The 121,896-nt window shown below is 45.7% G+C and overlaps 2 protein-coding genes across 8 annotated transcripts in view; both read right to left on the minus strand.

Moving 5' to 3' along the window:
* CLCC1 (chloride channel CLIC like 1) overlaps nt 1-36,982 on the minus strand; it is a 95,280-nt gene extending 58,298 nt beyond the window's left edge. For 2 of the 6 annotated variants that reach the window (XR_011315069.1, XM_069737324.1), the window contains exons 1-5: nt 36,873-36,959; nt 31,870-32,007; nt 29,997-30,101; nt 4,889-5,116; nt 3,401-3,541 (exon numbers count right to left, since the gene is read on the minus strand). Coding sequence is in view for 3 of the 6 variants with exons in the window: in XM_069737324.1 (XP_069593425.1) it covers nt 3,401-3,541; nt 4,889-5,116; nt 29,997-30,101; nt 31,870-31,998 (603 nt within the window). In the remaining 3 variants the exon portion in view is untranslated. Of the gene's footprint in view, nt 1-3,400; nt 3,542-4,888; nt 5,117-14,581; nt 14,687-29,996; nt 30,102-31,869; nt 32,008-36,872 lie in introns of all 6 variants that reach the window. The other 4 variants (XR_011315067.1, XR_011315068.1, XM_069737322.1 and 1 more) reach the window with 4 other exon arrangements.
* A 13,976-nt stretch (nt 36,983-50,958) lies between these two features.
* WDR47 (WD repeat domain 47) lies at nt 50,959-119,107 on the minus strand. Of its 2 annotated transcripts, none has more exons than XM_069737325.1 (15): nt 118,932-119,107; nt 93,254-93,420; nt 92,298-92,381; nt 92,046-92,130; nt 88,990-89,792; nt 87,213-87,342; nt 80,599-80,777; nt 72,798-73,052; nt 69,461-69,521; nt 66,366-66,529; nt 66,110-66,279; nt 65,583-65,753; nt 65,245-65,376; nt 62,753-62,971; nt 50,959-56,574 (listed from the first exon to the last, which is right to left on the minus strand). In XM_069737325.1, exons 2-15 carry the CDS (start codon nt 93,409-93,411, stop codon nt 56,432-56,434), a joined length of 2,754 nt encoding a protein of 917 aa, XP_069593426.1. In that variant the 5' UTR covers nt 93,412-93,420; nt 118,932-119,107; the 3' UTR covers nt 50,959-56,431. The 2 variants fall into 2 exon arrangements, with proteins under 2 accessions (XP_069593426.1, XP_069593427.1); XM_069737326.1 differs by having other exon boundaries at nt 87,213-87,339; nt 118,932-119,055.
* Between the last annotated feature and the right edge of the window lie 2,789 nt (nt 119,108-121,896).

Below are 121,896 nucleotides of genomic sequence, written 5' to 3' on the forward strand. Positions count from 1 at the left end.
GCCTCCAGGTCTCCAAAGTTCTCTGTCGGATCCTCTATACAGAGGGATTCTTCCACGTTTCCATACAATTGGGGAGCGTGGCAATACCTTTTCCTGCAGACTTCTACAGATCCATCAGTAATAACCTCAGTGAGTCAGAGGTATACAGCGGTGCAGTGAGGAGCACATATACATCAATAGCGGCCATATTATAGCAAGTGCCCCAGAAGTACAGGCAAAATATTGCAGTCTATTGCACGATTCTTTCGCTAAAATGCGGGATCCAAGAAGTATCGTTTCTCCTTGCAGAGAGTGACATGTTAAGCATGTTGAGATGAGGAGACTTAAAGGCACACAGCTCCTCTGGCTCTGGGAAATATACAAATTGTCTCTTCAGAGAGACGAGGACTAGAACTATAGTGCCACCTATTGTAAGTAGCCATCCTAAAAGTCAATGTTGACCCTTTAACGAGCCTTGCACATTTCGGTAAAATGCAAAACACCACGGTGAAAACCCAAAAGAACCACGGTGGATTTGGTGCTGTTAATTTCATTGTTCTTCTCCTATGACAGAGCAGAGCAATGGAGATAAGGAACCTAGGATTGAGTCTAACCCAAAGGATGCAGGCCATATTTTGTGAGCCTTGCAATGGAGAATATACAGCTTTGCACATTGCATCACTGTAATATGAACGGCACTTTTCTTACCAAGGGGGAAAGGCGGTACCTTAACCCTGCTGTTCTGTTGGTCAAAAATGACCGACTTTGAACTTCAATATTCTTTAAAATATTCAAGATGCGGCTCTGAAACCCGTGGCCGACCGACCCATCCTCATTTAAGTCAATCAACCACAAGTTTCAGAACCGCATCTTGAACACCCCAAAAAATACCAAAGTTCAAAATAGGTCTCCCCAGACCGAACAGAACAGCAGGGTTAAGGCAGAAGGAGACACGTACGTCAATTACAAAGCAGAAGAATTAAAGGGGTACTCTGGGAAGATAAAAAATATGTTTGTACTGTCACTGCCCTCATACATTATAAAGATGAGACGTCCAGTGCAGTTTTATGATCTCTATAACCCTTGTAATTCCGTGTGACAGCAGCTGCTCCTCACTGCTCCCCTCCTGTCTGGGACATTACATCATACAGAAGTGCGCACGTGTTGTTGGTCTGCATCCTTTTGTGATTGTCTTATGTGCTTTACATATGTTTATTTTGATAGTATCTGGCCATTTTAACCCCTTTGTGACCAGGCTTGAATGGGCTTTAAAGAGGTTTTCATACGAACAAAGTGAACAGTTTATTTTTTGTTGAACATGAACAGTAAAACAAAATGGGAAATTCTATCCATTATTCAGTAATGTATGTGTATTCCAAAACTACACAAACAAATATAATAGTTGTTTCTGCTTAAAACAAAACTTCATACAGCCACATCACTGAAAATATAAATAAAAAAATATGGCTGGTGAAAAAAAACTTAAAGGGGTTAATTTTAATCAAAATTTTAATCAATAGATCTTTGAATAACAATAAGTTCGACAATTGGATGTCTTTTAAGAAAAATGTTCCTGTGCCCCCGCTATGTACTGTGCTATGGCCTATGTCTGATTGTGCAGGAACATGGTCTGATCATACCACAGCTCCTGGGCAGTGGGGGACGCAAAAGTGAGCATGCAGACAGGACAGCACGGGATCACAGCTGATTCTTTCTTTGAGGTAAAACATTGTTTAAAAACAGGCAATGTAATGTTTTGCCTCACAGAATCAGCTGTGATCCCGTGCTGTAATGTCTGTATAGTCTCTTCTGCCCAGGAGATGTGGTATGATCAGACCATGTTCCTGTACGGTCAGACACGGCCTTTACCCAGTACACAGCAGGAGAAATGTATAAGATTATCTCAGCACAGGGACATTTGTTTTAAACACATCCAATCGCGGAACTGAAGATTATTACAAGATGTATTGATTCAAATCAACCATTCGTGGGAAAACTCCTTGAAATGTGTGCATATAGTGTAGCGTGGGTGTATTAACATAATCCCCTACCGCCACTTTCTCCAGGATCCAGAGCAGTCTGACTCTGCTTCTCAGCGATGTCACCGCTCTGCAGACGCTCCGGGTCACACTGCGTTCTGCCTGACCTGGAAGTGCCTCTTACAATGTAAAGGCCCCTTCACATTAAGCGACGCTGCAGCGATACCGACAACGATCCGGATCGCTGCAGCGTCGCTGTTTGGTCGCTGGAGAGCTGTCACACAGACAGCTCTCCAGCGACCAACGATCCCGAAGTCCCCGGTAACCAGGGTAAACATCGGGTTACTAAGCGCAGGGCCGCGCTTAGTAACCCGATGTTTACCCTGGTTACCAGCGTAAAAGTAAAAAAAAACAAACACTACATACTTACCTACCGCTGTCTGTCCCCGGCGCTCTGCTTCTCTGCACTCCTCCTGTACTGGCTGTGAGCACAGCGGCCGGAAAGCAGAGCGGTGACGTCACCGCTCTGCTTTCCGGCTGACCGACGCTCACAGCCAGTACAGGAGGAGTGCAGAGCACAGCGCGGGGGACAGACAGCGGTAGGTAAGTATGTAGTGTTTGTTTTTTTTAACTTTTACGCTGGTAACCAGGGTAAACATCGGGTTACTAAGCGCGGCCCTGCGCTTAGTTACCCGATGTTTACCCTGGTTACCAGTGAAGACATCGCTGGATCGGCGTCACACTCGCCGATCCAGCGATGTCCACGGGAGATCCAGCGACGAAATAAAGTTCTGGACTTTGTTCAGCGACCAACGATCTCCCAGCAGGGGCCTGATCGTTGGTCGCTGTCACACATAACGATTTCCTTAACGATATCGTTGCTACATCACAAAAAGCAACGATATCGTTAACAATATCGTTATGTGTGAAGGTACCTTAAGACTACGTAGCGTCAGAACAAGGCACTATAGGCTTACACTGTAAAAGAGGCTTCCAGCTCATATACAGAGCACAGTGACTGGGAGAGTCACTGAGAAGAAGAGCAGAACAGTGCTGGATACCGGAGACGGTGATGGCGGGTGCGTAGATTAATACACTACATATTCACACATTTCATGAAAAAATATATATTTGTGGAAATGTTTCTTTGATCAAAAATATTCTGAAATATTGCAGTAATAGCTGGTGCTTAACTGCCAGAGGTGCATACAGATTACATACACTACAGATATTCTTCTAAGTGGTCCATTTTCCTGCAGCGCCATCGCCGGTAAAACTAAGGATCAGAGTGCAAATTCCAACCAAGAGACTGTATGTGTAACTGCTCAGACAGAGTGTTCTTGTAACCCCTCGAATATTATACCAAGGTCCCAGCCATAAAGTTCTATACGTTGCACAATAAACAGGCTAAATCCCCCTGATTGCTGCACATATGCGCTTACCTTATATAAGTACATCCAGTTCCAAGCCACGCTGACAAAAAAGCTTAGAATACAGAGTCTGCGTAACTGTGTAAACCATCCGATGCGTGACCACAACTCCGTCGCTATGATCGATACCAGGCACGTAATACACAGGAGAATCTGCAGGAAAGTAATATCACAATAGAGAGTCAAGCACTCGATGCTAAACGTCCTGCTAGATTTACTTAATATTGTGCAGTAAAACAAGTAATACCATATCCATCATTGCAGAATAATAACTAGGTGGGTCTGCCATGTTCCTTCCCAGTATATTAGATGAATGGGAGAATGGGTAAGACACGGCCGGATACTACCAGAGATCAGCTTCAGATGAAGGTTCTATCTGTCATGGAATATAGTGGAGGACCTGCCAGCTGCCTGCTCTGTCCTACCCACGGGCAGCACGAATAAGATCCCGGCTGCGCTACTGCAGATGTCTAGGCTTTACTCTGAGATCATGATGCATGAATAGCCGGTCGCGGACTATGTGTCCTGGATTACTAGTCAGAGACCGGTCCTCGGCAGCTCCTCCATGCCGCGAGCCTTGTGGCTGATGGTCTCTTCCTATGCACACACATAAGGACAGACCTGGCAGCCTAGGGGAGAAGTCGCTTGCAACCAGCATTCTTGGACTAGTCATCAGTGGCACACAGTCTCTGGCCGGGATTTCTAAGTACGTTCACTTGAGGATTTCAGTGTAAAACAAACATGGCTGCAGTAGCGCACCCAGTGTCTGATTCAGGCTGCCTGCGCCTCTGTGGCATGAATCACATGACAGGTTCCAATTGGGACTTTCCATTAGGATTTTCCTTGGTTATATCTATTTCTGTAGCAGCCAAATAATGAGCCTATTATTACGGCTATTATTAATGGGTCCCTGTCGGCCAAAATTCTCAGTATAAATCACGCACAAAGTCTCGGAGGTATACAGCCCTTATAAGATTTGCACCTTTATAACCCCTTAGTGTCACAACAAGTTTTCACCTTTATGACCAACACAGAAACATAATAAAATATGCTAATAGGGGTGCTCGGAGCACCCTTGGAGTGACTAAGAGGCTCGGAGCACTGATCAGCCCGCTGGTTTAGTATTCCCTCACTAATGATTGACATTGCTGGCTTTCTAGGGCTGAGAATGTTCAGGCAAGTCTGCACAGTCCATCACCAGAGAGGGTAGCTGGGCACACTAAACCAATGGTGGCACAGTGCACTGCGCCTCTCAGCCACGCCATGGGTGCACCGAGCACCCCAATAAGCAGGTTTCATTCACCTTCAGTTTCTGTAAAATAGAGGCAGTGATCAGAACATCGAAGGTCGGATTTCTAAAACTAGATAATCGCAGAGACAGTGAACTCCACTATAACCTTGCTTTCTATTGCAATTTATACATTTGCCACATTAGGTGTATGACGTTCATGATATATTTTGTATTACACAGTGCTACGTACTTTATCCCACTACTGTTACCTTAAAAGTGGTGCCAAGATCAATTCCAATATAGTCCTCAAATATCACCGCCCACCATTCTTTCACATTGTGGGACCTAAACTGCACTAATGTCTTGATCAAAGCTTCTTCAAAAGCTCCAAGGTTCCAGTCATCATCATCATCAATGAACTTCTGAATCTCAATAAGCATTTGTTTTGAAAGGACCATCTCCGCGTTATAATAGACTTCAGAGCTGGAGTCTTCCGGCTGAGGAATAAAAGTCATTCAGTACAAGAACTGCCCAATGTTTACATCCAGTTTAACATTACATATTTGTTTTGCAATTAAATTAATCTTCAAAACATATTCCTAGGGAAAATTAAAGAGCAGAGAGCATTGCAAGAAATTTTGAGCAGGATATTACGGTATGTTCACGAAAATAATAAAAGTCTCATAATGTTGCAACACAATATAAATGGGGCCCAACTACAAGGACCATATGCTGATCCGGGACTGAAATTTAGGAGGGAGTACAAAGTGCTTTTTTCGTTCATGCCGTCCATCATTCTTTTAAACTGTTAATTCCACAATTGCATAAATGCATACTTATTGTAATATACAGACTATATATAAATAAAATATTTCTGAACATTTCATGTATCTTTGTGTCTTTTCCAGCTCTATTTGCCTCTTGATGCATCCAGCTTCATATCGCTAAATGGGGGGTCCTATTCTTACACTGCTTAAAGGGGTTGTCCGGTTCAAATTTATAAATCTGCAGTCACTCTGTGTGGCTGCAGACTTATGAATCCTCCTAGGGAAAGTTCGCCAATTTCTCAGCCAGAACCGGAGTTATACATACTCCCGGCCAGAAAGTGTGGCCTCGCTCCCATACACTGGACTGGACAACTCCTTTAATTTCCCAGCAGCACTTGCTTCACCTCAGTGCTGCAGACCCCTCTCCTGTGTCCTCCTGACTACCCCCACATTGAGTTATCATCAAGCTAATGTAAGTATTACATTCCCCTTAGGCTTCTGTGCACTCTGTGCTCCTGTACAGCACAATGGCCCATTTTATCTTCAGCCATCTGCATCAGTAAAGCTGCCAGTGTAGTTTTACATCATTGTTCGCTGATTCCTCTCAGAGCTCAACTCTGATGCACTCCTATACACCAGAGCTTGTAATTACTGGGCATGGCAGGGCTGACTAGGTTTCTTGTCCGCTGCTGAGAGATCAGTGATGTGAAACTGCAAATGCTCCTCTGTGTTCTGGATCTTCTGCCATATACATCAACAAAGCAGTATTACATCACTGATATGCCAGCAGAAGACAACAAACACAGCTCAGCTCTGCCCTGCGTAGTAATTACAAGCAGTGCTGTATAGGAAAGCAGAAGAGTTCTGCTAGAAACAGAAAAACTGCACAGCGTATTGTCGACCAGGAGGACTGAAACTACTATAGAACGGATCCAGCAGCAGATATGGCAGACTTAAAAATGAGCTGAGCCCTCAAACTTTAAATCGATGATAGTTTGCCCGGCATCTATCTCGCCCAACTCTCCCATACACATACGCAGCTGACCTCTCCAAGAGGAAAAGGATTCGTTGTCTAAAATTGGACATTATAGCAACAAAAGAAGTGAAAAAACACTGGAATAATCAATAAAATATAATTTTTTATTAACACCAAATGGTAAAAGAGCTGCTTATTAGCAGAGAGATAGAGATATATGAATAAAAATAGCACAGGAAAATCACAGGGAAAAGTCATATAGAAAAATGGGTCCAGTAATAATATAACACAAATGACAACAAGTGGTAGAGAAATAACAGTGTAGTCCTTGTAAACAGGTCTAAAATATTAAATAAAATAAATCCAAGTAAGCAGACAATTTAATTTATATATAAGGGCACCCAGCAAAATCCCCAAACATAAACAAGTAAAAAAATGAGAGTGAATTACCATATATAAGTGCCCAATAGCCCCAACGTACGTTTTGCCAGGTGGCTTTCTTAATGAGACATTGGACATTTCTCAATTGGACATTGCGTATCCTTAACTCCCTAGACAATCATCAGTCGGGAGACCCCATATACCCAACCCATCGATATCAGAGGTTTTGGTCGACGTTAGTCTAATGTGTATGGGGGCCTCTATATAGGCATAGATGAGTACATTATTATAAGATCACTTTGTGATTTTGGAAATACACTTGATACTAGAAGTTTACATACACTGTATAAAAAGACACATATGCATGTTTTTCTCAATATCTGACCAAGTGCTCAAATAATGAAAGAGAATGTTTAAGTCATTTTTATTACTTACCTCAAAGTCCAAAGTTTACATACACTAAGATTACTACTATGCCTTTAAACAATTCTGGACTGCCCATATGATGAGGTCACGTGTTTGGAAGCTTCTGTTTTTTTGGCAATATCTGAGTTAATTAGAGACAAACCTGGGGATGTATTTTAATGCACACTTGAAACACACTGCTTTTTTGTGTAGTATCATGGAAAAGTCTCAAGAAATCAGCCATGATATCAGGAAGAGAATTGTGGACTTGCACAAGTCTGGCTCATCTTTGGGTACAATTTCAAGATACCTGAAGGCCTTGTTCATTTTTACAAACAATTATAGGCAAGTACAAACAAGATGGGAATGTCCAGCCATCATACTGCTCAGGAAGGAGATGGGTTCAGTGTCCCAGAGATGAACGTGCTTTGGTCCGACATGTGCATATCAACCAAGGACAAAAGCAAAAGAGCCTTGTGAGGATGATTGTGGAAGCTGGTAAGAGGGTGTCAATATCCACAGTGAAACAGGTACTGTATCAACATGTGCTGAAAGGCCACACTACCAGGAAGAAGTCATTACTCCAAAAGAAACATAAAAAAGCCAGATTAATGTTTGCAAATGCACACTGGAACGAAGACCTTAATTTTTGGAGACATGTCCTGTGGTCTGATGAAACTAAAATTGAACATTTTGGGCATAATGACCATTATTACGTTTGGAGGAAAAAGGGAGAAGCTTGGAAGCTTAAGAACACCATCCCAACTGTGAAACATAGGGGTGGCAGCATCATGTTATGGGGTTGTTTTTCTGCACGAGTGACTGGTGCACTTCACAAAATAGATGGCATCATGCGAAAACATTATGTGGCAATACTGCAGCAACATCTCAAGACATCTGCCAGGAAGTTAAAGCTTGGGCAGAAATGGGTCTTCCAAATGGACAATGACCTGAAGCATACTGCCAAAATGGTTACAAAGTAGCCCCTTAGTGACCACCATGTATTTTTACTGACCTGTGATTCAAGATACTAGCATCCTCCGACGGGTGACAATCCAGCAGATGTCAACTGTACACTATAGCTGACAACTTGCAGCATCAGCCACAATCAGTGTTGGCACAGTCTATGGTCTTTTAACACCTAAGATGCTGCTGTCAATAGTGATTACGGCTTCTTGATGGTTAACAGAGTGTGGGGGCTTCCTCTTTAACCTCATTGGCACACTAAGATCTTGACTGTGTAGTCCTGATGTTTGCCATGGCAATTCACTGCCAAATAATGAATTTGGAGTCTGCCGACTACAGTTGTCTGTTCAAAAGTTATCAAAATTTAGTTGGTAAAAAGAAACTTTTTCATTCCAGTCATGCCACTTTGCATTAATTCCTGAAAAGCACCTGAAGGGTTAAAAAACGAGCCGAAAGCTATTTTGAATACCTTGATAGATGCGGTTTTTAAAATGGTATCACTTTTGTGGGTTTCCAATATATAGGACCCCCAGAGTCACTTCAAAACTGAACAAGTTCATAAAAATATATGTTTTATAAATTTCCTTAAAAAAAATGAAAAATTACTGGTACAGTTTTTAAACCTTCTAAAATTGGAACAAAATAAAAGAACATTTTACAAATGGTGCTGATGTAAAGCAGACATGAGTAAAATGTTATTTATTAATGTTTTTGTGTGGTATTACCATCTGGATTAAAGGGATAATCATTCAAAGTTTGAAAATTGCTAATTTTTTAAAAAATTTTGCAAAATTTCTGATATTTTTATAAATGAATGCAAAACATATCAACCTAAATTTACCATTATCATAAAGTACAATGTCTCACGAAAAAACAAACAATCCCAAAATCAATGGGATATGTTGAAGCATTCCAGAGTTATTACTACATAAAGTGACACTGTTCAGATTTTTTAAAAATTGGCCCGGTCACTAAGGAGTTAAGGATAACAAAGTCAATGTTTTGGAGTGGCCATCACAACGCCCTGATCTCAATCCTATTGAAAATTTATGGGCAAAGCTGAAAACCTGTTCACAGTGTACCAATCTCTCGATCACTGGGCTACAGCCTTTACGAACTACAGAACCCGAGGAGGAACATACAGCAGACATGAGGATTCACTACGTGACCGTTGATTGGTAAACATTTACTGATTGGTAGTCACTTAACAGGCTATATACACAGGCAGACCGTGGTAAATGATTCACCCTGAGTGATCTACAGTGGATCGGTCAGTGCACATAAGCCACATGGTTCATCAGGGCCAGTCTCGTTGACACAGGACGATGCACCACTGAGAACGATATTTTGCGCTGTACAAAAGATCATTTCACCAGATGACTGATTGTTCAGCTGGTTCATCAGGTGATCGGCGCCTGTATGCACTTGAAAGATTATTGTGAATGAGTGTTCTTCAGAAGAAGGATCATTCATGACAATCTTTCAGTGTAAATGCAGCTTTCCACCGCTTCCTCAATACAGATCACACGAAAGATTGACCGAGCATTCATGTGTCTGAAGGAATTAGAAGAAATATCTTCCGGGATAAAGAGCATACGGATACTACTATAGAACAGCTCCGTTACCTCTGCTCTGAATACCTGTTGCGCGTCGGGGCAGAGAGACACCAAGGAATTTCCACGTGGCTACATGCCAGGTACATATAACCTTCTGATATCTACCACTCTTGAGCAAGATCACTATAAGATACAGCGCATACAGGCACATAGGGATAAACGTAGATTTACCCAAGAATGTAGGAATGTACCAATAGCTGTTTTCTTGTTCACATTCATGCCTTATACGTGTAATCATTGTCATTGATTCCCACACAGTAGGGAACCAATACACACTCCGTTAAAGCTAATTACCAGAGGCTTGTTTTCAACCACAAAGAGACGTTTATATTATTGTGAATGTGGCCAATGTTTTGGAATACGCTATGGTAATGAAGTCCCTCTTCGTAGGATCTAGTACCCTTCTCATAATGTATGTCTTGGTTTTAAATGTTTATTAATAAAGTAGATTTTATTTTAAAATACTACTTTGGAGATCATTCCTTATTGATGCTTGGCCACCGCCATAGTGATGTTATTTAGTATAGTGGTACATTGCCCTTAATGTTGATGGGTTTAATTACTTTGGGCACCTCATTGTGAATAAATATAGACTAATACAAAATCTGAAGAATCACATATTTATACACAACATTAGATGTGGTGTACCTAATTATTTGTACTAAATGTCCAACTGGGGGTTTGCATGTAGGGGAGGCAGGGCAAAAGATTAGAACAAGGATGAATTCTCATCGCCACACAATATGAGAAAAAAGAATGAGGCCAAACATTTTTGTATCCCTGATCACAGCACCATGGACATGAAATTACTTGTATTAAAAGAGTCTGGGAATATAAATTCATGACAACCTTTGGCACAATCAGTGCAGGAATGAATATGTTGCATGAATTTATGCCTTTTTACATCAATTAACCCATTACTTGCCAAATTAGAAATTTTCATTTTACGAATTTTTCAGAAAAGGGCGTCCCAATATTCAATTAAAAATGACAATGACACGATTTCCTATTTTGAAAACATTCCTTTTACAAACACAACACAAAAAATTGGATCTAACTATAAAAATTATAAAGTCTTAGTTGCTAGAAGTAAAAGATTAGGCGTCCCCCAAAAAATACATTGGTAGATAATGGGTTAAGGAATTTGCTCCTCCGACCTTGTGGGGACATCACAACACAGAACCAAACCCCAATCAGAGGACAACAAAACTTTCTCCCTCCTTATCTATGAACTGTTCCAATAGTTATGGCAACAACTGTTTATCCCTGTCTCATAATGATAATTCTGCTTCACGTCACCTGTCTTATCTATTGCATTATTTCTGCGCTGTGTTGTGTATAAATATGTGATTCTTTAGATTTTGTATTAGGCTATGCCTGATAAAGAGACCCGAGTAGTCTCGAAAGCTTGCAATTTGTTACCATCTTTTCAGTTAGCCATTAAAAGGTATCAACCACTGAGAACTCTCAATTCTAAATATTTTTCTTTCTACTGGCTAACACGGTACAAAGATATACGGTATATATTTCTTGTGTTTTATTAGGCTACGTTCACACTAGCGTTGCGCCGCCCTGCGTCGACGACGCAACGCACGAAAAAACGCGCGCAAACACGCGCGCGTTTTGTGACGCGTGCGTCGTTTTTGACCAAAATCGGACGCACAGAAAATGCAACTTGTTGCATTTTCTTGCGTCCGACGCTAGCGTCGGAAACGACGCAAGTGTCGAAAAACGCCACCCTAAAAACGCACGCGTCCCCTATGTTAAACATAGGGGCGCGTCGCCGCTGCGTCGCCGGCGCAACAGCGACGCACATTGGCGGAACGCCAATGTGAACGTAGCCTTAGTGATTTGCTTGCTCATCAGTTCAGCCTCAGGAACCAATGTTTCCATTCAGTGACAGCAAGCAGAGGAAGACTGCTGGTTGAGTTATATATATATATATATATATATATATATATATGTATATATATATATATATATATAATCTATCTATAATATAACGCTGGGAGCGTCACTCTGTCCGAAGCCTTTATAGACTGCGCAAGCTGGCCCCCAGGAGATCGCGGTATGCGTAAACACTGAACGCACACCGCGATCTCCAACAGAGAAGCAGGAACCGCCAGGAGGGTAAGTATCGGCTATATTCACCTGGCCCCGTTCCACCGCTGCGCGCCGCCATCTTCTGGGTCCTCTGCCTGTGACGTTCAGTTCAGAGGGCGCGATGACGCGCTTAATGCGCGCCGCCCTCTGACTGACCAGTCACAGCCAGAGGACCCGGAAGATGGCGGCGCGCAGCGGTGGAACGGGGCCAGGTGAATATAGCAAGTGCTGGGGGGCTTGAACTAGTGGCGATACCGGCACCTGACCCCCACAGCGCGCCGGTGTCCCCGCCTGCTCAGGCCCCCCAGTACTCGGTGCCCAGCGACGATAGGCGAGTATGGTATTTTTTTTTCTTCATATATTGCAGCAGCATACAGGGCATATACCATGGAGCATCTTATGGGGCTATAAACCATAATGGAGCAGTGTACGGGGGCATACACTATGGAGCATCTTCTGGGGGCCATCAACCATAATGGAGCAGTGTACGGGGCATATACTATGGAGCATCTTATGAGGGCCATAAACCTTTATGGAGCAGCATACGGGGCATGTACTATGGAGCATCTTATGGGGGCCATCAACCATAATGGAGCAGTGTACGGGGGCATATACAATGGAGCATCTTATGGGGCCATAAACCATAATGGAGCAGTGTACGGGGGCATATACCATGGAGCATCTTATGGGGCCATAAACCATAATGGAGCAGTGTACGGGGGCATATACAATGGAGCATCTTATGGGGCCATAAACCATAATGGAGCAGTGTACGGGGGCATACACTATGGAGCATCTTATGGGGCCATAAACCATAATGGAGCAGTGTACGGGGGCATATACAATGGAGCATCTTATGGGGCCATAAACCATAATGGAGCAGTGTACGGGGACATATACCATGGAGCATCTTATGGGGGCCATAAACCATAATGGAGCAGTGTACGGGGGCATATACCATGGAGCATCTTATGGGGGCCTTCAACCTTTATGGAGCAGTGTATGGGGCATATACTATGGAGCATCTTATGGGGGCCATAAACCTTTATGGAGCAGCATATGGGGCATATGGATGGGAGCAGCAAATTAAAGAACGGTGGCGCAGGATGGGAGCAGCACATGTCAGAATGGAGGCGCAGGATGGGTGCAGCACATGTCAGGATGGAGGCGCAGGATGGGAGCAGCACATGACAGGATGGGGGCACAGGATGGGTGCAGCACATGACAGGATGGGGGCGCAGGATGGGAGCAGCACATGACAGGATGGGGGCGCAGGATGGGTGCAGCACATGACAGGATGGGGCGCAGGATGGGTGCAGCACATGACAGAATGGGGGCGCAGGATGGGTGCAGCACATGACAGGATGGGGACGCAGGATGGAGCAGCACATACCAGGATGGAGACCATATACCAATATAAATGCTCGCCACCCAGGCGTAGAACGGGTTCAATAGCTAGTATATATATAGTGTGCTTTCAGCAACTATGTCCATTGTGTGGATCGGGATAGTAGACCCAGTGAAGCCATCGCCACAGGGGGTCTCGCATACAACCCAAGATGAGAAGGTGATGGGATGCTGTAATATTTTTCATTCTTTGAGCTAAAAGCAAAAGGTTTACGGGGGAGAGTGTGTACACTTCTGCCATCCACATGGATGGCCTATGGAGTTTGGAGATCGGTTGCCGGCTGGGCTGGACATGTCCTACTGTTGAGGGATCTGTCGTCTGGATTTCAGGAACGTCCTTAACTGGAACTGTTGCTGCTGGATACATGGGCTTTGGTTGTGTTACCTGTCATTTGGTGGAGCGTGGACTGTGACAACAGACTATACTGGCAGGAGATACAAAATCTATGGGGCAACCAAAAGTGGGGAGACAGCGAGTATCGCCTGGTATGGGGGCAGTGGGATTAAAGGCCCCAGGTAGTGGATCTTGTGGACTGGGGACATTGAATTTTCGCCATATAACCAGAGTTATGGTAAAACCATGGCCGTAAGGATTAAAACATAGTTTCACCATTAACCTGCCTAGGTGATTATTACAACCCACAACCTCAGTTCTTCACACCCATGTCAGTCATTTACTGACCACAATGTCAGCAAAAGGAAGGGAAAGAGAGAGAAAAAAAAAATTGTTAGTAGTCTTGCAACCAGTTCCATTGTGCTACCTTACAAGTAGAAAGCGGACAGCTTGGAGCAAGGACCAGAACATGCCAGTAGTGCCTCATGCTGCAAATATGTGAGCCGAGGGGCAACCTATTGTCACCGAGCAGTGTTAGTAAGAGAGTTACAGGTTGTTGTAAATATTAGAAATAAGCAAAAATGTAGGACGTCTAAAACGTATTTTTTACTTTTAGAAAAATAGGCCATGCACATAAACCTATATCCAAAATGACCCTGTATGGGTGGTGTTCCCAGAGCAAAGCTCTGACACTTATTACTACTATGTAAGATTCAATCAGATAAGTGTCTGAGCAGGAATCTGGGAACACCAGCCATATAAGGGTACTTTTAGATATAGCTCTGTATATATGTGCATCACCTTTTTTTCAGAAATAGTAAAAAAATTGTTTCATACTTCCTACATTATTTCTTTGTTCTGAGTCTTAACTGATGCGTCATAAACGTCTGATGTCTCCTATATGGGACATTGATTAATTCTAATGCTTATATAATTTATGTAAAGATGCTTATATAATTTATGTAGAGATCAAAACGCACAAGAAGAACAATTATTTTACTACTTACAAGCCCAAAACGTTTGGCCTCACTTAGCACCTTGCGCAGGTAGCGTCTGAAGACCGGGTTACTGTTGGTCTCTGGTAATTTTACAACTTCTTTGTGTTCCTCGGTCTGAAAGAAAACAAACGAGCTGAGAACATAGAGCTGATGGACTTTGAGTTCACACCATTAGAAGTCAAATAACTCGGGGGTTGTAGCTTAGCATCAAATTGTGCAGATGCACTAAACTTGAACTCCTCAGTCTAATAAAATTGGCTGGCACCCGGCATGAATCGGGGGGTAAAACCCACTGCAGCATAGCTGGGAAGGAAAGGGTTAAATCCCAGCTTTGCAAGATCTTGATTAGACCCACTTGTTGGGTTTTGATAAGAACCAGGAAATAGCCTCATGGAGTGGCAGTCTGCTAAAGGACAGTCAGTCTGCTGGATGTTGAGTGACCAGCCAAAATGTGAGCTGTAGCTGAGAGAGACCGCATCAGCCGGGAAATCTCGAAAAAAAAATGTAAACCTATAGAAACTGAAATGTGACAATCCAGAGAATAGGCTTCACCATACAAATGTCAGAATAATTGAATTACAAGAAAGAGTGAATGGCTCCAACCAGGTGGATTCCATCAAGAAGTGATTCAAGAGAACATTCCTTGATGCAAACTACTCTTCAGCCTTTGTGGTGGAAAGAGCACATCAAGTCCCAACCTGAAAGCGTCCTATATGAGCTGTGCAAAGACCATTACTCGTCCAGAATGCTCAACTGGAAGGACTGGTATCCTTTCCTTCAATTTGCCAGGATATTAGGGTAGATCTGCTATAATGACTTTCCTATTTCTATGCTGATTTGCAAAGGAAACGGGTCATATGCGTGTCAGTCAAAGGGAACCTATCACCCCCAAAATCGAAGATGAGCTAAGCCCACCGGCATCAGGGGCTTATCTACAGCATTCTGTAATGCTGTAGATAAGTCCCCGATTTATACTGAAAGATAAGAAAAAGAGGTTGGATTATACTCGCCTGGGCAGGCGGTCCGATCCAATGAGCGTCGCGGTCCGGGGCCACCCATCTTTTTACGATGACGTCCTCTTCTTGTCTTCACGCTGCGGCTCAGGCGTACTTTGTCTGCCCTGTTGAGGGCAGAGCAAAAGTACTGCAGTGCGCAGAAGCCGGGAAAGGTCAGAAAGGCCTGGTGCCTGCGCACTGAAGTACTTTGGTCTGACATGCTCTGCGCCGCAGTATGAAAACAAGAAGAGGACGTCATCCTATGAAGATGGGAGGCCCCGGACCGGACCGTGATGCCCATCGGACCGGACCGCCCCCCCAGGTGAGTATAATTTAACCTTTTTCTCATCTTTCAGGATACATCGGGGGCTTATCTACAGCATTACAGAATGCGTTGGGAAGAGAAAGAGGACATATCATCCAGGGTGGTTATACTAACTAAAGGGCTTCACTAAGTAGGCTCAAACTTGGGGACTGCCCTTGTTAGGGCGGGAGTCTTATACACGGGGCACGACAGGGAAGATAGCTTCAAACCCTTCCCCCCCACCTATATTTTTGTTCTCCCCCCCCATTGGAAAAGGTTTATTGGTCTCCGTCCCACGCCATGCTCTCAATAAGCACAAGAATCTATAACAAGAAGAGAGACAGCAATTGGGTGAGATCATGCCATTTTTCTTGTCTAGTGCACGGTTAAACATGAGCACCAAATTGTTTTTAAAGTACACATAATTTTAGAGGTATACATATTAAATGTTAAGTTTTAGAGTCTAGTGGCTGGCTATGCTGGGTTGTTTGTGAGGTATTCAGAGCCATACTGTGTGCTCAGATCCAGCCAAATGCAGCCAAACTGATTGGTCGTCGTTTCATACTACAGATGGACAATGACCCAAAACATAAAGCCAAAGCAACCCAGGAGTTTATTAAAGCAAAGAAGTGGAATATTCTTGAATGGCCAAGTCAGTCACCTGATCTCACCCCAATTGAGCATGCATTTCACTTCTTAAAGACTAAACTTCAGACAGAAAGGCCCACAAACAAACATCAACTGAAAACCACCGCAGTGAAGGCCTGGCAGAGCATCAAAAAGGAGGAAACACAGCGTCTGGTGATGTCCATGAGTTCAAGACTTTTCAACCAAGTACTAAAAATGAACATTTTATTTAACATTATTGAATCTGTCCAATTACTTTTGGTCCCTTTAAAAACAGGGTGGCACATGTTAAAGGGAACCTGTCACCCCGTTTTTTGAGATTGAGATATAAATACTGTTAAATAGGGCCTGCGCTGTGTGTTACTATAGTGTATGTAGTGTACCCTGATTCCCCATGTATGCTGAGAAATAACTTACCAAAGTCGCCGTTTTCGCCTGTCAATCAGGCTGGTCAGGTCGGGAGGGCGTGTTCACAGCGCTGGTTCTTCCTCAGCTTTACGTTGGTGGCGTAGTGGTGTCCGCATGTTGAGGTGACTAATCCACTGTGGGCACGTGAACAAGCAGCGCGCGATCTGCGCTGTCATCCCTTTCGTCGGTGGGGGCGGCCATCTTCCTGGGGCCGCGCGTGCGCAGATCGAGTGCTCTGCTGCACGGGGCTTCAGGAAAATGGCCGCGGGATGCCGCGCGTGCGCATTAGAGATCGCGGCGGCCATTTTCCCAAAGCCGAGATGCAAACTCTGCGATCTCTAATGCGCACGCGCGGCATCCCGCGGCCATTTTCCTGAAGCCCCGTGCAGCAGAGCACTCGATCTGCGCACGCGCGGCCCCAGGAAGATGGCCGCCCCCACCGACGAAAGGGATGACAGCGCAGATCGCGCGCTGCTTGTTCAACGTGCCCACAGTGGATTAGTCACCTCAACATGCGGACACCACTACGCCACCAACGTAAAGCTGAGGAAGAACCAGCGCTGTGAACACGCCCTCCCGACCTGACCAGCCTGATTGACAGGCGAAAACGGCGACTTTGGTAAGTTATTTCTCAGCATAGGTGGGGAATCGGGGTACACTACATACACTATAGTAACACACAGCGCAGGCCCTATTTAACAGTATTTATACCTCAATCTCAAAAAACGGGGTGACAGGTTCCCTTTAAGGAGCTGAAACTCCTAGACCCTTCATTCAATTTTAATGTGGATACCCTCAAATGAAAGCTGAAAGTCTGAACTTCAACTGCATCTGAATTGTTTTGTTTAAAATTCATTGTGGTAATGTCTATAACCAAAATTAGAAAAATGTTGTCTCTGTCCAAATATATATGGACCTAACTGTATTTGTGTGTTTCTTCAGAAACTTTGCTACACCAAAGCTTGCCTTGTAACATCATTTATTTTATTTTTGTTAGCCATTAAAAGGTATCATAACTACAAGATTATCTTGCGAAAGGGAGGGAGGTGTCACTTTTGCGCTGATGATGCTGCTGCTGATGAATCCGCAATGGTTTCCAATGGATAAACAGGGTACTCACAGTAAAATCCTTTTCTCCAAGCCACTCATTGGAGGACACAGACCATGGGTGTATACTAAAGCAAAAAAGGGAAGAAGTCAGCGCTGCTTATGGTCAGAACGCAATACATAAAGTGCAAATGCACATATTGATTTCTAACTGTATTTCAAAATGAGACATTTAGCAAACAATTGATCAATTCTTTGAGCCACCCCGCCACGTCACGGGATTCTCATAATGGGGCAGTCCTACTCTACGTTTTTTATATTCGCTATGCCATAAAGGCCTCCTAAATGTATTAAAAGCAAGACCACATTAAATGGGAGTGATTCAGAAATGCTCCAGGTACAGCTTGCATTTAATGTGGTCTTGCTTTTAATGCATTTAGGAGGCCTTTATGGTACTCAGCGTGAGGAAAATCTCTGAGACCTAGGACCTTTAGGTCTCAACTGCTTTGGTCGGGACTATCAATGCTGGTTAGGTCTGAACGAGACCTGAGCTCCTCCATCCTTTCGTGGAGAACGTCCTGAATCGGACGAAGTAGTGGTAGGGCCCAGCCTGGAGTGGAGCGAAATTGAACGGAAATGGAACTGTTGCTGTCTCCGAAAGGGATGCCTAAGTCTCTGTTGGGGAAGGAATTTACTCTTCCCTCCCGTAGCATCGGAAATAAGCTGACCTAGCTTTTCTCCAAATAAGTAATCGCTTTGATAAGGAAAGGAGGTGAGAGACTTTTTTGATGCAGAGTCCGCCTTCCACTCACTGAGCCATAATGTCCTTCTGATAGTGATGGTATTGGATGCTGACTGAGCAGCACAACCGGCCGCATCCAAGGATGCATGTACCAGGTTATCGCCTGCCTGGGAAATTTGGTTGGCAAGGTGCGCCGCTTCAGGAGGAAGGTACTGCTCCGAAGTGAAGTAGCTAAGGTCTCTGACCAGAAAACCATTGCCTTAGCGACCCATGCTGTGGCAAAGGATGGATAGAGAGCCGAACCTGAGGATTCAAAGACAGAGCGAGCCAAACTTTCTATCTGACGGTCCGTGGGATTTTTGATGGATCAGCCATCCGGCACGGACAGGAGAGATTTTGATGCTAGGTGGGATACTGGGGGATCTACCACCGGAGATTCAGCCCAATCTTTTTTCAGATCCGCTGAAAAAGGATACCTTGCTTCAAGAGGCCTTTGTCCTGTGAAGCGATTATCCGGGCGTTCTCTCTGCCTATTAACTATGGCTCTAAATTCAAAATGAATAGTAAATGCCTTATGAAAGCGTTTAGTCCTTTTAAAGGACACGGTTTGATCCGGAGAGGAGCCGAAATCTTCCTCAACCTTTAAAGCCTGGTTGACAGCCTCAATCAGCGAATCCACTGTTTTCTGAAAATCTGGCGAATCCGGATCTAAGGAACCATCAGATTCACACTCAGATTTGCATTCGCTACTGACCTCTGGAGAGGGAGAGCGAGAAACAGAGCTGAGACGACAAGGCACGCATCTGCTCAGGAGATGTGCTACAGATCCGTTTTAGACGGCTTCTAGAGTGCTTTTGGCCCTTGCTATCTGACTGCTCCTGGCTTGGGGAGGATCCGTCTAAATCAGTCCTGCAAACGCTCTGGTCCCCCGAAGGATCACTGAGGGATTCAATCGATTTGGCCAGCGAAGTCATGGATTGAGACAGTAACGAAGCCCATACAGAGGGACTAGGTACACTGAACTCGGTGGCGGAGGAGAGCTCCTAAGCGCAGTTGGGGTCACAGGCATTGCAGAGAGGCGAACTCTAAGCCTTAGGAAACGCATACTGGCAGGAGGAGCATGAAGTAAAAAATATAGCCATAGTCTTGTTAGACTTTTTAGATGCCTTAGGCTGGGACATGATGTACCCTTCAATGTAGCTCTATAATAATACTGCTGAGAAAAGGGGGGGCAGCAGGGAGGAGGATGTATAAGCAGCGCTCCTTTACCCAGGTCTGTGTCCCGCGCATCTCCTGTGTTTCTCCAACTGCGTGGCCCCTGCGCTGAGAACACTTGCTGCCGGGACCTTTCCGTCCTTCTTGATGGCAGTTAGTGTGTCCTGAGGCGGTCTGGGGGAAGAAAGATGGCCCCCGAGATCTCAGAGGTGCTTCTCGTGCTGTGCGAGAAGAACCAGGACCGGTGGACAGAGCCTCCGTATCGCGTCATCACATGGGCGGATAGGAGATGCGGCCTAGTACAGGGCCGAAGCCGGGGACTAAATTTGCAGCGCCGATGCAGGAAGAGGCCGAATACGCACCCCCGCAGTCAAAATGGGTCCCATTTAACCACCGCCGCCTGAAAGGAGCCCTCCAGCCCCAGCATTTACCAGGAGAAGCTGCCTTGTGGCAGATAAGGCAGCTTCCTGCAGGTCCTCCTGAGTTGCTTCTGGTCTGGACGGTGCAGGGATAAGGGGGAAAAGCCTCAATCAACCATCCCTTTAGAAGGGATTCAGAGAGGGACCGTCCACCTCCTTGTACCATCCGCTTTAACAGTGGTGGTGCAGTGGGGGCTACTCGGACGCCAAAAAGGGGGCCACTGTACATCCAAGGGGTTAAATTCCCTAGGATGGGATAGGGCTAAATGTCCAGCATTAGGTCTTGCTGCGGAAGAGGATAAGTGGAGGCGACACTCTATGTGCTCGTCTGTTAGGGGTGTGGAGAGATCGGTGCCCGAGAAGGGAACCGCTGCCCAAAAATTCAACCCAGGCTTGGCATCCCACGTCACAGGAGAGGATACGGAGTGACGACACTCTCCGTGCACGCCTGTTGATGATTTGGGGAGATCGGAACCTTGAAAGAATCCGTCACCCCTTTCCACTTGGAAAAAAGTAAAAATTGGTAAAAATGCAAAATAATTAAGATCTTTCGGTCTGAAGACCAGACCCGTGTGCCTCCAAGGACACTAAGCAAGAACTGGTTCTCTGGGAGCCAGCAAGAGGGTGTATACTGCAGAGGAGGAGCTAACTTTTTTGTGTTAACTTAGTGTCAGCCTCCTAGTGACAAGCAGCATACACCCATGTTCTGTGACCCCCAATGAGGTGAAGGAGAAAAATGTATTACCAAAACAGGTTTACAGGGTCAATGCGTTTCGGGATAGCGCAGGACATCTTCATCAGGACAGAAACCTGGTCTGCCCTGATGAAAAGGTCCTGCGTGACCTCGAAACGCGTTGACCCTGTAAACCTGTTTTATTAATACATTTTTATCTGTTGGAAACCATTGTGAATTCAGCAGCAGCGCATGAGTGACATCTTCCTCCCAATCGTTTCACACTGGCTGGTCCTTCTAATGACTAGTGATAATTCTGCAGCTTTGACGTAAAACAGTCATCAATGCAGAAAATCCTAATACAACAAGATGCTAAAACGATTATATCTAATTCATGCCAGTTACATGTTGCTCTGTAGCAACTATATAAGGTGAGTAGATCCTTTTCCTAGCCACCTTTTTGTTGCCACTTTAGACCCTATTGCGCTTTCTTTCCCAGTTTCGTTGTTTACACGATTATCTTGTTTTTCCCACTGAGAGCATTCATTTGTGTCAGTGACACCTCAAATGAGAGAAGCCAACATTCAGTATTCCATGGCTTCGGCTGCTTTCACACATCAGGTTTTTGCTTTCAGGCACAATCCAGAGAATTTTGAAAAAAAGGATCTGGCAAAACTTGCCGCCAGCTCCGTTTTTTAGCGCCGGATGGCCTCACATTTCAACCGTTTTTGCCGGATCCATCGAAAATTTGTTTTCCACCAGCCGGAGAAAACGGACATAGGAACGTTTTTGGTGTCCGTTGAAAAACGCACAGCAATGGATCCGGCGACAAACGGATGAAACGTGAGGTCTAATGATGGAGTCCGGCGACAGATTCTTTTTTTTTTTTTTTTAAATCATGCATTTTCCATTGTGGTCTCTCTTTCTCTAGAATCGAAAATAGCCGGCACATCCACAAACTCAGATCCAGCGAAAAAACGGATCCGTCGCATCAGTTTTTCACAATTTGCGATGGATCCGTTTTTTAAAAAATTTGCCAGATTGAGCCTGAGAGCGAAAAACTGATGTGTGAAAGTAGCCTTCACCACCTTCGCTGAGAGTGGTTGATAGTGACCGAAATAATTTCTTTGCAAATCCTATGGATGATTGGCTTGCAAAGCGACCAGGTTCAAGTCGTCAATGACGCGGTAATGAACTAAATATTATACAAAATATACTCTGTACATGGTTGGGTTATTAATACATTGACCTACGCTTAGAGGCATGATCTGCCATAATGGTAAAAGTTACATGACAAACTGTTATCCAAGACGATGTGTTATATTCCTCTGTTACAAAATCTTGAATGACACATTCATCTCTGAATCACTTCTAACTCTGACTACTACTGGGCAGAACTGCAGTCAGAATTATACCCATGTTCTACCTTTAATATGTCATGTAACCTCATGCCATAAATGTCTGTTGTGATGAATCATACATACTCACAGAACTGTTCCTTGTTATGTTTTAGCTATAATTCACATGTTCTAGTGTTGCGTTGAGATTGGCTACACCAAAATTAGGAAGTGTTCTTACTGTTACTAGGTTTCCATTTGTTATAATGGTTTTAGTTGTGCATTGTAAATGTATGCATGATGCCCTCAGCTCGGGCTCTCTCTCTGGAATACTAGGTTCACCACCATAATCAGAAACAGGACCCTACAACTCAGCAATATGGCTGCTATGCGTTTATTAACTGGAATGTCAGTGGTATGGGAAATCTTAACAAGAGAATTGCTCTACTTTTGCAAAAAAGGAAACACTCCCCACATATTGTATGTGTTCAAGAGACGCATTTGGTCCCAGGCACTAACATGTAATTAGTGTTCAATATATTTTTAATAAACAGTTCAAAACAATTTTTATTATATCATGGAATATTACACGATTAACATTTGAAGAAAATAAGCAACCAAACAAGTAGCCAAATAAACAAATAAACATGAAGTCTGCCTCTTTTTTTGTCTATACAAATGTTATGTCAGTATCTATATAATGAATCATCCATAGTCATGTTGTAGTACACAACTTTGTTCAAGTATCCCAAGGGAGGAGGGGGGAAAAAGAATAAACTCAATAAAAAAAGCTCTAATTGAGAAGAGAAAAAGAAAAACAAAAGTATTAGAGAAAAAGAAAGAATAGGGTAATGAAAGAAGTAGGATGCCAAGAACCCAACACCCCTACAACTCTTATCTGCTAGGAAACCTGAGAAGGCGTACCTGGTGTTAACCATGACTGAAAATGTTGTGACTCTTTAAATTGAATCCACGGATGCCATACTGCAAACCATTCAACACCCAACCTGTCATCAAACGCTCTGATCTCTTCCATTCGCTGCAGAACATCTATCGCCTCCACCCAGTCTATCCGTTTTGGTAGAACTGAAGATTTCCATAATTTAGGTATAATTTGACGCATTACTGTCATAAAGAATGGCAATAGATCTTTTTTGATTTTGGATATTGAGCCTGGGAAAATCGATAACAACGCCTCCACCTGAACTTTAGTAATATGATTATACGGTGAGAATATTTAATTCCATAAAGATCTAATCCCTTGGCAATTCCACCACATATGTAACATTGTCCCAGTTGTACTATTACATCTCCAGCACATATCTGATACTGTCGGATAGATCCTGTGTAGTTTGCCGGGCGTTCTTCTATGCCATTGTGTCAATATTTTATAATTCAGCTCCTGGACTCTGCAAGACACCGACAACCTATGTGTAAGAGCCCACATTTTAGCTGTGATTTCTCTGGTCAGTTCTCTCTGCCACTGGATTGTACACCTGAGAGGCTTGTCCCCTGCCCCCCCGACACTATTAAACCATATATCAAGGATATAGTGTGTGCTGGTCCTTTTGGCAAAAAACATAGCTGTTCAAAAGAGGTAAACACGTGGAATAGCCCCCCTCCCAGAGCCAGGGATCTAATATAACTCTGGAAATACTGTAGCCAATACCCTGGAGCTCTTACCCTGTCTCCCAGGATGTCCTCTATGGATTTGATACCTGTCTGACTAATCACATCTTTAATACGCTGTATAGATCCCTGCATAGTATGAGATATCAAAGAAACTGCTCCCTGTGCCATAGTAGGGAGCTGGGGATTATCAATCAAGGGGGTCAACGGACCAGGTATGATCGCCAATAAGAAACGCTTTGTAAAACGTCTCCAAGCAAGTGCTATAGTACACAATGTAGGAAAAATAGTCATCTTCCCCAAGCTAATGTTATATGGCAGCTAGAATACCCCTTGGCATAAGTTCTGGGACAATTTGTGTTCAATATCTACCCACAGTTAAGATACCTAATTATGGAAAAGATCTAGAGTGCAATTTCCAATACTTGGCGCATGATATGCTTGTAAGTCAGGGAGACCTGCTCCTCCATTATTTTTATGTCTAATTAATTGGGCATGACTAATGCGTGAGCTGCCATTGTGCCAGACAAATTTTCTCATTAATTTTCTATATCCCACGGAATGGTCTGGAAGAAGTACAATATTTTAGGCAAAATATCCATTTTGAGAGCATTTATTCTTCCAAACCATGAGAGCGGGAGGCTGCGCCAAGCATCAATCTCCTTTTCCAAGGAGCGTATGAGAGGGGGGAAATTAAGGTCAAATATTTTTGGAGGATGTGCAGGTATGTTGATACCTAGATATTTAATGGAATGTTGTCTCCAACGAAAAGAAAAAACGGATTTAAGATGATCTACCTCATGATTAGATGAGGCCATATTAAGTAATACTATTTCTGGAGGTTCACCTTAAATTTGCTCAACTTACTGAACCTATCAAACTCTTAATATACCGTAGATGGGAGACTAATTCTAGGAGAGGAAACATATAATAAGAGATTATCCACTAACATGTAATTAAATAAGCCGCTGGGTCCAGTGGGGAAAGCACTCGACGCATGCCTCGTACTCCAGGGATGTATCAATACTGCCACACAAAGTCATAAGATGGGAGGCAGCTCAGACAGCAGTAGGGATTAAGTGTTCTCCACCAAATGCTGGATGGGAAAGCTGATGCGGCAACTATCCAGCGTTCAGCGAGTATCATGCTTGTCTTGTTGAGCCTTTCACATTCTGGGCAGGAGAGTTGATACAGCAGCTGCCACCATTGGGCAAGTATGGTGCACACCTACTACTGTAATTTATAGGACTCATGCAAAATAACTGCCAGGAGTCGGGAGGCAGCACAGGCAAAAATAAAAGGTGCTGCACATCACCTTTAACCCCTTCATGACCCAGCCTATTTTGACCTTAAAGACCTTGCCGTTTTTTGCAATTCTGACCAGTGTCCCTTTATGAGGTAATAACTCAGGAACGCTTCAACGGATCCTAGCGGTTCTGAGACTGTTTTTTCGTGACATATTTGGCTTCATGTTAGTGGTAAATTTAGGTCAATAAATTCTGCGTTTATTTGTGATAAAAACGGAAATTTGGCGAAAATTTTGAAAATTTCGCAATTTTCACATTTTGAATTTTTATTCTGTTAAACCAGAGAGATATGTGACACAAAATAGTTAATAAATAACATTTCCCACATGTTTACTTTACATCAGCACAATTTTGGAAACAAAATTTTTTTTTGTTAGGAAGTTATAAGGGTTAAAATTTGACCAGCGATTTCTCATTTTTACAACGAAATTTACAAAACCATTTTTTTTAGGGACCACCTCACATTTGAAGTCAGTTTGAGGGGTCTATATGGCTGAAAATACCCAAAAGTGACACCATTCTAAAAACTGCACCCCTCAAGGTACTCAAAACCACATTCAAGAAGTTTATTAACCCTTCAGGTGCTTCACAGCAGCAGAAGCAACATGGAAGGAAAAAATGAACATTTAACTTTTTAGTCACAAAAATTATCTTTTAGCAACAATTTTTTTATTTTCCCAATGGTAAACGGAGAAACTGAACCACGAAAATTGTTGTCCAATTTGTCCCGAGTACGCTGATACCTCATATGTGGGGGTAAACCACTGTTTGGGCGCACGGCAGGGCTTGGAAGGGAAGGAGCGCCATTTGACTTTTTGAATCAAAAATTGGCTCCACTCTTTAGCGGACACCATGTCACGTTTGGGGAGCCCCCGTGTGCCTAAAAATTGGAGCTCCCCCACAAGTGACCCCATTTTGGAAACACGACGCCCCAAGGAACTTATCTAGATGCATAGTGAGCACTTTGAACCCCCAGGTGCTTCACAAATTGATCCGTAAAAATGAAAAAGTACTTTTTTTTCACAAAAAAATTCTTTTAGCCTCAATTTTTTCATTTTCACATGGGCAACAGGATAAAATGGATCCTAAAATGTGTTGGGCAATTTCTCCTGAATACACCAATACCTCATATGTGGGGGTAAACCACTGTTTGGGCACATGGTAAGGCTCGGAAGGGAAGGAGCGCCATTTGACTTTTTGAATGAAAAATTATTTCCATCGTTAGCGGACACCATGTCGCGTTTGGAGAGCTCCTGTGTGCCTAAACATTGGCGCTCCCCCACAAGTGACCCCATTTTGGAAACTAGACCCCCCAAGGAACTTATTTAGATGCCTAGTGAGCACTTTAAACCCTCAGGTGCTTCACAGAAGTTTATAACGCAGAGCCATGAAAATAAAAAATAATTTTTCTTTCCTCAAAAATGATTTTTTAGCCTTGAATTTCCTATTTTGCCAAGGATAATAGGAGAAATTGGACCCCAAATATTGTTGTCCAGTTTGTCCTGAGTACGCTGATACCCCATATGTGGGGGTAAACCACTGTTTGGGCGCACGGCAGGGCTCGGAAGGGATGGCACGCCATTTGGCTTTTTAAATGGAAAATTAGCTCCAATCATTAGCGGACACCATGTCACGTTTGGAGAGCCCCTGTGTGCCTAAACATTGGAGATCCCCCAGAAATGACACCATTTTGGAAACTAGACCCCCAAAGGAACTAATCTAGATGTGTGGTGAGGACTTTGAACCCCCAAGTGCTTCACAGAAGTTTATAACGCAGAGCCATGAAAATAAAAAAAAAAATTATTTTCTCAAAAATAATTATTTAGCCCAGAATTTTTTAATTTTCCCAAGGGTAACAGGAGAAATTTGACCCCAATATTTGTTTTCCAGTTTCTCCTGAGTACGGTGATACCCCATATGTGGGGGTAAACTACTGTTTGGGCACATGCCGGGGCTTGGAATTGAAGTAGTGACGTTTTGAAATGCAGACTTTGATGGAATGCTCTGCGGGCGTCACGTTGCGTTTGCAGAGCCCCTGATGTGGCTAAACAGTAGAAACCCCCCACAAGTGACCCCATTTTGGAAACTAGACCCCGAAAGGAACTTATCTAGATGTGTGGTGAGCACTTTGAACCCCCAAGTGCTTCATAGAAGTTTATAATGCAGAGCCATGAAAATAATAAATACGTTTTCTTTCCTCAAAAATAATTATTTAGCCCAGAATTTTTTATTTTCCCAAGGGTTACAGGAGAAATTGGACCCCAAAAGTTGTTGTCCAGTTTCTCCTGAGTACGCTGATACCCCATGAGTGGGGGTAACCCACTGTTTGGGCACACGTCGGGGCTCAGAAGGGAAGTAGTGACTTTTGAAATGCAGACTTTGATGGAATGGTCTGCGGGTGTCACGTTGCGTTTGCAGAGCCCCTGGTGTGCCTAAACAGTAGAAACCCCCCACAAGTGACCCCATTTTAGAAACTAGACCCCCAAGGAACTTATCTAGATATGTGGTGAGCACTTTGAACCCCCAAGTGCTTCACAGACGTTTACAACGCAGAGCCGTGAAAATAAAAAATCATTTTTCTTTCCTCAAAAATTATGTTTTAGCAAGCATTTTTTTAGATTCACAAGGGTAACAGGAGAAATTGGACCCCAGTAATTGTTGCGCAGTTTGTCCTGAGTATGCTGGTACCCCATATGTGGGGGTAAACCACTGTTTGGGCACACGTCAGGGCTCGGAAGTGAGGGAGCACCATTTAACTTTTTGAATACGAGATTGGCTGGAATCAATGGTGGCGCCATGTTGCGTTTGGAGACCCCTGATGTGCCTAAACAGTGGTAACCCCTCAATTCTAACTCCAACACTAACCCCAACACACCCCTAACCCTAATCCCAACTGTAGCCATAACCCTAATCACAACCCTAACCACAACCCTAATTCCAACCCTAACCCTAAGGCTATGTGCCCACGTTGCGGATTCGTGTGAGATATTTCCGCACCATTTTTGAAAAATCCGCGGGTAAAAGGCACTGCGTTTTACCTGCGGATTTTCCGCGGATTTCCAGTGTTTTTTGTGCGGATTTCACCTGCGGATTCCTATTGAGGAACAGGTGTAAAACGCTGCGGAATTCGCACAAAGAATTGACATGCTGCGGAAAATACAACGCAGCGTTTCCGCGCGGTATTTTCCGCACCATGGGCACAGCGGATTTGGTTTTTCATATGTTTACATGGTACTGTAAACCTGATGGAACACTGCTGCGAATCCGCAGCGGCCAATCCGCAGCCAAATCCGCACAGTGTGCACATATTCTAATTCTAAAGGTATGTGCACACGCTGCGGAAAACGCTGCGGATCCGCAGCAGTTTCCCATGAGTTTACAGTTCAATGTAAACCTACGGGAAACAAAAATCGCTGTACACATGCTGCGGAAAAACTGCACGGAAACGCAGCGGTTTACATTCCGCAGCATGTCACTTCTTTGTGCGGATTCCGCAGCGGTTTTACAACTGCTCCAATAGAAAATCGCAGTTGTAAAACCGCAGTGAAATGCGCAGAAAAAAACGCGGTAAATCCGTCATAAATCCGCAGCGGTTTAGCACTGCGGATTTATCAAATCCGCAGCGGAAAAATCCGCAGAGGACCAGAATACGTGTGCACATACCGAAACCCTAACCCTAACCCTAGCCCTAACCCTAGCCCTAGCCCTAACCCTAGCCCTACCCCTAACCCTACCCCTACCCCTAACCCTAACCCTACCCCTAACCCAACATTAGTGGAAAAAAAAATGTCTTTATTTTTTTATTGTCCCTACCTATGGGGGTGACAAAGGGGGGGGTCATTTATTATTTTTTTTATTTTGATCACTGAGATATAATCTATCTCAGTGATCAAAATGCACTTTGGAACGAATCTGGAATCATTTTGGAAGATGGCGGCGCCCAGGGAGAAGACGGACGGGACCCCGGCTGGATCGGTAAGTATGATGGGGTGGGGGGGGACCACGGGGGGGGTAATCGGAGCACGGGGGGGGGGGGGAATCGGAGCGCGGGAGGGGTGGAACGGAGCACGGGGGGCGTGGAACGGAGCACGGGGGGGGGGCTGGAATGGAGCACGGGGGGAGCGGACAAGAGCACGGGGGGGAGCGGAGCACTGGACGGAGGGGAGCCTGAGCAGTGTACCGGCCAGATCGGGGGGCTGGGGGGGCGATCGGTGGGGTGGGGGCACATTAGTATTTCCAGCCATGGCCGATGATATTTCAGCATCGGCCATGGCTGGATTGTAATATTTCACCAGTTATAATAGGTGAAATATTACAAATCGCTCTGATTGGCAGTTTCACTTTCAACAGCCAATCAGAGCGATCGTAGCCACGAGGGGGTGAAGCCACCCCCCCTGGGCTAAACTACCACTCCCCCTGTCCCTGCAGATCGGGTGAAATGGGAGTTAACCCTTTCACCGGATCTGCAGGGACGCGATCTTTCCATGACGCCACATAGGCGTCATGGGTCGGATTGGCACCGACTTTCATGACGCCTACGTGGCGTCATGGGTCGGGAAGGGGTTAAACAAGAAACTGCTTGGATTCATAAAATGTTTAAGTATTTTCTATCTTCGCTAATATATGGCTATGGTAGAACAATCGGAATTATTAGTGATCATGCACTTTACATACCTGAAACATGTACATGGCTTTTTTTCAAATATTGGGACAATTCTTACCACTGGTTTTGCGCTTTTTGTGTCTGTCACCTCTGCATTATTGTTACCCAGGCACGAGTCCTCTCCTTTCTCACAAACTGCTTTTGTTTTTACCTCCGTGCTGGGCTAAGAAAAGGAATAAATACAATTTTAGCGTTACTTATAGTTGAAAATGAGAGTTATCACCTATCCCACTCATCAGAGTTGTGTCAGTGGTGTAAAATCATGACAGCCACAAGTGGAAGTAGGCAGAACGTACGTCCTGATAATACGGCGAGTAACAGGACTGACCGGCTCAGAATGGTGTAAGAAGAGATATCCGGGATTAGAAGAACATGAACATGTTTCTTACAAAAACAAAACAAATGTTAAGGTAAATGCAGGCACAACCCAGGGACAAATGTGGCAGCTTTATGAGAAAGCAGACATGTCTGTGATCTGCTGCAAGAGAAAACGTGTAAAGCTTCATCCAGCAACATGCGTTGGCCAGGTTTCAGCAGCTGGGCCAATGGTGATCAGCGCTCAGCACAGCCCTGCTTAGGCCGGTTTCACACGTCAGTGGCTCCGGTACGTGAGGTGACAGTTTCCTCACGTACCGGAGACACTGACTCACGTAGACACATTAAAATCAATGTGTCTCTGCACATGTCAGCGTGTTTTCACGGACCGTGTGTCCGTTTGAAAAACACGGAGACAAGTCAGTGTTCGTGGGAGCGCACGTATTACACGGACCCATTAAAGTCAATGGGTCCGTGTAAAACACGTACCGCACACGGATGCTGTCCGTGTGCAGTCCGTGTGCCGTGCAAGAGACAGCGCTACGGTAAGCGTTGTCCCCCCAGCGTGGTGCTGAAGCCGCCCTTCATTTCTTCTCTCCTCCAGCGTACGCTGGAGAGAAGATATGAAAAATCTTTTTTTTTTTTTTGGTGTTTAAAAAAAAGATCCCTGTCCTCAACCCCCTCCCACCCCCTGTGCGCCCCCCGCTGTTAATAAAATACTTACCCGGCTCCCTCGCTGCTTCTTCTCCTCGCCGCGGCTTCTCCTGTATGAGCGGTCATGTGGTGCCGCCCATTAAAGTGATGAATATTCATCACTGTAATGGGCGGCACCACGTGAACGCTGCTGGAGAGAATGAAGGGCGGCTTCAGCACCAGATGCAGGGGACAGCGCTTAACTGTAGCGCTGTCTCCTGCACGGTGCGTGTGGTACCCAGTCGGCACACAAATGCCGCACGTGTGCCACACTGATGTGCCACGTGAACACACGGACACGGATAATTCCGGTACCGGAATTATCTGGACGTGTGAGACTGGCCTTAAAGAGTTAACACATTTAAAGAAAACTTTTGAAAATGAATAGGTGATAAGACTTTTCATTGTCCACATTACAGAATACATTTTTCGTTTAATTAAAGGTGTTGTCCACTAACTAGATTGCCCCTTTTATATAATGAAATACCAAAAAGATATACGCACTCCCCATATAGGTGCCGTTCCAGCGATGTCGGCAGCGGGTCATTCTTATGCCATGTGAGCCCTGCAGCCAATCACTATCTACTTCTGTTTGTCCAAGGTTCAGATAAAAGGAAGTCAGTTCCCAGAAGCCTTATAGTAGCCAAAGGCTGGCTGCAGGGCTCACATGGCATAAGAATGGCCCGGGAGACTTATATATTATAAGGAGGGCTACTTTATTGAAACAGAGGTCACCCTGGTAGTGGGCAATCCCTTTAATTACACAATTGACTGACAGACAGCAGCCATGTGCTTTCTTAGAGAAGACCATTTACTATGGAAACACGGGGACAATGACCTGAGGTCAACCAAAACTCTGTTTCCACTTCCTTCTATCTCCAACATTTCACAAGCACATTATTAAGAATGTATGAATTGTGCACCTTGGGGTTAATCATTTTGCCAGTAGCTGCATCATAATTAAACATGTCAGTGGGATCGGTCCAGTCTTCATTGTCATAGTGGCCACTGCAAAGTGCCACACACAGCGACACAAGCAAGAATCGATACATTTTACAGACCTGCAAATAAAAAAATATATGTTAAATGAAAGAGTAGAAAAAACAAATCCGTTCTCACTGTAGAAACATAACATACTGCTGCTCCCTATAATGTCTGAAGGGGGCGCTCTCCCATACCCCCAGCACAGGCAGGGGAGGGGAGCAGCGGCACTAGCTTCAGAGCGGCGCTTGCTAGTGCGGGTTTTCTATCTAGATAACCAGCAGCTCGGAGGTGGCCGATAACCTAGGCAACAGTTAACTTCAAAATTAAAAAATCCCTCCAATCTTGAAAACCAAGAGGATTTTTAATAAAAATAAAATAAAATTACAAAGTTGCCTGCTTTTACAGACTAATGGAAATTTTAAACATTAACCCCTTCCTGACCTTCAAGGTATCCCATATGACATGAAAGGGAAGGTCTTCCTGACCTTGGACGTACCACCATTTTAATTTAACCCATTTTTTTCCCTCCCCAAAATTTGGGGTGCATCTTATGGTCCAGTAAGTCTTTTAGTCCGTAAAAGATGGGCATAAAACTTAAAAGTTTGAAAATTGCTAAATTTCTGCCACATTTCAAATATTTTTAGAAATAAACACAAGTCATATTGAACACATTTTACCACTATGATGAGAAAACCGTCTCAGAATCAGTGGGATCCATTGAAGCGTTCCAGAGTTATAACCTCAAAGGGACAGTGGTCAGAATTGTAAAAATTGTCCCGGTCATGAATGTGAAAACAGGCTTGGGGGTGAAGGGGTTAATGAACATAAGAAAACCCCTTTAATCTGTCTGTATCCACCCAACCTGGCTGATGAATCATCGGCACACATTTAACACACACCAATTTTTCCCCAACTCTAACAAAATGGGCGGACACCACAGCTCGTCTACCTCATTACCAGGCACTGTATACTTGGGCGCTATCTGGGCCCTTCTGCTATCAACTTTTATTACACTCCTCAACACTGAAAGTACACCACTGAGGCTACGTTCACACTAGCGTTATGCTAGTTTGCGTTGGGCGACGCAGCGGCGACGCATGCGTCATGCGCCCCTATATTTAACATGGGGAACGCATGCGTTTTTGTTGTTGCGTTGTGCGACGCATGCGTCTTTTTTGCCGCAAGCGTCGGACCAAGAAAACGCAACAAGTTGCATTTTTCTTGCGTCCAAATTTTGGCAAAAAACGCATGCGTCGCAAAACGCAGCGTTTTTGCGTGCGTTTTTGCGTGCGTTGCGTCGCCGACGCAGCAGCGCACAACGCTAATGTTGAACGTAGCCTAAGAAGGTGGACATCTAGGATTTATAGACATGCTCATGATATGCAAATTGTCAAAAATAATAGAATCCAAATTTTCCAAACATCTCGATTTGTTCAGCGTGTAAAATGGTAAGTCTGCAATCAGTCTGTGTGATGCCCCCTGCGAACTGTGTGATGTAGGGATCTGCTGGTTTCTGAGCCAGGAACGCCGGTGATGTATGTGTTAGGCCAGAGTCACACTTGCTTGCCTCAGGATCGGAGTGTGCGACTGCATGTAATTCTATGCAGCTGAACGCTTCTGCCCGAACCGCCGGCGGCAGTGCCGGGTATTGATGCGCGAGTTTCTAGCATTGCACACGCAAGTGTGACCCCGGCCTTATACATACTCCAAGATAAAAGCCGTATAGTGGGCGCTGCCTCACAACATACAAGACTATTGAGCCTAGGCCATACCCACTGGACGGCCGTGTCCTCACTCCATAAAAGACTATTGAGCCTAGGCCATACCCACTGGACAGCCGTGCCCTCACTCCATACAAGACTATTGAGCCTAGGCCATACCCACTAGAGGGCCGTGCCCTCACTCCATACAAGACTATTGAGCCAAGGCCATACCCACTGGAGAGCCGTGCCCTCACTCCATACAAGACTATTGAGCCTGGGCCATACCCACGGCCATGCCCTCACTCCATACAAGACTATTGAGCCAAGGCCATACCCACTGGATGGCCATGCCCTCACTCTATATAAGACTACTGAGCCAAGGTCATACCCACTGGAGGGCCGTGCCCTCACTCCATACAAGACTATTGAGCCTAGGCCATACCCACTGGACGGCCGTGCCCTCACTCAATACAAGACTATTGAGCCAAGGCCATACCCACTGGACGGCCGTGCCCTAACTCCATACAAGACTATTGAGCCAAGGCCATACTCACTGGACGGCCGTGCCCTCACTCCATACAAGTGTACTGAGCCGAGGACATACCCACTGGACAGCCGTACCCTCGCTCCATCCAAGAGTATTGAGCCTAGGCCATACCCACTGGACGGCTGTGCTCTCGCTCCATATACTTGTATGAAGCAAGGCTGCACCCACTTGTCGGGTTCTGGCCAAGAGTATGCATATTGCATACCTCACCGCCAATCCCTGCTCAGAAACCAGCAAATCACACAGAGTGATTGCAGACTTATCATTTTAGACCGGAAAACCCCTTTAAAGAAGTTGTGCACCACTTGGACAACTCCTTGTCATAACCCTCGCTTGGCCCCAATAAAGTAATAAAGCTTATACTCACCTCCCGTGCCGCTGCCATTCCCATGGTGTCGGTAATTGCCCCCCAGGGCTTCCGTGCGGTTGTTGGGACACGTGATGCCTGGCACCCAATCAGCGCTGGTGTCACTGTCACCGCCTCCTGTCGAATTGAATATGAAGAGGAAGTGAGAGAACAGCTACAACCCAGACTTCCTCTTCATGTTCAATTTGTCCAAAGGCGGGGACTGTTATGTCAGTGCTGATTGGGCGCTGGGGTCACATGTCACAACACTGCACAAGAGCCCCAGGACCGCGAGTGCTGACAGTGCTGGAACGGTGACAATACGGCAGGGGAGTATAGGTAGGATTTTTTTTTTTAGCAGGGCCAAGCTTTTAGATCAAGAAGGGGTTGTCCAAGTAGTAGAGGACCCCTTAAGCCTGCCTCATTCAGGCATACATGTTCTGTGGTCTTCATGGATAGAACACAAGCCCATTATATATTCATATGCCAGCCTTTATTTGCGGACTGATTGAGGAGGAAAAAATGGAGCTGTTTTAGGTCTGATTTGCAGGTGAAATGCACCCGTTCCAAGTATAAGGATCTGTGCAAAAAAAAAAAAAATAGCTCTGGGATGACATATGTGTCGTTTTCCCCAAATGAGAAAAACATATGATACATTATAAAAAGTGAACACGTGCCAAAAATGGATCCAGCATATTGGAAAAAGAAAAAAGTCCATTATTCCAGAATGAGAAAAATAAAAGGAGTGTGAATGATGCTTTAGACTGTCAAAACAAAGAAAAACTGAAAGCATGAGGAGGTTCACTACACAACACCTATTGGGGAATTCATAGTTACAGCAAATAAGGCTTAGTCATTGTACAGTGGCGTCATTGCTTCATAAGGAGAACACTGTGCACACACCGCCCCCACCAGTGCCGTCTATGCAATAAACAAAAGCTACAGGAGAATTGCTGTTTCTCGAATTGTTAAATTACTGCCTAAAAATAATAAAATAAGACGGTAGAAGGAACCTACATCTGGCCTAGAGATTAGTGACCCCCTCGTGCAATACAGTGGTCGGGCATGAGGTGGTAGATTAGTAGTGTGTGTGTGCGTGCGTGCGTTGTAAAATGCACAATTAACAGATGGGACCCTGCGGCAGACAATGTGTCCACTTAAAGGGTTAATTCCATCTTTGTAGATTAGTATTGGGAAATTATTCACCTCACTGATCATTAAGATTTTCAACCGTTCTTCAGTTATGAACACATCTTTTGTCTAAAGCTTGTTGTCTTGGAGACCGACCACCATACCCACTGTTTTGCTTAGATGCTTTTTCCTCTAGTAAGGCTGGTTTCACATTTGCGGTTGTGTCCGCAGCATTTGTGCCGCAATTTTCCGCATGCGTCGTGGATTCCTATCTTTAACATAAGGGACGCATGTGTCTGCGATTGGTTGCGTTTTGCCGCGTTTGACGACGCATGCGTTGTTTTGTTGTCTGCGGTTTGGCGCGGTAAACGCTACATGTAGTAATTTTAGAGGCATCAATTTGCCGCCTAAAAACGTATGCGGTTGTTAGTGGAAGGAATGCGGCAAAAAAACGCATTACTGTCTATGGGAACACATGCGTACACGTCTTTGCGTACGCATGCGTTTGATGCGCTTGCGTACTTCGGACTGCGCATGTCCAGGAACTGATTTAGACATGCCCATTAATGACACACCCTCCTGGAAATATCAATTGCATGCGCATAAAAAGCGCAAACACGTAAAAACACATGCAAGCGCTGCGTTTTTTTTACCATCATGTGTAAGCTGATGCGGATAAAAAATGCTGCGTTACCAGACGTTTGCATGCGTTTGTGGACGATACGCTGCGGACTTAACCGCAAATGTGAAACTAGCCTAAGCGCGGATTTGATGCTGGCCACAGTGACTGGAGGGCGCTCTTATCTCCTAATCCAGGCCAGATCAGCAGAGTCCTTACAGTTTATTATTATTATTTATTGTTATAGCGCCATTTGTTCCATGGCGCTTTACATGTGAGTTTACAGCAGATGTGGTCGGTCTCCTTGGCAACAGGATAGAAACAAAAGAAAAATGGTAACTAATGAAGGGTTGCGACTCTTAACAGGCAGCAAATGCAAAAGTGACAGTGTGGCCAGGCTCTGCTCATCTGTGAGCGGGGAACGGCCTGTAACGTGGGTACAATGATCCGGTGCAGCCTGTGCTCGGAGCTGACAGGACGGCGTACTGCGCACGCTCCGCACTGTGTGAGGAGACACCGCTGTGTACAGGCTCCTGCCCACAGCACCGTGTGCTGGAGAACAACCGGCTGTAAGTGAATAGTGCGGTACCGCTCACCACCTGCCGCTCCGCACTCCAGCGCCGTCTGTACTAGCACCCCGCTCACTGTACAGCCCATCCGGGATCACGTGTCATTACCACGTGTCCAAGCGGCCCGCCTACCGGGGGGAGGGGGAAGGAGCCGAAAGTGAGAGGTGGGTGTAGGTACATTCTACATTGCACCGTACCGCACGGTCCACCCCTCTCCATGGCCCCCGAGATTACGGTCCGCACCTTCTCCATAGCCCCCGAGATTACGGTCTGCCCCTCTCCATAGGCCCCGAAACTATGGTCCACCCCTCTCCATAGCCCCTGAGATTAAAGTCCGCACCTTCTCCATAACCCCGAGATTACGGTCCACCCCTCTCCATAGCCCCCGAGATTACGGTCCGCACCTTCTCCATAGTCCCTGAGATTACGGTCCACCCCTCTCCATAACCCCCGAGATTACGGTCCACCCCTCTCCATGACCCCCGAGATTACGATCCGCACCTTCTCCATAGCCCCCGAGATTACGATCCGCACCTTCTCCATATCCCCCGAGATTACGATCCGCACCTTCTCCATAGTCCCTGAGATTACGGTCCACCCCTCTCCATAACCCCTGAGATTACGGTCCACCCCTCTCCATGATCCGCACCTTCTCCATAGCCCCCGAGATTACGATCCGCACCTTCTCCATAGCCCCCGAGATTACGATCCGCACCTTCTCCATAGCCCCCGAGATTACGGTCTGCCCCTCTCCATAGTCCCCGAGATTATGGTCCACCCCTCTCCATAGCCCCTGAGATTAAAGTCCGCACCTTCTCCATAACCCCGAGATTACGGTCCACCCCTCTCCATAGCCCCCGAGATTACGGTCCGCACCTTCTCCATAGTCCCTGAGATTACGGTCCACCCCTCTCCATAACCCCCGAGATTACGGTCCACCCCTCTCCATGACCCCCGAGATTACGATCCGCACCTTCTCCATAGCCCCCGAGATTACGATCCGCACCTTCTCCATATCCCCCGAGATTACGATCCGCACCTTCTCCATATCCCCCGAGATTACGATCCGCACCTTCTCCATAGTCCCTGAGATTACGGTCCACCCCTCTCCATAACCCCTGAGATTACGGTCCACCCCTCTCCATGACCCCCAAGATTACGATCCGCACCTTCTCCATAGCCCCCGAGATTACGATCCGCACCTTCTCCATAGCCCCCGAGATTACGATCCGCACCTTCTCCATAGCCCCCGAGATTACGGTCTGCCCCTCTCCATAGTCCCCGAGATTATGGTCCACCCCTCTCCATAGCCCCTGAGATTAAAGTCCGCACCTTCTCCATAACCCCGAGATTACGGTCCACCCCTCTCCATAGCCCCCGAGATTACGGTCCACACCTTCTCCATAGTCCCTGAGATTACGGTCCACCCCTCTCCATAGCCCCCGAGATTACGATCCGCACCTTCTCCATAGCCCCCGAGATTACGATCCGCACCTTCTACATAGCCCGAGATTACGGTCCGCGCCTTCTCAATAGCCCCCGAGATTACGGTCCACCCCTCTCCATGACCCCCGAGGTTACGGTCCACCCCTCTCCATAGCCCCCGAGATTACGGTCCGCACCTTCTCCATAACCCCCGAGATTACGGTCCGCACCTTCTCCATAACCCCCGAGATTACGGTCCACACCTTCTCCATAGTCCCTGAGATTACGGTCCACCCCTCTCCATAGCCCCCGAGATTACGATCCGCACCTTCTCCATAGCCCCCGAGATTACGATCCGCACCTTCTACATAGCCCGAGATTACGGTCCGCGCCTTCTCAATAGCCCCCAATATTACGGTCCACCCCTCTCCATAGCCCCTGAGATTACAGTCCACCCCTCTCCATAGCCCCTGAGATTACAGTCCGCACCTTCTCCATAACCCCCGAGATTACGGTCCGCACCTTCTCCATAACCCGAGATTATTTTCCACCCCTCTCCATAGCACGAGATTACCTTCCACCCCTCTCCATAGCCCCTGAGATTACAGTCCACCCCTCGCCATAGCCCCCAAGATTACAGTCCGCACCTTCTCCATAGCCCCCGAGATTACGATCCGCACCTTCTACATAGCCCGAGATTACGGTCCGCGCCTTCTCAATAGCCCCCAATATTACGGTCCACCCCTCTCCATAGCCCCTGAGATTACAGTCCACCCCTCTCCATAGCCCCTGAGATTACAGTCCGCACCTTCTCCATAACCCCCGAGATTACGGTCCGCACCTTCTCCATAACCCGAGATTATTTTCCACCCCTCTCCATAGCACGAGATTACCTTCCACCCCTCTCCATGGCCCCTGAGATTACAGTCCACCCCTCGCCATAGCCCCCAAGATTACAGTCCGCACCTTCTCCATAGCCCCCGAGATTACGGTCCGCACCTTCTCCATAGGCCCCGAGATTACGGTCCGCTCCTTCTCCATAGCCCCCGAGATTACGGTCCGCACCTTCTCCATAGCCCCCGAGATTACGGTCTGCACCTTCTCCATAGCCCCCGAGATTACGGTCCGCACCTTCTCCATAGTCCCAGAGATTACGGTCCACCCCTCTCCATAGCCCCCGAGATTACAGTCCACCCCTCTCCATAGCCCCTGAGATTACGGTCCGCACCTTCTCCATAACCCCCGAAATTCCAGTCCACACCTTCTCCATAGCTCGAGATTACTGTCCACCCCTCTCCATAGCCCCTGAGATTACGGTCCACCCCTCTCCATAGCCTGAAATTACGGTCCACCCCTCTCCATAGCCTGAAATTACGGTCCACCGCTCTCCATAGCCCTCGAGATTACAGTCCGCACCTTCTCCATAACCCCCGAGATTACAGTCCGCACCTCTCCATAGCCCGAGATTACTTTCCACCCCTCTCCATAGCCCCTGAGATTATGGTCCACCCCTCTCCATAGCCCCCAAGATTACGATCTGCACCTTCTCCATAGCCCCTGAGATTACGGTCCACCCCTCTCCATAGCCCCCCGAGATTACGGTCCACCCCTCTCCATAGCCCCTGAGATTACGGTCCGCACCTTCTACATAGCCCGAGATTACAGTCCGCACCTTCTCCATAACCCCCGAGATTCCAGTCCACACCTTCTCCATAGCCCGAGATTACTGTCCACCCCTCTCCATAGCCCGAGATTACGGTCCACCCCTCTCCATAGCCTGAAATTACGGTCCACCCCTCTCCATAGCCCGAGATTACGGTCCACACCTCCATAGCCCCTGAGATTACGGTCCACCGCTCTCCATAGCCCTCGAGATTACAGTCCGCACCTTCTCCATAACCCCCGAGATTACAGTCCGCACCTTCTCCATAGCCCGAGATTACGGTCTGCACTTTCTCCATAGCCCCCGAGATTACGATCCACACCTTCTCCATAGCCCGAGATTACGGTCCACCCTTCTCCATGGCCCCTGAGATTACAGTCCACCCCTCTCCATAGCCCCTGAGATTACGGTCCGCACCTTCTCCATAGCCCCTGAGATTACGGTCCACCCCTCTCCATAGCCCCTGAGATTACTGTCCACACCTCCATAGCCCCTGAGATTACAGTCCACACCTTCTCCATAGCCCCTGAGATTATGGTCCAGGCCCTCTCCATAACCCCCGAGATTACAGTCCGCACCTTCTCCATAGCCCCTGAGATTACGGTCCGCACCTTCTCCATAGCCCCTGAGATTACGGTCCACCCCTCTCCATAGCCCCTGAGATCACAGTCCACCCCTCTCTATATCCCCTGAGATTACAGTCCACACCTCCATAGCCCCTGAGATTACGGTTCACCCCTCTCCATAACCCCTGAGATTACTGTCCACACCTCCATAGCCCCTGAGATTACGGTTCACCCCTCTCCATAACCCCTGAGATTACGGTCCACCCCTCTCAGCCCGAGATTACGGTCCGCACCTTCTCCATAGCCCCTGAGATCACACAATGTGTTTCACATAAGGACACATGTGGACCGTGGAACTACCGCACTGACCGATACTTCACAAGAGCCATCTGGAATGGTCTCAATTAAACGGAGTTTCAGCAGTGCAGTGTAGGGGGACGGGGCTGGAGGTGCCGCCTTATTCCGAGGGTTTTTAGTTGCAACATATTATGTATTTTGCACATTTAATAAGCAGCAGAAATTAGCACTGGTGCCAAGGTTGATGCCCAGAACCCGCTTGGACCAGGGAGGAGGGACCTGCATTGTATCCTGGCCATTCCTTTCTGTGTAACACTGGTGGAGGATCAGGAGCCCAAAGTCATTTCACCGTCTAAAAACCACTTCAAATTTGGGAAAATTGGCCAACTGCCCAGTCTGCTGCCCACAGCCCATTTATGCCAGGGTGCAGTGCCCTGTACAGAACAGCGAGGGTTACTGACCACAGGTTCTTTGCATTGAACCCCCCTGCTCCCATCCTAGGGTGACATGGGCTGATATACAGATTAGCCGGATTGTGTCATGTGCCCTCACCACCACCGCCAGCCAACCCCCCGGGAAGCTACCCTTAAAACAGACTATAAGAAAACCACCCGTTGATTTAAAAAAATTATTTTCCAAACTTTTTTGGTTCTCAGAATATGTTCCAAACATTTTTTGTGAAAGAGATTTATTTAATATATGCAAAAAAAAAAATAGGAAAACCTAACCACTTAAGAACCAAGCTTCTTTATAGGTTAATGACCGGGCCTCATTTTTTAAATCTGTTCAGTGTCACTGTATGTGGTAATAAATCTGAAACGCTTCAATGGATTCCATTGATTATGAGATTGTTTTTTTTCATGACATATTGAACTTCATAACAGTGGTAAAATTTGTTTGATATGACTGACATTAGTGAAAATGTAAATTTCCCAATTTTAAAACTTTGAATTCTTATGCCCTTAAATCAGAGAGATACAGGTGCTTCTCACAAAATTAGAATGTCATCACAAAGATAAAATATTTCAGTTCTTAAATACAAAAAGTGAAACTCATATAGAGTCATTACACACAGAGTGATCTATTTCATGTGTTTATTTCTGTTAATGTTGATGATTATGGCTTACAGTCAACGAAAACCCAAAAGCCATTATTTCAGTAAATTAGAATACTTTATAACACCAGCTTGAAAAATGATTTTAACCCCTTTACCCCCAAGGGTGGTTTGCACGTTATGGACCGGGCCAATTTTTACAATTCTGACCACTGTCCCTTTATGAGGTTATAACTCTGGAACGCTTCAACGGATCCCGGTGATTCTGACATTGTTTTCTCGTGACATATTGTACTTCATGATAGTGGTAAAATTTCTTTGATATTACTTGCGATTATTTGTGAAAAAAACGGAAATATGGCGAAAATTTTGAAAATTTTGCAATTTTCCAACTTTGAATTTTTATGCAATTAAATCACAGAGATATGTCACACAAAATACTTAATAAGTAACATTTCCCACATGTCTACTTTACATCAGCACAATTTTGGAACCAAAATTTTTTTTTGTTAGGGAGTTATAAGGGTTAAAAGTTGACCAGCAATTTCTCATTTTTACAACACCATTTTATTTTAGGGGCCACATCTCATTTGAAGTCATTTTGAGGGGTCTATATGATAGAAAATACCCAAGTGTGACACCATTCTAAAAACTGCACCCCTCATGGTGCTCAAAACCATATTCAAGAAGTTTATTAACCCTTCAGGTGTTTCACAGGAATTTTTGGAATGTTTAAATAAAAATTAACATTTTACTTTTTTTCACAAAAAATTTACTTCAGCTCCAATTTGTTTTATTTTGCCAAGAGTTACAGGAGAAAATGGACCCCAAACCTTGTTGTACAATTTGTCCTGAGTACGCTGATACCACATAAGTGGAGGTAAACCACTGTTTGGGCGCATGACAGAGCTTGGAAGCGAAGGAGCGCCATTTGACTTTTTAATGCAAAATTGACTGGAATTGAGATGGGACGCCATGTTGCGTTTGGAGAGCCACTGATGTGCCTAAACATTGAAACCCCCCACAAGTGACACTATTTTGAAAAGTAGATCCCCTAAGAAACTTATCTAGAGGTGTGGTGAGCACTTTGACCCACCAAGTGCTTCACAGAAGTTTATAATGCAGAACCGTAAAAATAAAAAATCATTTTTGTGAAAAAAAAAATGATCTTTTCGCCCCCAATTTTTTATTTTCCCAATGGTAAGAGAAGAAATTGGAACGAAAAAGTTGTTGTACAATTTGTCCTCAGTACGCTGATACCCCATATGTGGGGGTAAACCACTGTTTGGGCGCATGGGAGAGCTCGGAAGGGAAGGAGCGCCGTTTGACTTTTCAATGCAAAATTCACAGGAATTGAGATGAGACGCCATGTTGCGTTTGGAGAGCCACTGATGTGCCTAAACATTGAAACCCCCCACAAGTGACACCATTTTGGAAAGTAGACCCCCTAAGGAACTTATCTAGATGTGTTGTGAGCACTTTGACCCACCAAGAGCTTCACAGAAGTTTATAATGCAGAGCCGTAAAAATAAAACACATTTTTTTTCCCACAAATATTATTTTTTAGCCCCCAGTTTTGTATTTTCCCGAGGGGAACAGGAGAAATTGGACCCCAAAATTTGTTGTGCAATTTGTCCTGAGTGCGCTGATACCCCATATGTGGGGGGGAACCACCATTTGGGCGCATGGGAGGGCTCGGAAGGGAAGGAGCGCCATTTGGAATGCAGACTTAGATGGAATGGTCTGCAGGCGTCACATTGCGTTTGCAGGGCCCCTACTGTACCTAAACAATAGAAACCCCCCACAAGTGACCCCATATTGGAAACTAGACCCCCCAAGGAACTTATCTAGATGTGTTGTGAGAACTTTGAGCCCCCAAGTGTTTCACTACAGTTTCTAACGCAGAGCCATGAAAATAAAAATTCCCCCCAAAATTATTTTTTAGCCCCCAGTTTTGTATTTTCCCGAGGGTAACAGGAGAAATTGGACCCCAAAATTTGTTGTCCAATTTGTCCTGAGTGCGCTGATGCCCCATATGTGGAGGGGAACCACCGTTTGGGCGCATGGGAGGGCTCGGAAGGGAAGGAGCGCCATTTGGAATGCAGACTTAGATGGAATGGTCTGCAGGCGTCACATTGCGTTTGCAGAGCCCCTGATGTACCTAAACAGTAGAAACCCCCAACAAGTGACCCCATATTGGAAACTAGACCCCCCCATGAACTTATCTAGATGTGTTGTGAGAACTTTGAGCCCACACGTATTTCACTACAGTTTATAACGCAGAGCCGTGAAAATTAAAAAAATCTTTTTTTTCCCACAAAACTTATCTTTTAGCCCCCAATTTTGTATTTTCCCAAGGGTAAAAGGAGAACGTGGACCCTAAAAGTTGTTGTCCTATTTGTCCTGAGTACGCTGATACCCCATATATTGGGGTAAACTCCTGTTTGGGCACACGGGAGAGCTCGGAAGGGAAGGAGCACTGTTTTACTTTTTCAACGCAGAATTGGCTGGAATTGAGATCGGACGCCATGTTGCGTTTGGAGAGCCCCTGATGTGTCTAAACAGTGGAAACCCCCCAATTATAACTGAAACCCTAATCCAAACACACCCCTAACTCTAATTCCAACGGTAACCCTAACCACACCTCTAACCCTGACACACCCCTAACCCTAATCCCAACCCTATTCCCAACCGCAAATGTAATCCAAACCCTAACCCTAACTGTAGCCTTAACCCTAACTGTAGCCTTAACCCTAACTGTAGCCTTAACCCTAGCCCTAACCATAACCCTAGCCCTAACCCTAGCCCTAACCTCAGCCCTAACCCTAGCGGGAAAATGGAAATAAATACATTTTTTAAATTTTTTTTACTTTTCCCCAACTAAGGGGGTAATGAAGGGGGGTTTGATTTACTTTTATAGCAGGTTTTTTAGCGGATTTTTATGATTGGCAGCCGTCACTCACTGAAAGACGCTTTCTATTGCAAAAAATATTTTTTGCGTTACCACATTTTGAGAGCTATAATTTTTCCATATTTGAGTCCACAGAGTCATGTGAGGTCTTGTTTTTTGCGGGACGAGTTGACGTTTTTATTGGTAAAACTTTCGGGCACGTGACATTTTTTGATCGCCTTTTATTCCGATTTTTGTGAGGCAGAATTACCAAAAACCAGCTATTCATGAATTTCTTTTGGGGGAGGCGTTTATACCGTTCCGCGTTTGGTAAAATTGATAAAGCCGTTTTATTCTTTGGGTCAGTACGATTACAGCGATACCTCATTTATATTTTTTTTATGTTTTGGCGCTTTTATACGATAAAAACTATTTTATAGAAAAAATAATTATTTTTGCATCGCTTTATTCTGAGGACTATAACTTTTTTATTTTTTCGCTGATGATGCTGTATGGCGGCTCATTTTTTGCGGGACAAGATGACGCTTTCAGCGGTACCCTGGTTATTTATATCTGTCTTTTTGATCGCATGTTATTCCACTTTTTGTTCGGCGGTATGATAATAAAGCGTTGTTTTTTGCCTCGTTTTTTTTTTTTTTTTCTTACGGTGTTTACTGAAGGGGTTAACTAGTGGGCCAGTTTTATAGGTCGGGTCGTTACGGACGCGGCGATACTAAATATGTGTACTTTTATTGTTTTTTTTTTTTTATTTAGATAAAGAAATGTATTTATGGGAATAATATTTTTTTTTTTTTTCATTATTTAGGATTTTTTTTTTTTACACACTTGTAAAAAATTTTTTTTTTTACTTTGTCCCAGGGGGGGGACAATACAGATCGGTGATCTGCCAGTTTGCACAGCACTCTGACAGATCACCGATCTGTCTGAGAGCAGTGCAGCGTTACCAAGTGCCTGCTCTGAGCAGGCACTTGGTAAGCCACCTCCCTCCTGCACCGCCGGCACATCGCGATCATGTTTGATCGCGGTGTGCCGGGGGTTAATGTGTCGGGGGCGGTCCGTGACCGCTCCTGGCACATAGTGCCAGATGTCAGCTGCGATAAGCAGCTGACACCCGGCCGCGATCGGCCGCACTCCCCCCGTGAGCGCGGCCGATCGGCTATGACGTACTATTCCGTCCTTGGGAAGTAAAGCCCACCCCACATGGACGGAATAGTACGTCTAATGGCAGAAAGGGGTTAAAATCGGGGCAGCACGGTGGCGCAGTGGTTAGCACAGCAGCCATGCAGTGCTGGAGTCCTGGGTTCCAATCCCACTGCAAAGAGTTTGTATGTTCTCCCCGTGTTTGCGTGGGTTTCCTCCGGGTTCTCCGGTTTCCTCCCACATTCCAAAGACATACTGATAGGGAAGTTAGATTGTGAGCCCCATTGGGGACAGCGATGATAATGTGTGCAAACTGTAAAGCGCTGCAGAATATGTTAGCGCTATATAAAAATAAAGATTATGTATGTTCATTAAATGCACTCAATACTTGGTCGGGGCTCCTATTGCATCAATTACTGCATCAATACGGCAGCATGGCATGGAGGTGATCAGCCTGTGGCACTGCTGAGGTGTTATGGAAGCCCAGGTTGCTTTGATAGCAGCCTTCAGCCCGTCTGCATTGTTGGGTCTGGTGTCTCTTATCTTCCTATTGACAATATCCCATAGATTCGCTATGGGGTTAACCCATTATCTACCAATGTCCTTTTTTGGGACGCCTAATCTTTAGCTTCTAGCAACTGAGATTTCATAATTTGTATAATTAGGTCCAATTTTTTGTGTTGGGTTTGTAAAATGAATATTTTCAAAATAGGAAAGCATGTCATTGTCATTTTTAATTGAATATTAGGACGCCCTTTTCTGAAAAATCTGTACTTGTAAAAATTTTAATTTGGCAAGAAATGGGTTAAGGTCAGGCGAGTTTGCTTACCAATCCAACACAGTGATACTGTTGTTTTTAAACCAGGTATTGGTACTTTTGACAGTGTAGACAGGTGCCAAGTCCTGCTGGAGAATGAAATTTCTATCTCCAAAAAGCTTGTTTGCAGAGGGAAGCATGAAGTGCTCTAAAATGTCCTGGTAGATGATTGCACTGCCTTTGGTATTGATAAAACACAGTGGACCTATACCAGCAGATGGCATGGCTCCCCAAACCATCATTGAGTGTGGAAACTACACACTAGACCTCAAGAAGCTTGGATTGTGGCCTCTCAGCTCTTCCTCTAGAGTCTAGACTCTGGGACCTTGATTTCCAAATGAAATGTAAAATTTTCATCTGAAATCAACACCTTGGACAACGGAGCAACAGTCCAGTTCTTTATCTCCTTGGCCCAGGTAAGACGCTTCTGGCGTTGTCTATTGGTCATGAGTGGCTTGACACAATGAATGTGACACCTGTGGCCCATGTCTTGGATACGTCTGTGTGTGGTGGCTTTTGAAGCATGAAGCAATGACTCCAGCAGCAGACAACGCCTTGTGAATCTCTCCCAAATTTTTGAATGGCCTTTTTTTTTACAATCCTTTCAAGGCTGCGGTTATCCCGGTTGCTTGTGCACATTTTTCTACCACACTTTTTCCTTCCACTCAACTTTCCATTAATATGCTTGGATGAGCAGCCAGCTTCTTTAGCAATGACTTTTTGTGGCTTACCCTCCTTGTGGAGTGTGTCAATGACTGCCTTCTGGACATCTGTCAAGTCAACAGTCTTCCCCATGATTGTGGAACCTACTGAAACTTTTTTTTTAAACTAAAAGTAATAAAACAAATTTAGTACCGCCTTAATCAGTGTGACACACAGAATAAAGTTAACACTTTATTTGTGCAGAACATTAATGGCATAAAGTTTTAAAAACACACACAAAAAAATATAGAGATGGCATAATTGCGGTTTCTACTTTGTTTTACATTTATCTTCATAAAAACGTAATAAAAGTTATGTAACAAGTGATATGGACCCAAAAATAGTGCCAATGACCAATACAACTAACCCCATGGGGGAAAAAAAGCCCTTTACAGCTATGTGGGCAAAAAAATCTATAATATAACGCTGGGAGCGTCACTCTGTCCGAAGCCTTTATAGACTGCGCAAGCGCCGGCACAGTCTGGACCCCACACAGTGACGCAGCCCAGGAGATCGCGGTATGCGTAAGCACTGAACACACACCGCGATCTCCAACGGAGAAGCAGGGACGTGCCAGGAGGGTAAGTATAAGCTATATTCACCTGTCCCGTTCCAGCGCTGCCCGCCACTCCATCTTTCGGGTCCTCTGCCTGTGACGTTCAGTTCAGAGGGCGTGATGACGCGCTTAATGCGCGCTGCCCTCTGACTGAACAGTCACAGCCAGAGGACCCAGAAGAAGGAGCAGCACGCAGCGCTGGAACGGGACAGGTGACTATAGCAAGTGTAGGGGGCCTGAGCTAGCGGCGACTCCGGCACCTGACCCCTACAGCGCGCCGGTGTCCCCGCCTGCTCAGGCCCCCCAGCACTCGGCGCCCAGCGACGATAGGTGAGTATGTTATTTTTTTTTTATATAGCAGAAGCATACGGGGCATATACTATGGAGCATCTTATGGGGGCCATCAACCATAATGGAGCACCATATGAGGCATGTACTATAGAGCATCTTATGGGGGCCATCAATCATAATGGTGCAGCATACGGGGCATATACTATGGAGCATCTTAGGCTACGTTCACATTAGCGTTGCGCGCAGCTGCGTCGGCGACGCAACGCACGACGCACAAAAAACGCGCGCAAACGCACGCAAAAACGCTGCGTTTTGCGACGCGTGCGTCGTTTTTTGACGAAAATCGGACGCACAAAAAATGCAACTTGTTGCATTTTCTTGCGTCCGACGCTAGCGTCGGAAACGACGCACGTGTCGGAAAACGCAACAAAAAAAAGCACGCGTCCCCCATGTTAAACATAGGGGCGCGTCGCCGACGCAACAGCGACGCACATTAGCGGAACGCTAATGTGAACGTAGCCTTATGGGGGCCATCAACATTTATGGAGCAGTATACGGGGCATATACTATGGAGCATCTTATGGGGGCCATCAACATTTATGGAGCAGTATATGGGGCATATACTATGGAGCATCTTATGGGGGCCATCAACCATAATGGAGCAGCATACGGAGCATATACTATGGAGCATCTTATGGGGGCCATCAACCATAATGGTGCAGCATACAGGGCATATACTATGGAGCATCTTATGGGGGCCATCAACCTTTATGGAGCAGCGTATGGGGCATATGGGTGGGAGCAGCAAATTACAGAACGGTGGCGCAGGATGGGAGCAGCACATGACAGGATGGGGGCGCAGGATGAGAGCAGCACATGTGGGAGCAGCACATGACAGGATGGGGGTGCAAGATGGTAGCAGCACATGGCAAGATTAGGGCGCAGGATGGAAGCAACACATACCATGGAGACCATATACCAATATAAATGCTCGCCACCAGGGCATAGAACGGGTTCAATAGCTAGTAAATAAATATGGCTCCTGGAATGCGACAATAAAACATATTTGTCTTTAAAGGCTCAAATGAGAAAGTCTTTAGAGATTAAACACCACAGAAAACCTGTCTAGCATGTTTGTCAATGCACTCCTAACTACCAAGACCTACCTTAGTATGTTCACACAGTGTGTCAGGTCGTATATTTGCACTGTTAAAATGGAAGTGTACTGTCACCAATCTTTGCACAAATCAATAGCGCAGATGATTATAAGAAACTTTAATGTATCTTAGCAGATAAACCAGCTTAAGTCCCAATATATCTGACATTTCTGCCTGCTGGACCAGGAGTAAGCAGCAGAGCAGGGAACAGACAGAAAACCATTGTGCAGATCTCTATAAGGCCTCAGGACCGTGGGTCACTGTGACAGAGCTTGAACTGCCGTGACCTCAACACTTGCATTCTCCCACGGTCCTGAAGTCACAGGAGTTCATGCAGACAGCGAGCAGACTCTGTAATGTCACCACTAGTTACTGAGCCTATGCCCGCAGCATTTGATTAATTCCCCTGTAGTTTACAGCCGGGACGGTCACATTCGCACCGCTCCCAGTTGTAAACTGTACATTCCTCAGACATGGATTACGGCATGGGACTGACTGAACGCCGGACGGTATGGTATATTGTTGTTTTTTTTTTTGTTTTTTACAGGAGATCGAGGGTGTCGCTTGGATTAGCAGACTAATAAAGATGGGAAACTTTGTGGTGTATGATTGCATTAAAAGACTTTATTCTTACTGTGTGGTGTGTTTAATTAACCCTTTTCAACTATAGGATTAGTAATGGATAGGTGTCTAATTGACACCTCTCCATTACTAAGCTGGCTTAATGTCACCTTTCAATAGTAAGTTGACATTAACCCCTCATTACCCCATATGCCACTGCTACAGGGCAAGTGGGAAGAACCAGGCAAAGCTCCAGAATTGGCACATCTAATAGATGCACCTTCTCTGGGCAGCTGCGGGCTGCTGGTTTTAGGCTGGGGGGCCCATATCCATGGCCCCTTAGCAGCCCGCACCTGAGAGTTTTGCCGGGTTGGTTTAATAACATAAGGGGCCCCCACGGGTTGTACATTCATTCATGCTCGCCGGCAGAGCAGGGGAGAATGGATGAAAGCCGCGTTCAGCACCAGCCACCGGGGAACAGCGCTTACAGTTGTGCTGCTTCCCCGGCGGCCGTCCATGTGGTACTGATGTGGCACACGGTTTCTACATGTGTGCCACACGTAGTACACACACACAGACACTGATTTCTCCAGTACCGAAACTATCAGGATGTGTGAAACCAGTCTAACAAGTATTTTACTTGCATCAGAGCTTGATTCAGATGAACACAGCTCAGCTCTGCTTGTGTAACGTCCTCTATGTACAGTAGCTGCAGCTCGTCTCTGGGAGCTATATAATGAGTGAAGAGCAGGAACCCCTTTACTCTGCTGAGCGGTGGATGGGAGGAATCGCTGCAGCTGGTCTTTTCTCCCAGCAAACAGTGGATTGCAAGGTAGAGAGAGCGCACAGAGGGGAAATCTGGTGAGAAAACAGGATACCAGACACATAATGGCCAGTAATGATGGTAATCACAGGACACCTTATTCTGAAAGGTTGCTTGATATACCGTTTAAAGCAGATGTGTGCGCTGAAATGACTCTTGGATCTCTTTATTCATATTGCAGCACAGTTACACTTCCATAGTAAACATCTCCACATTAAACAATAGGTAAAAAATAGATGCATACAGTGCACAGAAAATGTAGTATGTTAAAAGAACAAAATAAGAAATCCACTTCATATCAAATAAATAAAAGCATTCCTAAATCTCATTTAGGCTTTTTTGTTTAATTTAACAAAACATAAAAATATACAGTGTGAACAGAATAGTCCAGAAGTATTAGCATTTACATTAGTGAATACAACATTGAAGCTAGGTTTCTACCAGTATGATAGAAAATTTGTGAACACGACACGCGAGAGCAAGACGTAATATCCAGGTTAGCTGTTGCTGTGAGAAACTGATTTCATGCTCTTGTGCCATGCAGTCGTGTAGACACTACTCCCTTTCTGGCACCTAATGGTTACCAGTGAGATCACAAGCTCCGTCGCTGCCTGTGAGACGTCTTACTGGCCACTGAAGCAGAGGGTGTGCGGGGAAATCCGGCTTATGTTGGATAGATTTACTGTATGTGTAGAAAAACTGGAAAACATCGAGATCAACACTGGATAATTCTAGCAGCATTTCACCCACAATGAACGTCAGCTTACAGCACGATATAGTAGTGTGGAGCGCCTTCATTTGCCTTGTATGAGGTCGGTGCATTTGTTCACACGCGGACACCTCGACAAAAATACAGTCTAGTGACTTCTAAAGGCCGGACTAGAAGGAAAGGGGCTAGTGTGCCACTAGACAGCCATCCCATCAGTCACCCTATGCTCATGGGAATGTATCAACTGCTACTTTTGGATTTTATGGAAATGTATTTGTCCCATTAATGACATTTACTTTATTTTCAAAAGTCCATGTATGGTATGTTCATGTGTGCCACAACTCAGGATATTCCAGCCTAAACAAGGCCATGCGATAGCTGCTAGACCAGTGAGGTCCCAATGATTGCGAGAATGGGGACTGGTTTCCTCCTATACTCCCCTGGCCACAAGATAGCAGCCAGGAGAAGGTGAATGGAGAGGCCGGTCACACAGGAGCCTTCCTGGCCACAAAATAGCAGCCAGGAGGAGCTGAATGGAGAGGCCGGTCACACAGGAGCCTTCCTGGCCACAAGATAGCAGCTAGGAGGAGCTGAAAGGAGAGGCCGGTCACACAGGAGCCTTCCTGGCCACAAGATAGCAGCTAGGAGGAGCTGAATGGAGAGGACGGTCACACAGGAGCCTTCCTGGCCACAAGATAGCAGCTAGGAGGAGCTGAATGGAGAGGCCGGTCACACAGGAGCCTTCCTGGCCACAAGATAGCAGCTAGGAGGAGCTGAATGGAGAGGCCGGTCACACAGGAGCCTTCCTGGCCACAAGATAGCAGCTAGGAGGAGCTGAATGGAGAGGCCGGTCACACAGGAGCCTTCCTGGCCACAAGATAGCAGCTAGGAGGAGCTGAAAGGAGAGGCCGGTCACACAGGAGCCTTCCTGGCCACAAGATAGCAGCTAGGAGGAGCTGAATGGAGAGGACGGTCACACAGGAGCCTTCCTGGCCACAAGATAGCAGCTAGGAGGAGCTGAATGGAGAGGCCGGTCACACAGGAGCCTTCCTGGCCACAAGATAGCAGCTAGGAGGAGCTGAAAGGAGAGGCCAGTCACACAGGAGCCTTCCTGGCCACAAGATAGCAGCTAGGAGGAGCTGAATGGAGAGGCCAGTCACACAGGAGCCTTCCTGGCCACAAGATAGCCAGAAGAAGCTGAATGGAGAGGCCAGTCACAAAGGAGCCTTCCTGGCCACAAGATAGCCAGAAGAAGCTGAATGGAGAGGCCGGTCACACAGGAGCCTTCCTGGCCACAAGATAGCAGCCAGGAGAAGCAGAATGTAGAGGCCGGTCACACAGGAGCCTTCCTGGCCACAAGATAGCAGCTAGGAGAAGCTGAGAGGAGAGGCCGGTCACACAGGAGCCTTCCTGGTCACAAGATAGCAGCCAGGAGAAGCTGAAAGGAGAGGCCGGTCACACAGGAGCCTTCCTGGCCACAAGATAGCAGCCAGGAGAAGCAGAATGTAGAGGCCGGTCACACAGGAGCCTTCCTGGCCACAAGATAGCAGCCAGGAGAAGCTGAATGGAGAGGCCGGTCACACAGGAGCCTTCCTGGTCACAAGATAGCAGCCAGGAGAAGCTGAAAGGAGAGGCCGGTCACACAGGAGCCTTCCTGGCCACAAGATAGCAGCCAGGAGAAGCTGAATGGAGAGGCCGGTCACACAGGAGCCTTCCTGGTCACAAGATAGCAGCTAGGAGGAGCTGAATGGAGAGGACGGTCACACAGGAGCCTTCCTGGCCACAAGATAGCCAGAAGAAGCTGAATGGAGAGGCCGGTCACACAGGAGCCTTCCTGGCCACAAGATAGCCAGAAGAAGCTGAATGGAGAGGCCGGTCACACAGGAGCCTTCCTGGTCACAAGATAGCAGCTAGGAGGAGCTGAATGGAGAGGACGGCCACACAGGAGCCTTCCTGGCCACAAGATAGCAGCTAGGAGGAGCTGAATGGAGAGGCCAGTCACACAGGAGCCTTCCTGGCCACAAGATAGCAGCTAGGAGAAGCTGAATGGAGAGGCCGGCCACACAGGAGCCTTCCTGGCCACAAGATAGCAGCTAGGAGAAGCTGAATGGAGAGGACGGCCGCTCAGGAGCTTTTTTGCCCCATTCGGATACCTGAAAGCCCAGCTACTTGCATTAGTGTCCCTGATTAAGTGATGCAGCGGGGGGGCTTGTTCTGCCACTTGGTGATCTAAGGTCAAGTTCACACGATCAATATTTTCCATCAGTATTTGTAAGCCAAAACCAGGAAACCAGGAGTGGGTGAGAAATATAGTAGTGGTGACGTGTTTCTATTATACTTTTCCTCTGACTGTTCCTCTCCCGATTTTGGCTTACATATACGGATATAAAATACTGAACGTGTGAACGAGGCCTAATAGTGATCATCCAGTGGATACGTGATAACCCGTTTAGGCTGGAATATGCCTCTAAAATTTTTTTTTTTTTCTTAACCCAACCATACCAGAAAATGTTCTTATAAATGCAAATTTGGAAAACATCATTATAATACATCATGGAAAAACCAGTTGAAAATCCCAAACCAAAGTGAAACACATAGGGCACGATGCTTGAAAACTGGTGCAGACAAGAACAGAAGGTGTTCCCATGGTAACCTTAGGGTTGGAAATCAAAAAGTTGAAATCCCATTGGTTACTACGGCAACATCTCCTAATCTTAAGTTCTGCTATAAAAAAAAAAAGTAAGGCCTCATTCTCAGCTAATGGCAATACATTTTTATGTGAAAGTGGTTTTGTTTTTCTTGAATGAAGAAAGTATAAGCAGCTGCTTCAGGAAGAAAGTGTAGTTATGTCGATACTGCTGGTTGTACGGAAAAAAATGTAACAAATACAAATTAGTTCTGTAACAGATCAATTTTCTATAAGGCATTTGAATAATTAGGACGAGATGAAAAAAAAATCATGATGTGATGAAGGCGGCTTTCACCAAATTAGTCATGAGATCTTATGACGCCTTGAATGAAGGGATCCCGGTCTCTGATTTCAGAGAGGACGGACAAAGTGTAATGGAAAGTTACAGAATGCCGTGATGTTCACAAAAACATGGATCATCCTAGGAGTAAATTCACAAAATGAGTATTTGGTGCATTTTTGATGCTATGTATCTTAAAAAAACAACAACCGCAGCGTCTTACGGCTCCAGCAATGTGGATGGGATTTATAGAGATCTCGGACCTGCGGTGCACATTTCCCATCCACGACATGTCAATTTTCCTTGGTGCTACGTGGAAAATCCGAAAGTAAAACCATTTAAGCATTTTTACAGAGTCTCCACTGCAGAAATGCGCTAAAAACACATGTAACCCACACACAACTGTATCAATAAAGTTTTGTCAAAGCTCAATACCAGAAAGTATTAAAAACAAAAGCAGCTTTATTTAAAATTTAAATACCAAAAAGAGACAATAACCCCAATGTCAAAAATGCGATAAGAACGCAGTAACAAAATGTACTCAAAAACAATGAAAAAAACCACAAAGTAACCGAATAAGTGCAGAACAGCTGCAACATCAAAAACTCCCAAATACTCATCGTGAGAACGCAGTATTAATCTTATTACTGCCGATATTTGGTACATCAGGAGGTGTACCCATCACTAGTCCTGTCTAGGCCTCTGGTATTAGGAAAGTCACCATGTAACTCAGAACAGCAATGGGGGCAGCAGATCTTTTTGATGATCTTTCCTGATATTTTCATATAGGGACAATGTGCTGTCTAAGACCACAGCCCATGTTATATAGTATATGCTTATTTTTTACTTAAAAAAAAAGATGGAGGGTGGAAAACCTCTTTAAACAGATTGGTGATTACAGTATGCAGCCTTATAAGAAGGCAGCGCCTTTCCTCATACTGAAAGGATTGTGCCAGGAGACCAATAGAAGCGATCAGTGAATAGACCTTACATGCAGTTTATACCTCCGGTGTATGAATGAGGCGAGCACTCCTGCTTCCCCAGGCCTCCAGGGCAGTGACTGGTGGCCACAATATGTCTCCACACCCAGCCTGTCAATCACTGTACAGAGGATGAGTGGAGAGGAGGATCGTGCCCATTTCATTAACACGCTGATCTCAAACTATGTGAACCCGTGTATTCTCCGACTGCTGCTACCAACCAAGTGGCATAGTATTTGTGGGCTGTTCTGGCTAATAGTAGGGCCTAACTGCCCTCATCCAACTGTGCTGCCCTATGTGAGGTCAGTACAGTGTACGCTCTAATGGCACATACCTTCACTTGGAGAGAAATCGCTAGATCTGCAGTGTAAACCATGGAAGTCTTTGGTACCTTGTTGCAATCATTACATTGAAGGAGTTCCGTGTGATCTCGGCACATTTGGCTATCAGTTACGCCAATCACTTGGCTAATAGTAGGGAGCAAAGTAAATATTAAAGTGCAAAACAAACAGTAAAGTGTCCACAGACTTGTGAGAAGGGACGTAGGCACTGGTCTTGATGGTACGTCATCTGAAGGTGCTACTCACTGCTTGTCTTAGCATAAGCTAACAATACGATGGTGTTCTGCTGATATGCGTGCTCTTCAAAGCAGGAAGTCCCACTCACATACTGACGACGCAGGAGAAGACACAAATATATACACGGATATATATTAATGACCTTTACCTTTGACTAACCTGAGGCTAGCCTCAGCCGGCTTTACCTTCTTTCTGCCCCCGTTCCTCTGCACTACTACAGTATGATGTATCTATGATTTAATTGTAGATTGATTTCTGGTTGCAGGCAAATACTAACCAAACGCTCTGAGAGCTTAGAGGGTTAACAGTACAACCACGATAATGGAGGCCAAATAGGAGAAGCCAAATTGGTCTAGTGAAAGTCAACCTAAATTTTGAAGTCTCTTATTAAGCATTGTAAGCCCACAACGATACAGTTCTGTCTGCAGAAGACGACAAAAAAGACAGATCTTGTGTATGCCACCGGCACTGGATCACCTTGTCCTTGTGCTCCCCGACTTCAATGATTGGAAGAGGTTTTGTAAGATCACCTGAGAAGAAATAAAAGTTATAGAATTGAAACAAGTCCCAAACAAACTTCAAATATTCAAGGCATAAAATCCAGAAGGAATTGTCCCTTTTCCCCAAATACCAAGAACACAGATGGGTGTAAGGATACCAGCAGGCAACTCAGAAATCCGTTTTGCTTCCAACAACTTCAGTTTAGGAACAGCCCAGAGGCCTTAGTATAACTGTGTGGGAGGCCATTAGAGCCAATGAGGCTGTTGTACTTACACTAAAAATCCTTTTAAGAGTGACAGTATAATACATGCCCTTTTTTAAGAGTTTTCCTGCCGTATATTAAAATGAGAAGATACATAGAAGAACAAGTAGAGGGTCATGAGCCTTTATAGTGTTAGACAGAATGAAGAATAAAATACATTTACAACCTACAATACATTATTCCGGGTATTCCAGGGGTAATCCCCGGGACACCCCTTTAAAAGAGAAAAGACCACCCTCTGACCTATTCCCCCTCTGATCCAGACATATCATCCAGTTCATCCTTAGGGCAGATCAAAGTTTGTGGCCTAGCTAGGAGAAAAACCAGGGCCTCGATTAGTGAAGGGTTTTGTAAAACACCGAACTCCCCCTGGAATGGTCAAATGTGTCAATGACCTGTAAAAAAAATGCAGAGAAACTGCAGTACAAAATACAGAAAACAGGGCCTGTAAAATATAGGGGCTGAGGAGGGGGAGAAGGATGGCCCAACGAAGAAACAGGAGGGAGACCCCCAGGGAAAAGACCCTAGCAAGCTCAAGTAACATGGAGAGAAAATGGGCCGTGCAGGGAGTTGAGGATTTTGAAGGCACTATACTCATGTATCCGACATGTTCCAGCGGCAGGGAGGCCCACGCGCGCCGTCCAGCGGCAGGGAGGCCCACGCGCGCCGTCCAGCGGCAGGGAGGCCCACCTACAGTCCTGTTTCTACCAATGCTATTAATGAGAAAATAGGTTTAATATCAAAACTATACAGCCATCCTGACATCCCTTTCCTATGTAAGTACACCATCAAAATGGTTTAAAAAGGACTCTTCAGAACCATTTAAAGGGTAGTGGTCTCATCCAGAAATGTAAACTGTAATGGAGTGATTACAGTGCGGTTGCTCTATAGTGAGCGGTGATGTAGCAGCTCCCTGCACCGGCATGATGAAAGCGAGTGGCTACAGGGAAACTAGAACTTCACAACCTCGCTGTGGCCACACTTCCAGTAAAGGTACCGTCACACTAAAACGACGCTGCAGCGATACGACAACGATGTCGATCGCTGCAGCGTCGCTGTTTGGTCGCTGGAGAGCTGTCACACAGACAGCTCTCCAGCGACCAACGATCCCGAAGTCCCCTGGTAACCAGGGTAAACAGGTTACTAAGCGCAGGGCCGCTGTGCTTCTCTGCACTGACAGTGAGCGCCGGACAGCCGGAAAGCACAGCGGTGACGTCACCACTGTACTTTACGGCTGGCCGGAGCTCACTAGTCAGTGAGGGAAGCTGAAGGAGAGGGACATGACCAGACACCGGGAAGGTAAGTATGTAGTGTTTTTTTTTTACATTTACACTGGTAACCAGGGTAAATATCGGGTTACTAAGCGCGGCGCTGCGCTTAGTAACCCGATGTTTACCCTGGTTACCAGTGAAGACATCGCTGAATCGGCGTCACACACGCCGATTCAGCGATGTCAGCGGGAGATCCAGCGACGAAATAAAGTTTCAAACGATCTGCTACAACGTACGATTCTCAGCGGGGTCCCTGATCACAGGAGCGTGTCAGACACAGCGAGATCATAGTAACATAGTAAGGCCGAAAAAAGACATTTGTCCATCCAGTTCAGCCTATATTCCATCATAATAAATCCCCAGATCTACGTCCTTCTACAGAACCTAATAATTGTATGATACAATATTGTTCTGCTCCAGGAAGACATCCAGGCCTCTCTTGAACCCCTCGACTGAGTTCGCCATCACCACCTCCTCAGGCAAGCAATTCCAGATTCTCACTGCCCTAACAGTAAAGAATCCTCTTCTATGTTGGTGGAAAAACCTTCTCTCCTCCAGACGCAAAGAATGCCCCCTTGTGCCCGTCACCTTCCTTGGTATAAACAGATCCTCAGCGAGATATTTGTATTGTCCCCTTATATACTTATACATGGTTATTAGATCGCCCCTCAGTCGTCTTTTTTCTAGACTAAATAATCCTAATTTCGCTAATCTATCTGGGTATTGTAGTTCTCCCATCCCCTTTATTAATTTTGTTGCCCTCCTTTGTACTCTCTCTAGTTCCATTATATCCTTCATGAGCACCGGTGCCCAAAACTGGACACAGTACTCCATGTGCGGTCTAACTAGGGATTTGTACAGAGGCAGTATAATGCTCTCATCATGTGTATCCAGACCTCTTTTAATGCACCCCATGATCCTGTTTGCCTTGGCAGCTGCTGCCTGGCACTGGCTGCTCCAGGTAAGTTTATCATTAACTAGGATCCCCAAGTCCTTCTCCCTGTCAGATTTACCCAGTGGTTTCCCATTCAGTGTGTAATGGTGATATTAATTCCTTCTTCCCATGTGTATAACCTTACATTTATCATTGTTAAACCTCATCTGCCACCTTTCAGCCCAAGTTTCCAACTTATCCAGATCCATCTGTAGCAGAATACTATCTTCTCTTGTATTAACTGCTTTACATAGTTTTGTATCATCTGCAAATATCGATTTGCAGATCGTAAGGATATCACTGGAACGTCACGGATCATGCCGTCCTAGCGATCAAAGTGCCACTGTGTGACGGTACCCTAAGCCATTAAACAGCATTTCAATGCTATTTACTTGCAGATTAACACTATATCCATAGGTAAGCAGCAATTCTAGATGTGACAGGTTCCTATTAACAATGCACACACTTTGTTTTGGTAACTGGTGACCGAGTCTGATAAGCCAGTGCTAAAGGACTCCATGGATACTCAGAATGCTTTTGTTGCCTCGATTTCCTGCCTTGATGTTGACAGCCTCATATAGGTCTACTAGCTATTGAACCCGTTCTACGCCCGGGTGGCGAGCATTTATATTGGTATATGGTCCCCATCCTGTCATGTGCTGCTCCCATCCTGCGCCCCCGTTCTGTCATGTGCTACTGCCATCCTGCGCCCCCGTTCTGTCATGTGCTGCTCCCATCCTGCACCCCCGTTCTGTCATGTGCTGCTGCCATCCTGCACCCCCGTTCTGTCGTGTGCTGCTCCCATCCTGCACCCCCGTTCTGTCATGTGCTGCTCCCATCCTGCGGCACCGTTCTTTAATTTGCTGCTCCCATTCATATGCCCCATAAGATGCTCCATAGTATATGCCCCATATCAGGTGGCGTAAGTAACAAATAGCTGTGGCATGAAGTGCCACAGCCTCATGCCACAGCAATTTGTTACTTGCGCCACCTGATTCCTTTCCGCCGCCATTTTCTTGGTCCTCCTGCTTGCGGAATCGGCGCCTGCGCAGTCCGCGCTTTCCGGCGCCATTTTCTTGAAGACACACTGCAGTGTGTCTTCAAGAAAATGGCGCCGGAAAGCGCGGACTGCGCAGGCGCCGATTCCGGCAGCAGGACCAAGAAAATGGCGGCGGAAAGGAATCAGGTGGCGTAAATAACAAATTGCTGTGGCATGAAGTGCCACAGCTTCATGCCACAGCAATTTGTTACTTACTTGTTACTTACCATTTTCTTTGTCCTCCTGCTGCCAGAATCGGCGCCTGCGCAGTCCGCGCTTTCCGGCGCCATTTTCTTGCAGACACACCTGCAGTGCGCAGGTGCCGCCATTTTCTTTGTCCTGTGTCTTCAAGAAAATGGCGCCGGAAAGCACGGACTGCGCAGGCGCCGATTCCGGCAGCAGGAATCGGCGCCTGTGCAGTCCGCGCTTTCCGGCGCCATTTTCTTGAAGACACACTGCAGTGCGCAGGTGCCATTATCTTTGTCCTGCTGCCGGAATCGGCACCTGCGCACTGCAGTGTCTTCAAGAAAATGGCGCCGGAAAGCGCGGACTGCGCAGGCGCCGATTCCGGCAGCAGGACCAAGAAAATGGTCGGCGGAAAGGAATCAGGTGGCGTAAATAACAAATTGCTGTGGCATGAAGTGCCACAGCTTCATGCCACAGCAATTTGTTACTTACTTGTTACTTACCATTTTCTTCGTCCTCCTTCTACCGGAATCGGTGCCTGCGCAGTCTGCGCTTTCCGGCACCATTTTCTTGAAGACACACTGCAGCGCGCAGGTGCCGCCATTATCTTTGTCCTGCTGCCGGAATCGGCACCTGCGCACTGCAGTGTCTTCAAGAAAATGGCGCCGGAAAGTGCGGACTACGCAGGCGCCGATTCCTGCTGCCGGGATCGGCGCCTGCGCAGTCCGCACTTTCCGGCGCCATTTTCTTGAAGACACACTCCGGCTCCTCTGCCTGCGACTGGTCAGTCAGACGGTGGCGCGCATTAAGCGCATCATCGCGCCCTCTGAACTGTGAACGTCACAGCAGAGGACCCGGGAGACGGAGCCGCACGCAGCGCTGGAACGGGGGACAGGTGAATACACTTACCCTCCTGGCGGTCCCTGACTCTCCGGTGGAGATCGCGGTGTGCGTTCAGTGTTTACGCATACCGCGATCTCCTGGGAGCGTCACTCTGTGGGGGCCAGCTTGCGCAGTCTATAAAGGCTTCGGACAGAGTGATGCTCCCAGCGTTATATTATAGATATAGACCTGGTATAAGGCTGTCAGGTCAGGACACCCACAACTGCTCTGTCAATCAGTGTGAGCCCAGAAAGCGACCACCAAGGTGTGAATACGTCATTACCCATATAAGCCTATAGTCTGTGAAAATCATTAACACCGCAATGAATACGAGAAGGTTTCGAACTCATTTATATATTTTTTCAGAAGTGAAATTCACTGATGAAACAACAATGAGAAAAACCGACCCATAATTCTAGAACAGGAGATGGAAATCTTGTACGAGAGTTGTAGGCACTTCATCGGACCTCTCTTTGTGGTCAGTATCATTCACATACTGATTGGTTACAGGGGCCACATGTACCTCTTCTAGGCAGCCGGACAGTTTCTAACACAACAAGCCACATTAACTATTACAATAGTTATTTAGGCTGGGATCTAGTGATGGCTCCTGTGTCCAGTTTTCATTGCAGGTGAAGATGGTTTTCTCTCTGGTACGAGTGCCCCGCAGTGCATCTATTGTGGAGCCAGATGTTGGGGGCCTGAAGGACACATTTGTCTCCAGAGACACTGATTGTGGAATACTTTACATTTAGGTCTGCTCAATCCTGTGAATGTATCATTAGATTAGAAGCTCTGGCTATGGATAATACGGAAATGATTTGTTCACAAGAACGCTCACTCCTAAGTATCAACCTGTGTAGACAGAATGTCCTGACGAGCACACGATTCCTTTTTCATGGACCTGTGTGACCAGCCCAGCAAACCACCATCGCTCGACTTGTACGACATTTTTGGAGGGCGCAGATTTGTCACAAAACCTGAAGGATTTTCTAGTACCACCAAAGTGAATGTGATTCCGTTAGTCCCATGGTTGTAGGAGACAGACCAGACGTGCGTTTCGCATGTGCTTTTTCAAGGGAATGTAACCTGGTAGTCCTGTCCTATTATATATACCCCCAGATACATGAGCAGCTTAATTTGGCGAATGAGCATCGCAGGCAGCAACCTACTCTGACAACCCTTTCTGAATCAATACATTTGCTTCCAGTAAAATAACAACACTTAAACTCACCTTCAGTGTCTTTCAAGTGGTGTCGGCACTGGCTCTCCCAGGGCTTGTGTGACATTGTTATGTCATGCGATCTCTGCACCCAAATCAGTGCTGTGTTTGCACTCCTCTACTATGAATGTAACTGACATCCAGAGCAAGTAATAGCGCGGCCGCAGCTCTCACTTCCTTCGGATGTCTTGATTTGTCTGAAGAAGGGGAGAGTAAAGCCAGGGCTGACTGGCCACTGGGATTGTGTGATATAAGTGTCATGCAATCCCTGGGAGTGGAACAGCACCAGAGGGGAGTATAAGTGTCATATTATTGTTTTACAGGTGGGCAAACAAAGGAACTCAGAAGGGGATGTCAGAGTAGTGGACAACCCCATTAATCTCATTTATACATTAGTAATAAAGAACATACCTTGTAGATCTGTAACTTTAATCTTCATGTCATAGGAACCAGTGAGCAGGTAGTGTGCTCCTGGGGAGAAACGGACAGAGCGCACGTCACTGGAGTGTGGCTGATAACTCTGCACCATTCGGCCTCCTCTGATGTCATACAGCATACAACTGGAGTCCTCCTGTCCTGTGGCAAGTAGCCGCCCACTAGGATCTACTGCCACCGAGGCCACGGCACTGCCTGCAAGGCAATATCAAAAGAAAAGTCACAATTCACTTAAGGAACACAAAAGGCGTGAAAAGCGCAATAAATCACTAAGCATTTCACAGATTAAGAATAATTGGAATTAATTGGGATTTTTTACACCAGTTGACACTCTTATCAGTATGATTTTGGCTACGAACCTTCACTGCTCTCTGAGAGCATATCTCCACTGACAGATATACATGTCTGCATATAACCAGAAGTTATTAGTGGAAAATACCAATGCTCTGATAGAAGTGCACAACCTACTTAGGTTCGAACAAAGAGGGTTACAGGGTGGACAGATGTAAAAAAGGGTTAGAAATCTTCATTGTAAAATACTATATAAAGGGTTAGTGGTATCAATCTGAAATATTGAAACAGGAACACATGGGCTACCTGCACAGAGAACAAGTCTGTAAGAACATGTTCACACACCACCAAGAAACCTGAAGACACAAAAGAGAATGGTAAAACCAAAAACACTCAGTTTGAAAAAATGTTTGCAGTAATCCGCAAGTGCTAGTAAAAGATGTAAATAACAGGGTATTTGGTTGATACGTTTTTTGCAAAAAATGTATACTAAGCTGCTCTACCAATCTTCACGGTATACCCATATCAGAGCAGTCCTAACTAATGTATGCACCCTGTTCACACAGGTAATGTACAGATGATCAGGTTTTTAAATACATCAGATAGGGATTGCATACATTAGTTAGGACTGCTCTGATATGGGTATCCCGTGAAGATTGGTAGAGCAGCTTAGTATACATTTTTTGCAAAAAACGTATCAACCAAATACCCTGTTATTTACATCTTTTACTAGCACTTGCGGATTACTGCAAACATTTTTTCAAACTGAGTGTTTTTGGTTTTACCATTCTCTTTTGTGTCTTCAATCTGAAATATTGGTCAGTCCCATTGCCAGCCTGCCCTGCCAGAACTTCAGAATTTTTTTCCCCACTTTATGGAGAATTTTGTCTGTGCCATTCAACAAAATACCAATGAAAAACTGCACAGTGTGCATGAGGCCTAAGGCTGACAACTTCCCAATTTCCAACATGGATGAACTCATGTTTGGGCTGAAATCATATCTTACGGCAGTGTTTTTATTTTTTGTTATACTCATTGTGAAATCATTTTTGGGGGGGAAGTTGGAAGCAAAATTAGTGTTTCTGCTACAAATGCAGAAATAAAACGAAAAGTAGCCAGAATTTGTGAATGCAGCACACAATGTAAGATATCCGCAATGCTCAGAAGGATTTACCATGTAGAAAAGCTTTCTTTACAAATTCTTGTTCTTAATAAGGAAAAATATAGAACGAGCTCCAAACCTCCGTAACCAATGAAAAACGTTTAATGATCATCATGTGTAACAACCCAGTGGTTAGCTTTTATCCAGCGCATCACATTTATACTTTAGTTCCATGCGTTGTCAGAATACCAGATGTTTCTTGTAGATGTGGTTTAGTATTAGATTTCCAGATCGCTGTATTTCCTTCTACCTAGTCCGAACCATCCGGCTATAAAACACTGTATGAAGATGTCCCCCATATAATATTTAGAATTGAGAGTCCTCAGTGGTTGATACCTTTTAATGGCTAACTGAAAAGATGGTAACAAATTGCAAGCTTTCGAGACTACACAGGTCTCTTCATCAGGCAAAGACTAAAACAAATTATGAAGAATCACATATTTATGCACAACATAGTATAGAAAAAAAAAAAAGAGGGGAAAAAACCATGGATAAGCCAGGTGACATGAAGCAGAATTACCATGGGTGATAAACAGTTACGTCCATAAATATTGGGCCAATTCTAAGTTTTTTCCTATACTATGTTGTGTATAAATATGTGATTCTTCAGAATTTGTTTTAGTCTTTGCCTGATGAAGAGACCTGTGTAGTCTCGAAAGCTTGCAATTTGTTACCATCTTTTCAGTTAGCCATTAAAAGGTATCAACCACTGAGGACTATCAATTCTAAATATTTTTCTATACACTGGCTAATACGGTACCAAGATATATTTCTTCCCCATATAACAGACACCCACATAAGATGAGGGGTATGAACCCCAAATTTACCATCTTTCATTATATATGGCCCTAATCGCTACACTGAGAGATCACATTTTTTTAAGGTTCAGTTTCTTCTCACTTTCACCATTGCCAGATAATTTTGTACTCTGCTGGGGCAGGGAACGACAAATTTAGACAATACTGCCATGTAAGTTCGACAGTATATAACCTACAATTACAAGTTACTAGTTTACCTGTTCCATGAAACGTGGTGCCAATCACTCGAACGCAGCTGGGAACGCGGAGATCCCAAAATCGGACAGTCTTATCTTGGGATCCTGATGCAATCATCCAACCGCTCCATGTGTACAGAGCCAAGATGTGCCCTACGGCAGTCAGAAAATATTCTTCATTACTAGGTTTAATGTAAGGACCTTTATTAATGTCAGTTCACGGTTCGGTGGTCTATCAAGCAGGACGAATCGGTATAACAGACCAATCCTCCGCTGTACGGTTTACATTCCGTGCTTACAGGGAGCTCAGGAGGAGTGAAATGATTGGCGCATCTGATGGTCACTGAAGGGCTGCTCACCTGTGTGCCCACTTAACGCATGAAGCCCCTGGCCACGCTGGCAGTCTGTAGTGTAGATATTACAGTCTCCGGCCCCTGCACTGATCAGTATTGCCCCACCGCTCTCTGGCCCTTCCATAAAAGCCAGGTCTCGGATCGTTCCATCGTGCATGCTGAACTCCAAGTCTGGTCCTGAAAAGGCAAGATTCTCAATCACTGGCCCAGCCTCAGACAAGGATTCATCGATGTCAGCTGCCATGAAACATATCCGTCTACTGCACGGTCTTTACAGGGGAAAAGCGCATACCTCTAATATGGCCGCACAGGTGGGACCTAAAGAGAAAAAGGGGCCCACACTACCCCACATTATACTCTGGGTCAGCACCTTTGTGTCCCAGCACCAGATCCCATTCCCCATTAGGAGATAATAAATGCTGGGAAATGCCTTTCTGGATGCAGCGCAGACTATTCCATATTACTAATGCCCGGCAAGGCTCTGGGAATATGGCGGGTGCGGTATGTGACCCCAATGTTACACGTAGTCTCACCTGTGGCATTGCAGGTTTCAGCGTTAAAAGGCAGCACCTTCACATACTTGTCATTGGATCCTGTGGCGAGCAGCTGCCCGCAGGGGCTCCAGGCCACACAGTATATGGAGCCCTTGTGGTGTTTGTTCCTCTTAAACCGGATTAGTGGCTGGGTGGGAGTGCTCGGGGCACTGCAACAAAGGAACGTAACAATGGAGAGCTGCACACTGCTGTCATCGTAGGTAGTTCTCCAATAAAGGACTGTACAGTCTGTTACCTGGTGGGATCTATGGCATCAGGGTACGCACAAACTCGAAGCGTTTTAGAATTGGATCCAATAGCATAAAGTGATCCGCTGGGGTGAAACGCTACCGCACGGACCGCCTGTGTGTCCTCCATTGTTGTCAGGCAGAGAAATTGCTGTTTTGATTTTCCATCTGCCTGTTAAAGCCCAAAAATGTACATCATTGGAAAAATGAAAATGAATGGCAAGAATCCATGTGCAATCCTTGGAGGGATTCTCTGTCTCCTCTCACTACCACATCAGAAGGTAAGATGTGAATGAGGAGGCGCCAGCCAGGACGAGTGCACAGCCAGCAGGTATCATGTACATGTCCTATGCTAATAAAAAGCAGAGGCACAAATATCTTCTCAGCCTCGGGCTCCACGTCCGCCTTTTGGGACATAGCCAAGTGCCGTAGTCAGCAGTCCCATAGACAAGGAAGGAACTGGAAACTGAGCATGCCCACCTCTGCTCGCTCCAGAACACAGCACGAAAGCCTCATTTCTGGGATTCCAGAGCCCTGATATTGGGATCATTGAAGATCCCAGTTTTAGGACCCCCATCAACCATCCATTTATACCCAACCTATGGCTAGGGATAACTTGCTTTTTTGGGAATATCCTCTTTACCCCATAATGACCTATGCCAAACATTTTCATCATAGGTCGCTAAAATAAGTATGAAGCAGGCTAAGGACCAGAGCCCGCTTCATACCAGCCAGCTCCTGCCAGAAACTGCAGCGACCGGGGCTACTCCCATCACTGCAGATCAGTCATATATGTCTCTATCAATCTCGGACTGAGGCACTTAAACAACGTCACTGCCATTGCATTCGGGCCCCGGCTCCCATCAGGCCCCATGTGACAAGATCGTGATGATCATGATGGGTCACCATAACAACTGGGGACCTGCTGAAGGACCTCATAAATGCCATGTTAGGCACAGCATGGGCTTCACCGGAGAACCGCTATTTCAATATATACTGCAATGCTGTACCAAATTGTGCAAGCGAGCAAATGAAAACATAATATTAGGTTGGGAGTAATAGTACGCCGATATCGGACTCCCTCCCTTTGATGTGGGTTCTGGCAGAGAGCGCATATCTTTCCTGGCACATGTCAGCTGCTTTGAACAGCCACGGGTGGAATCGTGATCCTCCCGCCGCTATTAAAATGCTAAATGCTGCTGTCAACCTCTGATAGCGGCATTTAACACGCGCTTCTGGCAATCGCAACGGAAATCCCACCCATCAGTGACCCCCATCACATGACCACGGGTCGCCGATGGGTTGGCATGACAGCCAGAGGTCTCCTCTATGGATGTCCCTGCCGGATTCCTATGAGCGCCTCCTGGCAAAACACCAGAATTACATTTTTAGGATTGCCGCAAAATTAAATTAAAATGCAATACCGGGCGATCAAAAGACCTTATCTGCACCAATATGGTACCATTAAAAACATCAGCTCAGTGCTCAAAAAATAAACCCTCACCCAACCAGAGATCACAAAAAATAGAGACGCTACTGGTATCGGAAAATGGCGCATTTATTTATTTTTAACAAACTTTGGATTATTTTTTTTTTCACCACTTAGATAAAAAAGAACCTAGACATGTTTGGTGTCTGTGAACTCGTAATGACCTGGAGGATCATAACGGCAGGTCAGTTTTAGTATTTAAGGAACCTAGCAAAAAAGAAAAACAAAAAACAACTGTGGAATTACACTTTTTTGCTATTTCACCACACTTGGAATTTTTTCCCGTTTTCCAAGACATGATATGTTAAAACCAATGATGTCATTCAAACGTACAACTGGTCCTGCAAAAACAAAACAAGCCCTCACATGGCCATATTGAACAAAAAAAAAAACAAAAAACTTATGGCTCTGGGAAGAAGGGGAGTAAAAACGAAAACGCAAAAACGAAAATACCGCCGGTCATGAAGGGATTAATAATAATCATAATAAATGGTTTTATCTGCCGGTTTCACAGCAACTGTATTAGACCCAAGCTGCACGATTTAAGCCATATATGTTTAACTGTGAAACACCGGAGCCTTTCAGAGAGGAGCATAGTTTAGTGGCCGCCAGCAATCGACTAGTCAGACAGATGAGTCTCCGCCATCTTCTCCCACCCGCTGCCCTGGAGTAGCAGGTCCTGTCCGGTGTGCGATTATAGGGCGACACCTGTCACTCACTATGCTTATCGCAGAGACACCGCAGCATTTCAGAGTTACATCATACAGCCACGGTCTGTTACATGCTGGCTGGGGATCGGGCGGCATGGATCAGCTGTCAATTTTGAATTTTCAGGGGCATATAATGTTGCCTGATCATTTTATTTTATTTTTTTTACTGCACAATGAACAACGTAAAAATGAACCCCCAAAACAATGGTGGGAATGTGTTTTTTTTCCCCACACAATTTAACTTATTTTTTTCCCCCTTTCCCCAGTACATTGTAAGATAAAATGAATGGCCTCATTCAAAACTAAAACGTATTAATAAAACAAGCTGTCACGTGGATAGGCTGACAAGATCAATGAAAAATAGTTATGGCCCTTGGAATAAGGGGAGGAAAAAACGACAGTGCAAAAATGAAAAATCCCTGGGTGCTTAAGGGGTTAAGCCAGATTAACATGCTGGATGTCAGCTGTGTGCAACTTATTGTTTTATGTCTGAGATACAACTAATAGCAATTCTGTGCATCGGTTTTTATATTCAGTGGAGGGAGACAGGTAACAGATGCCCTATTCCCTAAGAAAGGCCAGGAATCAGCATTTTCCTCCAGTGTCTCTGGAGCACAGCGGAGAGAAACAAAGCCAGATACAAACACACATGTACAGGAGGGTCAAAACATAAAAAGACCAAAAACAAACACAACTTGTAAACCAAGGTCACAATTCAAATCTCAACAAAATATTTTGAGCAATATTGAAAATATTTCCCTCTAAGCATCTTGTGCGCGTCATTAATTGTTCTAAATGGGTTAAAATACATTCACCACAAAGGAATGGGATACAATGGGACCCTGGGTCTGGTAAGTAACCCTTTAAATAAGTACCCTAGTATTTACTGTTTGTAACCTCTCACCTCTGAACTTTTTCTTGCTCCAGCACTTACAGGTTCTTCAAGGCCTGGTTCAACTTTCCCACTGCAAAGAAAAATTATGCAAGAGGTTACAGAGATGGGTTAAGAGTATTTATACTGGTAACGGGTTTTAGCCATTAAGTATAAAATAAAATTTAAAAAAAGCAGCTTAAAAGATCATTTCTGCCCTTCCCCACTGTTTATACTCAAGGCCGTGGGGAAGGGCAATTATTGCACAGAAGCGGAAGATAGTGTAGACAGCGACCTGGGCATAAGTAATGAAAGTGGGGTGGCACGGGGGAGCGGTTAGGAAGTCACTACACTGAGCAGGGGTAGAGAAATACATAAAGAGCATGTACATCAATGCCAGAAGCGGAACTTGTGGGCCCCGATGCAAAACCTCCAACAAGATCCTGAACATTCACAGGTCTTTAATAGTAATACTCTTTTCCTATGGACCAGATAGACCTTTTAGACCCCCGGGCTACAAGGCCTGGGCACAATTGCAACCACTGCACCCATTATAGTTACGTATCTGCCAGAAGCCTCACTAACAAGATGGAGGAATTAAATTAAAATCAGGGAAAAGTCATTACTATGGGGAACTTCAGCCACCCAGATATAAATTGGGGAGCAGAAACCTGCGGATCCAGCAAAGGAGACAGGTCTTTGACAACAATGAAATGCAATTAATTTTCACAACTGGTTCAGGACCCAACAAGAGGGGGCACTGCTAGACCGAATATTAAAGGGAACCTGTCACCCCCAAAATCGATGGTGAGGTAAGCTCACCGTCATCAGGGGCTTATCTATAATATTCTGTAATGCTGTAGATAAGCCGCCGATGTTATCTGAAAGAGGAGAAAAAGAGGTTAGATTATACTCACCCAGGGGCGGTCCTGCGCACTGCAGTACTTTGCTCTGCCCTCAACAGGGCAGACAAAGTACGCCTGCGCCGGAGCCGCGGCGTGAATACCAGAAGAGGACGTCATGAAATGAAGATAGGCGCCGGAGCGGACCTGAGACACGCATTTGACCAGACCACAGCGGGACCACCCCTGGGTGAGTATAATCCAACATCTTTTTCTCATCTTTCAGGTTACATCGGTGGCTTATCTACAGCATTACAGAATGCTGTAGATAAGCCCCTGATGACGGAGAGCTTACCTCACCATCGATTTTGGGGGTGACAGGTTCCCTTTAACCAACTGACAGGACAGAATATCAAATATACACGGAGTGGTGGATACTTGGGTAACAGTGACCACAAAATAATAAGCTTTCATGTATCCTTTAATAAGATGTGTAGTAGAGGGGCTAGGAGGACATTAAACTTCAGGAAGGCAAATTTCCAATGGCTGAGAGGTGGTCTTAGGATGTTGTCCCACCTTATCACACTGAGAAATAAAATTACACAAAGTAAATGGGACACGTTTATAAGCATCCTGAATATGACCTGTGCAGAATATATACCCTATGGGAATAACCAAGGGAGAAACAGGAGGAAACAACTATGGCAAAATAGAGCTGTAAGGGGCACAATGAATGAAAAAAAAGAAAGGGTTTAGAGAATTAAAGAAAGAATAGTGACGAGGCAATAAATAATTATAGAGAAAAAAATGGCTATTTTGACAGAAAAAAAAAGATGACTCTTGACATAAGTGGGATCACAGGGATAACGCAACAGAGAGGGACCAGAAGATCGTGGCGTCTGGTTACACAAACCCCCTGCACTTACTAGATCTGCTTCATCCTTATTTTAGCAGTGCCAGTGTTCCTTGCTCTGTTATTGCAAGGGCTAATCAGTTCGGTTTATCTCTTGGAGTCAATTGTCTCAGCTGTTCTGTGTTGGCCACTCCTCTCAGGTACATATGCTCAGCACTCATACTAGGGAATTGCTGGTGATAGTTTGCAACTTCCTGGTTTAGTGGTGAAGGAGTAGTCTGAATTAGTAGCAGTCAGTTGGTGTTGTTTTCATGAGATATCTGAGTGGATTTGGTATTGTGTGTTTATCCTAATCCTATTCCCATTTAATTTGTCCCTCCTACTGTTCCCTTGATTTACGCTCGCTTATTTTGTGAGTGTATTTGTATGATTGCAGTTTTTGCTTATCCCTGTCTATTTCCCCTTTCTAGAAAGTTTTTTGTGTTTTCCTATACACTTCCGTCACATACCTATACAGAAGCATAGCAAGATACGAGTCTCCAACATTAAGTGTAAACTAGGGAACAGGGATAGCTTAGGACCCTCTGAGCTTGAGGGACAGGGATGGAGCCCATCACCTGAGGTTGATTTCTCATGATTTATTACACAATGGGGAATGGAGGCGATTACTGTATGATAATATGTGATTGTAACCTGCAGGACCGATTCATATAAGCTTCATCAGGCTTTTATAACATGAGTAGTGGGGGCTAATATGACTAGAGAATATATGATTCCTATAGAGGGCCGATTAGACCATACTGAAATCATATACACCCCGACAGACATTACATGGGTCTACATATTTTATAGTCTGCATATACAAAAGTTATATCAGCCTCTCATGTCAGCCGCTGATCTGAGGTTCATATAGGTTCATTTAAAGGAGTTAATCAATGAAGGTGTTGGAGAAAATAGCACAAACAGGGTCTTATCTGATAGACAGTGTTTTTATCAGATTATACTAACCTGATATATCCGTTGTTAAGGCATAAAGTATGTGTATCAGCTGTAGCAGTTCCACGGCTTAGCCCGTGACCGTTTAGCATAAAGTTGAGAGAATATCTGTGGACAATTTCCGCACATGTGGTCATCTCCTGATGAAGAAGTAATTTGCAACTTCGAAACGCGTCGAGAATAAAACCACTACTTTTCTATCACATGCTATCTGGATTTACATCTCAATCTATTCAGCAGCACGGAAATTGTCCACAGATATCTTCTCAACTTTTATTTAAAGGGGTTGTCATGTCAAAATATTGTCCTAGGATTTACCAAAAAGAACAAAAATCTATGAAACATACCTGCTTTTGCTGCTTAGCTTCAGGCTGCACCAGATGTGATGCCATTCACCAGCCACAAAAACCTCTGATGATGCGCAAGTCAATTTAACCGGCTGCTGGAGGTTGATGGGAGAAGGTGAACGCCATTTCAACTTTCACCTCAAGCAGAAGAAAAGCTAAAACTGGCCCTGAAGCTATTTTTCTTTTCAGAAGTCTGATTAATAAGAGTAAGATTATTTCCTTATTCTTCCCCTCCATATGTAAGTGTTAAACAGTCCATAAGCTGTTACATGCAGTCCTCCCTCCAATCTGCAGCACTACCACATGTACAAACACTGAGGGACATTACTAACCCTGCAGATCCAAAGACGGGCGACTCCTCTGGAAATGGTATGAGGGCATCAACGCCTCGTTTCCTAGGGGTGCTTGTATGTATGGTCTGTCCATCAGGCTGCAGGTTTCTTGCTACAGAAGAGGATAAAGGCGACGGCCCGTTGGTGGCAGATGAGCTGCTGTCTCTGGGTCCATTGTGTTGATGACTCTTCACCTGTGTCTCTTCACTAACAGGCTCCATTCCAACATTCAGCTCACCCAATTTTTTGATAGACCTAAATTAGAAGAAAAGGACATAGCCATATGCTAAAAATACAAAGCAATGCAGTTATGAGACTGCTGCAAACCACTATAAAAAAAACCCCACACAATTCTAAAGTTTAACCAAGATTTAACTGAACATATACATATGTAGGGGAACGAGCGAGTTCTGAGCAGATTCATAAACAAATCTATACAGATGAGCAATAAAGAACAGTGTTCAATGTGTAGTGACCGCCGCAGAGTACTGCAGATCAGTCTAATATATTTGTTAAAGGGCTTTTCCCCACTAAAAAAAAAAAAAGAAAAAAAAGTAGCCCCAAATCATAGTACATACATGTGCGTCTCACAAAATTAGAATATAATCAAAAAGTAAAATTTATTTCAGTTCTTCAATTCAAAAAGTGAAACTCATATTATATAGAGTCATGGCACACAGAGTGATTTATTTCAAGTGTTTGTTTCTATTAATGTTGATGATTATGGCTTCCAGCCAATGAAAACCCAAAAGTCATTATCTCAGTAAATTAGAATACTTTAAAACACCAGCTTGAAAAAAGATTTTAAAATCTGAAATGTTGGCCTACTGAAATGTATGTTCAGTAAATGCACTCAATACTTGGTCGGGCTCCTTTTGTATCAGTTACTGCATCAATGCGGCGTGGCATGGAGGTGATCAGCCTGTGGCACTGCTGAGGTGCTATGCAAGCCCAGGTTGCATTGATAGCAGCCTTCAGCTTGTCTGCATTGTTGGGTCTGGTGTCTCTCATCTTCCTCCTGACAATACACCATAGATTCTCTATGGGGTTAAGGTCAGGTGAGTTTGCTGCCAATCAAGCACAGTGATACTATTGTTTGTAAACCAGGTATTGGTACTTTCAGCAGTGTGGACAGGTGACAAGTCCTGCTGGAGAAAGAAATTTCCATCTCCAAAAAGCTTGTCGGCAGAGGGAAGCATGAAGTGCTCTAAAAATCCCTGTGCTGCATTTATGTCTTGATAAAACCCAGTGGACCTACACCAGCAGATGGCATGGCTCCCCAAACCATCTTTGATTGTGGAAGCTTCACACTAGACCTCAAGCAGCTTGGATTGTGGCCTCTCCACTCTAAGGGTACCGTCACACAGTGGCATTTTGATCGCTACGACGGCACGATTTGTGACGTTCCAGCGATCTCGCTGTGTCTGACACGCTCCTGCGATCAGGGACCCCGCTGAGAATCGTACGTCGTAGCAGATCGTTTGAAACTTTCTTTCGTCGTCTAGTGTCCCGCTGTGGCGGCATGATCGCATGGTGTAACAAAGGTGTGAACGATATTGTATACGATGTGCGCATAGTAACCAACGGCTTCTACATCGCACATACGTCATGAAATTATCGCTCCAGCGTCGTACATTGCAAAGTGTGACAGCAGTCTACGACGCTGGAGCGATATTGTTACGATGCTGGAGCGTCACGGATCGTGCCATCGTAGCGATCAAAATGCCACTGTGTGACGGTACCCTAACTCCAGACTCTGGGACCTCGATTTCCAAATGAAATGCACAATTTACTTTGATCTGAAAACAACACCTTGGACCACTGAGAAATAGTCCAGTTCTTTTTCTCCTTGGCCCAGGTAAGATGCGTCTGGCGTTGTCTATTGGTCATGAGTGGCTTGACACAAGAAATGTGACACTTATAGTCAATATCCTGGATTTGTCTGTATGTGGCGGCTCTTGAAGCAATGACTCCAACAACCAACGTATTACATCATGGACTAATTTAAAACTTCAATAAAACCAAGGCGGGGAATATGAAACATATATGGCTTTATTATTAGGGTGCCTATGATTACATATCAATAAAAAGAATTTTATATATCAATCCATTTATATACACAAAAAATTACATAAAAAATTAATATATAAAAAGTAATTAAAACGATGCTCACACTGACAAATTATATATGAGGAACAAAATTATATCTCATTCTAGTATTAGAACCACCAACAGGATAAAATATATGTCTCCAGCAAAAATTATTTTATAGCTGCACCAGAAGTTTAAATGCAAAAAGAAGGATATATATAAAAAAGAAAAAGAGGGAGAAAAATGGGCTCAGTATTTCATGTGATAGTATAGGGAGACAAAAAAAGGAATATATGATTGTATACACAGCTGTGTTGCATATAGTAAATAAAGTGACAAGTGCGACCACTTGGCGCGTTTCGGAACGTATGTTCTTTCCTTCGTCAGGGGTTCCTGACGAAGGAAAGAACATACGTTCCGAAACGCGCGTCGGGTAACGCGCACACTGGCAGAACCACCTCAGGTACAGAGCGACTATCAGCGTGGCACTATCTAGTCTCAGATTTTAGCACCATGACAGCCTAATTAGTATATTGCACAAGCACACTTTACTTCTATCACCAGTACAACTCTGGTTGAAATTTTCTTCACTTGGTTCTTGAGGCTCCCAGGAACAGATATTGATTGAGCATAGTAGAAGGAATGTGGATTTAGATTGATTGGTTCTTTCTCCCCCCCTTTTTGTATTGCACTGGGTCACTTTTATTGGCGGATTTTGCACATCACTTTGTGTGACATATATACAATATTTGTTTTTTTATAGTTTTTTTTTATATAGTTCTTTAAGCATTGTAGGATTTTCCTTTTTACACATAGGTTGTGAGATACTGTAGTGGTATTGTAACCAGCCAAGTGGTCGCACTTGTCACTTTATTTACTATATGCAACACAGCTGTGTATACAATCATATATTCCTTTTTTTGTCTCCCTATACTATCACATGAAATACTGAGCCCATTTTTCTCCCTCTTTTTCTTTTTTATATATATCCTTCTTTTTGCATTTAAACTTCTGGTGCAGCTATAAAATAATTTTTGCTGGAGACATATATTTTATCCTGTTGGTGGTTCTAATACTATAATGAGATATAATTTTGTTCCTCATATATAATTTGTCAGTGTGAGCATCGTTTTAATTACTTTTTATATATTATTTTTTTATGTAATTTTTTGTGTATATAAATGGATTGATATATAAAATTCTTTTTATTGATATGTAATCATAGGCACCCTAATAATAAAGCCATATATGTTTCATATTCCCCGCCTTGGTTTTATTGAAGTTTTAAATTAGTCCATGATGTAATACGTTGGTTGTTGGTTCTCCTTTCGCAGTGGTTTTTCCATTGCACTTTCTCACAGTGCACCTTGATGGTTTTGGCTATCGTGTTATTTTCTATAATAAGTTATTACTAGTATCCTTATGATTATTGGGTGTACTGTGTATTCTATAATTTAAGCAATGACTCCAGCAGCAGGCCACTCCTTGTGAATCTCCCCCAAAATTTTTGAATGGCCTTTTCTTAACAATCCTTTCAAGGCTGCGGTTATCCCAGTTGCTTGTGAACCTTTTTCTACCACAATTCTTCCTTCCACTCAACTTTGCATTAATATGCCTGGATACAGTACTCTGTGAACATTCAGCTTCTTTAATAATAATAATAATAATAATAATAATAATAATAATAATAAATTCATTTATATAGCGCCAACACAGCACTTTACATTTTTGTACAGACAATAGACATTACAGCATAACAATAAACACATAGATCAACACAGATACCAAGAGGAATGAGGGTCCTGCTCGCAAGCTTACAATCTATTAGGAAAAGGGGAGACACGAGTGGTGAATGGTACAATTACTTTCGTTGTTCGGACCAGCCATAGTGTAAGAAATCAGGTGTTTATGTAAAGCTGCATGAAGCGGTTATCAGCCTAATTATGTAACAGTGCAGACAGACACAGAGGGCTATTAACTGCATAAAGTGTGTGAGAACATGATACAAAGAACCCGGCTATGGTAAAAAAATTGAATGGGCAACACAGGGATCATCAGGGCCGTATTTGCCACGAGGCACGTGCCTAGGAGGCTGGCCTGCAGGGGCCGCCACCAAGACGGAGAAGAACTTTTTTTTTTTCTTTTTTTTTTTCCAACCACCTTTCCCTTCCGTTAGACAATCCAGGAAATCTGTTGTCTTTTCGGAGGGGGAGGGGGGGGGGGGGGGGAGGGTCGGAGTCATGAGGGGGCTCCTCCATATTAACTTACATGCAGGGAGCTGACAGACCGAGGAAGTAGTGGCGCCGCAACTTCCGGGGTCAGAGAGGTCCCTGTATCCGAGGTGCTGAAGCGTCTGCATGTGAGGAAGATGAGATCATCTCTCACTGCAGACGTCACAGCAGAGGAGGAAGACTGCATGGGAGGACACAGGAGCAGGTGAGCGCTCACAGAGCTGAAGATGGGGGGAGGCTGCTGCTGTATACTGGTGAGAGGAGGGTGGTGACGGGAGGCTGTGCTGTATACTGGTGAGAGGAGGCTGGTGACGGGAGGCTGTGCTGTATACTGGTGAGGAGGCTGGTGACGGGAGGCTGTGCTGTATACTGGTGAGAGGAGGCTGTTGACGGAAGGCTGCTGGTGTATACTGGTGAGAGGAGGCTGGTGATGGGAGGCTGCTGGTGTATACTGGTGAGAGGAGGCTGGTGACGGGAGGCTGTGCTGTATACTGGTGAGAGGAGGCTGGTGACGGGAGGCTGTGCTGTATACTGGTGAGAGGAGGCTGTTGACGGAAGGCTGCTGGTGTATACTGGTGAGAGGAGGCTGTGCTGTATACTGGTGAGAGGAGGCTGGTGATGGGAGGCTGCTGGTGTATACTGATGAGAGGAGGCTGCTGCTGTATACTGGTGAGAGGAGGCTGTGCTGAATACTGGTGAGAGGAGGCTGGTGACGGGAGGCTGTGCTGTATACTGGTGAGAGGAGGCTGGTGATGGGAGGCTGCTGGTGTATACTGGTGAGAGGAGGCTGGTGATGGGAGGCTGTGCTGTATACTGGTGAGAGGAGGCTGGTGACGGGAGGCTGCTGCTTTATACTGGTGACAGGGGAGGCTAGTGCTGCTGTATACTGGTGAACATGGGAGGCTGGTGCTGCTATATACTGGGGAACAGGGGAGTCTGGTGCTGCTATATACTGGGGAACAGGGGAGTCTGGTGCTGCTATATACTGGGGAACAGGGGAGTCTGGTGCTGCTATACACTGGTGAACAGGGGGGGCTGGTGCTGCTATATACTGGGGAACAGGGGAGGCTGGTGCTGCTATATACTGGGGAACAGGGGAGTCTGGTGCTGCTATATACTGGGGAACAGGGGAGTCTGGTGCTGCTATATACTGGGGAACAGGGGAGGCTGGTGCTGCTATATACTGGGGAACAGGGGAGGCTGGTGCTGCTATATACTGGGGAACAGGGGAGGCTGGTGCTGCTATATACTGGGGAACAGGGGAGGCTGGTGCTGCTATATACTGGGGAACAGGGGAGGCTGGTGCTGCTATATACTGGGGAACAGGGGAGGCTGGTGCTATGCAGTCTGGGGATTTGGGGAGGCTGATGCTTTAGAATGGGGATTAGGGGGCATATGCCTACAGAATAGTTTTTATTGGTGCTATAAAGTTAAATCTACCTTATTTAATATGCAAATGAGGGTGTTTTGCAGCACTCTTGTATTTGTATACTAAAGCTTGTCTTTATTGTCAGCGCTCCGTTAGTAAAAGTGAGTGTTGTCTAAAATCAGCTTGCATGTCTGCACTTACTCACTGAGGCTGGTTCCACACTTGTGTTTTTTTTCCAAGTCAGGTAAAATCAGGTTTTTCAGCCAAATCCTGATCCTTCCAGCACCCTTTTTTTGTCCATTCACTTTAATGGTGTCAGGGAGCAACCTGAAGTAACTGGATTCTACCTGATTTGAAAAAAACGTAAGTGTGAAACCAGCGACACTGGATGAGTGCAGCAGCGCGCTCCAGGTGTCAGTGTGGGTGCACACAATGGGCTGCAGGCTCGCTCTGACTCCTGCTACCCGTCTGCTCTTGGCTTCCCTTTGAACGCCTTCAGTAAAGAGGAGGGTGAATGAGCAGACAGCATGTCTCTATATCACTAGGCCTCTCCTCACTGAAGCAATGGTTAGGTCACCTATTTTAATCTCTTGGTGACTTTGAAAAGCTGAAGGTGTTAAAAAAATGCTCAAAAGACTGAATGTGTGCGCAGCAGGTGCAGACATTCATTCTTTTAGTGTTTAATTAGCGCTTTTTAAAGCATTTTACAGAGTAGATCTGCCTTATATAGATATCGTGTGCACAGACTCAGTATGTGACGTCAGTAAGGGGCGACCACGAAAAGTGCCTAGGGCAGCATAAAGGCCAAATACGCCCCTGGGGATAGTTAATGTGTTGAGGCGGTTAGCAATGAACTTTTGTGGCTTCCCCTCCTTGTGGAGTGTGTCAGTGACTGCCTTCTGGACATCTGTCAGTCTTCCCCATGATTGTGGAGCCTACAGAAACAGACTAAGGGACCTTTTTAAACTCTTAGAAAGCCTTTGCAGGTGTTTTTTGTTAATCATTCTAATTTACTGAGATAATGACTTTTGGGTTTTCATTGGCTGTAAGCCATAATCATCAACATTAACAGAAATAATCACTTGAAATAGATCACTCTGTTTGTAGTGACTCTATATAAGAGTTTCACTTTTTATATTGCAGAAGTGAAATAAATTAACTTTTTGATGATATTCTAATTTTGTGAGAAGCACCCGTATATTAACCCTTGACTCCATGAAACAAAAATTTTCATCACAGGTCACTGATGGCTGTATAGAGAGGGCTAAGGAGTTCAGCCTGCTCCATATACAGAAAATGCCAGCCGTGTTACATAGCCTGCATCCGCCTGTAACAGCAGGAGTCAGAGAGGGCGCTGATTGCTGCTATTAACCATTTAGATGCTTCTGTCTATCACTGACATTGGCATTCAAAATGGCTTTCATTGACCCTATGATTGTGAGTAGTCCATGGGTTACCATGGAAGCCAGGGGCCTTCTGAAGGCCCGGTGATTGCCATCTTAGTCCACAAAAAAAAAAAAAAAAAATAGAATTGCCGCTTTTTGATCACCACTCTTCCCTAAAAGAAAATACAATAAAAATGATAAAAATGTCATATATAAACCGAAACAGCATTGATAAAAACAACAGCTCAGAGTGCAAAAATTAAGCCCCCAGCTTCATGGACATCAAAATAAATAAACAATGTTATGGGTCTCGGAAATGGGAAACTCAAATTCATTTTTTGTTTTTAAAAGATTCTGAAATTTTCTTAACATTGAAGCTTAGTACAGCCGTAATCCTACTGGCCTGGGGAATTATATTGCTGGGTCATTTTGACCACACAAGGAATGCTGTAAAAACAAGACCCAAAAAACAAACTGCACTTTTTTGGTGCAATGTCCCCTCACTTGGAAGTGTTTTCCAGTACATTGAATGATTGGTAAAATGAGCAGTGTTATTCAAAACTACAACTTGCCCTGCAAAACACAAGCCCTCATACCACTACGACAATGGAAAATAAAAAAGTTACGACTCTTAGAGAGGGGAGGAAAACATGAAAGCACAAACATGAAAAATCAGGTCCTCAAAAAGTTTGATATATCCAAATGTCCTGATTAGTAATTCCTACCTATTAAGGAACTGTTCAGTGAGATTTTGGGGGTGATCAGCTTCCTCGGTTTGGTTGACTCCCCCCTCGACCAGCATCTGCTGATAGAGCTGCCTCTGCTGCTCCTTCTGCTCCAGGTGCTGCTGGTAACGCAACTTCTGGCGGTAATATTCCTCAAACTGCTCCGTGGAGTCCCGCAGCTGAAAAACATCACACCAACAGAAGTTCAGAAGAAGCCGCTAATGTCATTCTATGGAAAATAAATATCTGGAGTAAGTCCCCCAAAAATATTAAGCAGCCAGAAAAATAATAGAATGACATAATATACAATTATTAAAAGCAGTCATCTTGGAAAGCCATCTTCTCATATTCTTCTAGGGTACTCTGAGGACATAAAGGGGGTCTTTCACGTAAGAACTGATCCAGTTAGTGGCTATAAAAACGTGTCTCTGGAGTCTGTCCTTCCTTCACAATGACACTAAGCCACGTACTACCAAGACTGTGCTGCACTTCCCTGTGGTGGCCCACATCATGACAGATGGCCACTGGGTAAGGATTCCTCATCTTCAGGAGACCGCTCTAACATAAAAGTAGGCTTCATCTTTAATATAGAAAATGGAAGATGTGGAAAAAAAAACCATACAGATGTCCGGGTACATTTATGGAATGAATGCACCAGAAAAATGGTGTGTTATGTAAGCAAAAGAGAAACACGCATTCAGAAGGCACGCAGAAGAACGGAAAGTCTAAGGAGCGCTCCCGTAATTTTTTTTTGTTTCTACCATAGGTAGCAATGATGTGTGCATGTGTAACGAATGCAGTAACATACTCACCGTCGCTGTCTTCTGCCATTCTCAGTGGTGCTCCACTCCGGCGTCTCATGGCTGCATCTGTAGCCTGACGGATCACGCAGTGTGTGCGGTGTGGAGCGCAGGTTACTTTCTCAGTACCAGACCATGAGACTCAGGCGTAGGCTCTGTAGCCTAGTTCTCATAGGCTTACATGGAGAAAATGTAAAAAATGACCTGGGCTCCATTCAGCGTGCAATTCACAGCTCACTGATGCAGTCACGTAATGCAGGAGAAGAGCGGCGCTGAAAACGGAGGAAGACAGCGACCAGGGGGTATGTTACTGCACTCATCACACATCATTGCTACCAAAGGGAGAAACAAAAACAAAAATCACTGAAATGCTCTTTTCAGTGAGTGTGGATGAAAGTTTAAAAAGGTATCCTTACATTTATACTGTATCAAATGTATTAGTGCCTTGAAAAAAGTATTCATACCCCCGGAACTTTTCCACATTATACCCACAAATTTACATGTATTTTATTGAGAATGTATGTGATATACCAACACAAAGTAGAAAGTACTTGTGAAGTGTAAAGGAAATGATACATGGTTTTCTAAATATTTTACAAATATAAACCTGAAATGTGTGACATAAACTTTGTATTCAGCCTCCAGAAGTCACAGAATTAGTAAATTGAGTCCACTTGTGTGTAATTTATTCTCAGTATAACCACAGCTGTTCTGTGAAAGCCTCAGGGGGTTGTTTGCGAACAATAGGGATCAAACAGCATCATGAAAACTAAAGGTACCTTCACACATAACAATTTCGTTAACGATATCGTTGCAACGTCACGCTTTTTGTGACGTAGCAATGATATCGTTAACGAAATTGTTATGCGTGACAGCGAAAAACGATCAGGCCCCTGCTGGGAGATCGTTGGTCGCTGGGAATGATCAGGACCTTTTTTTGGTCGCTGATCACCCGCTGTCATCGCTGGATCGGCGTGTGTGACGCCAATCCAGAGATGTGTTCACTGGTAACCAGGGTAAATATCGGGTTACTAAGCGCAGGGCCGCGCTTAGTAACCAGATATTTACCCTGGTTACCATTGTAAAAGTAAAAAAAAAAAAAAAAAAAAACAGTACATACTCACATTCCGATGTCTGTCACATCCCCCGGCATCAGCTTCCCGCACTGACTGTGTCAGCGCCGGCCGGCCGTAAAGCAGTTACCGCTGTGCTCTGCTTTGCGGCCGGCGCTGACACAGTGGGTGCGGGAAGCTGACGCCGGGGGACGTGACAGACATCGGAATGTGAGTATGTACTGGTTTTTTTTTTTTTTTTACTTTTACAATGGTAACCAGGGTAAATATCGGGTTACTAAGCGCGGCCCTGCACTTAGTAACCCGATATTTACCCTGGTTACCCGGGGACATCGGCATCATTGAAGACAGTTTCAACGATGCCGAAGTCTTTCCCCTGATCGTTGGTCGCTGGAGAGAGCTGTCTGTGTGACAGCTCCCCAGCGACCACACAACGACTTACCAACGATCACGACCAGGTCGTATCGCTGGTCGTGATCGTTGGTAAGTCGTTTAGTGTAACGGTACCTTAAGGAACACACCAGACTGGTCAAGGATAAAGTTGTGAAGAGTAAAGCAGGGTCAGGTATAAAAAAAAAATATAGCCCAAGCTCTGAACATCTCATGGAGCACTGTTCAATCTATCACCTACAAATAGAAGAAGGAGTATAGCACAAACCTGCCAAGACATGGCCGTCCACCTAAACTGACATCCCAAGCAGGGAGAGCAGTACTTAGTGAAGAAGCCAACAGACCCATGGTCACTCTGGAGGAGCTGCAGAGATCCACAGCTCAGAATCTGTGCACAGGACAACTATTAGTCATATACTTGACAATTCTAATATTTATGGAAGAATGATAAGAATAAACCCATTTTTGAAAGCAAGCCATTACAAGTTCCGTGTGCAATTTGAATAAAGCCATGTAGGGGACACAGCTAGCATGTGGAAGAAGTGTGACCAAAGTACAACTTTTTTTTACCTACCATAAATACTCGAGTATAAGCCGACCCGAGTAGAAGCCGACCCCCCTAATTTTGCCACAAAAAACTGGGAAAACTTAATGACTCAAGTATAAGTCGAGGGTGGAAAATGCAGCAGCTACTGGTAAATTTCAAAAATAAAAATAGATACCAAGAAAAGTAAAATTAATTGAGACATCAGTAGTTTAAGTGTTTTTGAATATCCATATTGAATCAGGAGCCACATATAATGCTCCATAAGGTTTACAATGGGCTCCATATTAAAATATGCCCCATATAATGCTGCACAAATGTTGATTATGACCCCATAAGATGCTCCACAGACACATTTGCCCCGTATAATGCTGCACATGGCCCCATACAGATATTTGCCCCATATAATGCTGCACATGGCCCCATAAGATGCTCCATACAGATATTTGTCCCACCTAATGCTGCACATGGCCCCATAAGATGCTCCATACAGATATTTGCCCATATAATGCTGCACATAGCCCCATAAGATGCTCCATACAGATATTTGCCCATATAATGCTGCAAATGGCTCCATAAGATGCTCCATACAGATATTTGCCCCATATAATGCTGCACATGGCCCCATAAGATGCTCCATACAGATATTTGCCCATATAATGCTGCAAATGGCCCCATAAGATGCTCCATACAGATATTTGCCCCATATAATGCTGCAAATGGCCCCATAAGATGTTCCATACAGACATTTGCCCCATATAATGCTGCACATGGCCCCATAAGATGTTCCATACAGACATTTGCCCCATATAATGCTGCACATGGCCCCATAAGATACTCCATACAGACATTTGCCCATATGCTGTTGTTGCGATTAAAAAAATAAAAAATGACATGCTCACCTCTCAGGCCCCCCGGCACTTGCTATGCAGTGAAAAGCATATAGCCTAATTTAAATATGCAATAACAAAGGATAAAAACCCTGAATAATACAGTATGATGCAAACAAAAATGCACCCCAAACAAACACAGTAAGATACCCCACAGTGAATTCCTCCACATGCTTGGTAGGATGACCCTACTGTATTGTCCGCTCTCAATCCGCCGGCAAAGTATAGTTACCCCGTGACAGTATGATACCCCACTGTAATCCTCACACAATCCTTCACACAGTATAATGGCCAGAAAAAGTGCTCCATACAGTATAATGACTCCACATAATCCTGCATACAGTATAATGACCACAAACAGTACTCCATATCGTATAATAACCCCCCCCCCCCCCCAATAGTGCGCCATACAGTATAATGGGCCCAACATTAAAAAATACTCACCTCTTCTTGTTCCTCCACTGCTCTGGTCTCTTCTGATTCTCTACACAACTCAGCATAGCAGGAGTGTTGTAATGAGGTCATGGTGCCCACTCTGATGAGACGTAAGATGAAGAGGGAGTGATGGGAGGGAGCATTCAGCTGACGCTCCTTCCTCTATCATTGCTTTCAACTGTGTTGGTATCAACAATGCCGATACAGCTGAAAGTGTGATGCCGGATAAAATATACTTGCCATGTGGGCCAGAGTTTGACATTTGTGGTTTATACCAAAGCATATTCATGTGTTTAACCCTTTTCCGACATCGGGAGTAATAGTACACCGATGTCAGACTCCCTCCATTTGATGTGAGATATGGCACTGAGCACACACCTTTTCCAGCTTGTGTCAGCTGTTTCGAACAGCCATGGGTGGAATCGTGATCCACCCATGGCTGTTAACTAGGTAAATGCTGCTGTCAGTCTCTGACAGTGGCATTTAATGCACGCTTCCGGAAAGCGTGCCGGAAATCCCGCCCATCAGTGATCATGGGTCACCGATGGTTTGTGGCATGACAACCAGAGGTCTCCATCAGACCTCTATGGATGTCACTGCCAGATTGCTGTGAGCACCGCCAGATGGTCATAGCAAGTGAGCAATTCTGCTACATACAGGTGATCTGATCATTGCCTGTGTGTAGCAGAGCCGATTGGATTATGACAGCTTCTAGTGTCCCATGGAGACTATTGAAGCACGCCAAAAGTAAAAAAAAAAAAAAAAGTTTTGAAAAATATTTAAAAAAAATGTAAAAAAAAAAAAAAAAAAAAAAAAAAATTTATATATATATATATATATAATTTTACTATATAAAAAGTTCAAATCACCCCCCTTTTGCCCCATTCAAACTAAAACAATAAAAAAAAAACAAATATACACATATATGGTATTGCAGCGTTCAGAATCGCCCGATCAATATAAAAAAAAATTAACCTGATTGGTAAACGGCATAACAAGAAAAAAAGTAAAAACATCAGAATTACATTTTTTTGGGGTCGCTGCAATATTGCATTAAAATGCAATAACGGGCGATCGAAAGATCGTATCTGCACCAAAATGGTATCATTAAAAATGATAGCTAGGCACGCAAGAAATAAGCCCTCACCCAACCCGACATCACGAAAAATGGAAACGCTACGAGTATCGGAAAATGGTGTAATTTTTTTTTAATTATTTTTTTTACAAATTTTGGAATTTTTTTTTCACCACTTAAATAAAAAAAGAACCTAGACATGTTTGTTGTCTGCGTACTTGTAATGACCTGGAGAATCAGAATGGCAGATCAGTTTTAGCATTTAATGAATATGGTAACGAAAAAAAAAAAAAAACAACAACTGTGGGATTGCACTTTTTAAGCAATTTCACTGCACTTGGAATATTTTTTCCTGTTTTCTAGTACGTGACATGGTAAAAGCACTGATGTCATTCAAAAGTACAACTCGTCCCGCAAAAAACAAGCCCTCACATGGCCATATTGACCAAAAAATAAAGTTATGGCTCTGGGAAAGAGAGCAAAAAATGATATGGCAAAACAACAAATACCTCTGGTCATAAAGGGGTTAAAATGCCCCGTCAAAGTCCAGACTTAAATTCCATTGAGAATCTGTGGTAAAACTTAAAAATTGCTGTTCACAGATGTCTCCATCCAATGTCACCAAGCTAGAGCTGGTTTACAAAAAAGGAGAAAAAGCCAAAAATGCCAGCCTCTAGATGTGCAAAGCTGGTACAGACCTACTGCTGTAGGTCTTTTGGGGGTCTTTTGCAGTGCGCAATGCATCCCTGGGAATGGAAGCCACCGCATGCACCGCTGACAGCCGGGAGAACTCCGGGGCCGTCGGAAGGCAAGTATATCCATCATTTTTATTATTTTTTTTGTTGTTTACACGAATATGGATCTCAGGGCCTAAAGGTTTCCTCTCCTCCATACCCTGGGAACCATCCGGGACCGCTCCCTGCACACGCCGTATAAGACGACACCCAGTGTATAAGATGACCCCCGACAAGTTGGGGGTCGTCTTATACGCTGAAAAATACACATATCATTTCATTTACACTCCACAAATACTTGCTACTTTGTGCTGGAATATCACAGAAATCCAAATAAAATAAATTTAAGTTTGTTGTAGTAACTTGAAAAAACTTTATGTGGCGGTGACCATTTTGATAAATATGAAGAAATGCCATCTATTTTGTACATTTGTAATTAACGCTCATGTTTTAATCCAGTGATCCCAGACCCACGAGTGGCAGAAGAGGCCAGGAATCGCATGTCCCCCTCTCTACCCTAAAGGGCCCACATGATGCCCCCAGCCCATCCCAGTGCGCACATGTACGTTCTCCAGCTGCACATGTGCACTGACAGAATTTCCTACACCAACTCACAGAAGAAGCCTTCAGGCCATGGAAAAAGCAATGCAATCACTCTGCAGGGAAACATTACCTCATTCCTCTCTGGTTTTCCTGGCCCCTCGTCCGATGCCACCGCCTGGAGATCGTTCTCGGGGCTGATGTTTTGGCACAAGGTCTCGCTACTGCCTGGGATGTCTTTCTCCTGAGGAGTTTCACTTCTGCTGGAACAATAAGATGAATCACAGTATCCATTACACGTCCTGATGGATATCGCAAATGTGAAGTCTGACTGAACGCACCACAGTGCAGAATGATTGAAGGGATTCTTTTTATGGACGATATCCTGCAAATCAAACTGCTGGAAACATTCTCAAGAGGCCACTAAATGCGGTTGTAAAACGACTTAGCACTGCCAGGCCCTAATACAACTTTCCATCTTGTTTGTTTTTCTTTGTGCTTCACTCAGCAGCGCAGATAATGACTGCACTAGTGTGTGTGTGCGGAAAGGCAGCGGCCGGTCGGCCATTTCTGTGCTGTCTGCCTACAACCCAATACCCTTTGCATGCAGTCTAGTGTCCGATCACCACCAAGTTAGTGGTCTTTGCCCTCTGGTAGCTGTAGACATAGTTTCCAAAAGCCTCCACACAAACCATCCATTCCTAGGTGTTTTCACTTAGTGATGAGTGAACGTTCTCCGATAAGGTGTTATCCGAGTATGCTCGGGCGCTAACCGGGTGACTTCTGCGTCCTCCAAGCTCGAAAAATATGTTTGAGTCGCGCAGCTGCATGTCTCGCAGCTATGGGACCTGTTTGTTAGGCAATCCCTGCATGTGTTGCTGCTGTCGAACAGCCACGAGATGTGCAGCTTAAGTCACTCTGCTGGCACACGAGCAAGCTCGGATAACACCATATCGGAGAACGTTCGCTCACCACATTGTTTACCGCTAAATCCTCAGAAAAACCTTCATTGAGCAGCAGGCGGGGAGAAGCCTCCTGGACCAGTCTGTCCAACTAGTCTATGTTTTTGTCTGAAAAAAATGTTTCAAGCATACTGTGTTCATATACCCAGTGCCCAATACATGCAGCTCACGTATGAGGTTCGCTTTAAAGGGGTTTTCTCATGATATAAAAGTGTTTTAGATAGTTGCTTTTTCAGTATGCTTTCATTCACCTACTGTGAGCGTTTTTATCGAACATGGCATACAGCTAGTTTCCAAGGAGCTTGCAGTAGTTACATTCCAGGAGGGGAGTTAACTCCTAACATACCAGTCAGCTCAGTCCAGCCAAATGATTTCTATACAGCAGTTAGCTACTCACCTGCTCTCCCCTCCTTTTCAGCTCCTGATAATGCTCTTATGATTCCTGTAGAATCGCAATCATCACACCACTCATGCAACTCGCATAGTAAATGCACCTTTAGGCTATGTGCAGACATAAAACATTTTTTTTGAGCAGATGCACACCAGAAAACGCCCGAAAAATTGTCTAAAAAAAAGAGCTTGGATAAAGATCATTACCGATCGAAACGCGTCGCTCTTTCCCCGTGCTGGCAACATTTGGGAGCATGCAGCCATCTTTCTGTTTTTAATATGGATTAATAAAGACAAGAAATGAATTTTTGTGGAGCTGGATCAACCCCCTCTTTTTTCCTTAAAAAAAACCAACAAAAAAAACACCTTTGAAAGGACTCTTCCTATTAACCTTAACGCTAATTCACTTTGCTGTTCACATGTAGAGTTTTGTAACTGTTTCTTTCCACTTCAATGTAATTGGATGAGAATATGACTGTATGTGATTTACTGGTGGTATACATGCTGCCTGCGAATGGCGACTGATCCACCAAACTCTCAGCACTTTCATAAAAATACCTCTCAGAAGACTCTTCGTAGATACTGTGACAGTCCGAGCTCTCCAGCATTAGGCTACGGCTGAGGTTCTGCACCCCGGGGTAATGGAAGTTAGCAAATGAGTGAGACATCGGTGAGCTTTTATTTCCAGGCTCAACTGTTCTTTTTTCGTGGCCACTCAGCCCACACGTGAGACCATCCAAGGCTGGGTTCAGTGAGCGCGACATGTATGCGTCAGCAGACTGCGGCCGTCTCATGGGAGAGGACGGGTATGGGGACAGTTTGCTGATGAGAGGTGTGAGAAGGTCGGCATAGCCAGCTTTACTGGGCTTCATCAGCTTGTCCACATGAATGCTCAGTGTCTTCTGTTCAAAGGCACAAGAAAACACACTGGGAGGCAGATTCTGAAGCCAAGACAGGAGACTTAAGTCAAGATCGTCACATCCATTACCACAAAGAAGGTCTATGCCAAGTAAGACCTCGCTTTCTGTAATCTCCTCTCCCGTGGCCTTACTCTGGCAGAACTCTACACAGCACTCATACAGCAGGCCCTTCATGATGAGCTGGAATAAGCGGTTATTGCTGGCCTTGAAGCCCGCCTCGCTTAGCTTCCGATCAGCAGGAATAAATTCGGCTACCATGGCACAGGACTCCTCGAAGCAGTGCACCCGAGCTGTGCTGGGATTCCAGTCCTTAAACTCTGCGTGGTTGGTGAGCCTCGGCAGAGTGAGCAGAAGGCACAGCTTGCTGTAGTCCTCCTTAGAGGAGCAGTACTCTTCTAGGGCATGGAGACACTTCACCGCTTCTTGCATTGTAAACTCCAGCTGCAGCAACACAGGACAAGAAAAAACAACAATATTAGGATTCGCTCCCACTCTTTCAAATTAACATTTTAACTAACAAGTCATCATTAATTATTAACCCTGCAGCGTTTGCAATATTCTTTTGTCCACTGAAAACCCCCTTATATTTAAGTAATGAGTCCGGAGAGTAAAATATGAGTAATGCAGCAGACGGGTAACCGGAGGAGGAAACCTGATCACTGGGGCGATCCGTCTGTCTGGAAACATCTGTCCCCTGCACACGTCATTACTATATTGTATGTCGGAGATCTGACTGGTTTTCAGTACTGGGACATTGGTAGCCAAATGGGCATCCAGGCAATAAACAGGCACCATCTTCCATTTGTAAATCATTCTCAATGCTGCCTATATGGTTCTTGTGCTGCACTTGTATAGTTCATGTCAGACAGCAGGTCACAGTCTTGGGCTCCGCGGTCACTTCTGGTAGTCACAGTGACTGCAGCTTATTGCAAACCCAATGTTTCACTATGGGGGAGATGTGGGTGACGTGCCATTATTGCAAAAAACACAACTAGAGTTCTTGAGATTCTTGCATGACTTTCTCCAACCATGTAAAAACACAGATGTGGCAATAAACTAAACTTTTACTACAGCCCTATCCCAAAACGTGCACGTGTAATGCTGGCCAGACATGATGCTCGTTCCATCAGCACTACACTTATACGGTTTAGGCTAGGGCACTAGAATGGCAATAAAATCACACTTCATCGCAACATCTGTCTGTTAGCACAGTTGGAAAAAGCCAAGAAAGAATCTCAATAATATGACATTGTGAATATAAAACACACCTATATATACACAGGTATGTGTGCACATGTATGCATTATACACACACAGCCGATAACGCAAAATCCACCATTTCCAATAAGTGGCGTCACAGCTCGCCTCCACCCCCTCCCTGCACAATGACCTCTGCACAGATGACAGAACTTTCTCCTGGTAGATCAAAATGGTGGGTTTTAATAATCTGTGTGGCTGCCACAAACCACGTCTCAAAATGCTGTTATCTTCAGCTCAGGCAAGATGGCTGCCTCGCCTTCAGATTCATGTGCAGAAAGTAAAATAGAAAAGAATATATATATATGTGTGTGTAATATATATATATATATATATATATATATATATATATATATATATATATATATATATATATATATATATTACACACACAATTATAAAATAAAGAGATTAGAAAGAAGCTACCTTCTGTATCCTATTAAAAAGATTAGGGCAGGGGTGTGACATCTGCCGACATCCTCCATACTAGACGTGGTAGACGCCCTTTAAAGACCTCTATATGAATATAGTGCAAACCTGGGTAAAGTGCGGCCCTCGGACAAGGACAGACCAACAGCTTTATGCAGGGGTATCCCACACCATGTGGCTGCCCTCTGCCTGTCATATCATTTTCACTGATATTTGCATTCTCGGGATGCAGATACCGGTGAATACAATGATGGAGCACAAAACCATCAGCTCCCTCTTCCATTATTGAGCCTATTATTGTGCATCTGTTGATCAAAATACAAGGGCCAAAAACGTGAGCATTATGTTTCACTGCTGTGTATAAACTTTACAAGTAGCAATAAATTATATGGTTTATATTTGCAGCTACAATTAATAATACGGATTATAACAAACCATATTATAACACGCATTAGCAGTAATAACTAGTCAACAGACTTAATTCTGCTCAATATAAAGTCATAAAAATTCAAATAAAACAATAATACTGAGCAGAATTAAGTGAGATGGGTTGGTACAGCTCTCCACAACAGTCACAGTATCTCACGTGACGTAGGGGGTCTTTCTCTCCCCTTGGTACACCCCACATCTGACATGCTCATGTCTCTGGCCTCACCCCCAAGGTTCCCATTCCTGATCTTTCCTGGTGGCGGTGAATGCATCCACATCACACAGGACGGTCATTATACAGGAGGATGGCTGGATCCATGCAGAATGCTGCCATCAGATGACAGTATACACAAGGCAGCACGTGTAATGTCAACTTAAAACAAGTCCACATATATCCTGGCTGAATTAGCACAAATATTTTATTCATCGGCTTCTGAACAAGTTTCCAATTTTTTTTTTTTTTGCATAATGAATTACTTGGCACACAGTAGGATGACGGCAGAAGATGAAGAGGGAAGAACACGTTTCCCAAGGGCGGCTCGAGGAGAAACCTACATTGTGAGCTCATTTATAGCTTACATGCTGCGGCTCCTCTTCTGCTGACATGGCATTGTTCACACACAGCGCTTCCAAAAACTTCTGCTTCAGAATGATGTACCGAAACCTGAGGAGATGAAAATATCCATGTGTGTATATACCCTCACCCCAGAGACTACAGAACGTCCACAAGGCACGTAGAACAGTCACTACATGCTGGGGTGCGCCCATCAGACGTGGACAGGACATGCTGAACACTGACAATTACGCCTTCATTTTACCAACTCAAATTACCTTTTTCTGTCAAATTTGTCCATGCACTCAAGTGGTTGGATAAACTGAAGGACCTCGTCCCACTGACCATCCAGTATCAATTGTCTGTGGGTTATCAAAGAAAAGAAGATCAGACAGCGGAGACCCCCCCCCCCCAATACATTACCATCATTAAGGAAGGCTGCGCTACACAGGCCAAAGATCGCTCAACGCCACTGCGACATCACAGAACGCCGCCGGTGACTGGGGGATAATGCGTCCCCCAAGGTACAGTGAAGGGGACAACCAGAGTACACATTGTTGCTTGTTGCGGCGCCCTACAAGTCATCTGCACTAGGCCGACATTGAGTGGTCTTTGGCAGGTCTTAAGCAGAAGCACAATATATAGCCCCAGCCGTAACTGGTGTCTATGAGCCCAAACTGATAATACAAACCAAGCACCTAACATATAAGAAATATAACAAAAACAGGCCCTATAAAACCTGCATCACGGTGCTCCCTGGGAGTGAGAGAGGGTCAGTGCGTCTCAAGGGTTTCCCATTCCCACGCCTCCCTCATGAGTGATAGACAGCAATGCCTTGCCGGAAGTGAGCAAAGTCTTCAGAGAAAAGTCAGGCAAGCACTGTCCGTCATTATTGAGGAGGCAGGGGAACAGGACAGTGCGCGGAGCCTCTTGGCCACACCCAGGGTGCACCAACTACCCTAATTAGAATATTAGGCTAGACTTTAGTTTATGAAGAGCGGAGACTGTGGTTAGACACTAAAGGTGCAATTTGTATAGGGGCTACACCCACACAAGGCTATGTGCTTAGGTTGGGCTGACGGAATCCATTAAAGGCACAAGATACTAATAATATATGGGACGCTTTTCATCTGATGTGTTGAAAATAGAAAATCCAATGTAAAATAAAGCTGTAAGTGACACCGGCATAATGCTGATAAGCCCCCCGTTATGTGCTGTAGACTTTGTGACATACCTGAGAAAAAGCATGTCATCAGAATAGAGCCCATTTATCACCCCACTCTCCTTCTCCAGGGCCAACATGCTGATGTGCAGCTTCTTGGCATTGAGGAAGTCTAAAATCAGCTTTGTGATCTCTACTTCTTTAACATTCACAGTTTCTTCAGCCGTCATGGTGATGGTCTGGAGAAGAGAAAAACAAAAATCAATAATGGAAGGGAATTTAGTAGCATGCATAACACAAAATAAAAGGCGATTTCTCCATCAAAGCTGCATTCACAGGGTGCCATGGAAATCCCCCACATGGAGGAACTGGCTCCCTTTAAGTTCTCCATCTTCTCCACTGGGATACGATTCTCACATGCAAGAGAATTGGATCTCACTCAGAGGACACTCGCCTCAGACTATGACAGAGACAGAATCATCCGGATTCTCTCACACGAGATAATATACACCAGTGTGAGCGAGCAAACATGGAAGTTCTTTAGGTTGGACATCCACACGGAAACTGCTCCCATCTGGCAGAAGCACAACCCCATGGTTTACAAGTAATACCCCGATTTTCCACAGAATGGTGCCGCCACGTGTGTGAGGGCCACGTGTGTGTGTGAGGGCCTCGTGTGTATGGTCCTCGGGTGTGTGTGAGGGCCTCGGGTGTGTGTGAGGGCCTCGGGTGTGTGTGAGGGCCTCGGGTGTGTGTGAGGGCCTCGGGTGTGTGTGAGGGCCTCGGGTGTGTGTGAGGGCCTCGGGTGTGTGTGAGGGCCTCGGGTGTGAGGGCCCGGCCTACTATTGTACTGATCACACCACCGCTGGCACCGCTGCATTCACCGTCATGTCTGATAATGATCTAGTACTAGCAGTAGCAAAACTACATGCATTTCCTTGTGCATGGATTTCTGCAGACCCCATTTGGATAGCTAGAGAAATGTCTGCAATAAATCTGTGAGTTTACCCTTCCAGGACAAGGAGCTCTTTCTTTAGAGATGTAGTCTAGACGTCTTAGGCCCCTTTCACACATTAGGTTTTTGCTGTCAGTCACAAACTGGCGGAAAAAAAACGGATCCGGCAAAAGTGGCCGCCGGGTCCATTTTTTTCTCATAGACTTGTATTAGCGACGGATTGTGACAGATGGCCTCACGTTTCATCTGATTTTCGCCAGATCCGTCGAAAATTGGTTTTCCGGCGGCCAGAGAAAACGGATATAGTAACATTTTTTCTGTCCGTCGAAAAAACGGGACAGTGACGGATTTATCTATTTATTTTTTATAAATGAGCATGCTCCGATTTTTTTTTAGGATCCAATTAGCTGGATCAGCTAGTCGGATCCCTCGAAAAAAATGGATCCGTTGCATCAGTTTTTCACAATCTGCGAGGGATCTGTTTTTTGTTTTTTTCAACATTTGACAGATTGTGACTGATGGCAAAAAACAGATGTGTGAAAGCAGCCTTAGGCTAGTTTCACATTTGTGGTTGAGTCCACAACGTCATGTCCGCAAACACATGCAAAAACGCATGCCAACGCATGTTTACGCAGCGTATTTTTTCCACATCAGCTGACACATGACGGCAAAAAAAAACACAGCGTTTGCATGCGGTTTTTGCCTGCGTTTGTGCTTTTTATGCACATGCGGTCGATATTTCCAGGAGGGCATGTCTCAATGGGCGTGTAAATCAGTTCCTGGACATGCGCAGTCCGAAGTACACAAGTGTAGCGAATGCATGCGTATGCATGCGTTCCCATAGGCAGTAATGCATTTTTTAATGCACTCATCCGCATGCGCACGCCTGTGCATATTTGACAGAAATATGCCGCCTCAAAAATTGCATCATGCTGCGTTAGCAGTGCCCCGCAAAAATACGCATGCGTAAGCAAACGCATGAACCTGCGTCCACAATGTAAAAGTGACATGAAATCAAGACACATGCGGATGTATGCGTTAGAAACGCTGCGGACACAACCGCAAATGTGAACCCGGCCTTAGCGTTGGACAGGGGATGCCACCACTAGAGGGAGCACATCTACTTATGGCTATGTATGGGGTTCAATATTACCATGGTAATCAGGAAGCTCCCTCTAATGGCGGGGGCAGGCACAGTGATGCCGAGTAAATCTATGCAGCATGAATCTGGGCTACAAAGTGATGGGCTGCAGCAGTTATAGTCTGATAAGTCCGGACAGTGTCACTTTTGGAGGAAACACAGACTAGTGTGGAGCAGTAGGATCGCAGTGAGAGGGGAGCACTGGTAAGATGATTATTGCTTCTTTTTAGTTTTAACTCATTCTGGCCCTTTTGTAAAAATAAATAAATCACCTGTAGAACAACCCCAAAACATAGGCGCAATTTATATTTTTAGATAACACCCTGAACTTGGTTATAGTAAAGAAAATACACTGACTTAAAAAAAAAAATCAAGGAGGACAAATAGAAACTGAGCAATGTTCTTCTTTTCAAGGGGTTGATTTGAAAAAAAAAAAATGTAACCTTCTATGAACAGTTCTTGTCTAAGGCATTGGCAGTGTTCAAGTGAATTCAATGTTAACATTCACTTTTACAAAGCTTAATAAATCTCCACATGTTGTGATCGCAGGGGTTTAGGATGAAAGAGTTCTGTCCTGATCCATATCCTTACAGCTATACAGCAGCGGAAGCTTTGTTCTCCTGATACACGGCCCCAAACATGCCTTGTACCTGCCGCTGCCACTAGAGGGAGGACATGAGTACTGTGCTAGTAAATGCTTAGCTCCTATGCTCCCTTTAGTGACAGATGTAAAATATGTGACATCCTCTTATTAAAGGGGCTATTGGGTCCAAATCGATAAGTCTGCAGTCACTGCAGAATTATGAATCCCCCCAGTGCACGCACTGTATACACAAGTGTATGTGAGCGAGGCTGCGCCCACTGGCTGGGAGTATGTATAACTCAAATACTGGCTCTTTTAGTGTTATATTAAAGGAACTCTGCCAGCACAGGATGACTGTTCAAAACAGCAGGCACTCGGTGCTTCATGGCGGGGTCAATCATTTAGGCTATGTGCACGCGTTGCAGATCCGCAGCATTTTTTGGACGTACGTAATTGCACAACCAATGTTAATCTATGTGAATCCAGAATTGGTGTGCACATGCTGTGGAAAAATCCACACGGATTCGCAGCGTTTTATTTTCCCCAGCATGTCAATTCTTTTTGTGGATCTGCAGCGTTTCTGCACCCATCGACTTCCATTGAGTCAGTCAAATCCGCAGCAAAACCACAGTTGTAAAAAGATTTGCAGTTTTGCATGCAAAAAATGCTGCAGATAGGAAGGAGGAAGAGTGTGTGTGTGTGTGTGTGTGTGTGTGTGCGCGGAGAAGATGTGTGTGTGTGTGTGTGTGCGCGCGGAGAAGATGTGTGTGTGTGTGTGTGTGTGTGTGTGTGGAGAAGATGTGTGTGTGTGTGTGTGTGTGTGGAGGAGAAGGTGTGTGTGTGTGTGTGTGTGTGTGGAGAAGGTGTGTGTGTGTGTGTGTGTGTGTGTGTGTGGAGGAGAAGATGTGTGTGTGTGTGTGTGTGTGCGCGCGGAGAAGATGTGTGTGTGTGTGTGTGTGCGCGCGGAGAAGATGTGTGTGTGTGTGTGTGTGTGTGTGTGTGTGTGTGTGGAGAAGATGTGTGTGTGTGTGTGTGTGTGTGTGGAGGAGAAGGTGTGTGTGTGTGTGTGTGTGTGTGGAGAAGGTGTGTGTGTGTGTGTGTGTGTGGAGGAGAAGATGTGTGTGTGTGTGTGTGCGCGCGGAGAAGATGTGTGTGTGTGTGTGTGTGCGCGCGGAGAAGATGTGTGTGTGTGTGTGTGTGTGTGTGGAGAAGATGTGTGTGTGTGTGTGTGTGTGTGGAGGAGAAGGTGTGTGTGTGTGTGTGTGTGTGTGTGGAGAAGGTGTGTGTGTGTGTGTGTGTGTGGAGGAGAAGATGTGTGTGTGTGTGTGTGCGCGCGGAGAAGATGTGTGTGTGTGTGTGTGTGGAGAAGGTGTGTGTGTGTGTGTGTGTGGAGAAGGTGTGTGTGTGTGTGTGTGTGGAGAAGGTGTGTGTGTGTGTGTGTGAAGGTGTGTGTGTGTGTGTGTGTGTGTGTGTGTGTGTGTGTGTGTGTGTGTGTGTGTGTGTGTGTAATATAATTATATATATATATATATATATATATATATATATATATATATATATATATATATATATATATATATATACATATACATATACACACACACACACACACATCGTCCGATCTGTCTACCATCTGGCTACGTCTGCTGTCACATAGAACAGTGACAGCATTAGCCGATGGTGGGACGGTAGTCCCTTCATCCGGCTACTGTGTTCAATAGTAAAAAGTTAAAAACACTCGTACTCAGAAAACAGCTAAACCCCAATGGCCCCGATCTCCTGCAAAAAAATAAATAATAATAAACCAACACAAATACTCCCTGTTCCAATGTAATCCTCTTAATAACGAGTGTCCCACGACTATCTTCCTTGTAGAACAGTCACATCAGGAGATGTGACCGCTCTACGCGGCTCCGGTGATACAGTGACAGGAGATAATCCTCCCACCGTGTATCACTCTGCCGCCTAGAGGTCACCGGAGTTCATGATGTCACTTGCAGCACCACTACATGAGAAAATTCTCACGCAGCGGCAGTGCCCTAAAGTGAGAGCACAAACTCAGATGAACTCTGATACACTGCAGGAGCGATTATCTTCTGTCAGTGTATCGTAAGCTGGGAAGGGCAGTCACATCTCCCGATGTGACTGCTCTACACGGGAGAACGTTGTCGGACAGACGTTATTAAATGGATTACATCAGAACAGGGAGTATTTGTGTTGGTCTATTTTTATTTTATTTTGCAGGAGATCAATGGCTTCGCATGGATTAGGAGTAATAATAAAAATGGCAAACTGTGTTGTGTTTTATTTAATTAAAATACTTTATTCTGGCTGTGTCTTTATTTAACAACTATAGGATTAGTAATGGATAGGTGTCTTATTGACACCTCAACATTACTAAGCAGTGGGGTTGGTGCCACTAAACAACACAAAGGTGACATCAACAACCCCCCCCCCCCCCGTCACTACCCCACTTGCCACCGCTACAGGACAAGTGGGAAGAGCCGGAATTGGCGCATCTTAGAGATACGCCTTTTATGGGGCGACTGAGAGCTGATGTTTCTAGCCAGGGGGGGGCCAATATCCATGGCCCCTTCCTAAGCTATTAATTTCAGCCCGCAGCTGTCTGCATACCCTTAGCTGGTTATTGATTATAGGGGGACCCCACATCATTTTGGGGGGGCTCCCATATTTTAATAGCCAGTAAAGGCTAAGTATACAGCTGTGAGCTGATATTAATGGCCTGGGTAGATCCATGGGTATTACCCCCTTTCCAGGCTATAAACATCTGCCCCCAGTCGCTGGCTTTCCCTCTGCTGGTTAAAAAAATTAAATGGGAGCTCGCGCAATTTTTTATTTCCTTTTTTTTTTTTAAATTAAACAGATATTGTGTTTCACGCAGATTGTGTGTGCGCCTTTATGTAACTCTTTATGTATCATTTTATTATGTTCATTACTAAACAACGGGCTTGGTATATATATATATATATATATATATATATATATATATATATATATATATATATATATATATATCTCTATCTATATATCTATATCTATATCTATATATATCTATCTATATATATATATTCACTTATATTTGTTTTTTGTGTGTAAACATTATGTGTGGACATGGTATGTAATGATATTATGGTCTTCGATGGAGTATGTAAAAGAAGAAGAGGTTGGACATGGAAATGACATCACAATTTTTTTTGTTAAATAATATATTTATTTAGCTTACAAAAACCCATAAAAATCCACATTAAAATACGCATCAACAATGTAGCAAATCCGAGCGGATTTTCAACTGCGTTTTCTGCCAAAAGAGGAAGAATCCACACAGAAAATTCCCCAGGCAAATCTGCAACGTGTGCACATAGCCCTACACTACTCATGAAAAGTTAGGGATCTTTGGCTTTTGACTGAAATTTATGAAAAACTTAAAAAGTTGACACTATAGAAAGTCGGGAATTTAAGTAGAAGCAGAAATGGGGATTTCCTCATCTCAAACAATTCATTGCAACAAAAGCAAACAACAGTGCTGGGCACACCCCAAATGTCCCAATAACTTGTCCTGTGGCCATGAGCATCAATTACAGCCGACAAGGACGTCTCGTGCTGTCCACAAGTGGAGTTATGGGGTGCTGAGGCATGGCATCTCAATCTTCTTGATGAGTGGCCCCCAGGTAATTAAGGTTGTGGGGTACAGATTTACAAGCCTCTACACGACCACTCAGCTGGTCTCATAGGTTTTCTATGGGAATTAGTTCTGGAGAAAGTGCAGGCCACTCCATTTGAGTTACCCCAGTTTCCAGCAGCCAATCCATAGCGACCTCGATGAGCTGGACATTGTCGTCCATGAAGATGAAATTCGGCCTGTGCCGTTTGTGTAGAGGCACAATGACTGGATTACTGATGGTACTCAAGTAGTAGGGACTTGTCACAAATTGTAGGTGCTCTGTATTGACTAGTCACCCTGCCCACACTGCAACAACACCAAAGGCTCATCTTGTGACGACAGAGGCTGATGAATAGCGCTCTCCTTGACATCTCCAACATCATTGGCGGCCATCATTTCTGCTCGGCGTGAATCGACTTCCATCAGTGAACAGCACTGAAGACCACTTGTCCCTTGTCCAGTGTAGATAATCCCTGGCCCATGGAAGATGATGATGCCTGTGCTTGGTGCAGTGGTCAGGTACCCTTGCAGGTCATCTAACACGCAGCCCATAATACGGTAAACAGTTTCTAATAGTCTGCCATGACACTTGGGCGTCTCTCACATCCTTTAAATGTGCCTGGAGTTGTGTGGAATTCACCATCTGGTTCTGAAGGACATTGTCCACAATGAAGTGATCATCAGTGTGGGATGTGGCCAAAGAACATCCACTTCTCTGCTTTTCTGTGCCTCCTCCAGTCTCCCTATTGCAACCTGATGACGATTCTGTGACACTCTGGGCTCAGTGGCCACTTCTGTCTGAGAACAACCTCACTATGGTGAGGTCCTGGTGATGAGCTGTTAGGTGTCGCCTTGGTCTCATGATGTCAGAATGTGAGCAGCATGAGGACTGTTTAATACCAATTATTATTAAACCCTGAAATGTATTGGGCGATTCATGGATCAAACACCTACTGTGAATTTTACCATTAGGCTCCTTGTTAGAGAACATCAAGTTGTGCAAAAAGTGAAAACATGAAACCATGAAATAGCTGGACATGTGCATCTAAAAGTCTAGAGACGGCCACATTAAGTTCTCCTTAAAAGGTTAGAGGGAATTGTAGGTTCACCCGGAAATTTGCCTGAAAGTCAGATATCCCTAACTTTTTGTGAGTAACTTTTTTCCCCACCTGCTTGGTTTCTATATATTGCCGCCCTTCTCTGGATCTATGAAGGCACGACTGTCAAAGAAGAGGAGGTGGAGATAGATGGAACACAGGCAGGAGGGAAGGTGCATATAAATGACTAGATTGTGGCCCGATTCTAACGCATCGGGTATTCTAGAATATGCATGTCCCCGTAGTATATGGACAATGATGATTCCAGAATTCGCGGCAGACTGTGCCCGTCGCTGATTGGTCGAGGCAACCTTTATGACGTCATCGTCGCCATGGCAACCATTATGACATCTACGTCGATACTGTGCCTGTCGCTGAATCAGAAACGTGAGATGTCGATACTGTGCCCGTCGCTGAATCAGAAACGTGAGATGCCTACGTCCTTTATGACATCATCGTCACTGTGCCCGTTGCTGATTGGTCGAGGCCGCCAGGTCTCGACCAATCAGAGACGCGGGATTTCTACGTCGATGCTGTGCCGGTCTCTGATTGGTCGAGGCCTGGCGACCAATCAGAGACGCGGGATTTCCAGGACAGACAGACAGACAGACAGACAGACGGAAAAACCCTTAGACAATTATACATATATAATATAATATATATATATATATATAGATTGGCCTCGCCATCCATGAACAGTCTGTGCTGACGGCGTCCCTGTATGTGCTGTGTACTGAGTGTTATGTCCACACGTGTTGCTATGTGACACATTGTGGGAAGTGACACTGCCGTACTCAGCTTAGTGCCATGATGGATAGATATCCCAACAACAGCAGAACAATGGTGGCTGGAAACCAAGGAAGCCGCGGCTCCACTGATCATGGAAACATAGAAGACCTACGACACAACGATCCCAGCGAGATAATCGATGGCAGGAGCCATGAAACTCCAGGCACCACTGACCGCTCCGCAGACTCTGCAGCCACCATTATTGCCACGTTTGGCCCCACAGTGATGCCTGCATCTAATGGAGAGAAGCAGCTTCTGTGCCTGACCAACCTCTCATAGGAGAGGGAACGCTACGGGGCAACCGGTGGCCTTTCAGGACAAGATCGGCTAAATAATGAACATGTACTGGATTGTAAAATCCATGCCCAAGTGCAGAGGAAATCCACAGTGCAGCTCACACGGACATTTATCTAATTGCCCGCATGTAAATTAGTAGGCATGCATAGTAAGCTGCATTTACATGTGACTAATTAGATGTGGTTTTACCGCATCTAATGATAGTCTATGGTAAATTTATGGTGCGGCGACGGAGCGTCGCCGCATTGTAAACAGACATACTGCGTTCTGAAAAGACGCACCGCATTTCCATGGGTCTGCCGCAGGCGTCTTAATGCATTGTGGAGACGGGATTTCATGAAATCCCCTCCACTATGCTTTAACATCTGGACGCTGCGTTTTTGACGCTGCGACTCAAAGCTGCGTCAAACATGCAGCGTTTCCTGACCGTGGAAACACAGCCTTACAGATAAATTCCACAAAAAAAAAAAAATATGAATGGCACCAAGGTCATGCAAATTTAACACCGGTCGCTCTGGATGGCCGGCACTTTAAGAATAGGGGTATATAAGCTCTGGGCATAGGTGCACAGCATGAAGGAAAAACATCCGTCTAAAAAATGTGCAAGAGCAGAAAAGATGCAGAACTCAAACATGAGCTGTTTCAACGAAGTCCTTTATTAAACCATTGTGGATCTGTGGACAAAGTTCATGGGACAGGCAGGTGCAGGAGGAATGCAGGGAAGGATGACGGCCGCTTCGCATCAAAGATGCTTCTACGGGTCCCGCGTCGGGTCGTTACTGATGCGCCGATACCAAATATGTGTACTTTTATGGTTTTTTTTTTCTTTATTTAGATAAAGAAATGTATTTATTGGAACAATATTTTTTTTCTTTATTTAGGAATTTATTTTTCTATTTATTTATTTATTTTTTACACATGTAAAATCTATATATATAATTGTCTAAGGGTTTTTCCGTCTGTCTGTCTGTCTGTCCTGGAAATCCCGGCTCTCTGATTGGTCGAGGCCGCCAGGCCTCGACCAATCAGAGACCGGCACAGCATCGACGTAGAAATCCCGCGTCTCTGATTGGTCGAGGCCACCAGGCTTCGACCAATCAGCAACGGGCACAGCGACGATGATGTCATAAAGGACGTAGACATCCTGCGTCTCTGATTGGCCTCGACCAATCAGCGACGATGATGTCATAATGGTTGCCATGGCGACGATGTCATAAAGGTTGCCTCGATCAATCAGCGACGGACACAGTCTGCCGCGAATTCTGGAATCATCATTGTCCATATATTACGGGGACATGCATATTCTAGAATACCCGATGCGTTAGAATCGGGCCACAGTCTAGTATATATATATATATATATATATATATATATATATATATATATATATATATATATATATATATATATATATATATATATATATATATATATATATATACAGTGGGGCAAAAAAGTATTTAGTCAGTCAGCAATAGTGTAAGTTCCACCACTTAAAAAGATGAGAGGCGTCTGTAATTTACATCATAGGTAGACCTCAACTATGGGAGACAAACTGAGAAAAAAAAATCCAGAAAATCACATTGTCTGTTTTTTTAACATTTTATTTGCATATTATGGTGGAAAATAAGTATTTGGTCAGAAACAAAATTTCATCTCAATACTTTGTAATATATCCTTTGTTGGCAATGACAGAGGTCAAACGTTTTCTGTAAGTCTTCACAAGGTTGCCACACACTGTTGTTGGTATGTTGGCCCATTCCTCCATGCAGATCTCCTCTAGAGCAGTGATGTTTTTGGCTTTTCGCTTGGCAACATAGACTTTCAACTCCCTCCAAAGGTTTTCTATAGGGTTGAGATCTGGAGACTGGCTAGGCCACTCCAGGACCTTGAAATGCTTCTTACGAAGCCACTCCTTCGTTGCCCTGGCGGTGTGCTTTGGATCATTGTCATGTTGAAAGACCCAGCCACGTTTCATCTTCAATGCCCTTGCTGAGGAAAGGAGGTTTGCACTCAAAATCTCACGATACATGGCCCCATTCATTCTTTCATGTACCCGGATCAGTCGTCCTGGCCCCTTTGCAGAGAAACAGCCCCAAAGCATGATGTTTCCACCACCATGCTTTACAGTAGGTATGGTGTTTGATGGATGCAACTCAGTATTCTTTTTCCTCCAAACACGACAAGTTGTGTTTCTACCAAACAGTTCCAGTTTGGTTTCATCAGACCATAGGACATTCTCCCAAAACTCCTCTGGATCATCCAAATGCTCTCTAGCAAACTTCAGACGGGCCCGGACATGTACTGGCTTAAGCAGTGGGACACGTCTGGCACTGCAGGATCTGAATCCATGGTGGCGTAGTGTGTTACTTATGGTAGGCCTTGTTACATTGGTCCCAGCTCTCTGCAGTTCATTCACTAGGTCCCCCCGCGTGGTTCTGGGATTTTTGCTCACCGTTCTTGTGATCATTCTGACCCCACGGGGTGGGATTTTGCGTGGAGCCCCAGATCGAGGGAGATTATCAGTGGTCTTGTATGTCTTCCATTTTCTAATTATTGCTCCCACTGTTGATTTCTTCACTCCAAGCTGGTTGGCTATTGCAGATTCAGTCTTCCCAGCCTGGTGCAGGGCTACAATTTTGTTTCTGGTGTCCTTTGACAGCTCTTTGGTCTTCACCATAGTGGAGTTTGGAGTCAGACTGTTTGAGGGTGTGCACAGGTGTCTTTTTATACTGATAACAAGTTTAAACAGGTGCCATTACTACAGGTAATGAGTGGAGGAAAGAGGAGACTCTTAAAGAAGTTACAGGTCTGTGAGAGCCAGAAATCTTGATTGTTTGTTTCTGACCAAATACTTATTTTCCACCATAATATGCAAATAAAATGTTAAAAAAACAGACAATGTGATTTTCTGGATTTTTTTTTCTCAGTTTGTCTCCCATAGTTGAGGTCTACCTATGATGTAAATTACAGACGCCTCTCATCTTTTTAAGTGGTGGAACTTGCACTATTGCTGACTGACTAAATACTTTTTTGCCCCAATATATATATATAGATATATATATATATATATATATATATATATATATATATATATATATATATATATATATATATATATCTATCTATCTATATAACTGTCTAAGGGTTTTTCCGTCTGTCTGTCTGTCCTGGAAATCCCACGGCCTCGACCAATCAGCGACGGGCACAGCGACGATGATGTCATAAAGGACGTAGACATCCCGCGTCCTCGGCCTCGACCAATCAGCAACGGGCACAGTATCGACGTAGATGTCATAATAGTTGCCATGGCGATGATGATGTCATAAAGGTTGCCTCGACCAATCAGCGACGGGCACAGTCTGCCGCGAATTCTGGAATCATCATTGTCCATATACTACGGGGACATGCATATTCTAGAATACCCGATGCGTTAGAATCGGGCCACAATCTAGTATAGTGACGTCACTGCTGTGCTCTGCTTTCCGGCCGGCGCTGACACAGTCAGTGCGGGAAGCTGACGGCGGGGGACGTGACAGACATCGGAATGTGAGTATGTACTGTTTTTTTTTTTTTACTTTTACAATGGTAACCAGGATAAATATCGGGTTACCAAGTGCGGCCCTGCGCTTAGTAACCCGATATTTACCCTGGTTACAAGTGAACACATCGCTGGATCGGCGTCACACACGCCGATCCAGCGATGACAGCGGGTGATCAGCGACCGAAAAAAAAAGGTCCTGATCATTCCCCACGACCAACGATCTCCCAGCAGGGGCCTGATCGTTGGTCACTGTCACACAAAACGAGATAGTTAGCGGGATCGTTGCTACGTCACAAAAAGCGATATCGTTATGTGTGAAGGTACCTTAAGCCTAGAGCTAGGTGTCAATGACAGCTGCTGACACCAAGCCCTAGTCCCATTACCCTGATGCTATTGCATCAGCATGAAAAAGGTGGTGTTGAACCAAGAAATTACATCACAAAACTTTTTTTAAATATCTTTATTTAACTCAAAAAAAGCCTTCATTGCTGTACAAAAAAACACGTCAGTGGCTCCAGTACGTGAGGTGACAGTTTCCTCACGTAACGGAGACACTGACTCATGTAGACACATTGAAATCTGCACATGTCAGCGTGTTTTCACGGACCGTGTGTCCGTGTGCAAAACACGGAGACATGTCAGTGTTCGTGGGAGCGCACGGATTACACGGACCCATTAAAGTCAATGGGTCTGTGTAAAACACGTACCGCACACGGACGTTGTCCGTGTGCAGTCCATGTGCAGTGCAGGAGACAGCGCTACAGTAAGCGCTGTCCCCCCCACGTGGTGCTGAAGCCGCCATTCATATCTTCTCTGCAGCAGCGTTTGCTGTAGAGAAGATATGATAAATCCTTTTTTTTTTTTTTTGTTTTGTTTCTCGTGTTTAAAATAAAGATCCCTGTCCCCGATCCCCCTCCCACCCCCGGTGCGCCCGCCCGCTGTTATTAAAATACTCACCCGGCTCCCTCGCAGCGTCCTGTCCTGGCCGCAGCTTCTCCTGTATGCGGTCACGTGGGGCCGCCGATTACACTCATGAATATGCGGCTTATCTCTAGCGCTGTCTCCTGCACGCTCCGTGTGGTACCCAGTCGGCACACGGGCGGCACACGTGTGCCACACTGATGTGCCACAGAAACGCACAGGCACACGGATAATTCCGGTACCGATTTTTCCGGTACCGGAATTATCTGGACGTGTGAGACTGGCCTAAAAATGCGGCAAAAATGCACATTTTTTCCACAGCGTTTTTTCAGCCAAGAGATGCAGAAACTTTGAGTAGTTGCTTGCAGAAATTTCTGCAATGTGCACACATAGCCTTATACTGCCAAGAAATCAGGTTTTTGCTGCAGCAAAAAAAAAAAAAAGTGAACAAAGCCTTAGGCTTCTGCATGTTAAAAACATGGCCGGGACAACCTCTAATGTATGACTGGTGGGGATCCAACATCTGGGACCCTGCCAACCAGCATCATGGTCTATACAAGTCCGGAGGCATCCAAGCATCTGATAATCCATAGTCCTTGCTGATAATACTTGATGATGATGCCACAGGACGGCTTTACCAGGTGAATCTTATTTCCGTATTCATGTTCCACATTTCTTGCCATCAGCTATTTAATTTAATCCCCGAGAACCCCTCTGATCTTTGGTAATGGACAGTATCAAGCAATCGGCTACCTTCCTCACTAATAAGAAGGACTCATTCCTTTCCATCCCTACTGATATGAATGGGCCCCCATCAGCTGCCTGTAGTCTCTCACACGGGTGGTCTCTTGCTCTCTGCTTTTCGAGCATGTGCCCTGTAGGCAGCCAGTATACTCTTATGCCCCTTCCCATAACCTGTAATAGCTGCTGCCACCAGAGAGGAGCTGGGCTCTGCGTTCATGCCCAGGGCACAGATCTGTGAGGCTGCCCGCTCGCTGGCACAGGGGGGCTCATTTGCACATCGCACCATGAATAATTGAACAGTCTGGCTCTCCCATCTGGATAGGATGCCCCTTCCCAATACTCTGGGTGTGAAATAATTAAAAGTCAATACGAGAGCAGCTCTGAAATGAGCCACAAGCAACAAAGGAAATGACATTCTGTCTGTATGGTTTCCAAGCCAGAGAAGACACAAGGGGCGGGTGGGATAGCTCTCCCAGCTGCCGCTCCCCACTACTCCCACTGTGTGATCACTATCTGGCAGGCAGACCTCCCACCCCATCGAATATATTAACAGCGGCAGCTCACTATTTGGCAGCGGGGGTCACTCCCTGATGGGCAACAGGGAAATGGAGCAGCAAAAAGGGGCAAAGATAAAGATGTGAGATTACAGGAGAAGCCACGACCTGACTACACGGCACAGGAGAAGAGATCAGGTGGTGAAGAGGCATCGGCACAGAGGAGGTCATCTCATCACACCAGCATCCCCACTAATGGGCACAGAGGGGGTCATCTCATCACAGCAGCATCACCAGTAATGGGCACAGAGGAGGTCATCTCATCACACCAGCGTCACCACTAATGGGCACAGAGGAGGTCATCTCATCACAGCAGCATCACCAGTAATGGGCACAGAGGGGGTCATCTCATCACACCAGCATCACCACTAATGGGCACAGAGGGGGTCATCTCATCACACCAGAGTCACCACTAATGGGCACAGAGGGGGTCATCTCATCACACCAGCATCACCACTAATGGGCACAGAGGAGGTCATCTCATCACACCAGCATCACCACTAATGGGCACAGAGGAGGTCATCTCATCACACCAGCATCACCACTAATGGGCACAGAGGGGGGGGGGGGGGGTATCTCATCACACCAGCATCACCACTAATGGGCACAGAGGGGGGGGGGTATCTCATCAAACAAGCATCACCACTAATGGGCACAGAGGGGGTCATCTCATCACACCAGCACCACCACTAATGGGCACAGAGGGGGTCATCTCATCACACCAGCACCACCACTAATGGGCACAGAGGGGGTCATCTCATCTCACCAGCACCACCACTAATGGGCACAGAGGGGGTCATCTCATCACACCAGCATCACCACTAATGGGCACAGAGGGGGGGGTATCTCATCAAACAAGCATCACCACTAATGGGCACAGAGGGGGTCATCTCATCACACCAGCACCACCACTAATGGGCACAGAGGGGGTCATCTCATCTCACCAGCACCACCACTAATGGGCACAGAGGGGGTCATCTCATCACACCAGCATCACCACTAATGGGCACAGAGGGGGGGGGGGTTTCTCATCAAACGAGCATCACCACTAATGGGCACAGATGGGGTCATCTCATCACACCAGCATCACCACTAATGGGCACAGAGGGGGGGGGGGGGTATCTCATCAAACCAGCATCACCACCAATGGGCACAGAGGGGGTCATCTCATCACACCAGTATCACCACTAATGGCCACAGAGGAGGTCATCTCATCACACCAGCATCACCACTAGTGGGCACAGAGGGGGTCATCTCATCACACCGCCATCACCACTAATGGGCACAGGTGGGGGGGGGTGGGGGGTTAATCTCACCACACAGGCATCACCACTAATAGGCACAGAGGAGGTCATCTTATCACACCGGCATCACCACTAATGGGCACAGGTGAGGGGGTCATCTCACCACACAGGCATCACCACAGAAGGGCGGTCATCTCATCACACCAGCATCACCACAGAGGGGGGGGGGTCATCTCATCACACCGGCATCACCACTAATCGGCACAGAGGAGGTCATCTCATCCCACCACCATCACCACTAATGGGCCCAGTGGAGGTCATCTCATCACACCAGCATCACCACTAATGGCCACAGAGGGGGGTCATCTCATCACACCGCCATCACCACTAATGGGCACAGAGGAGGGGTCATCTCATCACACCAGCATCACATCACCACTAATGGCCACAGAGGGGGTCATCTCATCACAGGAGCATCACATCACCACTAATTGGTACAGAGGGGGGTCATCTCATCACACCGGCATCACCACTAATGGGCACAGCCAAAAGTGACAGAAATGTCATGGGTTAATAAAGAGTAGCAGGTTATGTGTGGGCAGCCACTGATTGGCACATTAATGCCCAGCGCCCCATATTCTAAGCAGTCGGGTGTACACAACGGAGCTTCATGTGTGAACAGTAACAAAAGGTTGTGAGAGACCCGACAATCTATAGAAGGAATTGCATTACTATGACTGGACTAGGCCGGGGTCACACTCAACGTATGAAAACTTGGTCCGAGTCTCCCTGCCGAGAGTCGCACAAGTGTTCTCCGTATGGTCATCTGTGTGTAATGAGTTTGCAATGCAATTATGCGATCTTCTCACACCTATATATCCGTATGACATGCGTATGGCTTTACATTTCTCAATGCTTTTTCCCCATTTAATTTAATGGCTCAATGGGCTGAAATGAGGAAAATGGCTGCATATTTGTTGCAAGCTGGACGGATGGTCCATGTGGTGTCCAATTTATTTTCGCACCTATCGGCTTGCATTGGCGAGTCTTGCACGATATACACGTACAATCACAGCATGCTGCAATTTTACACGCTCGTCGAATACGCCTGAGAAAAAAAACAGTGATGGGAGCTGCCCCATAGATTAACACCGGTCCGAGTGCTACGGTATGTGAGGTTTTCTCGCCTAGCACTCGTCTGTATTCTACAGTAGTGTGAAGCCGGCCTTAAAGTAGCTTTCCCATAAACAAACTTAATTTAAAATCAATAGATATTGGAATAATTTCCACATTTGGATGTTTTTTTTTTGTTGTTTTTTTTTTAAATGTCCCTGTGCTGAGATAATCTTATAAATATCCCCTGCTGTGTACTGTGTAGTGTTTGACCGTACAGGGACATGGTCCGATCATACCATATCTCCTGGGTGGGGAGGAAGTAAAAAAAAGTATAAAAGACAGGACAGCACGGGATCACAGCGGATTCTGTGAGGCAAAACATCTGCCTGTGTTTTAAAAATGTTTTACCTCAAAGAAAGAATCAGCTGTGATCCCCTGTTGTCCGGTCTGTATAGTCTTTTCCTTCCTCCCTGCCCAGGAGCTCAAGTATTATCAGGCCATATTCCTGTATGGTCAGACACAGCCATTACACAGAGGGGACATTTATAAGATTACCTCACCACAGGGACATTTTATTTAAACACATCCAATAGTGCAAGTTATTATTATTCCAAGATGTATTCATTAAAATTAACTTTCTTCATGGGAAAACTCCTTTAAGAAAGACTGTATACTGTAATGGTACCAATAACTACAGGGCACCAGGCTCCATACCTGTATACAGTGCAGTGTACCGGCCTCCGTGCCTGTATACTGTATATAGTGCAGGATATTGGCCTCCGTACCTGTATACTGTGCAGGGTATCGGCCTCCGTACCTGTATACTGTATACAGTGCAGTGTAAAGGCCTCCGTGCCTGTATACTGCATATAGTGTAGTGTCCCAGCCTCCGTACCTGTATATAGTGTAGTGTCCCAGCCTCCGTACCTGTATATAGTGCAGTGTACCAGTCTCCGTGCCTGTATACTGTATATAGTGCAGGGTATCGGCCTCCGTACCTGTATACTGTATACAGTGCAGTGTACCGGTCTCCGTACCTGTATACAGTGCAGGATATTGGCCTCCGTACCTGTATACTGTATACAGTGCAGTGTAAAGGCCTCCGTGCCTGTATACTGTGCAGTGTACCAGCTTCCGTACCTGTATACAGGGCAGTGTATCAGTCTCAGTACCTGTATACTGTATACAGTGCAGTGTACCAGCCTCCGTACCTGTATACTGTATACAGTGCAGTGTACCAGCCTCCGTACCTGTATACTGTATATAGTGCAGGGTATCGGCCTCTGTACCTGTATACTGTATATAGTGCAGTGTCCCGGCCTCCGTACTGTATATAGTGCAGGGTATCGGCCTCCGTACCCGTGTACTGTATATAGTGCAGGGTATCGGCCTCCGTACCTGTATACTGTATACAGTGCAGTGTACCAGCCTCTGCACCTGTATACTGTATATAGTGCAGTGTCCCGGCCTCCGTACTGTATATAGTGCAGGGTATCGGCCTCCGAACCTGTATACTGTATATAGTGCAGAGTATCGGCCTCCATACCTGTATACAGTGCAGTGTACCAGCCTCCGTACCTGAATACTGTATATAGTGCAGGGTATCGGCCTCCGTACCTGTATACTGTATACAGTGCAGGGTATCGGCCTCCGTACCTGTATACTGTATATAGTGCAGTGTCCCAGCCTCCGTACTGTATAAAGTGCAGGGTATCGGCCTCCGCACCTGTATACTGTATATAGTGCAGAGTATCAGCCTCCGTACCTGTATACTGTATATAGTGCAGTGTCCCGACCTCCGTACTGTATATAGTGCAGGGTATCGGCCTCCGCACCTGTATACTGTATATAGTGCAGTGTCCCGGCCTCCGTACCTGTATACTGTATATAGGGCAGGGTATCGGCCTCCATACTTGTATACAGTGCAGTGTACCAGCCTCTGTACCTGTGTACTGTATATAGTGCAGAGTATCGGCCTCCGTAACTGTATACTGTATACAGTGCAGTGTCCCGGCCTCCGCACGTGTATATAGTGCAGTGTCCCGGCCTCCGTACCTGTATACTGTATATAGTGCAGGGTATCGGCCTCCATACCTGTATACTGTATACAGTGCAGTGTACCAGCCTCCATACCTGCATACAGTACAGTGTACCAGCCTCCGTACTTGTATACTGTATATAGTGCAGTGTCCCGGCCTCCGTACCTGTATACTGTATATAGAGCAGGGTATCAGCCGCCGTACCTGTATACTGTATATAGTGCAGTGTCCCGGCCACCGTACCTGTATACTGTATATAGTGCAGGGTATCAGCCTCCGTACCTGTATACAGTGCAGTGTCCCGGCCTCCGTACCTGTATACTGCATATAGTGCAGTGTACCGGCCTCCGTACTGTATATAGTGCAGAGTATCTGCACTATATACAGTATACAGGTGCGGAGGCCGATACCCTGCACTGTATACAGTACGGAGGCCGGTACCCTGCACTGTATACAGGTACGGAGGCTGGTACACTGCACTATATACAGTACGGAGGCCGGTACCCTGCACTATATACAGTACGGAGGCCGGTACCCTGCACTGTATACAGGTACGGAGGCTGGTACACTGCACTGTATACAGGTACGGAGGCCGGTACCCTGCACTGTATACAGGTACGGAGGCAGGTACACTGCACTATATACAGTACGGAGGCCGGGACACTGCACTATATACAGTACGGAGGCCGGGACACTGCACTATATACAGTACGGAGGCCGGTACACTGCACTATATACAGTACGGAGGCCGGTACACTGCACTATATGCAGTATACAGGTACGGAGGCCGGGACACTGCACTGTATACAGGTACGGAGGCTGATACCCTGCACTATATACAGTATACAGGTACGGTGGCCGGGACACTGCACTAAATACAGTATACAGGTACGGAGGCTGATACCCTGCTCTATATACAGTATACAGGTACGGAGGCCGGGACACTGCACTATATACAGTATACAAGTACGGAGGCTGGTACACTGTACTGTATACAGGTATGGAGGCTGGTACACTGCACTGTATACAGTATATCGGTACGGAGGCCGATACCCTGCACTATATACAGTACACAGGTACGGAGGCCGATACCCTGCACTATATACAGTATACAGGTACGGAGGCCGATACCCTGCACTATATACAGTATACAAGTACAGAGGATGATACCCTGCACTGTATACCGGTACGGAGGCCGATACCCTGCACTGTATACAGTATACAGGTACGGAGGCCGATACCCTGCACTATATACAGTATACAGGTACGGAGGCCGATACACTGCACTATATACAGTACACAGGTACGGAGGCCGATACCCTGCACTGTATACAGGTATGAAGGCCGGTACACTGCACTGTATACAGTATGGAGGCCGGTACACTGCACTGTATACAGTATGGAGGCCGATACCCTGCACTGTATACAGTATGGAGGCCGATACCCTGCACTGTATACAGTATATAGGTACGGAGGCCGGTACACTGCACTGTATACAGTATGGAGGCCGATACCCTGCACTATATACAGTATACAGGTACGGAGGCTGTGTCCCGACCTCCGTACTGTATATAGTGCAGGGTATCGGCCTCCGCACCTGTATACTGTATATAGTGCAGTGTCCCGGCCTCCGTACCTGTATACTGTATATAGGGCAGGGTATCGGCCTCCATACTTGTATACAGTGCAGTGTACCAGCCTCTGTACCTGTGTACTGTATATAGTGCAGAGTATCGGCCTCCGTAACTGTATCCTGTATATAGTGCAGTGTCCCGGCCTCCGTACTGTATATAGTGCAGTGTACCAGCCTCCGTACCTGTATACAGTGCAGGGTACCGGCCTCCGTACCTGTATACAGTGCAGTGTACCAGCCTCCGTACCTGTATACAGTGCAGGGTACCGGCCTCCGTACTGTATATAGTGCAGTGTACCAGCCCCCGTACCTGTATACAGTGCAGGGTACCGGCCTCCGTACTGTATACAGTGCAGTGTACCAGCCTCCGTACCTGTATACAGTGCAGGGTATTGGCCTCCATACCTGTATACTGTATATAGTGCAGTGTACCGGCCTCCGTACCTGTATACTGTATATAGTGCAGGGTATCGGCCTCCATACTGTATACAGTGCAGTGTACCGGCCTCCATACCTGTATACTGTATATAGTGCAGGGTATCGGCCTCCATACTGTATACAGTGCAGTGTACCGGCCTCCATACCTGTACACTGTATATAGTGCAAGGTATCGGCCTCCATACTGTATACAGTGCAGTGTACCGGCCTCCATACCTGTATACTGTATATAGTGCAGTGTACCGGCCTCCGTACCTGTATACTGTATATAGTGCAGGGTATCGGCCTCCATACTGTATACAGTGCAGTGTACCGGCCTCCGTACCTATATACTGTATACAGTGCAGGGTATCGGCCTCCATACTGTATACAGTGCAGGGTATCGGCCTCCATACTGTATACAGTGCAGTGTACCGGCCTCCATACTGTATACAGTGCAGTGTACCGGCCTTCATACCTGTATACAGTGCAGGGTATCGGCCTCCGTACCTGTGTACTGTATATAGTGCAGTGTATCGGCCTCCGTACCTGTATACTGTATATAGTGCAGGGTATCGGCCTCCGTACCTGTATACTGTATACAGTGCAGGGTATCGGCCTCCGTACCGGTATACTGTATACAGTGCAGGGTATCATCCTCTGTACTTGTATACTGTATATAGTGCAGGGTATCGGCCTCCGTACCTGTATACTGTATATAGTGCAGGGTATCGGCCTCCGTACCTGTGTACTGTATATAGTGCAGGGTATCGGCCTCCATACCTGTATACTGTATACAGTGCAGTGTACCAGCCTCCGTACCTGTGTACTGTATATAGTGCAGGGTATCGGCCTCCGTACCGATATACTGTATACAGTGCAGTGTACCAGCCTCCATACCTGTATACAGTACAGTGTACCAGCCTCTGTACCTGTATACTGTATATAGTGCAGTGTCCCGGCCTCCGTACCTGTATACTGTATATAGAGCAGGGTATCAGCCTCCGTACCTGTATACTGTATATAGTGCAGTGTCCCGGCCACCGTACCTGTATATAGTGCAGGGTATCAGCCTCCGTACCTGTATACTGTATACAGTGCAGTGTCCCGGCCTCCGTACCTGTATACTGCATATAGTGCAGGGTATCAGCCTCCATACTGTATATAGTGCAGTGTACCGGCCTCCGTACTGTATATAGTGCAGTGTCCCGGCCTCCGTACTGTATATAGTGCAGTGTCCCGGCCTCCGTACTGTATATAGTGCAGTGTACCAGCCTCCGTACCTGTATACAGTGCAGGGTACCGGCCTCCGTACTGTATATAGTGCAGTGTACCAGCCTCCGTACCTGTATACTGTATACAGTGCAGTGTATCGGCCTCCGTACCTGTATACTGTATATAGTGCAGGGTATCGGTCTCCGTACCGGTATACTGTATACAGGGCAGTGTATCGGCCTCCGTACCTGTATACTGTATATAGTGCAGGGTATCGGCCTCCATACCTGTATACTGTATATAGTGCAGGGTATCGGCCTCCGTACCTGTATACTGTATATAGTGCAGGGTATCGGCCTCCATACCTGTATACTGTATACAGTGCAGGGTATCGGCCTCCGTACCTGTGTACTGTATATAGTGCAGGGTATCGGCCTCCGTACCGGTATACTGTATACAGGGCAGTGTATCGGCCTCCGTACCTGTGTACTGTATATAGTGCAGGGTATCATCCTCCGTACCTGTATATAGTGCAGTGTACCAGTCTCCGTGCCTGTATACTGTATATAGTGCAGGGTATCGGCCTCCGTACCTGTGTACTGTATACAGTGCAGTGTATTGCCCTCCGTACCTGTGTACTGTATATAGTGCAGGGTATCATCCTCCGTACCTGTATACTGTATATAGTGCAGGGTATCGGCCTCCGTACCTGTATACTGTATATAGTGCAGGGTATCGGCCTCCGTACCTGTATACTGTATATAGTGCAGGGTATCGGCCTCCGTACTGTATATAGTGCAGTGTATCGGCCTCCGTACCTGTATACTGTATATAGTGCAGGGTATCGGCCTCCGTACCTGTATACTGTATATAGTGCAGGGTATCGGCCTCCGTACCTGTATACTGTATATAGTGCAGGGTATCGGCCTCCATACCTGTATACTGTATATAGTGCAGGGTATCGGCCTCCGTACCTGTATACTGTATATAGTGCAGGGTATCGGCCTCCGTACCTGTGTACTGTATATAGTGCAGGGTATCGGCCTCCGTACCTGTATACTGTATATAGTGCAGGGTATCGGCCTCCATACCTGTATACTGTATATAGTGCAGGGTATCGGCCTCCGTACCGGTATACTGTGCAGTGTATCGGCCTCCGTACCTGTATACTGTATATAGTGCAGGGTATCATCCTCCGTACCTGTATACTGTATACAGTGCAGTGTATCGGCCTCCGTACCTGTATACTGTATATAGTGCAGGGTATCAGCCTCCGTACCTGTGTACGGTATATAGTGCAGGGTACCGGCCTCCATACCTGTATACTGTATATAGTGCAGGGTATCGGCCTCCGTACCTGTGTACTGTATACAGTGCAGTGTATTGGCCTCCGTACCTGTGTACTGTATATAGTGCAGGGTATCGGCCTCCGTACCTGTATACTGTATATAGTGCAGGGTATCAGCCTCCATACCTGTATATAGTGCAGGGTATCATCCTCCGTACCTGTATACTGTATATAGTGCAGGGTATCAGCCTCCGTACCTGTATATAGTGCAGGGTATCATCCTCCGTACCTGTATACTGTATATAGTGCAGGGTATCAGCCTCCGTACCTGTGTACGGTATATAGTGCAGGGTACCGGCCTCCATACCTGTATACTGTATATAGTGCAGTGTATTGGCCTCCGTACCTGTATACTGTATACAGTGCAGTGTATCGGCCTCCGTACCTGTATACTGTATACAGTGCAGTGTATCGGCCTCCGTACCTGTATACTGTATACAGTGCAGTGTATCGGCCTCCGTACCTGTATACTGTATACAGTGCAGTGTATCGGCCTCCATACTGTATATAGTGCAGGGTATCGGCCTCCGTACCTGTATATAGTGCAGGGTATCTGCCTCCGTACCTGTATACTGTATATAGTGCAGGGTATCGGCCTCCGTACCTGTATACTGTATATAGTGCAGGGTATCGGCCTCCGTACCTGTATATAGTGCAGGGTATCGGCCTCCGTACCTGTATACTGTATATAGTGCAGTGGATGACAGCGTATTTCCCACAAGCTCCAGCACAGCCCGGCCCATACACATGGTGCAGATGAAGCAGAGCTCAGTGAGAGTCGCCGTCCTCGGTGATATTTTTTGTACGGCTTTTGATCAAATGAGAATTATCCTCCGATCTGACAGATCAGAAGAGATAATAACTAATACAAATGCTCATTTTTCTTGGAATTGTAAAAATCCCTTTTATTCTGTACCCAGAAAAGGCCGGAGATCACACAGATCAGCGGATAATCCAAAATGTGATCTCACACAGATCTATAGCACAGCAACAGATCCCGCTCTACCAATGTGATCTCACACAGATCTATAGCACAGCAGCAGATCCCGCTCTACCAATGTGATCTGACACAGATCTATAGCACAGCAGCAGATCCCGCTCTACCAATGTGATCTCACACAGTTCTATAGCACAGCAGCAGATCCCCCTCTACCAATGTGATCTCACACAGATCTATAGCACAGCAGCAGATCCCGTTCTACCAATGTGATCTCACACGGATCTATAGCACAGCAGCAGATCCCGCTCTACCAATGTGATCTGACAGATCAGCAGACACAGACCTCACACATATCGGTGGACAATACACTTCACCAATGTGAGCTCCTCATACAGATCTATTGCACAGCAGCAGATCCCGCTCTACCAATGTGATCTCACACAGATCTATAGCACAGCAGCAGATCCCGTTCTACCAATGTGATCTCACATGGATCTATAGCACAGCAGCAGATCCCGTTCTACCAATGTGATCTCACATGGATCTATAGCACAGCAGCAGATCCCGTTCTACCAATGTGATCTCACATGGATCTATAGCACAGCAGCAGATCCCACTCTACCAATGTGATCTGACAGATCAGCAGACACAGACCTCACACATATCGGTGGACAATACACTTCACCAATGTGAGCTCCTCATACAGATCTATTGCAGAGCAGCAGACCACAGAGCGCAGCAGTGATCTCACGTAGATCTATAGCACAGCAGCAGATCCCGCTCTACCAATGTGATCTGACAGATCAGCAGACACAGACCTCAGTGGACAATACACTTCACCAATGTGAGCTCCTCATACAGATCTATAGCACAGCAGCAGACCACAGAGCGCAGCAGTGATCTCACATAGATCTATTGCACAGCAGCAGACCACAGAGCTCAGCAGTGATCTCACATAGATCTATTGCACAGCAGCAGATCCCGCTCTACCAATGTGATCTGACAGATCAGCAGACACAGACCTCAGTGGACAATACACTTCACCAATGTGAGCTCCTCATACAGATCTATTGCAGAGCAGCAGACCACAGAGCGCAGCAGTGATCTCACATGGATCTATAGCACAGCAGCAGATCCCGCTCTACCAATGTGATCTCACATAGATCTATAGCACAGCAGCAGATCCCGCTCTACCAATGTGATCTGACAGATCAGCAGACACAGACCTCACACATATCGGTGGACAATACACTTCACCAATGTGAGCTCCTCATACAGATCTATTGCACAGCAGCAGACCACAGAACTCAGCAGTGATCCCACACAGATCTATAGCACAGCAGCCAATGTGATCTGACAGACCAGGACACCATCTATGTGGACAGATCTGTGATCCCTCTTGTGATCTCCCCTGGACACCCCCGGAGTGTGCCGGCAGGATGATGGCAGACAGACGCTGTGAGCTCAGTGATGTATGAGATTCCCTGGTACCTGGTGTTCCCGTCTCCCGGTCCGGTGTCCCAGAGTCCCGGCCGGCTGTGTCGCTTCTGTGAGCCCCGCTAGTCCCCGTGTCAGTACCAGCTCCGCTGCAGAAGGCGCTCCCCGCTGTTCCCCGGTGCCCGGGCCGCACCACCACCCTGTCTCTGCGTCTCCCTCTTTTCTCTGCGGTTGTCAAGCGGATCCGCCGGTAACCAATCACAAGCCGCAGTGTGAGGACCCCGGGCAGTGCTGTCCCCGGCTCTGCCTGAGAAGGTGTGGTGCACATGATGGGATGTGGGGGCAGAGCTGTCATGTGACCGCAGGCTGAGGGTCTGGCACTGACCGCCGGGGGTCCCGTACTAGATGCTCAGGGTCCGGTGCTGACTGCTGAGGGTCCAGTACTAACTGCTGAGGGTCCGGTACTAACTGCTGAGGGTCCGGTACTAGATGCTCAGGGTCCGGTGCTGACTGCTGAGGGTCCAGTACAGACTACTGATTGTCCAGTACTAACTTCTGAGATCCGGTACGGTACTAGATGCTCAGGGTCCAGTACTAGATGCTCAGGGTCTGGTACTGGCTGCCGAGGGTCTGGTTCTGGCTGCTCAGGGTCGGGTACTGACCGCTGAGGGGCTGGTACTAGATTCTTGGGGTCCGGTACTAACTGCTGAGGGTCCGGTATTGGTTGCCAAGGGTCCGCTACTGGCTGCTCAGGGTCGGGTACTGACCGCTAAGGGTCCGGTAATAGATTCTTGGGGTCCGGTACTGGCTGCTGAGGGTCCAGTACTAGATGCTCAGTGTCCGGTACTGGCTGCCGAGGGTCCGGTTCTGGCTGCTCAGGGTCAGGTACTGACCGCTGAGGGTCTGGTACTAGATTCTTGGGGTCTGGTACTAACTGCTGAGGGTCCGGTACTAGATCCTCAAGGTCCGGTACTAGATGATCAGGGTCCGGTACAGGCTGCTCAGGGTCCGGTACTAGATAATCAGGGTCCGGTACTGGCTGCTGAGGGTTCAGTACTGACCACTGAGGGTCCGGTACTAACTGCTGAGGGTCCGGTACTGACTGCTGAGGGTCCAGCAATAGATGCTGAGGGTCCGGTACAGACTACTGATGGTCCAGTACTGGATGCTCAGGGTCCGGTGCTGGCTGCTGAGGGTCTGGTACTGGCTGCCGAGGGTCCGGTACTGACTGCTGAAGATCCAGCACTAGATGTTGAGGGTCCGGTACTGGCTGCTGTGAGGGTCCGGTACTGGCTGCTGAGGGTCTGGTACTAGATTCTCAGGGTCCGGTGCTGACTGCTGAGTGTCCGGTACAGACTTCTGAGGGTCCAGTACTAACTGCTTGGGGTCCGGTACTAGATGCTCAGCGTCCGGTACTGACTGCTGAGGGTCCGGTACTAGATGCCCAGTACTGGCTGCCAAGGGTACGGTACTGACCGCTGAGGGTTCGGTACTGACTGCTGAGGGTCCAGCACTAGATTCTCTGAACGCTGAGGTTCCGGTACAAGATTTTCGGGGTCCGGTACTAACTGCTGAGGGTCCGGTACTGGCTGCCGAGGGTTCGGTACTGGCTGCTGAGGGTCCAGTACTGACTCCTGAGGGTCCAGCAATAGATGCTCAGGGTCGAGCACTAGATGCTGAGGGTCCAGTACTGGCTGCTGAGGGTTCGGTACTAGATGCTCTGGGTCTGGTACTGACTGTTAAGGGTCCGGTACTAGATGCTCTGGGTCCAGTACTGGCTGCTGAGGGTTTGGTAATAGATGGTCAGGGTCCGTTACTGACTGCTGAGGATCCGGTACAAACTACTGATAGTCCGGTACTGGCTGCTGAGGGTCCGATACTGGATGCTCAGGGCCCGGTACTGACTGCTGAGGGTCCGGTACAGACTACTGAGGGTCTGGTACTGGCTCCTGAGGGTCCAGCATTAGATGCTGAGAGTCCGGCACTAGATGCTGAGGGTCTGGTACTGGCTGCTTAGGGTCCAGTACTGGCTGCTGTGAGGGTCTGGTACTAGATGCTCAGGGATCGGTACTAGATGCTCAGGGTCTGATACTGACGGCTGAGCGTCCGGTACAGACTACTCAGGGTCCGATACTGACTGCTGAGGGTCCGGAACTAGATGCTCAGGGTCCGGTACTGGTGGCTGAGCGTCAGGTACTAGATGCTCTGGGTCCGGTACTGACTTCTGAGAGTCCGATACTGACTTCTGAGGGTCCGGTACTAGATGCTCAAATTCCGGTACTGGCTGCTGTGAGGGTCCAGTATAGATGCTCTGGGTCCGGTGCTAGATGCTCTGGGTCCGGTACTGACTGCTGAGGGTCCGGTACTAGATGCTCAGGATCCAGTACAGACGGCTGAGGGTCCTGTACTAGATGCTCAGGGTTCAGTGCTAGATGTTCAGACTCTGGTACTGACTGCTCAGGGTCCAGTACTGACTGCTGAGGGTCTGATACTAGCTGCTCAGGGTCCGGTACTGGCTGCTGAGTGTCCAGTACTGGCTGCCGAGGGTCCGGCACTGGCTGCTGAGGGTCCGGAACTGGCGGCTGAGGGTCCGGTACTAGATGCTCAGGGTCCGCCGGTACTGGCTGCTGAGTGTCCGGTACTGGCTGCCGAGGGTCCGGTACTAGATGCCCAGGGTCTGGAACTAGCGGCTGAGGGTCCGGTACTAGATGCTCAGGGTCCGCCGGTACTGGCTGCTGAGGGTCTGGTACTAGATGCTCAGGGTCCAATGCTAGATGCTCAGGGTCTGGTACTGACTGCTCAGGGTCCGGTACTGGCTGCTGAGGATCCGGTACTGACTGCTGGGGGTCCGGTACTGCTGGCTGCTGAGGTTCCGGTACTGGATATTGAGGGTCCGGTGCTGGATGCTGAGAGTCCGGTACTGGCTGCTGAGGGTCCGGTACTAGATGTTCAGGGTCTGATACTGACTGCTGAGGGTCCGATACAGACTACTGAGGGTCTGATACTGACTGCTGAGGCT

Source organism: Ranitomeya imitator, chromosome 8 (genome assembly GCF_032444005.1).
Source record: "Ranitomeya imitator isolate aRanImi1 chromosome 8, aRanImi1.pri, whole genome shotgun sequence".
In the NCBI taxonomy this organism is placed as follows: Eukaryota; Metazoa; Chordata; class Amphibia; order Anura; family Dendrobatidae; genus Ranitomeya; species Ranitomeya imitator.

Bases quoted from the DNA above. Each gene is read 5' to 3' on its own strand.
- WDR47 (XM_069737325.1), bottom strand. From the start codon at position 93,411: ATGACGGCTGAAGAAACTGTGAATGTTAAAGAAGTAGAGATCACAAAG. The intron at 87,343-88,989 runs GTATTTTTATGA...TTATTGTTCCAG, and splicing joins TACGAAGAGTCTTCTGAGAG to CAGAAGTGAAACTCCTCAGG. The intron at 73,053-80,598 runs GTAGGAATTACT...CTTCTAATTTAG, and splicing joins ACTGAACAGTTCCTTAATAG to GTCTATCAAAAAATTGGGTG.